Below are 144179 nucleotides of genomic sequence, written 5' to 3' on the forward strand. Positions count from 1 at the left end.
GATAGTAGAGTTTCATTTAGTTGATTAAATGGGAGTGGAAGTGTATCCCCTGATGTTATTCTCAGCTGTGCAGAGAGTAACAGTGGAGCTCTTGCGAGTTATTAAGCTCAAAAATCAAAATCTGTTCTTCTCTGTTCTTCCACCGTATTGGTGGGTACTTAATGTGATTGTGAGCTGTTAGCATTGGTGCAGGCCTGGCAGTAGGATTAACTCGAAAAGGGGACATCAGAAATGACTGACGGGGCAAAACTATTTTTGCTTGCTGATAACACAGGAGGGCTCATAATCTATAGTACAATCACACACAATGCATTTGCAGCCACGCACTGCTGTCTTGCCGCAAGAATACAGCTTACTGCACCACTTTAAAAACATGCACAATTCACAACCAGCTCGAAAATGCTATCGGCAGAATGCAGCTTGGATGAGGCTTACAAAGCTGTCTTGCCACAAGAGTGCTGTGATATGCTGCATCGAGGTCTGCCCATCCTCACTGATGTAATACAAAGCTCCTATTCTACCATATAAACAACATTAACATCACATCTCCTTCTGGGCAACGATGCCGGTGATGAAATAATCATGTCTGCGTTTATTACTGACGTTTCCCACGCATTTCCAAAAAGCTACAAAATAATACAAGCTCAACCAGGCTACCTCTCCTTACCCCGATTCAAAAGAGTTGCAGCTGCCTTGATGCTGTGTCGAACCTCCCCACGGAATTTGCTCATGAGGTCCCTCTCAAATGCCAGTTGAATCAGCTGTGCTTGCCTCCTGTGCAGCATGCTCCATCTGTGCTCACTGAATACGCTTTCCAATGTTGAAAAAGAGTTCTCGCAAGTTGCCGTGAGTGCTCCAAATATCAATTCCAGCTTCAATGTAGGCGTTGCTGTTAGAGGCTGGAAGTTTCTATCCAAGATGTTCTGTGTAGTCCATTTTCTCCTCTCCAGATCAGGCAATTTCAGTCTGCAGAAAGTGGCATTGAGCTGACAGTAAACTCTGCTTCTTCAAAATCTCCTGAGATTAAGTCCAGCAGTGGTTTCATCTGTTCTGCAGTCATAAAGGTTTTGCTCTCTGGGGTGGAAGGCAGACAGGGCGTCAACAAGCTGGCTATTTCATGCGTTAAATCCTGCAGCGGCCTTGACCTCTGTCACTGGCTTCTCCCGCTCCCTGCCGGTTTGACTAGATGCTGCCGTTGTGGTTGTGCCCTGGAGAAACCACTTTCTAATATCCAGCACCAGCTGGCTAGCTAAACAGGTAACTCGATATTCGATTCAGCTGTACGGTGAAACTTTTTTCTTTTTTTTTTGGCAGTATATAACTTTGAAAGTAAACCTAAACCGTCAAGTTGACCCCGCCCTTCTATTGGGAAGGCCGATCACCTCGTTTTTCTCAGCTGATAAAATTTGTACAACTTAGTCTGCCTTTGATGCGTGCAATAGAGTTGCGTGAATGAAACTGTCAGACACAACAAATCGGGTGAGCATGGCAGTGGGCGCAGGTTGTGTGACAGAATATTGATACAAAACTAAGGGGGCACAATATTCTAACTGAGAGTGCATTGACCCCTCGTTGTGCTATTGGTGACAAGCTCAGTTACTTTGGTCTGAATCTAATTGACCTTGCACAAGCAACCATGATTTTAAAACAAGACACAATGAAATAAATAAGAGCTATTCGGCAAAGTGTCATTTGGAAATTAAAATGCAATGAAATAAAAGAGCCAGTCAGCAAACTGCCACTCAGAAATTATCCCGGACGCATACAAAATGAATGAGAAAGCTCTTGTGAATTAATAAAAAGGGTAAAAATGAAACCATAGCAATGATAAATATTGCAATAATTAAGACTGGATGTGGACTTTTAAAATGATGTATTCAATATTTATTTATTTCATCGTTTATTCATTATTTAAGTCTATTTATGTGATTTTTCCCATTTGGTCTTACACAGCATTTTACTTTTTGAGAAGGTGGCACTCAGGGGTCATCTTAACTATTGCTTTTATTAGCTTACTTACCAGCTTGATTAGCATGGGGATGTCTACTGTGCTGTGTGTATTAGCGTTAGTTGATTTGTAATGGATGGGGTATGAGGAAGTCGGGAGTTGCGGAGAACTATGTAGGAGTGGTGCAGGACATGTATGAGGAAGTGTGACAGTGGTGAGGTGTGTGGTTGGAATGACAGATGGGTTCAAGGTGGAGGTGAGATTACATCAAGGATCGGCTCTGAGCCCTTTCTTGTTTGTAATGGTGATGGACAGGTTGACGGACCAGATCAGGCAGGAGTCTCCGTGGACTATGATGTTTGCGGATGACATTGTGATCTGTAGCGAGAGTAAGTTGCAGGTGGAGGAGAGCCTGGAGAGGTGGAGGTATGCACTGGAGAGAAGAGGAATGAAAGTCAGTAGGAGCAGGCCGGAATACATATGCGTGGATGAGAGGGAGGACAGTGGAATGGTGAGGATGCAAGGAGTAGAGGTGACGAAGGTGTATGAGTTTAAATACTTGGGGTCGACTGTCCAAAGTAACGGGGAGTGCAGGAGAGAGGTGAAGAAGAGAGTGCAGGCAGGGTGGAGTGCAGGCAGGGTGGAGTGGGTGGAGAAGAGTATCAGGAGTGATTTGCGACAGAAGGGAATCAGCAAGAGTTAAAGGGAAGGTTTACAAGATGGTTGTGAGAGCAGCTATGTTATATGGTTAGGAGACAGTGGCACTGACGAAAAGACAGGAGGCGGAGCTGGAGGTGGCAGAGTTGAAGATGCTAAGATTTTCATTGGGAGTAACGAAGAAGGACAGGATTAGGAACGAGTATATTAGAGGGACCGCTCAGGTTGGACGGTTTGGAGACAAAGCAAGAGAGACAAGTTTGAGATGGCTTGGACATGTGTGGAGGAGAGATGCTGGGTATGTTGGGAGAAGGATGCTGAATATGGAGCTGCCAGGGAAGAGGAGAAGAGGAAGGCCAAAGAGGAGGTTTATGGATGTGGTGAGGGAGGACATGCAGGTGGCTGGTGTGACAGAGGAAGATGCAGAGGACAGGAAGAGATGGAAACCGATGATCCGCTGTGGCGCCCCCTTTTGGGAGCAGCCGAGTAGTCGTAGCTTTGTAGTGGATGGAATGAATAATGTTCTGGCGAAACAGTCCGTCTGCTGTACAACCTTGGTACAGCATGGCATTACATGTACGAAAAGCAAATTAACCCGCTGTGAACAGGGTGGGAAATGAAGTTGTGTGCTGCATCCGGTTGTAATAATAATAGCTGATGCGCGCCCTCGTTCTCTCTGATAGAAACACACACACACACACACACACACACACACACACACACACACACACACACACACACACACACACACACACACACACACACACACGCGGCATGGTCACCTGTCACCTGTAACACACGCATACATGCGTGTGTATATTTATAATATAATCAATATAACAATATTTCATATGTGTGCTCTGCACGTGTATGAGGAGTTAAATGAGCCCGAGTCCGACCCAAGCCCAATCAAAAAAAATAAAAAAGGTCCGAGCCCGGTCCAAATCCATTCAGCGTGTCGGGTCCCGAGACCCCGACCGGCTTGCAGACGTCTCCAAACACGACAATCGGCCGTATCGTTTGTGGTTTTCACGCTCCCTGACGACGTCACGTCCCATTCACATGGTCGCCGTGGTCACGTGAACGAGTACAGACCACGAAGCTGCGCATGCGTCACTCAGCCGAGCGTCCTTGGTTAGATGCGCGTTCGTTAAAATGGCCATGGACGGGTCGACGTCCACGTCCTCAGCGGGACTGGCTTATCACAATAATGTGGATTACTACCCCAGGAAATTCGGTCCTAAACCAGACGTGGTGCCGTCCGGAGTGACCGAAAGGAAAGTGGGACCGCTGGAAACTCCCGACATGATGTCGGTTGATGTCATAAACATCAAGGATACAGGTTTGTTATGCTAGCAAGCTAACGGCTAACCCCCGGCGTCTGAACTGTAACCTAATGCTTGGCGAGCCTCTCGGTAACGTTGCCGTTAAAGCCAGTGGTGCATTACGTTAGTTCAGGTGTTCCCCGAAGTGTAAACACGTCTGCCTACACAGTTTAACTTGAATTAAAGGGTGATCGCGGTCTTTTCAGATCGGAGCGCAACGGCTTAGTTCGCTGTGTTGGCTAATTAGTAGCTAAAGAAACTTGGTTTACCTTCAAAATGCTGATTAGCCTAGTTAAGGCGCTAATTGGACGTTATTTGACTTTGGCGTTTGGTGCACTAAAGGTCTTGTGTTCTGTCTAAGCTTAAACGAATAATGGTCCCTGTTTTGTGGCACTAATCAATAAATGCTGAAACATAAGCAAGTGACTCAAATCAAATTAAACCAGTTCACGTAAACAACACTCAACTCATTATCACATTATTGCAACTTTTATTTTCATAGTATTGTTACACTTGATATAGTAATAGTAGCTTATAGAGTGGCCTTTTTCAAGACACCAATTTCACAATGCTTATTTCCCGAGGAAGACCTTTACGAGTACCTTTTTGTCACCTTTTTCTTATTTTCCTTACAATGGTAACAGTATACATAATGACACTTTTATTTCAGTTTATGGTAAACAGGAGTTGGGCCGAACCTTTTCAAAGATTGGCCCCCATACTGAGCCATTTCATACCTGTCCTGTCTTACAAGATCAGCTTTCTCCCATCTCCCTCAGGGATTTGATTGGTACTGTTTCCCACAAGCTCTTCCATGTGCCCACTTGACACTGAGCCTTCCAGATTATTTAAAGAAGTCATTAGCATTATTGGACAATCTCTGCTTGCTATTATGAACCAGTCCCTCTTGTCAGGCTGTGTTCCTGAATCTTTCAAAGCCACTGCTGTTCAGCCGGGTGGCTGTCACCATTAGGAAGCGGAGCCGGGGAAGGGAGGAAGGGGCACGAGGTGGGCCAGGGAAAGACTGCGAAAGCTCTGCCTTCCAGCCAGATCTGTCACCAACTCTGTCTACTCTTTGTGTCTGTATGTATGTGTTGTAATAAATATATCTGTGACTGACGATATTTTCCTGTCCAAACCCACTCGTGCAACAAACTTGCCACAGTTGCGTACAAGACGTATCGGACTATGTTATTAATCAGCTAATAATGTGTTGCTAATGTTCGATAAACCTTGCCAGCTCTGACAAGTTATCTACCTTGAAAAGATAGACACGCTGTTACGAAGAAATGCTATGAACACAGTAGAAAGTCTCTGGCAAAAAATAAAATAAATTTACCCATCGACCAACATGTCAGCTCGTACTTACTGTGTTGCCAGGATAAATGGATTGGCCCAGCGTTGGGCTTCGATATAATATTTGTGACAAAACTCATCTGTTTTTATGATACATTTTCAAAATGGTGCTCTTGAAAATTGCTACTGTAAACCTGCATATTCTCTGGAAGTTTAGCTGGGTTATTGTGATTTTTCCAAGTAAACTGTACCCGTTTCTCTTGGATTTTCTGATCCTTTGGTAATAAATCAAGGCTCACTGTTGAAACCAAAACTTGGCTGGCAAAATTACAATAAGTAGCTACACACCGCCTCTGCTCTGGCTCGTGTCACTGAAGCGGGTGTACAATGATATGTAAAACACCACCCCGTCCATTAATGGGATTGGTTCCTTAGGTTTGTGATGTATGAAACCCCGCCTGTCTTAATCCGTTTTTTTGACTGTCCTTGGTACATAGCATTTTCAAAGCAGATATGCTCAGCCATGGTGTTGACTGCTTATTTTTCCCCTGATATGTCTTGTAACATAACCCTAAAACCACAAGTACATGTTACTGGAACGACCACGGATGTGTAGACTCGCCAGCCCTTGGCTAACGGGTCGGACCTTTTAGTTGACTGGTTAGCGCAGTCGCCCGTGGTGTGGGCTATCTGGATTCAGTTCCCAGCTGCAGCGGAATCCCGGCAGCCTCCTGAATTCACTACATTGGTGTCAGAAATGGTATGGTGAGACCGGGAGGCCATCGGAAGTGTGTGCGCTCAGAGGTGTGAGGGAGCTGGTACGCTGAAGCACGGGGATGCGCTTTCTGAAGGACAGGGGTAGTGTATTGACCACGGATGTGTGAACTCGCTAACTCTTGGCTAACGGGTCGGACCCTTTAGTTGATTGTTTAGCGTGGTCACCTGTGGTCCGGGCTACACGGATTCGGTTCCCCGGCTGCGGCGGATTCCCGGCTGCCCCCTGAATTCTCGCTTCATTGGTGGCAGCGGTGGGATGCATATGTACTCAGAGGCATGAGGGAGCTGGTATGCTGAAGCGCGGGGATGCGCTTCCTGAAGGAGGGAAGTAGTGTAACAGTGTAATGACCATGGATGTGTAGACTCGCTAGCCCTTGGCTAACAGGTCGGACCCTTTAGTTGACTGGTTAGCGCAGTTGCCCGTGGTCAGGGCTATCCAGATTGGATTCCCAGCTATGACGGATTCTCGGCTGCCCGCGAATTTGCTACATTAACAAGGTTAAAAACTTGATTTTCATCAGAGGGGGTCTTTTAATAGTCTTGCTCCAGAGTATATTAGTGAACTGCTAATGCCCTGTGCCTCCCTTTGGCTCCTCAGGTCCTCTGTACGAGGCCTGCTAGTTGTATCTCATTCAAGAATGAAAACACGAGGGGACTGTGTGTTCGCTGTCCTGGGTTCCGGGCTGTGGAACAGTCTCCCCCTGGGAGTTAGGTCAGCAAACTTTCCTGGGTCTTTTAAGGCGGAGCTGAAGACCTATTTTCTGTGTTTTATACTGTATTTTGATTTGTGGTGCCGCTAACTGTTTTTGTTTTTATTGTGCTGTTGCAATGTTCTCCTGTAATGTTTGTGTTGTGCTAATCTTTGTTCTTTTATCCCTTTTGTAAAGCACTTTATAACCTAGGTTTTAAAGGTGCCTTACAATTAAAATTGTACTTCTTGCTTAATCATTGATTTCTTTTGCCTGTATCTGGCGGTGCTTCCTAGTGTAAAGCAACTTTCAAGTAGCATCAGGCATGTATGGCTTTGAGCCATCTGAGCTAGCATTAGTGATGGTTTAGTATTCCAATAAAGACTTTGGCCTGTGCCAACTTCGGCAGCCAGAGTCTGGTGTTGTAATCGTCTTTTAGGCAGGGGCGAAGTCCATTGCTGGTTTTGACATCCAGGGGCCCATAAGCAAAAACAAACGACACAACAGTCACAGGCATCATGCACCCCATTTTCTTGAGGGGGTACAGTTTCACAACTTCCTGGCAGCAACATGTATGGTGATGTCACGACTCTAAATTTACTTGAATATTTAATTATTTGCTTGCCTTAGGTCTACTAACTGAATATAAGACTTAAACCTACAGTGTGGAAGTTTTGTCTCCCCCTTCAGACAGTGAGAGTAATTACTTATCTTCTTTCAGCACTCTCCAACGAAGAAAAGCTACACCAATTGATATTTGTGTTTATCCTCACCATCGATCATTTTCTTTTTTTTCTTTCTTTTTTTTTTCTTTTACTTTAATCCTTCCCCTGAACACCGAGTTTCTTTTTTCTCTTGAGCATCAGAAACTTTTCTTGGATGCTTCTTAGGGTTTTCTGCCATAGCTTCCAAGCCTGCAAGTTTTCTGACCTGAAGCCGCATCACATGCGGTGCGCCAGCATGGGAATGTCGCCACAGACACCAGATTTACAACTGTGGTATACTGCGAAATATAGAGATTTACCTGGCGGCAATAGGCTTACTAATCATTGTGCAAACTTGTTTGGCAAGGGCTTGAATGTCACGGACATTCATTTATATGTAAAATTCCCGCATTCTAGCTTTAACGAAATTCCTGCAGGATTTAAGATTCTTGTCTGTTTTATTGTGAGTGCAATGGATCACAATTGTCCCCCACTGACTGTCTTTATTTCATCTGTGTGGGGATAAACCTTTTTGGATGGGCTGCCTATATGTATAAGTTCTGTGTATGGGAAACACTGGATGTCAATAATAACTTTGATGTTCTCTTCAACAGATGTCCCCATGCACAGAAAGAAGCAAGAGTTTGACACCTATGTTTTGGTAAGTGTCTTGGCTTTTCACCGTGTTTGACGGCGGGGTTATTGGAGGGGAATGTTGACTATTTTGGAGTACACAGCAACCATTTGGAGCAACTGGAAGGCCTCTGGGATCCACTTTAGCAGTATGCAGGGAGAAACCACACGTAATTGGAAGTCTTGAACCGTTTCAAGTGGATGCAAGTTTTGATTTTGTATTCTTCCTTTAAATGTTTATATTTAACTGGTTGCCCAGTAGATGCCTGGCCCAGGCTTCCGTTGGGTTAACGGCAAAGGATCAGTTGGGTGACTCAGCTACCCAGAAACACTTGCTGGTCACCAATATAGCTCAGTATTGTGGAATAAGTTGGCAGGCCGCTCACTAATGGCCATGGTGGAGTAAACACTGAAAAATTATAGTTATGATGCATCGGAATGAGAATCAGAAATTCCTAGTGCATAGCTTGTCATTGCTGGTACAATTAGAGTGTGAGAAAAATACTTTCTTAATAAAAAAATAAGTATGTGATGTGTGTATGTGTGTGTACACACATCCAGCTTTCCACCCGCGGACACGGCCAATTGTGTCTGTAGAGACGCCCGACTAAGCCGGAGGTAACACGGGGATTCGATCCGGTGATCCCCGTGTTGGTAGGCAACGGAATAGACCCCTACGCCCTAGTCTGTCTTTTGATAAACTATAATTTTGAGGGTCCAGGGCCCAGTCTTAAAGATCTAATTGCGAGTGGAGCTTGTTGTGCCTTAATTTTAAATATTAACCAATTTCTTAATTATATTTCCAGGAAAATTACTGTATTGTGATAAACTGTCACCATTATGAAATTACATATACCACGATAAAAGATTTTGGCCATATGGCTCACACTATCACCACATTTGTGTTTCATTTTGTGTAAAAATTCTGTTAAACAACGATGTCTGTATTTTGCTTTTACTTGTAGCATCCCAACTGGGTTTTTATGTTGGAAAACAATTGTGTAGCTTTCTTCCAACTTGTTTGATCTTGTCAACTGCTTTTGTACAAGTCTCAATTCTATTTTGTTATTAGTATGATATCTAGTATGATATTTAACAATATTTTCAATAATTATTGAAATATTTTTTAATCCCCTTTAGGGCACTATTCATCCATTTAGGAGGACACACAGGTCCTTGCTTGGGAGACTCTCGCAAGAATTCAGGCTGGTGGCCTCAGATAGACAGGTAAGGTGTGCCTGTGCTTGTGTTTGTTTGCGTTAGACCAAGTGAGTGATTGTGAGGAAGGGGGTCAGTTTTGGCTGTAACTCACTGCTCAGTCTAAGGTTTATAACTATGACCGTTGTTATATATGTTTTCTGTTTAAGGTTCACTAAGCAATTTATTAGGCCAAAAATAATGTGTATTTAAACAATGACTAGATAATTATTAAATGTGTTTTAAATAATGTACACTCAAAGTAGATCAAGACTGAAAGTTTTTCATAGACTTAGAATAGTCCAGAATAAGCTATTTTATTCAACATAGCGTGGGTCCCCGTCATGAAGGCTGTCATGTTCACATACAAATTAATGATTTAATTGTCCTTTTCTTGGTAATTTTATGCTACTGTTATAATATAAGCCTAATGATAGTGTAAAATTACACATAAACCACATATAGAAGAAGGGCTATTTATTTATTTTTTGAACATATAAATGAATAAAATGTCTGTTTGCTTTTCGGTCTTTGTTAAAAATGTCGTTAGGCAGATATGACGTGTGCCCAACTGGTGCTGTTATGTTTGGCTTTGCAACTAAATACATGTTGTTGAAATGGCTACTCATCGTTTGGAAAAATGTTCCCTTTCACCTAGATTTATTCTAAATAGCTTTTCCTAAAACTATTGTCTAAGTTCACAGATGGTCGAAACATATTCAAAGGTGGAAACGTAATACGGGAATTAAAAAGAACATATGTGAATTAACAGGAATAGAATCAAATTACGGGGGTTATTTGCACTGGCTGTATTTAACTATGTCATATGCAGATAGAAACATAAGGCAGCTTTACATAAGCAGGCATAATTTCAACCCTTCTAATAGAAAACAAAATCAAGGATTTAGTTATGATTTGAACTTTAATTAATGTTGACTTTTACATTATGTTCTTTCATTGAACAACGTAAAATCTTCCCTATTATCCCCTCCAAAAAACTACCTTTTCACATAAATCTGTAAAATTGTAACTGTAAAACTAGAAATGTTCCACTCAGGCCTCCATATTCTCCTCTGGACCTCTTTAATGTCCATGTCTTGGACTGCAGATTCGGATTTCTCATCTCCATTATCACTCTCCAAACTTGTGGAGGATGGCTCTGTGTGAAGCTCAAAGAGCCTCATGTTTAACCACCAGTTTTTTAACCCTTGCATTGGTTAGCCTGTAGCATGCCTTTATATGAGTAGTCCCTAACAGGTACCAGTTGCACTCAGAGGTGGCTCAAGTTGGTGGGATCTTTAGGAGGATGAAGGCAACGGGGGAAAGGGCCCAAAACCACAAAGTCTCTTCCACTGGGTGACAGATAAGATATGTTGGCATATTCCCTCTCTTTCTCAGAGCCCTCACTTGTTAGTGTACTTGCTTGGTAGCATACTTTGTCAGACTGCCAAGAACAGGCTAAAGTGGTGAGATGCCAAAGGCGTTGTTGATATCAGATTCAGATTCAGACAGCTTTATTTATCCCAGAAGAGCAATTCAGTTCCACAATCTACCCAGACCATACACAACTCACAGCCAAGCGGCAATCAGCAGTATATCAGAGACAATAGACAGATCAGTACATGGGCAAGAGATGCACACTGGCACCCTCGCGTGGCCATGCATGCAGACTCACACAAGGACCAGGCGAAGGACAAAAAAAAAAAAAGAAGCTTACTTGGGGTCCAGCATGTGTGCTGTGGTATGTATGGGCTTCAGGCAGAAGTCCTCATGCTCTCTGATGCCTTTAACAACTGCAATGTCATTTGCTTAGAGTAGCAGTGAAGTGGGCAGGGTAGCACAGATACCTTCTCTTGTATCAACAAACAGACTCCAAACATCAAATATTGTGGCAGTTTCTCCATGTTGGCACATCTCTGTCATCATCTTGTTTGAAAATTGACAAATTTGGTTTTGAGCAGACACAAAAGAACCTGCCCAATAGTAGTAAGGTCTAGAGACAAGCTCTTTTTCCATGTTTTTGTCCTGACATTCAAACCTTGTTTTCAGGTAGACGATTTTATTTTCTTCTGGTGGAAACCAGGGATCAGCACTCCCCTCATTTCAACTAGCAAGGGCCAACAAAAATGGTGCCAAAAGAGGCCTGACTCCAAAGGCTGTGAAACTTCTCGTCCTTCAGCATCTGAAATTAAGATAAATAATCATTGATTTGTTTCATAAAAACCAAAGAATTCTCCTTTACCTAGAAGATTGAACAAAAAAACAAAAACATATTAACCATAATACCTAGCATAGAGGAACAGTGTTTCATAGTGAATTTCATGATAAAAGTCCCCCAAACCTGTGTCAAGATCTGATTTATCTAACGCTGCTGCTAAAGCATAGTTGTGTACGTTTGTCTACGTTCCTTCCATTAAAACGTTTACATCATTGATTAGCATTTTGTAAATGATGTTTGAAGTTGTGCAGGTTGCTTTAAATTGACAGGATAGCACTTTATAAGCCAAAGTATTAGGTTGCTATTGATTTGTGATGGCGTTAGTATTAGCAACCTTTGCATTTAGTGTAAAATTAACTTCACCTGCTGCTCAAACAAGTTGAAAGGAAAATGAATAAAACATAATCTGAACCTTTATCTATCAAAGGTTTACAACAGAAAGACACAAGCAAGTGATGATCTGATCGCTTGAGTAACTAGTATTAAAGCCATTATGGACTTTTAACATCTCAACTTCTTCATAAGGCGGGGCTTTGCCATTGAGGCTCAAATAAAATCTTGTTATGCTTCTATTCCAGTTTTTACTCCAGCAGTAGCACTTTTTTTTTTTTACCACTGTTTCCATGAAATGAGAAACCGCCATCTTGGATTGAGCGAAAATGTCGGCTTTAACACATGCCCAAGGAAACCAATTGGGTCGCTGTTTCTAAGTTTTAGTACAATTTCTGTAGTGGACATGCACCTAAATGCCCTTCTGTTTTTCCAGCATTTCTAATATTGGCTTAAAATTTCCTTGAATTTTGGATGAAAACATGTTGTGCAATCTAATGATTATGCAAACTGCAATTTGCTCAAATAATCGTGATCAGACGAATATGTAATAATTATAATGATTACAATGGAGAGTTTACAGTGGGTAGTTTCACCATGGGGATGTAGCACGTGAGAGGATCCCGCTATTCCCCACAGTTCCCCCTCCCCCTTGAACAGGCATCCCGACTGACCAGAGGAGGCACTAGTGTAGCGACCAGGACACATACCTACATCTGGCTTCCCACCCGCAGACACGGCCAATTGCATCTGTAGGGACGCCCGACCAAGTCGGAGGTAACACGGGGATTTGAATGCCCCCTAAAAATAATACTTTGCTGGAATAAACTATACAAATGAAGTTAAACGTTTCATTTGTAGTTGAGATGAAAATGGCCAAATGTCATTTTAGTCCATAATAAATCCCTTGTAAAAGGGATCTTGCATAGCAAAGAGCTCACTGACCAATGTAGAGATAGGGTTGGGGGGGTGCAATGCTTGTCTGAAAATATGGCTGTTTTTCTTCCCCTGATTTGTTAGTGAGACAGAACCCAACTATGCCCGTGTTAACACGGAGCTGGTGATCTGTTATGTAAAGAGGGCTTTCATTTTGAGAGAACGCTGCCTCCCTGGAGACAGAGAGCCCCGACACTTTAGATCTGGGAGAGGATGTTTAGTTTAGTTTTTTTTTTTTACTCCATTGGGAGCTTGAGTTTCAAGCCTCAAATGTAGGCATGCCTTGGGTTAAGGACATTTTTTTCTGCTAAAGAAATGACAAAAGTTCACTTCTGCAATTATTCACAGAGAAAACAGATAAAACTGCCTGCAGTATCATCTCACTGTGATGAAATTGTCCCCTTCTGTGCAATCTTCCTCTTTGATTCTGTGGGACAATATTAGCCATGTTGATGACACTTGTTTATCCAGTGCCTCTGTTGGCACTTGGTGATGGTGTCAGCTGGCTCACTTTGTTTACTACCGAAGCCATTGAGGGAGCTAGGCTGTACAGCAGGGATATGTCCAGTCACTCAAATATTCTCCCCAGCAAAGGTCCGATCCATCATTTTGTCTAACTTGTGCTCAGTGTTGCGGAGTAACAAGTTACATGTAACAGCATTATGTAATTAAAACACAAAAGAAATGTAATTGTAATCCATTACAGTTACTGAGAAGAATATGTGATTAAGTTGGAGTTACTAATCGCATTGATGGTGATTACAAAGGGGTTAAATCTGAATATATTCTTTCCGGTAAAACGCATATATGTAGAATATAACATTAATTTTGTTGCTTTGCATCTTTTTGCCGTGTAGGAATGCCTTCTTTTGGCATATTTCCGGACAGTGTGGGGCAGCAAAGCTGTTCAGTCAAATTTGAGTGGAACACCATCAAGGGTAGGATCGCTTACAAGGAGCTGTCTCTGCGTCTAGACAGGCAATATGTGCTCAAATTTGGACTTTTCAGCTTAATTGACCAGTTTAAAAAAGTAATTAAATGTAAAAAGTTACATTACTTTGAAGAAGTAATTAAAATAGTTACATTACTTATTACATTGTTAACAGGGTAACTAAAGCCCAATTTATACTCCAAACGTCGGCTAGCAGACAGATGTCTCTTGACAATTTTGACGTCATGAGAAACACTTTTTGTGTCTCCCAGGGCTGTCGTGTACACGACACATTTTCTTATGTCGCAGACTTGCGCACATTATGTCGAGGGACGAGGTGTTCTGCTTGAGAGCGTTGTTTACATTACGCGCTCATTCATAAAAAGAACACTCGCTACTGTTTACAACACAGCGCGTGACGCGAAACGTTTCCATAGATACCAGGAGACAGTCAGCGACATTGCGACAAGCATAAATGCAACAACTCGAGAGACACTTTTTTGTCTGCCAGGAGACATTTGTCTGCTAGCCGACATTTGGAGCATAAATTAGGCTTTATAATCTTTAACCTATTACATTTCAAAAGTAACCTTCCCAGCACTGCTTGTGCTATGATTAAGGGACCTATATTGTAGTTGTTGTGTAACTGTTACATTAAATAAATAAAGTACATTTTGACTACTGACAATATTTGACAATAATTGTATGAGGGAAGTTTTGACAATAATTGACTTTAGTATATTGTATGAGGGAAGTTTTGACAATAATTGACTTTATTGTCAAAACTTTCCTCATACAAACACATTGAAGAGGAAAAATAAATAAAAGCCAAGCATAAATTCAAGTATCCCAACGAGTTTCTCATTTTAAGTGAAAGGAAAACAAGACTGAATGTTCTGAATAAAATAAAAAAAGTGACACTTTGGCGTCCAGGTAGCATGGTGGTCTATTCCATTGCCTACCAACACGGGGATCGCCGGTTCAATTCCCCATGTTACCTCCTGCTTGGTTGGGCATCCCTACAGACACAACTGGCTGTGTCTGTGGGTGGGAAGACGGATGTTGGTATGTGTCCTGGTTGCTGCACTAGTGCGTCCTCTGGAGCGCCGCCTCTGGTCGGTCGGGGTGCCTGTTTGGGGGGGGGGGGACTGGGGGGAATAGCGTGATCCTCCCACGCACTGTGTCACCCTGGTGAAACTCCTCACTGTCGGGTGAAAAGAAGCGGCTGGTGACGCCACGTGTATCAGAGGAGGTATGTGGTAGTCTGTAGTCCTCCCCGGCTGGGCAGAGGAGGTGGAGCAATGGCTGGGACAACTCAGAAGGGGGGGGGGTAATTGGCCAAGCACAATTGGGGAGAAAAAGGGGGGAAAATCCAAAATAAAAAGTGACACTTTGAAAAAGTGGTTAATTTGTATAAATAAGAAAAATATAACACAAAAATGTAACTTCTCCCCCAGGAGAACATAAAACATAACTACCCACTGCATAATTTTGAAAAAGGCTAAAAAGTTAGCAAGGCGCTGAGAGGGAGGGAGGCAGGTAGGGGAGGGGCTGAGGAGGAGGGTGTGGATGTGTGAGACAGGAGTAGATGGGGAGATCTGTGAGAAGGACCTGGTGCATGTCAAACCTGGTCCCCTCCACTGGCCCGCCTTCTGGTATGGCGTCGGACTAGGCCCTGCAAAAACACCCCCGACCACTGCGACCTGGCTGCACCACAGACAGAAGGAGGCCTCACGAGGGGAACCTCTGATGAGAGGACCTTAAGATTCTTTTTCTTTTTCAGATTTCATGATGTAATGAGTCCCAACCGTTCAACTCTTAAGTCAGCGGTGGTCTTGCAAGGTTCAGGGCTGATTTAAAACAGTAGATGGTCTGTTGAGCCATTTTCAACCCATGAAATGCCAAATTTAATGAATTTGGTAAGAAATGTCAGTATTAACACCAGCGTTGATGTTTTTCAGCACAGCATCAGTACAGTCATAAAATTTAGTTTACAGCTCAAAAAACACATTTAAGTTTTTAGTACCTCTTGAATGTCACATTTCTGTTTCCCTTTTCTCCTACTTCACATCCTTGTTTAATGGGAGAATGGGCTTTTTCCCCCTTCTTTTTGTCCCACTTCCCATTCTACCGTCCTTGTTTAGTGAGGCAAGTTAACATGTGCTTGTCCTGCCAGTAGTTTAAATCTAGGCTGGAATGGAGTCAGTGCCATTCCCATGGACATATGTAGATGCTCATTGGTGAGTCTGAAAGATATTTTGTTTTAATGATGTTCATAATCGGGCGGCACGGTGGTGCAGTGGTTAGCGTGGTCGCCTCACAGCGAGAAGGTCCTGGGTTCAAACCCCGGGGTTGTCCAACCTTGGGGGTCATCCCGGGGCGTCCTCTGTGTGGAGTTTGCATGTTCTCCGGGTGTCTGTGTGGGTTTCCTGCGGGTGCTCCGGTTTCCTCTCACAGTCCAAAGACATGTAGGTCAGGTGAATCGGCCGTACTAAATTGTCCCTAGGTGTGAAATGTGTGTGTGTGGGGGTGTGGGGGGGGGGCGCCCTGTGATGGCCTGGCGGCCTGTCCAGGGTGTCTCCCCACCTGCCTCCCAATGACTGCTGGGATAGGCTCCAGCATCCTGCGACCCCGATTGGGATAAGCAGCTTGGATAATTGATGGATGGATGGATGGATGGTGTTCGTAATTTGTGGAGCCAAACATGGTCAGTGTGTGTAGTGCTACTTTGGTTAAACCAGTAAAAAAAAGAGGCTGAGTCACAGTCTGTAGTCAGAAAGTGGTAGGGTCAGTTACTATAAAATAATGTCTCACTGCAGTATCTGCTCAATAAGAGGTCCATCACGTGCCCATGCACTCTTAACAATTCCCCCATCAGTCAGTGGCTTTTTATGTTCACCCAGAATCCACACAGCTTTCAGTGAATATTCATTTGCCTGTTGCTGGGCGGTTAAGGGGTGGGAGAGGATTGTGGGGGACCGTCATACTGGGCTCTGGCTTCGTATGCTTTCCTTGCCCTCACCTCTGAGTTTTGTGTTGAGGTTTTTCTCAAATGATCTGTGCTTTGTCTCGTAGTGGCGCTTCACATTGGCACTTTTTACCAGTGCCTCTGTCTCGGGACACATGAGGGCACACTGGTTTGGCACTCGCTGCTGGAAGAATTGCTCTGTCCATCCATTCTTCTTCTTTTTCTTTTTTTTTTTTAAGATTATTTTTTGGCATCTTCTGCCTTTATTTGATAGCGATAGTAGAGAGAGACAGGAAAGGCAGGGGAGAGAGAGGGGATGACATGCAGCAAAGGGGCCGGGCCGGGTTCGAACCCAGGCCGCTGCGGTAAGGACTCAGCCTTATGTGGTACCAGGTGAGCCACCGGGACGACCCTGTCCATTCATTCTTGAATGATTTTCTGTTTCTATTTTTCTCATTTTTGATTTCGCCATTCTGTCTTCTCTCCTCTCACCCCTGCATTCATTTCTCACGCGTCCCTCTTTCTGTCGCTGACTGTCAGAGAAATCCACCCGAACCACGTGATTTAAATAACCACAAGTGATTGGTCTGAGGCCTCCCTGCTCGAGATGGGTCTGCTGGTGGACTGACGACTCCTCCAACTCTTCCTCACCTCCTCCAACACCTCCCACTGCCTCCCAAGCCTTCATACTCACCACTGGTGCAGGAGGTGGCGATCTTTTATACTCTGTTGTTTCTGTCCCTAACCCTCTAATCCCCAAATCTAAACTCTCAGAGTTGTTTCAGGAGGCGGGGAGGAGTTGGAGGTGTCCTCAGTCCGCCGCTAGACCCTGTTGCCCTGCTCTGTTTAACGTGCACACGCACACACACACACACACACACACACACACACACACACACACACACACACACACACACACACACACACACACACACACATATATATATATTGACAATGATAATGCTATAAATTTCTCAGTAATATGTCAGAAACGGGTCTCGGTCCGGATCCAGCCATTGCTCGGTCCGAACCCAGACCGCGGTCCACTACTTAATGAACCCTGCTGTACAGGCTTGTGGCCTTAGCTTCAGGAGTCCAGAAATGTTGTTCGTCTGATGTGTCTTGTGACCCTAAGATGTAAGCCAGTCTTCAAACCAATCCCCGGGGCCCCATGCTGCACAGCAGCGCTATACCAGAGATGGACAGAGAGTGGCAGTAGTGTGTTAAATTTTGCGGTCCTGCGCTCCTTCAGGCTGTGTGTGCATGTTTGTTTGTGTCTGTCTTTTTGAAAGTGTCCATGTAGGGAGAGCTGGGAATGTTTTGAGTACTCTCTCTGGTTGCACACACACACACACACACACACACACACACACACACACACACACACACACACACACACACACACACACACACACAGGCACACAGGAAACCTCGTGCATACATACATACATACTACATCATCCATCCATCCATCCATACACACACACACATATACATACACCCCCCCACCCCACCCCCACACACAATCTCCCATGCCTGTCGCTGGCTAGTGCTGTCACTAGACGCCCCAGTGCTGTCATAACATAACGCACCACAGTAATTGTAGATTTCACAGCACTTGGTGCTCTGCATTGCAGCACATGACTCTGATAGGAAGTGACAGGCTGGGCTACTCACACACACGCACACACACGCACACATATGTGCACACATGCACACAATCACGCTGGCCCGTTCTCTCGTTCGCTTGCCCTCCTGTTCTCTGGTGCACCCCCTTCATATCTCTCCCTCTCTCTCTCTCTGTCTGTCTGTCTGTCTCTCTCGCTCTCTCTCTCTCTCTCTCTCTCTCTCTCTCTCTCTCTCTCTCTCTCTCTCTCTCTCTCTCTCTCTCTCTCTCTCTCGTGAATATTTTCTTGCAGCATTGCATTGAAGGCCTTTCTCAGCCATAAATAATTACATCGACTGACCTGCTAGCAGTAGTGGTATTTACTAAGAGAAGAAGTACGTGTGGAAATGTGGTGCTCCAGCTTTGTGGCATTGTGTTTTTGGCTCTTATTGATTAAAGACTGATCCCTTGCATAAATGAATGCCTACTGAGCCTTGCCATACCACAATGAGTGAAGCAACACTTTTTTTTATATAGCTTTGCAGTGCTACAGAAATAAATGGGTGGTACATTGAATACATTAAATAACAAAAAATATCAACAACTCTTCCATCCATCCATTATACAAGCTGCTTATCCAAATTCGGGTCGCGGGAAGCTGGAGCCTATCCCAGCAGTCATTGGGCGGCAGGTGGGGAGACACCCTGGACAGGCCACCAGTCCATCACAGGGCCGACACATTCACACCTAGGGACAATTTAGTACGTCCGATTCACCTGATCTACATGTCTTTGGACTGTGGGAGGAAACCGGAGCACCTGGAGGAAACCCACACAGACACCCGGAGAACATGCAAACGCCACACAGAGGACGACCCGGTATGATCCACCAAGGTTGGACAACTCCGGGGTTCGAACCCAGGACCTTCTTGCTGTGAGGCGACCATGCTAAACACTGTGCCACCGTGCTGCCCAACTGTGAACATCATTAAAAACAAAATATCTTTCCAGACTCATCAATGAGCATCTACATATGTAGATACTCACTGGTCAATGTCAATGGAGGTCATTGAATTTAGGATTGGGAAAGAGTTATTTTGTAATGAAGGGGTTCGTCTTTAACTAAAGGATTCATTTTAGTAAATGAACTACTTTTTAATGAAAACATTATCTTGCGGTGTAATTATTTTATTTTCTGATGGGTTTTTAATTATTGTTGGTTTTTATTTTGTGTATGTTTCTTTCAGTCATGGAGGATCCTGCTTTTTGGAGTGCTCAACCTCGTGTGTACCGGCTGTTTACTAATGTGGTGTAGCTCTACTAACAGTATGGGTGAGTAAATAAATACGCAACACACACACACACACACACACACACACACACACACACACACACACACACACACACACACACACACACACACATGTACACACACATTCACTTAGCGAAATACACTCAGACATGCACAGTCACACACAGCTGTACACATACAGACACACACAGACATGCAAATCATTATGCGCACATGCATACATATATGTACACAGATACAAAGTACTATACAGTAAATATACACAGGGGCATTTTAAAGGTGGTGTTATACAAACAGAGGCCTCTGCTTGGCAGTCCTCCACCCTGCGGTACTGAAACACCACTGAGGATGCTCACATCTATGGCGATATTGGCTACTGCGTTGGTGATTGGGTATCCTGAATCCCAGGGAACCATTCAAATTGAAATGGTTGCAAGAGCTGTTCTGTCACCCCACCACCGAATAAAAGAAACCTGGTTGAATTTGGGTTTTAAATCTCCGTTGTGGTATTGGTTGGTAAAAGCCTTCGACAAGCCTTGTCTGCCATATCTGCTTGTTTGCCACAACAACTTAAATGTTTTTCTTTTTTATCTCCCTGCAACCTGCCGCCTTCTGTCACTTGTTTGCTTCAGAGGACCTGAGATGCATCAGCATGTGCCGTATCATATGTCCTAGGAAAGTCTAACCAGACCACAGCTTTTACTCGAGCAACAGCAAAAGTGTTTGTGATTTGGATATTCATATATTACCTATGGACTTAAATACACCAGCGATAGAAATGATCATGAAGGGCATTTTTGTATGTTAATCTGTAGGATTGTAGCTTTGACATGCTGCGTCAGACAGTGACCTCGTCATTAGACGTGGAAACGTTCTCATGAGCAGGTTGATGGGTTCAAATCCCAGACCGGCTGGAAAAACAGGGCTCATGAAAGTGAAAACATTATCAATGAATAAAATAACCTGCTTCGAACCAAACCAGTGATCCCTGTGATGACGCGATGAAGAGAAGTACACTTTTCAGTGGCAGCTGCAGGACAGTTTCAAGTTTAGCTGTTACCTTGTAAGTTGGGCTGTAAAGCGCACAGTAAGTTGTATGACTCTGGTGGCCTGGAGCACTTCCTTTGCACCAACTCATTCTGCAGCATTTCCCTTTTTGTATGTTTTTCATTTTTGTATGTGTTATTTTATTTGCAGCATTTCAGTATTTGCGTTGCATTTCCTGTTTACATTTGTTTGTTTCCTCTCTTGCAGCGCGTCTCTGTTGTTGGTGTTTGCTTTAGCTTTTTGTATGTGTTTTAATGCTTGCGACATTTCTGGATTTGCTGTGCATTTTACTCTCTGTTTGTGGTTTAGGTTTTGGAGCGTGGTTGCCCTTGTGGGCCACTGTGCAAAGATGCTCCCTGTCGCATATGGTAAAGATTTGATCAGCTGCATAGAAAAAGTAAAACATATATTTTTCATATAAGTCAAAATGGCATGTGCATTAATTGATTGAAATTGACCAGACTAGATGTGTTGGAATTGACTTGACCCAAGGAACTCGAGGAAAAAAGTTGATGGTCAAAAAATGAGATGAATTTCAGACTGATGATGGTGCTAGAGGCGTTGTTGTATTGACCTCAAAATGGGTTGCTGGGCTTCCCGAACTGACGTCTAATGATGTGTCAGTTTTCATAAAAATTGACTGTTTGGTTGTATGGGCTGACATAGAATCCCATTGCAGAAAAAAATAAAGCAACAATAGGTTTTGGCATTACAGGCTTGAACCTTTAATAGCCACTAGGGGCAGCATGGGAGATTAAGCCCATTAAGAGCAACATTTACTTTTGTAATATTTGTAATATTCGAAGTACTTTGAATGTGATAGGTGATAATTGAGATATTGGCATTGAATATAAAAGTCATGACTCACAGCTTTGTTCTTTATTGTTGGATATAGCTGGAACCATAGATACACTAATGCTATGTGGCTTATGGCCTTTGGCAAATATGTGCAAATGCTTCCAGGGAATACTCGCACCAAACTTGGTGGGAATTGGACAATAGGTGTTGATTTTCATCCATCCGTTATCAGAACCTCTCATCCTGCTCTCAGGGTCATGGGGATGCTGGAGCCTATTCCAGCAGTCATTGGGCGGCAGGCAGGGAGATACCATGGACAGACTGCCAGGCCATCACAGGGCCGACACACACAGACACACACACACACACACACACACACATACACACACACATTCATACTTAGGGACAATTTTTAGTATGACCAATTCACCTGACTTGCATGTCTTTGGACTGTGGGAGGAAACCAGAGCCCCCGGAGGAACCCCACGCAGACACGGGGAGAACATGCAATCTCCACACAGAGGACGACCCGGGATGACCGACGAAGGTTGGACTACACGGGGGTTCGAAACCAGGACCTTAGTGCTGTGAGGGGAGTGGGCTAACCACTTCGCCACTGTGCCGCCCTGGTGTTGAGTTATGCCCTTTAAAAGGGGGTAAGCTTTTTATAGAGCCCCCAACTGAGACCAAATTTCAGAAAGGTCCATGTTTCATAAATCCGTGGTGGCCGTGCACAGTTTCAAGTCTTTGTTATTTACCATCTCAAAGGTAATTGAGCAAATGTAGGTGAAGTACAACAGAAACCTAGGAAAACAAAAGTTGTTTAAGCCTGTAAATATAGCTGAAAGTGGCGATTTCGTGGTTTGAACACCCTGTAGTATCGCTTGGTCGTCCAGGAGATACCTGTGTTTCTGTGTTAAGTATTATATCGGTAATTGTTAAAAGGAAAATTTCCAATGGGCAGTTTGAATAGGAAAAACTCTTGTGGAGACCAGCAGCTCGGCCCACACCCCTACTCTGTTGTGCTGGTCTGCATAACACTACGTAAATGAAGAGTGAGTAGCCGTGTTTCCATAACATATTCTTATTTTGAAGTATCACATTAGAAAATGTTTATGACTGGTCACGGCCAGGGCATCCACGGGGTAAGGCATTCATGCAATCCATGCGAGGCTTCAGCATGTAAAATAGCGAGAGCAGCGGACACGAGTTTGAAGGAAGCTGGTGTTACGACTATCTCCTTCCTGTGGAAACGTGAGCCAGGGGAGTTATTCGACCAGGGTTCCGGCCATATGCTATTGGGTTAATCGGGTGGGATAAGGGGAAAAAAATAGAAATAAATGTATTTAAAAAAAAAAGTTTATGGAAATGGCAAATTTTGAAAAAAATTAAATTTAGCAAAAAGTTTTTTCGCTTGCTTGAGGTGATTTTTGCCTTTTTTCGAAAAATAGTTAATGCGCTAAATGTGATATTTAAACAAACACCTTTGCCGATCAAGTTTTGACATAGCAAACATTTAACTCGCATGACTGATCAGCTGGGCGGCGCAGTGGTTAGTGCGGTCGGCTCACAGCGAGAAGATGCTGGGTTCAAGCCCCGGAGTAGTCCAACCTTGGGGGTCATCCCAGGTCATCCTCCATGTGGAGTTTGCATGTTCTCCCCGTGTCTGCGTGGGTTTCCTCCGGGTGCTCCGGTTTCCTCCCACAATCCAAAGACTTGTAGGTCAGGTGTATCGGGCGTACTAAATTGTCCCTAGGTATGTGTGTGTGTGTGTGTGTGTGTGTGTGTGTGTGTGTGTGTGTGTGTGTGTGTTTGTCGGCCCTGTGAAGGACTGGTTGCCCGTCCAGGGTGTCTCCCCGCCTGCCGCCAATGACTGCGGGGATAAACTTCAGCATCCCCATGACCCTGAGTAAGAATAAGCGGTTTGGATAATGGCTGGATGGACTGATCAGCTGTTTCTGCTGTTAGTGTCTTCCTGGATATTCCCATAAAAAGCATTTCTTTGTCTTCGTCTCCGGACAGCATGAAACATGGCCAATAATAGCTGACATGAAAGAACATTACAACTTTTCCAATTGAAACAAATTCCTGAAGACCCGTCTCCATTGCCTCTCATAGATGCAACCTCTACTTCTGTGTTAATTACAGCCATGTGGAACATAGCCTATACCTCCACCTTCTGATGGAACTACACTTTGCGTAGCCTAGTTTATTTGCAAACTATTTGATGGAAATGTGCCTAATTTGCTTTTTTTGTTGCTGTCTTTTTTTGCAATATTTCAAAAGTTCGCTTTAAATTCACTTGACAATTTGCAGAAACACATCCATCCATCCAGTATCCAAACCGCTTATCCTGCTCAGGGTCGTGGGGATGCCGGAGCCTATCCCAGCAGTCAGTGGGCAGCAAGCAGGGAGACACCCTGGACAGGCCGCCAGTCCATCACAGGGCCCACACATACACACACATTCACACCTAGGGACAATGTAGTACGGCCGGTTCACCTGACCTACATGTCTTTGCACTGTGGGAGGAGACCGGAGCCCCCGGAGGAAACCCATGCAGACATGGGGAGAACATTCAAACTCCACACAGAGGCCGACCCGCGACGACCCCCGAGGTTGGACTATCCCGGGGCTCGAACCCAGGACCTTCTTGATGTGAGGCGACCATGCTAACAACTGTGCTACCGTGCTGCCATTGGAAACACAGCTACTGAGAAACTGTGTCAGTGTGACAGAAAGGGAGCGTCTTTAACCAAAGAATATCTATTCAAGAGAGCGTGATGGAAAGGGATGGTGTTTTTTATGACATAGAGGGAATGATTTCCAGGGAAAGAATACCTTAGAATGTGTATTCTGTTTGTTTATTGTGTTCTCACGCTACATACGCCAAATGTTTGTGTTGATATCCGTTAATTTGTTGTATGTTTATCTATGGTCGAGTATGTACATGTGACTAGGACTGCGTATCTGTGTCTATTTATGTATGTATGTCTTGTCTCTAGGCCCTCTGTGTTCCTGTCTTTGAGAACACAGCTGGTGAAGCAGTCAACCCCACAGGGCCTCTAGCACAGGGAACACACGAGCACATGTGCTCCGATGTGTGTGTGTGTGCGTGTGCGTGTGTGTACGCATGTATGTGATTTTTAGATCAGCACAGCAGATGCGGTGACTGTTTTTGGGGGGTAAAGAGAGCTTGATCGCAAGAGAAAGAATTCAAACACAGGCACACACATGCATACAGATATGATAGCATCACTTTCTCTTTACTCAGGGGACTCCGCTCCATTACCCTTTTTCCACTACGGGTCCGTCCCGCCGCTGTGCCATGAAAGTCGTGGGTGCAGATTCTTTCTCATTACATCAGCCGACTTGGAAACCGGTTCCAACTGTGAAAGATTTCATCCCTTCACGGCCGCGCCGGTCACCTGGTGCTGGCCCTTTCAGGACAGGGGGCATGGAGTTGGGCCTTTGTGTGATCTCATTCCTGATTGGTCCCTGAGCTGTCACTCAGTGTTTACGTCAACATAAACAACAGGCAACTTTTTAATGGGTTTAGCATATTAAAACCTACAATCAACTTTTCAGCAAATTAGCTGTTTTGGTAATTAGCCATGGGGGTGGATTTGTGCAGTTGTAAGTTTTGTGTGTACTGTTCTGTACCTTGTTATCGATCGTGAAATTAAGGAGAAAACCATCATGGCCACTTCTAAGCGGAGCTGAAAGAGTACCTGGTAGGAAGATGACTGTTTTTACGGACTAGATGAAAGACCACATTAATCGTCACAAAAAATGGAAGAGGGGTGACCTGTAGATCCAACGTTAGCTATATTTGCCCTTATCACCGTAACGTAACATTAATTTATGTCGTTTATTTGTATAGCCCAAAATCACAGGGTAGTCTCAAGGGTATCTACAATCCGTACAATATACACAACAGCCCCTATCCTTGGACCCTAGCTAACTTTCTAGCTCGTTAAGCTAGTAAACACCAGCAGAGTAATGTACATGAATACCAGCAATATAGCCATTGTTGGTATTCATGTGCGTTACTTGCCAAGAGAAAAAAGAAATGATACAGCTGACAGCCTTGTAACCATCGCAGTGCATATCAACATTTAAGCCCTGCTAGATCCATATACACTGGAAACACATCAGGGCCCACTGGGCTTTCCTGGGCAGTGTTTCTCACATGTTGAGAATGTACTTGTGGTGGTGGGTGATGTGGTGTGTGACTGACGAGTTCAGTAATTAACTAGTCAAACAAAAGTTTATGAATAACTATTTATTGCAAATGGATAACTACTCAAAATAAACAACTATATATGTCAACATAAATGATTAAGAAATAACTTTACATATTAAAAAAAATTTTCCTTTTTAGAAAATATTTTGAAGAACAAAAACTTTAACGCTGCTTTTTGATGAACACGTCAAAATAAATAAATATTTACATAATAAAATACATACAAGATTGAGGTGGCTTGGACGTGTGGAGGAGAGATGCTGGGTATATTGGGAGAAGGATGCTGAATGTAGAGCTGCTAGGGGAGAGGAAAAGAGGAAGGCCAAAGAGGAGGTTTATGGATGTGGTGAGGGAGGACATGCAGGTGGCTGGTGTGACAGAGGAAGATGCAGAGGACAGGAACAGATGGAAATGGACTATCTGCTGTGGCGACCCCTAACGGGAGGAGCCGAAAGTAGTAGTAGTAGTAGTAGTAGTAGTAGTAGTAGTAGTAGTAGTAGTAGTAGATTCAAGGGATCAGAACACTTTAACTCTGTTTTTGGTCCAGGTTGTTCTCCTTAGCCTTTTGTCATGTGCCTATTGGCACAGTTGGCATCCCCTGCTGGAACATTTAATTTTCCTTGCTTGGGGAAATAACATTTCTAACGCCTTGTCTGTATGGGATCTGCTTCAGGGGCAGGTGCATTTATTGAGATTCTGAGTCAAGCAGCCGGGTGCTCTCCTTTCAGCTAGTTTCTTAAGTCAGTTTTGACCTGAAATGGAAACAGACTTTCGTAACCATTTTGAATGCAACCATTTTGAAAGATGGCACGAGAGAAAATTTACAGAAAACTTAGACATTGTGCTCTGTTGCATGTTTAAAAATCGCTTACCCTGCTTATTGCTGAGAAGTCTGGCTCACTGTTCATGCTGGAGACAGGGATGACCAGGGCCACTGCAGCCAGAAGATTCAAACCAGGGTGGATATCTGTTCACTTGTTGAATTCACTGGCCAACTGTTGCATGAGCTCTTTTTGTCTAACCAGGACAGAAAAGGGTAGAAAAAGTAGCTGTACGCTCCCGTTAACTGAGTATTCAGTTTGCTGTCAAGGCTAACATTACTAGCTAGCCAGTCCAACTACCCTCATATGTTAAAATAAGATGTGTAACTTTAACGTTAACAGTTTAAATACCACAAGGCATTATTTTTTAGGCGTCCAATATGAAAACTGTGTGGTGTTTTTATTACCGAGATAGGAAATAAGGCTAATTTACCTCAGAAAAACTTGACGCTACCAGTCTCCCTTTAGAAATTGATGTTCTTCAAACATGAAAACATGTTCAGACAACATCAGTTAAATCCTTGACCACAAAAGCGAAATTTATTTTCTTCATCATTGGGGCGACATTAGCTCAGAGGTAGAGCAGGTTGTCTGAAAACTGGAGGGTTGCCGGCTTGGTCCTTGGCTCCTCCTTAAAAAATGTTGAGGTGTCCTTGAGTAGACACCTAACTGCTTCCGATGAGCTGGTTGGCGCCTTACATGGTTGACACCATTGTTCGTGTATGAGTGTGTGTGTGCATGGGGAAATATGAGGCATTCATTGATTGTAAAGCGCTTTGAGTGGCTGTTGCAGCTAGAAAAGCACTATATAAATGCAATCCATTTACTATTTATCATCAGAATGTCAGAAATATTGTTTTCTGGCACTGGATGTTATTGTCTGTCTATATAAGAATGTACTTTATTAATATCCGTGGGGAAATTCATCCTCTGGATTCAACCCATCCCAACACACACTGGAAACAGTGGGCAGCCGTGTAGCTAGGAGCAGTGGGCAGCCACCGTGCAGCGCCCAGGGACCAACTACAGCTCTTCTTGCCAGGCCTTGGTCAGGGGCACAGACAGGAGTATTAACCCTAACATGCATGTTTTTGATGATGGGAGGAAACTGAAGCACCCGGAGGAAACCCACGTGTACATGGGGAGAGCATGTAAACTCCACACAGAAAGGATCTGAGATGACCTGGGGTTTGAACCCAGGACCTTCTTGCTGTGAGGCAACAGTGCTAACCACTGAGCCGCCGTGCTGCCCTAACCACCCCTGAGGTACATTCATATATTTCTCTTATGTAGGGATTTTGATAATATGCAACTTCCTGGCTGAGGCCTAATTATGTCCGCCAGGTGGTAGCCTGGAGGGGATTGCGTTTGGTTGCATTTGTTTGTGTGTGTGGTAGTGTTTGTATTTTTGCCTGCAGCTAATCTCGCATACTACTGGTCCTATCAGCCTAATATCTTTTTGTGCACAGCTATGGCTGTGTGATTAAGAACCTGTCGTGGTTGCGATGATTCAAAACCTTTGAAAAACATTTGTTCTTTCTACTGCTGCTCCCTCTCTTCATTCACTCTCTAGCTCGCTTGACCAACGCTGCCGTCTGTCGCTGCTCGATCTGAGTCAATTGTAGCTGTGAGTTGTGCATGCGCATGGTCGACTTAGTTCAGGTACCGACAGTGTTAAAACATGTATTCGGATATGAGTCTTGAAAGTAAACGAGAAGTCGATCGTATTTCACAAGTCAGCAAATCATTCACTGCTGATGTCAGCAGAGGAAAACTGGAGGAACACTGGATGAACCAAAAATAATAACCTCTGTCTTTAATTTCATAATATAATAAAGCTGGGTAAAACATTTACACTTGCGCATGCGTGACTCATATCTACGGTTGACTCAGATTGGGCAGAGACATGATCAAACGTTATTAAAATAATTTTAATGATCCAAAACCTGCAAAAGTTATGAAGGAACAACTTCTTCTAGGTTGCAGTCAAAACAGGAAGTGTTGTATATTCTTTTCGCTGCCCGATCTGAGTCAACCATAGATATGAGTCAAACATGTATGATCGTAAAGGAATTACCCGGCTTTATTATATTATGAAAATAAACACAGGGTTACACCTTTTCCTAACATACAGCGAGCGAGCGAACTCTAGTCGATGGAGCACGAAAAATTGTCCAGATATACTACAAGCGATGTAGTAGCGTGAGGAGGGGATGACTTTTTTTTTTGGTGCCGCTTGTGGTTTTTCCCTCTGCAAGTGAGTGTCTTAAGTTATTAATTCGTAACTAACATGATTTTCTTAAGTTTTAATCATATCCTCAGTCATAATTTCTTGCTGACGGGAGGGGAAACAGAAACTTTAAAGACGTCAGCGTCAGTTTTGGCCAGTGAAAATAGGTTGGAGGTGAAGCAAGTGTGCGAAACATCACAAGAATAGAGCTAGGGCGAGCAATTTTTCAAACAAGTGACACTTTGCTCGCCTGTTCACTGACACGTGGAGCAGGTTAGGACATTTTCATTGGGAAAAACTGAAACAATCTGATGTTCGCTCGTTCCCGTGGCACCCAGTAAGGAACTGGGTGTTAGGGTTGGACCAAAACGGTTGCATAGCAAACCTTTTCTTTTTGGAAGGTGCAAGTTCATATTAGACTTAGTATTTGTGCGAGGGTCCGCCTAGGAGCTGTGCATCCACGAATGACAGGCAAAACGTTTTTATTTGGTAGATTTTTTTTTTAGCTTCAGCACTGCATATTAACCCCCCCGTATTTCCATTTAGTCGACTTGGGCACTGTGATAAAGTCCTATAATGGCAGGAAAAACACTGGTTTTCCTGTCCGTGTGTGTGTGTGTGTATCTGTCTGGTGCTAATCTTGGATACTGCCGGGCCTGTCAGCCTAATAATTTTTGTGCACAGTTATGACTGTATGATTTTTTTTGGGGGGGGGGGTGTCTGTCCTTTGTATCCTTTGTCCTTGTGTCCTTTGTGTTAATGCAGAGAGAGCCCAAGGACCTCTCGTGGTCGCGGTGATTCAAAACCTTTGACAAACCTGTTTTATACTGTGCATGCGGGTAGCATAGCAGTCTATTCCATTGCCTGTCAAGTCAAGTCAATTTTATTTGTATCGCCCAATTTCACAAATTACAAATTTGCCTCACACGGGGATCACCAGCGCAAATCCCTGTGTTACCTCCATCTTGGTTGGGCATCCCTACAGTCACAACTGGCCATGTCTGCGGGTGGGGAAACAAGATGGGGGTATGTACCCTGGTCGCTGCACTAGCGCCTCCTCTGGTTGATTGAGTGCCTGTTCAGGGGGAGGGGGAACTGGGGGGAATAGTGTGATCCTCCCATGCGCTATGTCCCCCTGGTGAAACTCCTCACTGTCAGGAGAAAAGAAGCGGCTGGCGACTCCACATGTATCAGAGGAGTCATGTGGTTGTCTGCAGCTCCCCAGATTGGCAGAGGGGGTGGAGCAGTGACCAGGACTTCTCGGAATAGTGGGGTAATTGGACAGGTACAATTGGGGGTAAAAGGGGGGGGGAGAAAACCTGTTTTATACCACAATTGAGTGCTAACTCCTCCGCTGGTTTTTCTCCATGTACGAGCACCGGAGAATGGGAGATATGCAGGCAGTGCCTCCGTATTCCCCTCTCTTGGTAGGTGAAAAAAAAGGGGTGGTTTGTTGCCAAGTCCGAGCACCAGAGAAGGGGAGATACGCCTGGTGGTGGTCTGCACTCTACTGAGAGGATGAGGCACGTGGACATACCTATTGATTCCTCCAATGAATTAGCACCACATGCTTACTAGCTTCCAGTCTATAAGCGATCATCTAACAGATGATATGTTAAATTGATCAGCGTTAGCATGCGGTCTCCGGGTTGTGGGATCGGGTAGGCAGGGGATGGGGGTTCTTTTGTGGGTTTTATTGTGAGCTGGTGTGGTTTAACATATCACAGCCAGCTGCCTCTGAAATCCCCTGGTGGAGATTTGAGAAGACCATTTTTTCCTCATCAGCTAAATGGACCCGTTGGTAAAAGAGTCCCGTATTGACAGAAGCTGTTTCCCAGAGCAGAGCAATCAGATCTTGGGGCTGCAAGCTTTTTGTCTGAGACTCGGGTCAGCGTTATCCATAACCCGCTGCAGCACTGTTTGACACCAGAGCAGAGTGTGTGACAATTTGTTCGTGTGTGAGAGACCTAGCCCCATGTGGTGTTACTCCTGTAGAAATGCTATGGCAATTTCCTGAAAACTTAGTTTTGTGCACTTTTGCAGCACTTTTGACTTGGGTGTAGCAAGGTTTCCCTGCTGAAATTTGATCCTTGAACCTTTTTCTGTTACCAGAGTGAGACGATTTGTTTGAAAATATTTGCAACAAATGTGAAAAATATGAAATCTTAACTTTGTGTTCCTTGTCCAGGTCTACTTTCAATACATCTCTCGATATGGAGGTTCATGTCCTTCTGTGCTTCTTTATTATGTGCTGGGAAAAAATAAAAAAACGGTTTCATTCACCTAAGCCAGCTTGTTTGTTATCACCATAAACATTATCCCTGGGAAATTAAAATATTTTCTTCAAAAAGGAATAAAGGGAAATATTACAAAACCTCTGCAGGGCAGAATGTGTTCGATTTTCTTCCTACATGTTTCAGAAGAAGAGGCACAGAAGAACAAGAGCATCCATACTGAGAGATGCATTTAAAGTGGATTTGGACAAACCACACCTTTTCTACCTTTTTGCAGATATTTTCAAACAAGTTTCATTTGGGAACAGAAAAGGGATCAAGGATTTCTGAAAGCCTCTCCAGATGGGAATGTTCTGTTCAGCCCATATAGCCAGTCCACTGGAGGAAGAGTGAAAAGGGGCTGATGTCACATTTCGTACTCCATTTCTGCTGTTGATATCTTTAAAACTCAACACGTTTGAAAAAGGCAGCATTATCACTGACAAAACATTTGAAGGACACCCAAATGTCTAAATCTCCGTATGGCTACACTGGTTGTTGCTGCATGTATGGGGTACACTTCTTGTAGTGATGCACAGGTGGAGCCACCTGACGGTCTCTTGATCAGTTTGGCTTGCCGGGATATCGACGCCTGTGTTTTACCCGTACCCTGTTTTCCTGTCCGCATCCGCCGGACTCTGTGCGTTAACCTGTGTTGTTTTTATTCCCTTGGCACATTTGTCGTCCTCTTGAAAAATCCGGCTCCGAATTTGTGATGGGCTCAGAGTTGCTGGGTCCTGATGTACAGGGCATGTCTCTGAATCGGACCCGCTTCTGTTGCTTCATCTTGTAGTTGTTGCACCTCCAGGGATCAACCTTCTTACCTCTATAGTTGAGCATGTTGCTTGATAATAATAATGATGATGATGATGATGATGATGATGGATGCATGATTCAAAGGTAGACATGCCGCCAGCCAGGCTCAGTGAAATGTAGTCCTTCTCTTCTTCTTTGTTGTGGAAATAAAAATGACTGAATCATGTAATACAGTTGAACCAACATATCTGCATTGCAGTTGATGTAACTGTAGGCACATGTGTGTACTTGTGTACATTTATTGGGTGTGAGTCTGTTTTTGTCATGTATGATAGAATCTGAGGTAAATGTTTATCTGAGCATGTTTTTCTATACGCACATTATTTTGACCGGTTATCTCTATGAACGTGTGCACGGTGTGTGTCTGTTGATGTGAATGTGCGTGTGTCTTGTGAATGTGTGTGTGTGTGTGTGTGTGTGTGGTCCTTCGCTTCCTTCTCGTCTTTCTCCCCTGGTGGTCAGCAGTGTCTGTGTCAGACAGCTCTCCTCTCTCCTCTCCTCTCTCCTTCATATTTGCTTCCTCAGGGCAGCTCGTGTTTCTCCCCAGCCAGCTGCTTTCTGCTGCCCTATGCCTCCTCCCGCTCCCAGGGGCACCCCCTCCACCCCCCAATCTCCCCATCGCCTCTCCTCCTCCCCTCTCGTCACCTCCTCTCCTTGTCTCTGCAGCAGGCGAGACGCTCGATGGAAGCTTTTAGTTTTTACATCTTCAGCAGACGGAGCTGAGCCGTCCTGCATCGTCAACAGACATCTGAGAACAGCACCGCTGTGTGTTTGTGTGCATTAGTGTGTCTGTGTGACATGGCTGTGTTTCCATTTGTGCCTCGAGTCCGTGCGTGAGTTTGTGTGTGTTCACATTCGACTATATGTCCGTGTACATGTGATAAAGTGTTACAGTGACGATCTCGGAAGATTTTGGCATACGCTACCCGGGAGTCGTTTTGAAACCGCTAGCCGGTTTGTCCGCCACAACACTGGAACACAGAGCATTTGTGTCACCTATCCTCTCAGGTGACCAACCGCTGCTGTGTGACACAACGCACGCCACTACCTTTGCGATGCTTAGGATTGCATGTTTGTGTTTCTCCGTGTTGCTGAAAGGCTGAATCAGAAGTGTTACCTTGTTTGGCGAAGGAAAGTAACTTATCAAGGTTTTGCTCTAAGCCTGCCTATCAGTACCACGCTCTAAAAAGGCCACTTTTTGCATCCAGGTGGTGTGACGGTCTATTCCGTTGCCTACCAACACGGGGATCGCTGGTTCGAGCCCCGTCTTACCTCCGGTTTGGTCGGGTGTTCCTACAGACACAATCGGCTGTGTCTGTGGGTGGGAAGCCGGATGTGGGTATGTGTCCTGGTCGCTGCACTAGCGCCTCCTCTGGTCGGTCGAGGCGCTTGTTCGGGGAGGGAGGGGGAAATGTGGGGGAATAGCGTGATCCTTCCACGTGCTCCGTCCCCCTGGCGAAACTCCTCACTGTCAGGTGAAAAGAAGCGGCTGGTGACTCCACATGTATCGGAGGAGGCATGTGGTAGTCTGCAGCCCTCCCCGGATCGGCAGAGGGGGTGGAGCAGCGACCGGGACGGCTCGGAAGAGTGGCGTAATTGGCCAGGTGCAATTGGGGAGAAAAAGGGGGGGGGGGCGCGTTTTATAAATTAAATCCTGAATGTAACCGTGATCCTTGGGGTTTTCAGCACAAACTGAAACAGTGATATCGCTAAGAAACGTCTGAAAAAATCCCATTTGATATTTGGAACAAAAAATGTAAGGGAGTTTAAATTCATATTTGAATTTGTATGTCAAAAATATTTGTAAAAAATAAAAAGGCTGAACATGTAGAACTATCCAGCAAAGATTTGTCGGACAGGTTTTTCCATTTGTCCTAATCTTCCATTTCACAAAACGATATGATTATGTTTCCAACTTTACTTCCGTTTTCTTACTTAGTGATTTGTTTTCATAATTTTTACCACATTTTCAGCATTCTTATATTATATATATTAATGTTTGTTTATATCTATGTTTATTCGTATATATGTATCTGAAATATCAAAATGCTTTGATCATTTTCCGAACTTGTTAGTACACAAATTTTTTTCCACCCCCCCCCTTTTTCCCCAAATGTATCCGTCCAATTACCTCACTCTTCCGAGCCATCCTGGTCGCTGCTCCACCTGCTCGGCCGATCTGGGGAGGGCTGCAGACTACCACATGTCTCCTCCGATACATGTGGAGTCGCCAGCCGCTTCTTTTCACCTGACAGTGAGGAGTTTCACCAGGGGGACGTAGTGGGTAGGAGGATCACGCTGTTCCCCCCAGTTCCCCCTCCCCTCTGAACAGACGCCCCAAACCGACCAAAGGAGGCGCTAGTGCAGTGACCAGGACACATACCCACATCCTGCTTTCCACCCGCAGACACAGCCAGTTGTGTCTGTAGGGACACCTGACCAAGCCAGAGGTAACACGGGGATTTGAACCGGCGATTCCCGTATTGGTAGGCAACAGAATAGACTGCTATGCTACCCGGACGCCCCAGATTTATTTTAAATCAGTATTCAAATTTAAAGAGACAGCCCTAATGTAGTTATGTGCTTACTGCTTTTGTCTGCAGATTGTGTTATTGTGTTCATGTTGTTCTATAATGTGTGTGAATGAAAGGGTAAAAAAAGTGTGTGAGTGAGTTGTGTTTATGTCTATAGTGTGCATGTTGTAGGTGAAAAGGAAGTGTGTGTGTGTGTGTGTGTGTGTGTGTGTGTGTGCATGTGCGTGCTAAGAACAGAATAAGCCAATCAGAAGCGTTTGCTGACTTAAGAAGGGCTGCGCTTCTGAAGCCGGCATTAAATATTCATCCTCCGTCTCGCATTTCTCCTCTTATCCCTCCATCCATTGTCTTCCCTTACTCTCTGACCGGTGATCTAACCTGATGTCCCCTCCCTCCCTTCTTCCCCTCATCCTCTCTTCATTCTTCTCCCCTTCTGTAACCTCCTTCCCTTGTTTGCTGTAATTTAGTGCCTACACCTTTACCTTCACACTTCCCTATCCTTCTATTTCTTTCTTTCTTTCTAAATAATAAATGAAATACATGAAATACATTCAAATAATATATTTCATTAATCACAGATGTGCAAAAGTCCATCTGGGGCATTAGCAGGGACAAAGCTTGACAACTAACATGACGTGATAAAAACTGAAGTCCTTGCAAAAGGGAAAGCACAATTTCACTTCCGCTGCCTGACAAAGAAAGAAAGAAAGAAAGGTTTATTCCCCTGGTGACTTGTCACAGCCCAGGAAGTTGACTTGGCAGGGTTGTGATTGTGTTGTGAAATTATGAAGGCATTTTTCAATTTTTTCTTGTGTTCTTGGTACATGAAAATTAGAGCAAGTGTTACATATCAGCAAAGTTCGTTGATATATGAAGCAGCACACTGAGTTTACAATGATAAAAGATTAGATATTGGGTCTTTCTTATAGACTGTATGTAAAGAGGATATGTCACTGAGAAAAATCATACAGGGATAGTACATGAAGGGGATAATGCAATAGTCACTTATATAATTATCTAATAATAACATAATAATATAATAATAAACCAAGTTGGACGGTTTGGAGACAAAGCAAGCAAGACAAGTTTGAGATGGTTTGGACATGTGTGGAGGAGAGATGCTGGGTATATTGGGAGAAGGATGCTGAATATGGAGCTGCCAGGGAAGAGGAAAAGAGGAAGGCCAAAGAGGAGGTTTGTGGATGTGGTGAGGGAGGACAGTCAGGTGGCTGGTGTGACAGTGGAAGATGTAGAGGACAGGAAGAGATAGAAATGGATGATCTGTGGCGACCCCTAATGGGAGGAGCCGAAAGTAGTAGTAGTAGTAGTAGTAGTCACTTATATAATTATCCTCTTTACTCTAATTCCCCTTTTTGTAGTAGATGTGGTGGTAGATGTAGTAATTGTAGTAGTCCTCTGAATTGCCAGTAGATTAAAGACAGTGACTTAATGTTGGTGAATTTGGTTACAATCCTAAAGATTTGGGTTTTTGTTTACATATTGAGAACTATAGTCATGCATGGTAATTGCAGTGGTGTTTGAGCGCTACTTTTTTCCCCAGACACAGGAAAGTCAAGACTCCAGGCACTCTGCATCTGATTGGTTAAGGTTAGGGTTAACTCTGCCTCTGATAGGTTAGGGTTAACCCCTGCTTCTGTTTGGTTAAGGTTAGGGTTAACTCTGTCTCTGATTGGTTAAGGATAGGGTTAACTCTACATCTGATTGGCCAAGTTAGGGTAAACTCTTCCTCTGATCGGTTAAGGTTAGGGTTAACTCTGCCTCTGATTGGTTAAGGATAGGGTTGACTCTACCTCTGATTGGTTAAGTTAGGGTTAACGCTGCCTCTGATTGGTTAAGTTAGGGTTAACTCTGCCTCTGATTGGTTACGTTGGGGTTAACTCTATCTCTGATTGGTTCAGGTTAGGGTAATGCTGCCTCTGATTGGTTAAGGTTAGGGTTAACTCTGCCTCTGATTGGTTAAGTTAAGGTTGACTCTGCCTCTGATTGGTTCAGGTTAGGGTTAACTCTGCCTCTGATTGGTTAAGTGAGGGTTAACTCTGCCTCTGATTGGTTACGTTGGGGTTAACTCTATCTCTGATAGGTTCAGGTTAGGGTAATGCTGCCTCTGATTGGTTAAGGTTAGGGTTAACTCTGCCTCTGATTGGTTAAGTTAAGGTTGACTCTGCCTCTGATTGGTTAAGGTTAGGGTTAACTCTGCCTCTGATTGGTTCGGGTTAGGATTAACTTTTATCTGATTGGTTCAGGTTAGGGTTATCTCTGTCTCTAAGATATGTATCTCTAAGGAGCCTAAGAATGGCAGAGCACAAATGGAGAAAAGGCAAACTCCCAGAAGACCTTCTCAACTTCCAATCTCTTCTTTCCACTTTCTCCTCCTCCCTTTCTGCTGCTAAATCTGCCTTCTATCACTCTAAAATCCTACCCTCTGCCTCTAATCCTAAGAAACTCTTTGAAACCTTCTCTACACTTCTTCAACCCCGCCTCCTCCTCCTACTTCCTCCCTTCTCCCCGATGACTTCACTAACTTCTTTGACAAGAAAGTAAACAACATCAGATCCTCCTTTTCGCAGCACCCAGTTAGAGCTCCTTGCACTAGCCCACCCTCTGCACCCTCCCTCGCCTCGCCACACCCCACCCTATCCCACCTCGCTCCCCTCTCCCCTGACGAGGTCCTCAACCTCATCACATCCAGTCGCCCCACCACAAGCTCCCTTGACCCGGTCCCCTCCCCTCTTCTTCAGTCTATAGCACCTGAACTCCTTCCCTTTCTAACCCACCTCATCAACACCTCCCTCCAGGCAGGATGCTTTCCATCTGCCTTCAAGACTGCTAGAGTCACCCCCCCTTTTCAAGAAACCATCACTTAACCCCTCTGACGTCAAAAACTACAGACCGGTTTCCCTTCTACTCTTTCTATCCAAAACTCTCGAACATGCTGTCTTTAATCAACGTTCTTTGTACCTCCACCAGAACAACCTCCTGAACCCCAACCAGTCTGGGTTCAAAATTGGTCACTCGACAGAGACGGCCCTCTTTGCAGTGACAGAATTGCTGCACGCTGCAAGAGCAAACTCTCTCTCCTCTTTCCTGATACTCCTGGACCTGTCAGCTGCGTTTGACACAGTGAACCACCAGATCCTCCTCTCTACCCTCGAGGGGCTTGGTGTCACAGGCTCTGCACTCTCAATGTTTGTATCTTACCTGACGGGTCGCTCCTACCAGGTGACATGGAGAGGATCTGTGTCGGAGCCTCGCAGACTGACTACAGGTGTTCCACAAGGTTTGGTTCTGGGTTCTCTCCTTTTCTCCCCGTATACGACATCCCTGGGTTCTGTTATTCACTCGCATGACTTCTCTTACCGTTGTTATGCCGATGACACCCAGCTGGTCGTGTCCTTCCCTCCCTCTGACACACAAGTAGAGACACGCATTGCTGCGTGCTTGACTGACATCTCGGAGTGGATGGCGACACACCACCTGAAGCTCAATCTTGACAAGACAGAGCTGATTGGCTTTCCTCCTTGGGAAAGGTTGCCCACACTGAGACCTGGTCATCATCATTGACAACACCGTGGTGACGCCAACTCAGACTGCAAGGAATCTGGGTGTGATCCTGGACGACCAACTGTCGTTTGCCGAAAATGTTGCATCGGTTGCTCACTCCTGCAGATTTCTCCTCTATAACATCAGGAGGATTCGCTCATCCTCACCAACGAGACGGCACAGGTGCTCATCCAGGCTCTGGCCATCTCTCACCTGGACTACGACAACTCCCTCCTTGCTGGCGCCCTGGCATCGGCCATCAGAACTCTGGAGCTTGTTCAGAAAGCTGCAGCTTGTCTGGTTTTCAAGCGCCCTAAGTTCTCCCACACAACTCCCCTTCTCATGTCCCTACACTGGCTCCCATTAGCTGCTCGCATCCAGTTTAAGACCCTGGTGTTAGCCTACAGGGCAGTGAAAGGAAAAGCTCCTTCCTATCTCCAGGCCATGGTCAAGCCCTACACCCCCACCCGACCACTTCGTTCTGCTACCTCGAGACGCCTGGTTGCCCTGTCGCTCAGAGGCCCCTGCTGCCGATCGACCCGCTAACGGCTCTTTTCTGTCCTGGCCTCATAGTGGTGGAATGAACTCCCCACTGATGTCAGGACAGCACAGTCGCTGTCCATCTTTCGGCGCAGGTTGAAAACTCACTTCAAGAATTACTCCGCTGTTACTTGCTCTTAGCACTTATTGTATTCACTCATTTTTTTTAAAAAAAATCTCTTTCTTGCGCTTTTACTTTAGCACTGGTTTAACTCTTAGATGCTTGTTTAGAGAGAGGATGCTCTTATGACCTCTGATGACTAGTAGTTCTCCTGATTTCCTACGTTAAATGCACTTATTGTGCGTCGCTTTGGATAAAAGCGTCGGCTAAATGACTGTAATGTAATGTAATGTGATCTCTGATTGGTTAAGGTTAGGGTGGGGTTAGGGCTTAACTGCATCGGTAAAAAGAAAGACGCTGTTTGAGCAGACTTCCAGAGATCCATTTGAAATGAAATGGTTGCCAATGCAAATGTTTGTCAGCACTTTCCTTTATGCCAATTCAAAAGAAAAGAAAAGAAAACACAGTTGAACCTGGGTTGTTTTGTTTGGCACACATCTATTAATGTGGTAACATCTGTTGGTTAAACTCTTTTACAAGTTCTACCATAGACTATATGCTTGTTCACCACAACAATTATCCCTTTTCACATTTGCTGCTACCTGCCTTATCCTTCCACATTTGTCTGCTGTGGTGAAGACAAATAATTCTGCTACGTCATCATTTCTTGAAAGTCCAACCCCACAGTAAACACCAAAAGAGCAAGTAAAAAGCTTTCATATCTTCAATATAGAAGGGGCAGAGTATACAAATGAAATCTTGAAGACTGTAGCCTCAAAGTTGGCTGTTATATTCCTGATGTTCATTGTCTGATATGTAATCTAAATATAACTTGAAATGTTCATGATGAGTTCATAGCAACAAAAAAAAAATCACAACGATGATGAAGATGATGGTGACTGTCATGATACAGCATGTTTAACTGTAGAGTTTGGGCTGCTTTTCTGAATTTGCACCAGTATTTCCTCAAGTTCAGAGCCGATCCTTTAAGGATCTATCAGATGTGTATGGTTGCCTGGTTGCACTCTGTCATTCTCTGATCACTGCAAGGGTGTGTCAGTCCCTTTCTTCCCCTCTCTCTCGTGCTCTCTCTCTCTCTCTGCAACATTTGTTCTCTCTCTCTCTCTGTCTCTCACTCTCTCTCTCTGCAACATTTGTTCTCTCTCACCAATTCAGTTCAATTTAATTGGCTTTATTGGCATGACAAATTGTTCATCTGTGTTGCCAAAGCTTTTGATACATTAAAATGTATCAAAAGATATATTTTAATGTATCTTTTGAGACATCTCTCTCTCTCTCTCTCTCTCTCTCTCTCTCTCTCTCTCTCTCTCTCTCTCTCTCTCTCTCTCTCTCTCTCTTTCTGCGTGCAACATGCAACATTTGTTGTCTCTCTCTCACTCTGTGCAGCATTTGGTTGCTGTCTCAACCTCCACCTGTCTGTGTACTTGTCTGTGTATCTGTCTGTTCATCAGCCTCTGTCTCTCATCATGTTTGTGTGTTTTTGTGTCTAGTATTTTTTGCTTTATCTGTATCTCTGTGTTTGTGTTTTCCTATTTGTGTGTGTGTGTATGTGTGTGTGTTGTCTTCATTTAGATTCTATCTGTATCCTGGTGTTGTTGTGTGCTCATCTGTGTGTTTATATTTTTTTTTGCGTGTGTATCTGTATCTCTTTGTGGATATCTGTTTCTTTGTGTGTGTGTGTGTGTGTGTGTGTGTGTGTGAGAGCGAGTGAGTGCGCGCGCACGTGTGTCAAGTGGTGTGGTGTGGCTATGTGGCAGGATTACAGGGCTTCAGGTTGGCCAACATGGACCCAGGCAGTGGGGAAACAAAATGTTCCTCTCTGCACAAAGCTGCTCTAATCTGCTATCCTCCACCCCTACAGCACAGCCAGATTATGCAAAGCTGTTTTGCAAACAGACAGGCAGTAGGAGAGGCAGGCAGGCAGAAAGGCAGATGAACAGACCGAACGAGAGACTAGCAGAGAGACAATCAATCAGGCAGATAGACAGGCAGTAAGACAGGCAGTCACAACAGGGAGACAGACAGCGAGGAAACCATGTAGACAGGCAAGGCAACATCCAGGGAGGGCGACAGATAGACATGCAGAGAGACATAGACATGCAGGGAGATGGTCAGACCAACAGATAGGGAGACAGGCGACAGACAGATGACAAGACAGACAAGAAGGGAGACAGACAGACGTCAGGAACAACAACAGACGAGGATGTAGGCGGGAATGCAGGCAGGCAGTAAGATAGGCAGGAACAAAGGCAGTGACAGACGGACTAGGAGGTAGGTGGTCAGACAGGGAGACGGATGGACAGTAAGAGAGGCAGAAAGGCGGGCAGGCAGGCTTACAGACAGACCAACAGGTGGAAAGGGAGACAGGCAATTAGACTGACAGTGCAGGAGGCAACAGGTAGACAGGCAGTAAGCCTGGTACACAGATAGGCACCAAGCCCACCAGACACAATCTGGCATCAAGAGAGTTATGTTTAACTGATAATGATAAAAGTACCTCGCATCGGAGACATTATTTACTTTGTCTCATATTTTAGTCATTGGCTGATTCTATTATCCAGAGAGACGTAACATGACAGAAAGCAACCAGTACTTAAGAGGTCAAGGCTCAGAGCCATTGTTTCTTGATCATAGGTATAATAGATATCCCTGTGACCCAAGAATGATGGTTTACAATACTGTCAGGACAGGAACGAAGACTTGAATGGAGCAGTTGGAGGGGATCCTTAGGTGACGTAGTATAGATGGATTGTGGGGCATCCGGCTAGTGTAGCTGTCTATTCCGTTGCCTACCAACACGGGGATCGCCGGTTCGAATCCCTGTGTTACCTCCGGCTTGGTTGAGCGTCCCTACAGACACAATTGGCCGTGTCTGCAGGTGGGAAGCCGGATGTGGGTATGTGTCCTAGTCGCTGCACTAGCGCCTCCTCTGGTCGGTCTGGGCGCCTGTTCAGGGGGGGGGGGGAATTCGGGGGAATAGCGTGATCCTCCCACACGCTATGTCCCCCTGGTGAAACTCCTCACTGTCAGGTGAAAAGAAGTGGCTGGAGACTCCACATGTATCGGCGGAAGCGTATGGTGGTCTGCAGCCCTCCCCGGATCAGCAGAGGGGGTGGAGCAGTGACCGGGATGGCTTGGACAATTGGCCAAGTACAATTGGGGAGGGAAAAAAAAGTAGATGGATTGTGGGGCCTTTGGGTTATGGATCAGTGTAACCCTCCACCCACCTTGGTGTCATCTACCTCCCACTTCTCTTCTCTCAAAGGAAATTTGGTTCTTTTATTCTTTGTCTTGTGTATGTGTGTGTATACACACACACACACATGCACATAAATAGGTTTTTTTTTTTTTCTTTGGTCTTGAATTTGATGTGACAATGTGGGACCAGGCAGAAAATAAGCTTTTGTTTTGTCCATTTGCCTCAGGGGCTGGCAAGTGTCAAACCCCAGCAGCTATTTTCAGTAGGACCTGGGGGAGAACCTGCAGACAACAGCTGGTTACCTGCCTCAGTAGCTGCAAAAATAGTCTATCTCGTAAGACATGGATATTAACTAGTGAATGTCTGGTGACCAGAAACAATTACTACAGCACGGTGTGTAGTAAATGTGTTAATCTGTTGGTTGTGTGTGATTTGGCATTGGTCCTAGCCAGGATTTAGCCTGCCACAAGTATCATATCAGGAAGTTCCTCCACTCTGTGCGTGTGTTTTTGCCTTCATTAGATTGGACATTAGGATAGATAGGGACGATGGGGGGGGGGGGGGGGGATGCTGGAGCCTATTCCAGGAGCCCCAGCATCCCTGCAACCCTGAGAGCAGGATAAGCGGTTGAGATAATGGATGGATGGATGGGGTGTGGGGTACATTCATTTGTAGGGCCTGATTCCCACCCAGTACGTTTCTCTTAATCCTGAGTCATCATTAGAGTTGTGTGGCTGTGTATTGACACGAATTTGGTAATACAATTTGTATCATGATAAAAGTGTCATGGTTCAATATATTGTGACATATTATGATTCTAGAAACACAGCAATATATTGCAGCATTTGTCAAAATGTTTGAAAAGTGCCATAAACAAAACACCTCCATACTTTACTTACTGAAGTATTTATAAGGATCGCTATTTCCAAAGCACCCGCACTGTTTGATGGCCTCTATCCAAGATCTGTGTTAATGCTCTGAAGGCAGTAAAATGTATTGCTGTTGTTGATTTATGCATGTAAAGAATTTTTGTTCACGTCTTTAAGTACCACCCACATTGTTCATAAAAAGCATTTTTTTAAACCTTGAAGGGGGAGGGGAGGGGAGTGTCGGTTGCCCCGCATGTTCACATGACATGATCGCCATTGAATAAGTCCCTCTTAGTGGTGATTGGTTGTTTTGATCAAGACAAATGGATTTTTGCAAATCAGAATACAGCACCAGGAGCAGCCAGTGAGGCTGGGTTTTTTCACAGTACATTTACTTGATGAGTACCTGTCTGTATATATAATGGGAGGACCTGCCTCACTCTCTGGAGGTATTTGGCTGTAGTAGACCTCCATTTGCCTGTGGAATACGCAGGTACTTGTAATTGTCCTGTATGTCTTTTGTCCTGCTGACCTCATCAGTCCTTACCACCTTTCCTCTTTTCGCCACCATTTGACCGCACTTGTCCAGTCCAAAGAAAGGCTGGGCTTCTCCTGAAGTCCACCACCATCTCCACTGTCTTGAAGGGGTTTAGTTCCAGACTGGTCTGGCTGCACCAGAAAACCAAGTGGTCAACCTCCCATCTGTAAGCAGATTCATCTCTCTCAGATATAATTCTGATGACGGTGGTGTTATCCACAAACTTCAGGAGCTTGATAGATTGATATTTGGAGGTGCAGCCATTGGTGTAAAGTGAGAAGAGCAGCGGGGACAGGATGCAGCCTTGGGGGGGGGGGGGCACCAGTGCTGATGCTCCGAGGGTCTGGGCGTGGTTCACCACTTGGAGGTGGTGAAGGACATGAGCTGGGACAGCACAAGGGGTTCAAAAGTCTTCATCACTACAGAGGTCAGAGGGCTATGATCCTTGGCTTTTTGGGGACAGGGATAATAGTGATGTGTTAAAAATGTTCACTGACATTTTTAACAGATATTTTTAGCCCCAAAATAGCCCCAGTATAAACTTTTATGAGACAGGAAGTGATGTAACTTCCCTGCCTTTTCGAACTGAGTTCAGCACAGTATTGAAACCTGATTTAAAGTGAGATTTGTAGGGGCTGGGATGAGAGCAGACATGTCAATATGCATATTCTGCAGGTTCTACCCATCACAGATCTTAGATAGAAAGGGTTATTTATTTACCTAAAAGCATTGATTCTGACTCTTGATCTTTTTTTCTGTTTTGTCTTTTTCAGCTTTAACAGCCTACACATACCTCACCATATTTGATCTCTTCAGGTAAGCCAAACTTTTAAACCATTTTTCTGTTACATCTGTCTTGTTCTGAAGAGCTCTTTTCAAATAACAGCAAAATAACATTTGTTTGGTTAGTGGTGGGTATTTTGCCTTAAATTGAATGACTTGTGGGGGTCTGGGTGGCATGGCGCTCTATTCCGTTGCCTGCTAACACGGGGATCGCCGGTTTGAATTCCTGTGTTACCTCTGGCTTGGTCGGGCATTCCGACAGACACAATTGGCCGTGTCTGTGGGTGGGAAGCTGGATGTGGGTATATGTCCTGGTCACTGCACTAGCATCTCCTCTGGTCGGTCAGGACGCCTGTTCAGGGGAGGGGGAAATGAGGGGAATAGCGTGATCCTCCCATGCGCTACGTCCCCCTGGTGAAACTCCTCACTGTCAGGTGAAAAGAAGTGGCTGGCGGCTCCACATGTATTGGAGGAGGCATGTGGTAGTCTGCAGCCCTCCCCGGATCGGCAGAGGAGGTGGAGCAGCGACCGCGACGGCTCGGAAGAGTGGGGTAATTGGCCAAATTCAATTGGGGAGAAAAGGGGGGGTGAGGTATTTACCTATTTAATATATGGTAAATATATGTTATTTGGTACTTACCACTTAAATTAGTAGGTTAATACAGAGTAACTACAGCTGGAATGCTAAGAAAAATCTCCACTACAACCCATAAACTCAACTAAGTACCATGTAGTTGTGACCAGTTTAGGTTGGTAATAATGCAGATATAATTACGTACTTCCTAGAAAAGTAGGCAACCAATTCTTAGAAACACCTCCTCTATTACTCATCAATTCAAATTACAATTGTAGTTGTCCAAGGTTTATGTTGGTTACAGCTCACATTTAATTATGTACTATATCTAGAAATTAAGGTAGTACTTTGCGATAAATTACTGTTTCTTATATAGTTATTGGTCATGGCTTCACCCATTTATGAAGGGTTTATTAGATTTACCTTAGAAACTTTAAATTGTTTTAAATTAAGTTGAAAAATTACATCAGTACTTACCTGGTAACCTACTCGGAAACAGTTTTCCTTTTGTGTCATGATATATTTTCTTAAATATTGGGTAATTCTTGCAGATGTTTTTACAATTTACTCAGTAAGTAAGCTGAAACTGTACTGTAGTATAAGGAAGCCTTGTTCTTTTTCCCCGTGGTGTTACCATGTTCTTACCATATCCTTTGTAATGGATTATCCTTGGATTATCCTTGATCCTTGGAATTTACAAGAACTTGTACCATATTATTATATGTTCCACAACATTACTAGGTCAAACATGACTATTTACTCAGTAAGAAAGCTGAAGCTGCGCTGTAAAAGGAAGCCTTGTTTCTTTCCATGGTATTACCAGGCTCTTAGCATATCATTTGTAATAGCAATAAACACAAACTTTTACCATGTATGTTCTGCAACGTTACTAAGACATTGCAATTTACAGAGTAAGTAAACTGAAACTGCACTGTAAAAGAAAACAGCTTTTTTCCCATGGTAATTCAATGTAACGATATTTAACAAGTAAACAACTCCCTACCATAGAAATAACAACACAGAACCCTTCGAAATGTGTTTGGAATCTGCAACCAGTGTGTTGTAGTGAAGCCAGGAACAACTGGTAGCTTGATTGAACACCCAGACGGTCTGCAGTGGCAACTTTGCAGAGTGAAAGATCTGAAATACACAACATACGCATTTTAATACATAACAGTAGTAGCTAACATTCATCAAATACTTTGTAACACTGGACTTAGTTAATATATAGTGACTGTGACCCTAAACACATATGCTAACATTAGCTACCAGGTGCATACCCTCTTGCTTGTGTCACCTTTGAGCTGCTGCCCAATCTCCCATATGGGCAATCAGGGCACGTGCCCAGCACAAAAAGACCCTCTGCAATGGGAGAAAATGTATGCAGTTATTATTATTTATTTTATGTTGCATGTTTGATCAGCTAAGCAACCAATCAGCATCGCTTCTCCAAGAGGGGGACAATCACCACAAGTAAAACGAGGAAACTCAGAATTGGAAATGACAACACGTATCTGATAAGAAATAGACATAGAAACAGAGGCTGGCATGTGTTCAATAAAAAATAATTAAATCGAGCTTATCAATACCAGTTTAGGATAGCAGTTACAGCGATAAGAAGTCTAGAAAAAGAAAGAAAAGGGGGAGAAAGGACTAAGAAGAAGGATTTAATCCTGAGAGTGTTCCAGGGGGTGTGGGAGGTAGAGACTAGCAGTGTTTGTGCATGTGAGGTGCCCACCTATATGTATGTGAAGTTTCCACCAGTGAGTGCACGGGATTAATCCCAATAAATTCTGGTGTCTGAGATCAGCGACTTATCGTAGTGCCTCCGAGCAGCAGACAGGCTCTACAACCACCCACAGGCCCTGCAGTCGTGCATACACCCCAGGACCAAGAGAACAGCTGGAGGCCAAACCACTGCAACCTCAGAGGAACACTGAACAAACAGGGGGCCAGGAGCCCACATAGCACCAGCCCCGTACTCCCCCGAGGAGCACAAGCCGGTCCCCAAAGGCACAAGCCAGGCCCGCACCCCCACTGCCAACCCCCAGGCGCAGGCACAGGACCTGAGCTGCGGATGGCAAGCACAGATCACTGGCTCAGAGACGGGCCCTGTGACCAACAGACCGATGCACTGCCAGGACCACCTACCCAGCAGGCAGGAGGGGGGGGCGGTGCCATACCCATCCACGCCTGACGTAGGAGCAAGGCCCGCCACATTGCTGCTGAGTAGATGCCCCCTCTGGCCAAATGCACCAAGTCCCACATAGCCGATACACCCGGCCCACGTAACCTGACGGCAACCCCCTCCGGACAGGGCTCTGCCAGTATCCACAGACAGCCAAACATGTGGTCTGCCCCCTGCATCCGCGGCAGCCATGACAGAAAAACCACACAAACTGGAGCAAGACACCGACAGCTGCCCCTCGCTCCGTGGCCCACACCCATGATGACAAGCCGCCACCGAGAGGCCCTGGAAAGCACCTGGCAGCGCTCACTGCAGCTCTTCCAGAACGCAGCAGGAAGGACACCCCCCAGCACCAAGGACAGAGCGATCCACTGGGCAGGGAGCTCTCCTGGCAGCCCCCCAGCCAACCACCTACCCACGCTGACCCGCCCATCCCAGTAGTTCCTGTTCTTAATGTGCACTCGTGTCGTGTATGGAGGTAAAATGGCGGCGAGTGGAGGTATGATTCTATCCGGCTTCAAGCTTGATCCAAACACTCGCCCCCTGCCCAGCACACCCTGGCTTGGTAGTACAGGTGTTTATGAATTTGTGTCCATCCTCTGTACATCAGTATTGTTTAAGCTAGTGATTCCCAAAGTGTGGGGTGGGCCCCCTGGTGGGCCATGGCGTTACTGCAGGTGGGCCACGTGAGGTCAAGTTGCATTTTCTATAGCGCTTCTCTAGCTGGAACTGCCACTCAAAGCACTTTACAATTAATTAATTCACACACACACACACACACACACACACACACACACACACACACACACACACACACACACACAGGCAGATTTGGCCCTGCGGGGATGGGGGTGGGGGAGGATTTCAGTAATTATTTCTTTCTTCTCAACATCTATATCAGGGGTCGGGAACCTTTTTGACTGGGAGAGCCATAAAAGCCAAATATTTCTAAATATATTTCATTGAGAGCCATATAGTATTTTTAACGTATAATAAATAAAATATGTCTTACTTTTAATGCGACTTCTGGTGCTGCATGGTTTTGCTGATGGCCTTGTAGTCTGGTTCATACGTGGTGAGGTTGAGCTTCATGCAGGCGTTGAGGCTTCCATCAGTTAAACGTGAGCGTAGGTTGGTCTTAATGTTCCTCATATGCGAGAAAGACTGTTCACATGCATATGTAGAGCCAAACATGGTCAATACGGCAATACTCACACGCTGCATTGTGTGGTATGTCACAGGAAGCTCGTTCCAAGTTTTAAGAATCAGCTGGTCTTCAGGTTGAAGATTTTTAATTTCTGTCCACTTGTGTTCCCTCGCCAGCTCTGCTCGCTGTCGCGCAAGACTTTCCAACTCTCCATTAAGTGACTTGAACTTACTCATCCACATGTCTGATGCCTTCAGGTCAGCAACTTCCAGCTCAAAGTCTCCGATAGAGACCCCGGGGATGCATGTCAGGTCGATTTTGTCCACTGCACACTCATGTGGATGAGTGATGAACTTGAAAAGACCAGTGCGCGCACGAAATTCTCCAAAACGTGCTTTGAATGACTGCAGGAGATTGAACGTAAAGCCAGCTAGCTGCTGGAGATCCAGATGTTGAGTGGAGTCACTTGCTAAGCATGCATCTCTAAATTGTTGCAGTCTTTCAAAGTGCAGAAGACGACCTGTTTCAATGTCCCTGAGAAAGACTTCCAGCTTGCTTTCAAATGCAAACACTGCTTGTTGAAGGGATGAGATTGTATTTCCAATACCTTGCATTTTCACATTGAGCTGGTTCAGATGGCCAGTTATGTCCACGAGATAGTGAAACTGCAGGAGCCAGTCAGTGTTGTCTAGCTCAGGATGCTTGACGCCTTTCATTTCAAGAAAAGTCCGGATTTCACTCAGGCAAGCTGCAAAACGGCTGAGCACCTTCCCCCTTGACAACCAACGCACGTTGCTGTGTAAAAGCAGACCGGGATAATGATTCCCAACTTCTTCTAACAGAGCTTTAAACTGGCGATCATTTAAAGCTCGGGCAACAATAAAGTTGACCACTCGAATGACCAGAGACATCACCTCGCCAAGCTCCTGGCCACACGTCTGAGCGCAAAGCGCCTCCTGGTGCAGGATGCAATGAAAACTTAGGATGGCTCTCTTTTCATGTTCACGGAGAAGCGCTACAAATCCTTTGTTCTTCCCCAACATACAGGGTGCACCATCAGTACAGACAGAAATAAGTTTATCCATCGGTAGTTTTTTTTCTTTAGCAAACTCCATGAAAGACGTGAATAAATCCTCTCCTCTTGTTGTCCCTTTCATTGGCAAAACAGCCAAGCTTTCCTCACGCAGTGAGTCACCTGCAGCATACCTGGCAATGATACTGCACTGAGATAGATGGCTAACGTCTGTTGACTCATCTAACGCGAGAGAAAAGTATGTCCCGGCGTTTATGTCCTTAATTTGTGTTTCCTCGACTTGATTTGCCATCATGATGCTACGATCGTGCACAGTTCTTGCTGACAGGGGCATGTCTTTTATTCGTTTGATTATCTTGTCTTTATTTGGGAAGTCATCAAACAGTTCATTGGCCACATCAAGCATGAATGTTTTGGCATACTCGCCATCTGTGAATGACTTTCCATTCCTTACTATTGCCAAAGCCCCCGCAAAGCTAGCGGAATTCCCGTCACCTTGCTTGGTCCACACACGTAGTTGCTGCTGACTCGTCTGCACTCTCCGCTGTAGCTCCTCGCATGCCCTTTTCCTGCTGTCCCCCGCTGGATATTTCGATGCAAATGAAGCATGGTGCGTATCGAAGTGCCGCTTTATATTTGACCGTTTCATCGATGCAATTTTATCATTGCATATTAGACATACCGCAGATCCTGCTCTCTCCACAAATGCAAATTCCTCTGTCCACGCAGCCTGGAATGCACGGTAACCATCGTCTTTTTTTCTTTTCGCCATCTTTTCCGTTACAAGGGTTGAAGCGGATAAACTAGTTGGCTATCTGATAAAATTGATTTCTTCACCTTTACAATGACCCGGACATGCTCGCGAGCCATTGGTTCCCGACCCGACCCACGGGTGACCCGTGACCCGTGAAATTTATCTTCAAAACTAATTTCTGTTTACTTTAAAATGACACAGTATTATTAAGAAATATCACAAGTATTTTAAAATCAGTTCCAAACTGATTTTTTTGAAAAAAAAATAATTTTCAACTCAAAATTGTCTGGGAGCCATATGCCATCACCGGAAGAGCCATATATGGCTCGCGAGCCATAGGTTCCCGACCGCTGATCTATATGATAGCTCCCCTGCTAGCCAGCATTAGCCATTCCCCATCCATCCATCCATCCATTGTTCAAACCGCTTATCCTAGGTAGGGTCGCAGGGATGCTGGAGCCTATCTCAGCAGTCATTGGGCGGCAGGCAGGGAGACACCCTGGACAGGCCGCTAGTCCATCACAGGGCAAATTTGAGTTATTAAAAATCAGAGTGAGGACATTTTTGCAAAGCGAGGACATCTTGTCTGGTCCTCACTTCTTTAAGGGTCTATTTTAGTTTTAGGACTTGGGTTTAGTTTAATTTGGGTTGGGTTTGGGTTTAATTTTCAATTTTATAGTGAAGTTTGAAATTACAATGAAATATTAATGATTAAATATTTGCATTTAAACACAGAATTGTTCACATAGAATATTTCTGTTTATGAAATAAAAAATATATATCAATATTATATATAAATGTTGTTATTCTCAGTTAAGTACATTGAGAGAGCCACGAAACCAGAGTCAAATTCCATGTTTGTGCAAACCTACATGGCCAATAAACACGACTCTGATTCGGATATAGGGAAACACTTAGTCTCGTGTGTTGATCAGTGTTGGGATTAAAGGGTTGGGTGGGCCGTGGAAGATTTTCACATTTCAAATTGGGCCACTGCATTTTTAAGTTTGGGAATGGCTGGTTTAAGGAAACCAATTTCCTCTGTTGCAATTGTGCTTGCGTGTTAACACAACGATTGTCTGCCATGTTAGTTTGTAAGTTGTTGTATTCTGTAAATCACAGTAATTGTCAAAGTGAAACCCTCAATAGTTTTGTTTTTTTTGGGCCAGTATTCCCCCCCCCCCCATTTTGGGCAAGGAATTTCAGTGATTGGACAATTAATGAAATAAGAGTCAATGTCAACCCTGTGACATGTGAAATGTGAAGCCCCTAAAAGCATCTTTTAGAAAAATAAAACCTGCAATAATTGACTGATTAAAGTGTAACTTTGAAAAGTTTAGATTCGTATTGGTGTGTAATGGGTCTGCTTATAACAGTGACTTTATACTGCAGAGAGATTTGCCCGTGCTGTTTTCCTGCCACTAGAAGGACTCTGCTCTCTGTCAGCTGACATCAGCTGCACAAAATGTTTGGGGATGTTGTTTTTTTTTTTCACACAAAGGCAATTCAGCTGTTTTTTTTAGAATGAAAAAATATAGAATCTAATAAGTGAGGCTTAATTGACCTCTCCTTCATGTGCCATCTGTGTTGGTATGTTTTTTTCTCCTCCTCTCCTTCTCACACCTACAACTTGCTCCTTACTTGTCAATTCTCTCTTGCCCTCTAACCTGAACTATACTATTCTCCTCTCGTCCTCTTCGCCTCACCTCTTACCTTTCCTGCCATCTCCCCTTCTCCTCACCCCCCTTTTTTTCCTCTACTCTGATCTTGCTGTCTGAGTCTCCCTTCTCATCCCCTCCTCTCTTCCTCTTTCCTCCTAAGCCTCCTTTCTCCTTTTATCTCAACTTCTCTCACCCTACCTATCTCCCCCCCCCCATTTTTCTTCTCCTCACCTCTTCACCTCCACCCACACATAAAGTATTCTGATTCTGACCCTCTTCTCTCCCTTTTCCAGTTTGATCACCTGTCTTATCAGCTCCTGGGTGACCATGAAGAAGCCAAGCCAACTGTACTCCTTTGGGTAAGTTTTTCCGCTGGGTAAGGCACAGGCTAATAGAGGAGGCTCAGGGAGGAGGTCTGGGTTCATGGCAGAGGCTCAGGGTGAGAGTGAAGTATAAAATCTTCCTTATGGGGATTCTCATCTAAGCCCGCTGGTTGAGGGACGACCTAACTCACTTCCCGTTTAGCCTGCTACCCTGCTGATGCGGTATACTATGGTATACTATAGGATCGTCAATCGGCAGTCACTCGGGGTCGAGTATGACTGTCCTCCTCCTGGGTCCTTCTGGGTCTTCAGGTGGGTGTAGAGGCCGATCTTGGAGGCACTTAATGGGAGGGTGCCTACGCATGACAGTTTTTTACATGGAAAGGCTGATGCACCTGCAGCCACCACACAGTTCTTGGCAGGGGGTGGCCAGCGTCCAATGGCATGGAGCAACACGATGATTGAGGGCCACCCTCTGTTGCAGCCTTGATTCGCCTTCACTGCTGTTTTGACCTTTAGCCATTTCCGCCGTTGAGGCCTTTGTTGGATCATGCTTCATCTGGAACCTCCCCCCTGACCTATCCGCCTTACCCGGAGTCAAGTTCTGGACGGCATACGTCTTGGGATCATTAGTACACGCAAGCTTCTGCACCACAGCAAGGTGGTGATCCAGGAGAAGATACTATAGTAGAATTTAAAGAGTAAAATGTTGTGCACTGTCTATATTCTGTACTTTAAATTTCTTTACAACTGTATACCACAGTATTGTGTGTGTGGGGGGGGGGCGGGGGGGAGACTAATCTATATTGGTGTCATGGGCCTTTAGAAGGGATACCTATGTTTATTTATGTTCGTATCTACCCATCCCACCCTGCAAAGCTATGTTTATAGGCTGTACTGAGGCCATACTGAGGCCACTGCACGCCATGCTGTGCGGGCAAGGAGCTGTGTGCAATTCCGATACTGTATGTGTCTCCGTTATCATTGGAGCTGAAGTCAGCATTAGGAAATCCCACAGAAAAACGACAATGACTATAACAAATGAAGTCATGTAATGGTGTCATTTATGTAATCCACATGTATTACATAGACTGACCTCCTCCACTGAACAGAGTCAGACGCTTTTATTTTGCTTTGTTTTTCTGATCTAAAAATACTGCCCATTATGATTTCAGTACGTGCTGGAGGATCAGTACAGGATGTAACAGCATCATATCAGATGTGGCATCACTGAGTGTGACGTGAATGTATAACCAGCATTGAATACTAACATCATCAAGCACTCTGACTGGCATGATCTGGTCGTGTTCAGCATGGTTATCAAATGGTGCCAAATTCCAGAAATGAGCACAGTTTGGAACCATCCCAGGCCAAACAGAATTTCCATATGAACAGTTTCGTTCAGTGCTCAGAACCGTGCCACATTACAATGGAATAGCACCGATAGATTTGAGAAGACAAATTTTTCCTTTTTGAACCTGTCATAAAAAGCCCAACAGTGCTAGCTCATATAGGCCTGCTTTGTATGGCACCTTTTAATGGAAAGTAATAGAAAGAAAAAATCCATTCAGTTACATTTGATATAGAAAATGTGTCAGTCTCTGTGCTTTGTCATTATACAGTGATAGTCACTGTTAGTCGTGTGTGTTTGACACATCTAAATGGGAATGCTACATTGGCAGCATCAAAAATGTAGTGATTTGTGAATTGGCCAGTAGTTTGTACTTGGGTCAGAGACTGAAAAACTGCTGGCCCAGATGGCCATTAGAAAATTGAGTGTCTTTGTTCTTTACTTTGTGATGACACTTTCTTTTCACTATTTTTTTTTTTTTGTCCTTTCTGGCATTTGGCTGATTTTGGGTTGCTGCGGAAATGTTTTTAAATCTTCATCCTATTGAACTTGGGCTAGCAAGCTGATTGACTGACTGACAGAAGACACTGACAGCTGCAACAGACGGTAGCTATTGTTGCCTTGGTAACTAAAGGACCCCTGCGTGAGAGTGACATTCAAAAGACAGAGTAAATAACTTGAATACAGTTAACAAGTTAAATTCGTTTTTGAGACCAATGTAGGGGTAGTTTGCATTTTTCTAAATACATGTGAGTGGCACTTTGAATTTACATAGAAATAGCTTTTAATAAACTGGCAGCCTGTACAGGGTGTCTCCCCGCCTGCTGCCCAGTGACTGCTGGGATAGGCTCCAGCATCCCGCGACCCCGGTTCGGATAAGCGGCTTGGATAATGGATGGATGGATAGCTTTTAATAATGACCCACTGATGATGCATGATTTACGGGCTTACTGCTGTCCAGTTACATGTTGGGTAGCTGGACAGCAGTTATTGTTGAGCGCTTGCTTGCTGGTTGTCCATCCAATCCGACTTCCATTTCTGTTAGTGGCGTGTTCTTTGATGGCTGTAAAGTCCAATCCAGGAACCAGAAATTTTACTGCAGGTAGAGAATATGTACATGTTGGAGGGGGCAATCATGGATATGTGTCACCTGCATCATTTTTTTTTTGTCTCCTGGCTGTCCCCTCCTCTTCAAGCTGCTGCACCCCATGCTGGCAGAGCTGGCACCAGGTGTTGCGGTCAGCAGCACAAATCTCTAGTTCCTTGATTGGGATGTTGTGTTTCTTCAGAGCAATTTTCAGCTGGTCTTTGTAGTACTTATTTTTACCTCCTGCTGACTATTGGCCATGGCGTACAGCAGTGCTTCCCCCCGTACTGCTGGTTTCCTATTCTGCCAGGTAGTTAATTACATTCGTCTGTTGTGTTGGGTATTCCAGCCATCTAAACACAACAGGATTATGTTATTAACTACCAATTGGAACAGAAAACTGGCAGTACAGGAGGGTCCCTGTGAGGACTGCAGTGAGAACCGCTGATGTACAGAATCTTGTGGGGCAGTCCATCTTGGGCATACTGATGACATCCCCTAGCCAGCACATTTGATGTTGAGTGATTTTGGCCTTTATATACTCATGCATTTGGTTTTGGCAAGAATTTCGGTATGAGGCACACAATCACGCCAAGAATAGGAACAAGAACATGCTACAGATATCCTATATGGAACCTTATGAGCACCTCGATATGGTTGCTGTAGGTAGTTCAGGCTTCACCGCTGTAGAGTGTGGTGATGCATATAGTATGGTAGACAGCGACTGGTGTGGTGGCGAAGATTTTTGCTGGTGAAGATCCTATGTCTTAGCTTCCCGAAGTCATTTGAGGCTTGTTTGATTTGGTTTTGTATGTGTGGTCAATGTTGCAGTCCTCTGGCAGGATACTGTTCGAGCATTTAAAGGACGGAACGCTTGTCAGTGGGTTTTGATCCATGGTGAAGACAGGCATGTTGGGTGGAGGCTGGAGCTCCACGGACAGACAACCCCTCTCTTGACTGTGTTGAAAGACAGTCCCTTTCTGCTATATGCTCTGACCGCCACAGCAAGATCTTCCCAGGTATGGGTCACAATAGTGCAGTACTCAGCATACTGTAGCTCAAGGACCCACTCCTTCGAGAGTTTAGTAGTTGCTTGAAGTCTCTTGATATTAAATAGGCTGCTGTCCAACCTGAAATTCCTTGCTATCCCACTCCTTGGGGAGAAACTGGGTGACATATAGCGGTAGACATTGAAGAGCACACACCTCTGCCTCACAAGTGCAAATTCTGATTGGCTGAGTTTATAAGATGTGTTTTGACCAAAGGAATCCAAGGAAAAAGGAATTTTATTTCTATAACTTATACTTTAGGAGTTAAGGGCCAAAAGGGAGGTGGGGTTATTATAATGCCACCTGTTGTTCAGTTGGTTTAACCCCCCCCCCCCCAGTGTAGTGGTTGAGATTTGGAACCTATCTTCTAAGTTTGGTTGCTGTAGCTCACACAGTTTGTGAGATTCCCAGATTTGGAACAGAAGAAGAAGAATCCTTACAATTTTGAGGGTTTCAGCCTATGGGTTTCATACCCCATTTGACAAACACCCAGTTAGGATAACCACACTTACCCAGGGCCTGCTTAATGTGGGGTTTCTTCCCTTCCCTGGCCACTGTCGGTAGGGACGTTGTCAGCTCGGTGGTGCAGCATCTACAAGTACTGTTTGATTTGGGGATCCCCCCCACTCTTTTTTCTCCCCAATTGTATCCAGCCAATTACCCCACTCTTCCGGGCCGTCCCGGTTGCTGCTCCACCCCCTCTGTTGATTCAGGAAGGGCTGCAGACTACCACATCCCTAATCCGATGCATGTGGAGTCGCCAGCCGCTTCTTTTCACCTGACAGTGAGGAATTTCATCAGGGGGATGTATTGCATGGGAGGATCATGCTATTCCCCCCAGTCCCCTGCCCCCCCGAACAGGTGCCCCGATTGACCAGAGGAGGTGCTAGTACAGCAACCAGGACACATACCCACATCCAGCTTCCCACCTGAATTCACGGCCAATTGTGTCTGTAAGGATGCCCAACCAAGCCGGAGGCAACGTTGGGATTCGAACCGGGATCCCTGTGTTGCTAGGCAATGGAATAGACCACTACGCTACCCAGACGCCCTTAAAATGAAACACTTCTATTTTAAAAAATAAAAAGGGAAATGGAGTTGCCTTTTTTATTTAATCCAACTAAATTAATTGGTTGAAGAATTAATTTACAGATTAATCGATTTTAAAAATAGCCATTAGGTGCAGCCCTGCAGCTTTATATCATCACCATAGCAGCCAAATACAGCATAAAATGGGTAGAGGCAAGTTTGAAGAAATGAAGCTGTAACGAACAGGCAGATATGGGAGAACAAGACACTTCAGCATCAATAAGTAAAACCCAGGTAGGTTCAGCCATTTTTTTTGGCTGGTTATGAGAAAAGTAACATTACAATACATGCAACTCCATTTAATTTTAAATTGATCTCTGGGATTTAGGTGGTAAAACATCACTGCAGTCACCGTAGGTATAAGTAAACTATGTAGTCAATCCTGTCATTTTGCACTACTGTGACACTAAAGTGCCAGAGAACCCCAACTAAGGCTAAGCTTTTCTACCCCCCTATATAGACACCTTTTTAACAAGGTGTTAAACTGCAGAAGAATACTGTGTCTGTAGGGATGCCCGACCAAGCCGGAGGTAACACGGGGATTCGAACTGCCGATCCCCATGTTGGTAGGCAACGGAATACACTGCTACGCCACCCGGACGTCCTTGAACCTCGTTTTTTTGACACTTGCGTTGTCGCCTCCTGACCAGATCCTTGCTTATGTTGTATTAACTCTCAGATGTATGTCGCCTTGGATGAAAGCATCCGATAACTGAAGTTGTAATTGTAAGTATATATATATACACACACACACACACACACATCTATATACATACATACATACATACACACACACACACACACACACACACACACACACATATATACACTACCGTTCAAAAGTTTGGGATCACCCAAACAATTTTGTGTTTTCCATGAAAAGTCACACTTATTCACCACCATATGTTGTGAAATGAATAGAAAATAGAGTCAAGACATTGACAAGGTTAGAAATAATGATTTGTATTTGAAATAAGATTTTTTTTACATCAAACTTTGCTTTCGTCAAAGAATCCTCCATTTGCAGCAATTACAGCATTGCAGACCTTTGGCATTCTAGCTGTTAATTTGTTGAGGTAATCTGGAGAAATTGCACCCCACGCTTCCAGAAGCAGCTCCCACAAGTTGGATTGGTTGGATGGGCACTTCTTTGAGCAGATTGAGTTTCTGGAGCATCACATTTGTGGGGTCAATTAAACGCTCAAAATGGCCAGAAAAAGAGAACTTTCATCTGAAACTCGACAGTCTATTCTTGTTCTTAGAAATGAAGGCTATTCCATGCGAGAAATTGTTAAGAAATTGAAGATTTCCTACACCGGTGTGTACTACTCCCTTCAGAGGACAGCACAAACAGGCTCTAACAGGTACTATTTAATGAAGATGCCAGTTGGGGACCTGTGAGGCGTCTGTTTCTCAAACTAGAGACTCTAATGTACTTATCTTCTTGCTCAGTTGTGCAACGCGGCCTCCCATTTCTTTTTCTACTCTGGTTAGAGCCTGTTTGTGCTGTCCTCTGAAGGGAGTAGTACACACCGGTGTAGGAAATCTTCAATTTCTTAGCAATTTCTCGCATGGAATAGCCTTCATTTCTAAGAACAAGAATAGACTGTCGAGTTTCAGATGAAAGTTCTCTTTTTCTGGCCATTTTGTGCGTTTAATTGACCCCACAAATGTGATGCTCCAGAAACTCAATCTGCTCAAAGAAGTGCCCATCCAACCAATCCAACTTGTGGGAGCTGCTTCTGGAAGCGTGGGGTGCAATTTCTCCAGATTACCTCAACAAATTAACAGCTAGAATGCCAAAGGTCTGCAATGCTGTAATTGCTGCAAATGGAGGATTCTTTGACGAAAGCAAAGTTTGATGTAAAAAAAATCTTATTTCAAATACAAATCATTATTTCTAACCTTGTCAATGTCTTGACTCTATTTTCTATTCATTTCACAACATATGGTGGTGAATAAGTGTGACTTTTCATGGAAAACACAAAATTGTTTGGGTGATCCCAAACTTTTGAACGGTAGTGTATATATATATATATATATACACACACACACACATATATACATATATACACTATACAACCATTATATAAATTAATGATTCTATTGGTGTCATACAATTGTAACACAAAAGTGTCTTCTAGTCAAGATAAAAGAGACAAACTGCAGCAGTAATGCCTGAATATAAATCTATAAATGAAAGCTAAAATTCAAGAAGGAGTTGTATTTTGAAACGGTGGTTCTACAGGGGTGACCCTTTCCATAGATTCAGTTGTGTTGACCCCCTTAAAGTCCAACCCATAGCTCACTGTAGGGGACTGACTCATGATGGACTCACTTTTACATGATGAAACCCTGTGACCTATGTAAAGAACAAATGGAGCTATCTTCGACCCAGTGACCTTGTGACTAAAATGCTCCACACTAGTTTGTGTGTTTGTGTGTCCATGTCTGATCATGAACGGGAGAGAGGGTGCACAGCCTTCTGTGCTCTTATCATGCAAGTGTTTTTGTGTAAACGTGTGAGCGAGTGCTTTTCATGGTCTTTTTGGTGTTACAGAAAATGCATAGTGCTGTTTGCAGAGTTGCCGGGTACTTTCTCCTTGCCCACATTTTCACATGTATTTAGCTCACATGCCTCACTTGTGTGACTAAATAACTCCCTGTGAGAATATGGATATAGTCATACGCTAAATATAATTATTCCTGCCCCGCCTTCTGTTACTGTTTTTGTTTTCACTTTCTTTGAAAAAGTGTGCCTGAGATTTTTGCATTTGTATTTCTAAATTAGCTTGATTGACAGCTGTGTGACATCATAAGGCTGATTATATTTTCTCTTTCTACATTTATGATATGCCTGTACATTTATTGACTGTCACTTTTAAACTCTTTGGGCTCTATCTTACATCCGGTGCAAAGCACAATGCAAGTGTAATTGGTAGGGGTCAGAACAACACAATTGTCATTTTCCCACCCACTGCCCATGTTGTCTAAATAGCAAATGTACACCAGTTTGAATCCCTTTGTTACCTCCGGCTTGGTCGGGCGTCCCTACGGACACAGCTGGCCGTGTCTGCAGGTGGGAAGCTGGATGTGGGTATGTGTCCTGGTCGCTGCACTAGCGCCTTCTCTGGTCGGTCAGGGTGCCTGTTCAGGGGGGAGGGGGAACTGGGGGGAATAGCGTGATCCTCCCACGCGCTACGTCCCCCTGGTGAAACTCCTCACTGTCAGGTGAAAAGACGCGGCTGGCGACTGACTCCACATGTATCGGAGGAGGCTGCAGCCCTCCCCGGATTGGCAGAGGGGCTGGAGCAGCGACCGGGACGGCTCAGAAGAGCGGGGTAATTGGCTGGATACAAATGGGGAGAAAAGGGGGGGGGGTCCATAAAATAAAAATAAATAAATAGCAAATGTACTTGTTCCCATCTGAGTGCATGTTGATCTTAAAATTAGGTGTGGTGGGGCCGCTCTGGTGGCCGAGCGGAATAAACCGCCATTCTTGCATCCGCTCGTCATGTGGCTGGGAGGTTCGTATCCCAGACTCGCCGTAACCGGTCACGGCCAGAGCGTCCACGGGGTAAGGCCTTCATTAGGCCACCCTTACCCGAGGGATAGTGGGTGTAGATCGGTGTAGTGTTCGGGGACTCGTCGTTCTCCAGCGACCCCTCTGGCCCACCCGGGCGCCTGCAGCCAAGCAACTGAAAGCATTCTCCCTACGCCTCCTTCGCGGCCTGAAGGTGATGCAATCCATGCAAGGCTTCAGCGTGTAAAATAGCGAGAGCAGCCGACACGAGTTTGAAGGAAGCTGGTGTTACGACTATCTCCTTCCTGTGGAAACGTGAGCCAGGGGAGTTATTCGACAAGAGTTCCGGCCATATGCCATTGGGTTAATCGGGTGGGATAAGGGGAAAAACTAGAAATAAATTAAAAAAAAAAATTAGGTGTGGTCAGGCGTGTTGTTGGCGCATTGTTATCTTTAGGCAGCGAAAGAGATTGTGTGATTGACCAACAAAAACCTGGTCCTAAGTTAATGGCATAGTATTTTACTGTTATTTTAAGGACACATTATTGATATAGTAATATGTGTCTACATAGGCAGGTGCACAACGTGTGATATTTCAAAAAAATACATGTCATAATAGTGAAGGGCGTAGCTAAAGGACGCGTTCGTTCCTACTACTTGGCAAATCCGCCGTTATAATAGCAGTCCACCAAGGTGCAAGCGCCACCTGGCTTTTAAAGGTAAGGGGGGGATGACGTTCTGTTTATTTCATGTTACGCCCTAAACACCTGTGATTAATCAAGACTAAGTACGACCCCTTTGAACCGTGCGTCTTACTTAGCGCTCAGATTAGCCACCGTTAAAGTAGCGAAAGTGGATTTGGACGTGTCCTGAATGCACTTGCACCGTGCGCTTTAGACTTTGTGCTCAGATTGTTGAACTGTAGCCCTGTTTCTCTTACTTTCTGTCTCACATAGGGGTCTGACTGTCTGTCTCGCTGGGTCTGTTTGAATCTGTGTATGTCTTCCTTGTTTTGTTTTTTTTTGGGGGCGGGGGGTTTCCCCCTTTTCTCCCCAATTGTACTTGGCAAATTAACCCTCTCTTCCGAGCCGTCCCGGTCGTTCCTCCACCCCCTCTGCTGATCCGGGGAGGGCTGTAGACTACCACACATCTCCTCCGATACTTGTGGAGTTGCCAGCCACTTCTTTTCACCTGACAGTGAGGAGTTTCGCCAGGGGGACGTAATGCGTGGGAGGATCACACTGTTCCCCCCGGTTCCCCCTCCCCCCTGAACAGGCACCCCGACTGACCAGAGGAGGTGCTAGTGCAGCGACCAGGACACATACCCACATCCGGCTTCTCAACCGCAGACATAGCCAATTGTGTCTGTAGAGATGCCCAACCAAGCCGCAGGTAACACGGGGATTCGAACCAGCGATCCCCGTGTTGGTAGGCAACGGAATAGACCGTCTTCCTTAATTTTGCCCCTTTTTTGCTGCGTTTTGCTCTGTATTTTTGTCACTCTTCCTTTTTTGTCTCTTTCTCAGTTTCTCGCACACTGGTGTCTGTCTTTCACTTTTTGTTTGGTCCACATCGACTCAATAGCGGTTTTGTTGGCCTGCTACAGGGATTTCAATTAATTTTCAAAGCACCTGACAGAATGAATTAATTCAACCAAGAAGAGATTTTATTTAATCAGAACAGAGATGAGGGGGTGGATTAGTGATTCTTCATTCACTGGTTTGGACCATTTCCCTTTATGTGTGATGTACCATTGACAATTCTCTCCTTCTTTGTTTTTCTCATTGTCCCTCTCTCACACTCTTCTCTCTTTTCTTCTGAATCTCCATGTCGCTCCCTCTCCCTTCATTTCACTCTCAATGTCTCTCTCTCTCTCTCTCGCTCTCGCTCTCTATCTCGTTATCGTTCTCTCTCTCTCTCTCTCTCTCTCTCTCTCTCTCTCTCTCTCTCTCTCTCTCTCTCCCCCTCTGTCTCTCTCTAGGTTTGAAAGGGCGGAGGTGTTGGCAGTGTTTGCGTCCACTGTTCTTGTCCAACTAGGAGCGTTATTCATCCTAAAGGAGAGGTCTGTAAACCAACACATATGCATAAATAAATGCACACAAACATAATGCACACACACACACCATCATGCTCAGTATATGTGCATAAATGCACAAACACACAGTGCATGTGCTTACACAGAATAAACAAATACATGTGTACACACATAGTAACCACACTAACACACATAGTATATACACAAATACAAGTGCCCATAAAATGAGTTGACAAATGGTGCCAATGTAACGAAACATTTATTTCTTGTCTTCTGTTACATATGCAATCAGTTCACAGTTACTTAAGATGTGAAGATCTCAATACAGTTGTTCCATTATTTGATAAACTCACAAACCCAGTTATTAATCTGACAGCGGTTAAAAATTGTGTGTCTTTACCTTTGCTACTGTCAGAACAAGCACCCTGCAAATACACACTGGGGGGTGGATGAATATGTTAAGTCTTGTAATTTTGTGACCAAAACTACAAAGTAAAATGTTTGTCAGTCAGCCTTTTTTTACTTGACAAAATGAAATAGCTAAATACAAATTCACCTTTCAGACTAGAGGTCTGTTGTTGTTGACAGAAGTTACATTTTATGGACACCACAACCAGAACTACAGAGAACTTTTTTGTCAATAAAATAACAGACTAGTTTTCTGTATTTTGTAGTAACAGAATGAAAGGTAGCTTTTTATCTCGTTAAAATTATTTTTTGCCATAAAGAAAGGGTTTTTGAACATATTTAATTATAGTTTTGTAAATGAAATTATCACAGACAATCATCTGCCTTTGAAATAAGGTCAGTTTTACATGTAACCCCTGCTGAGCATACTTCACTCCCGTTTGCTGCCCATGTTAGTAGATTTCATTTTACAATTTGAGTCGCCAGCCGCTTCTTTTCACCTGACGGCGAGGAGTTTCGCCTGGGTGACGTAGCACGTGAGAGGATCACACTATTCCCTCCAGTTTCCCCTCCCCCCCGAACAGGCGCCCCGACCGACCGGAGGAGGCGCTAGTGCAGCGACCAGGACACATACCCACATCTGGCTTCCCACTCGCAGACACAGGCAATTGTGTCTGTAGGGATGCCCAACCAAGCCGGAGAAAACACGGGGATTGGTACCCGTGTTCGTAGGCAGTGGAATAGACCACCACGCCACCCAGACGCCCATTATTTGTGATTGTTATGTCTAAATACATGTTGTAGGGCTATCACTTCATTAGCAGCCATAATACTGAGCGATCTCCAGTGTTCTCAGGATGCTGAAGTTGTGTCAGCTGATGATATCATTGGCAGACAATCTCTAAATTTGAAAACTTGCTTCTTGGTTTGCCAATTGGCTGCATTACGTATGTTATTTGCATAGTTGCATTTTCTTATTTGAATAACAACTGTTGTTCACATTTTCTTACACAATATAATATCAGCAAAGCCTTTAAGAGCTTGGCAAGATGGATGTCTGGTTGTGCGTGATTTGTATTCGACTAACTTTCTCAGGAGGAGTCATGAGACTCATGCTAGTGGCCCGGTCTTTAGGAAACTCAATTAGCTGTATAAAAAAACCGCATTAAGGGGGTGTCCGGTTGGCGTGGCAGTCTATTCTGTTGCCTACCAATACAGGGATCGCGGGTTCGAATTCCCGTGTTACCTCCAGCTTGGTCGGGCATCCCCAGAGACACAATTGGCCGTGTCTTTGGGTGGAAAGCCGGATGTGGGTATGTGTCCTGGTCGTTGCACTAGCGCCTCCTCTGGTCAGTCGGTGCACTTGTTCGGGGGGGAGTGGGAAATGGAGGGAATAGCGTGATCCTCCCCACATGCTACGTCCCCCTGGTGAAACTCCTCACTGTCAGGCGAAAAGAAGCGACTGGCGACTCCACATATATGGGAGGAGGCATGTGGTAGTCTGCAGCCCTCCCGGGATCGGCAGAGGGAGTGGAGCAGCGACCGGGACGTCTTGGAAAATGGGGTAATTGGCCGGGTACAATTGGGCAGAAAAAGGGGGGGGGGAGCATTAAGATCACTGTGACATTCACAATCTTCTTTTCTGCCTCCCAACAAAATCATCACAAACACATCTTAAATACACAATTTAGTGCCCCGCCATAGTGGTTATTAGCTGTTTATTACCTACATGAGCACTAACGTAAATTAATGGTGGTCATGAAGATGATAAATGTCCAAGGCTCAGCTTTTTCAGTTTTTATTTTTCAAAGCCATCCAGCATGCCAAATTTCGCCACAAGAGGACACTGTTACATAACCTCACACAAACAGGAACAACTTTTGGATCCGTGGAAACATAAAATCCGGGTGAAAATCAGTTTAAACCAATCTGCTCCTTTTAAAAAATCTGGGTATTTTTCGGTGAAAATCGGTAAAAACCGAAAACGCTGAGCCTCGTAAATGTCCCATCTCAGTAAGTATCCCTTTCCAAATGAGAACGGTTTTGTCTCTGAATTATTCACATGATAATAGCTGTTCAGTCGTTCCAGGTTGTTACACAGGAAGACATGCTGAGATGCTCCACACGCGCTCAGTGTCGTGTGTAAATGACAAACTGCCACGCGCCATATAAAATTCATTACCTAGGCAGTGTGAACCTGGTGCGAGACAGACAGGAAAGGTCTGGAAATCTGTTGAATCAGTTAGGAACCTCTTTAACCTACAATTTAGAGGACAACATGCAAATCGAAAACTACGAGAAAAAATATTTGTTAAATCTTTTTTCCTAGGGGGCGTCCGGGTGGCGTAGCAGTCTATTCCGATGCCTACCAACACGGGGATCACCAGTTCGATTCCCCGTGTTACCTCCGGCTTGGTCGGGCATCCCTACAGACACAATTGGCCGTGTCTGCGGGTGGGAAGCTGGATGTAGGTATATGTCCTGGTCGCTGCACTAGTGCCCCCTCTGGTCGGTCGGGGCGCCTGTTCGGGGGGGAGGGGGAACTGGGGGGATAGCGTGATCCTCCCATGCTCTATGTCCCCCTGGTGAAACTCCTCACTGTCAGGTGAAAAGAAGCGGCTGGCAACTCCACATGCATCAGAGGAGGCATGTGGTAGTCTGCAGCGCCCTCCCCGGATCGGCAGAGGGGGGGGGGGGGCAGTGACCGGGACAGCTCGGAAAATGGGGTAAACTGGCCAAGTACAAGTGGGGAGGAAAAAGGGGGGAACCCCCCCCCCCAAAAAAAACCCTCTTTTTTTCCCCATGACAAAATGCACAAAAACTTCAAAAATGTCCATTTTTGTAAAGGACTGTAAAGAAGCTGTCTGTCTAGAAACCACAGGATGACGCTATGACTGAGACAGACAGAATGTGTTAGAGAGTGAGAGAGAATGGTGAAGAGTGAGGGAGGCACAGAGACCGGGAAGCAGGAAGGAAGGAATAACACAAAGGGGTGATGTAGAGAAACAAGCACCATGGTGAGATGGTGGAGTGAAAGAATGCAGCGGGGGAGTAATGAGTTTATCATGGATGGAACAAACGAGAGAAAGAGGAGAAATTGTGAGGATAAGTAGAGAGAGAGAGAGAGAGAGAGAGAGAGAGAGAGAGAGAGACGACTAAGAGAGAAGGGTTGAGAAAGAAGAAGGGCAATGTGTGTTGGTAAAATATCTATTTTGCTTGTTTTCTCGTTGACCGCTCATTAATTTTTTCTTTATTTCAGACACACACACACACACACACACACACACACACACACACACACACACACACACACACACACACAGTCAAATCAGTCGTCCCACTTGACCATGTTACAGAATGTTGTTGTCTCTCTGTTTTGCTAGTTTTGAGCGCTTTATGGAGCAGCCCGAGGTCCATACGTAAGTACACATTAACACATGCACATGCACACACAAACACATGCACACAAGAATTCCCTTATCACTGTCTAAAATAAACACAGACTCGCCATTTGCCCTCAGCCTCACGTGTGCAACCAAGGAGGTTTGCATAAAAAGGGGGAATGGTATTGGTTGGGCCTTCCAGTTCATTCAAGTCAGAAGCGACTATGATGTGTATGAAGTACTCTCTCAAACTGAATTCGAGAGAGGAACGACATTTCTCATGATAAAGTGTTTACCATGCAACAGCTGACCACGTCAGTGCTAGCATGAGTGAATGTTGTCGTCTTAATCGATGAAAATGCAAATTGGTTTTGCAATTGACCTTCGCGAAGTCCCACCCCCTTTAGTTACTGCCTGTCAAGCATTTCAGAACTATCCAGGAAGTAGCCAGAAAACACCAAAACATGAAGGAAGAAATCAGCGCATTGTGTGGGTAAAAGTAACAGTAATAATATGTTAGCTGTATTAGCTATCAATAATAGCTAGTAGCAAGCTTAGCTTGGAGCAGACAGGTATTTGTGTTGATTTTGGATGGATTAAGCTGGCCATGGGGTCTGCTGTACTGCCAAATCTATTGCCGACATTGCGCTTCTTGCGTTCTGGGTTTCGGGAAGGGAAAGAAAATGACACCCCCTCCAAACTTTTCAGATATCTAGTATCCGATTTGCAGATCCCATAGGCACACCGTTTCAGCATTTTGTTGTGTGTTTGAAAGCTTGACGGACCGTTGCTATGGTAGGATTGGACAAGCACCGTTCTGGGGCGGTACTTTGCGAAAGGTCAATTGGGATCGATAGAAGCTTTGACCTGAAGGCACCTCTGCAGTACCACCTTCCTACCACTAAGAACAGGTGGCGTCAGCCTGAGCTTCAAGCAGTAGACAGGCAAGCAAGCGGGTAGGCTCACACACACATACATACATTTATACAGACAGACAAAGATGGATGGATAGAAAGTTCGGCAGAGGGATCGGTGCACTCATGCTTAAATCAACACTAGGTACTCCGACCTGCTGTTGTCTGTGAACAAGGCTTTTTAGGTGAGTCCAGGTGAAATCGATGATCCTGATTGGTTCACATTTTAAACCCTCTTCAGTCATGACAGGCGAGGAATCACCAGTTAAAAGAGGGAGTTTTAAGATGTTGGTAAACTAAGATGGAGGCTGTGTAGAAAGTTGTGTTGCTGGTGTGTGTATCCCAGTGAGCGCTCAGCCGGTCACATCCTGGCAGTTATTGGCAGTCATTCAGCTGGAATTACCATGGCAGTCAGTAAGATACAGTTGTTCACAGTCAGCCGGTCAGGTAGACATGTACACAAACAAGCCAGCAGTCATTGGGAGTCAGTCAGTGGGTCAGCCAGCCTGTCTGTGTCTCTCCCCTGTCTCATCTCTGCCTCGCTCGCCACAATGAGGTTTTTTTGTTTGCGGCAAATCAATTTGGCAGTCTGTCCTTTCTCACTCTCTCACACTGTCAGTCTGTCTCTCGGCCTCACTGTCCCCCACTCTCCCCCCCCCGCTCCTCTATATCTGTCTCTTCCCCCTCTCTCTTCTATCTCTCTTTCTCACCTCTCTCGACACCCCACCCCCACCCCCACACCCTTATTTTGCTCTCTCCTATCTTTCCATAATAAAACAGATTAGAGTTGGTTTTAAAAATCCAAAAGTGAGACTAAAAACCTGTCAGCTGTGACAAGATTACCCCCCCCCCACTACCCTCCCCTCCCCATTACTGGATGTTGTGGGACAGGAGTGAGGATGTGTTGTCAGACTTGGTGCACAGAACTACAGACAGGGACTGGGACACAGAATGAGACAGTGACAAACAAACTGACAGATGGATGAGGAAGCACACACACACACACACACACACAGAAAGAAGAAGATAGGTAGACAGATGAGGAAACACACAATGAGGCAGAGACAAACAGACGAATGGGAGAACACACACTAAGGTCATTGTCATAAAACTACTACTGCAACAAACAAAACAAAACATCATCGTCAACACAGGGCTCTTCGGTTCGAATCCCTGTGTTACCTCCAGCTTGGTCGGGCATCCCCGGGTGTGGGTGTGTCCTGGTCACTGCACTAGCGCCTCCTCTGGTCAGTTGAGGCACCTATTTGGGGGGAGGCTGGGGGGGATAGTGTGATCCTCCCACGCGCTACGTCCCCCTGGGGAAACTCCTCACTGTCAGGTGAAAAGAAGCAGCTGGCGACTCCACATGTATCAGAGGAGGCATGTGGTAGTCTGCAGTCCTCCCGGCAGAGCAGCTGGAGCAGAGACCGGGACAGGATGGCTCGAAAAAGTGGGGTAATTGGCTGGGTACAATTGGGGAGAAAAAAAGGGGGGGGGGGAATCCAAAAAAAAAAAATCCTAAAATAAAATGAAAATTAAACTTTTGTAAAAAACAAACTGAACTGAAACTTTTAAAATAGATCATTTAGTTGAAAAAAACTAACTTGACAACAGTATCAGTGTACACAACATGTTATTTCTTTTGTGAATTTTTCTGCATACTGGGTATAAAGAAAGACTGAATAATGGATGGATGGGCATTTTTACTTTTCTTTTTTTGCTGTAAACGTTCTAAGCCCTGTGATGTCAGAATGCCACCGGGCCTCACAAGCTCCTCAGCAGCACAGCAGAAGTGCAGCTTTTCAGAAATGCCTTTTCCCGTGATCAGGGGAAACATCCCCCTTTCACACCAGAGTAAAACCCTGGGGGTTTTTCATATGAGAATTTTAAGATCACGTTTGATGGTTTTCCCCAACATTAACGTGAGTTACCACAGGGGATATAACTCAAATCCCTGGACTCACTGAGTGTATCTAGAAGGAACATGGACTCAACTTACCACCCTGAAAGTAACATCACCAGTCCCAGAATTTAAATCCAGGAGAATCTCGGAATTTTGGCGTGAAAGAGACCAAAAAATAGTCAGTGGAAAGTCGTATTTTGGTTATGACCGTCGTCGGGAAGAAGAGCGAGTTTAATGTGGTGGTGAAATATATGTCACGCAGTTTACAGTTAATTCCTTATTACACAGTATGTGTTATATTTGGTGTTCTAAAAGAAATTAAATAAAAACTAAGGCAAAACTATCACACCAGATTAGAATACTAGCTACAGCTAAACTGAAATTTATATCAAGATATGTATATTATAAGAATAAAAACAAAAGAAGAACTACCAATCTACCGACGTAAGTGGACCGACATGCGCACGCACACTTTTTAATCTGTTCTCGGGGAACATCCAGTGATTGTGTTCAGTCGAGCCTCAGCAGCTCCTAAAGCTACCCTTTGATTGTTTGGAGCTCTTAAAGGGATTGCCTGTTGTGATATGGTCCTTTAAAGGGATTGCCTGTGTGATTAGTGTGTCATAGGATAAGCATGGAGAGGGCTGGGGGGGCTGTGGTCATGTCTAAGCAAATCTAACACATGCTTACAATGTCCTCCTGCTTTCTGTGGGTCAGGGGGTTGTTGCAGGAACCCCCGATGAAAACATGATTTAAAGTCGAGTGCATAGAAAGCATGTTTGGGGTGCCCCCCAGCCCACCCCAGTAGGATTAAAAAACCTACAAAGTGTTGATATATGCACAGAATGCTGAATTGTGATGCTCCAGCTTGGTTTATTGTGGTTTGGCTCACAGTTTAAAGAATGAGAACCTCTTGTATTTGCAGAGCAGGTACATTTTTAGGACTATAACACGCAAAATGTCATACAATCAGGCACAACACAAAGTTAATGGCAGTGCAAGTAGAAAGAAGTCACAAGTAATATAATCATGTATGTAAGCTTAGTGCTCTGTACAAGAATGCTGGATTATTGTGTGCAAATGTTGCAAAACTATTCTATCTATCCATCTATTGATCTATTGACCGATCGATAGATAGCTGGCTACAGGCTCTAAAAAGCACAGGCACACAGCAAATGCGTTTTTTAGCTTAAACAATGTGCAGAGGAAGTTATGACCGGGCAATGGGAACCATCCTCTTGAGCGTTGGCTTTAAGTCCCTGTTTGGTATCTATACATTAATGTTAGATACTTGGAGATCATTTTACATGGGCAATGTTTATCATTTGTGAACTGCAAAGCCGTTGCAAGAAGGATTCATTTTATTTCTCTCTCTCCCCCCCCCCCCCAACCTTCTCAACAGTGGTCGTCTGCTGGTGGGGATGTTTGTAGCTTTGTTCTTCAATCTGCTGACTCTGCTGTCTGTCAGAAACAAGCCGTTTTCCTACGTCTCAGAAGGTACACACACATAATCCTCTTTTTGTCTTTCCCTGTTTCATCCCAGTCTGACATGACCAGTTGACTTGATAAAATCCCTGCAGCGGAGGGTTGTGTCCTTTGAGGTGGACTTGCCACTTGCTTCTTTTTACCTGCCAGCTGCTGTGATCTCTGATTTTAAAATATATTTGTGATGCTATTCCTCCTCTAATAAATTACCTTCTTCCTCATGCTCTTCAAACGCTATAACTGCAATATTTGCCATGAAACCCAAATCGAATGACTTGGACACAGACCCTCAGTCAATAATGGGCAAGTGAAAACGTAGTGCCAAATGTTGCCTCTTAAATTGGCTTCTAATACCTGTTTCTACTGAAAACACTGACCCAAAACATTACTTTTAGATGTGTTTTGGTCATTTATAATTTTATTTTTATGTAGATTATAAGTTGGAAACAATACCACCTTGACTGAGCAGGCGTGTTTTTGTTCAGTGGTGTGCTTTTTTTTTTTAATTGCTTATTGGGTATGCAAGTATTCAACAAGCACCAGTGTGGTCAGTGCAAGCTCTGGAAATGAGATGCTAATGCCCGTTTATGAGTCTTAAGTCTACAGGTCTACAGCTCTAGTATTCTCATGACTTGAGACTTGGACTCGTGTTGCAAAAAACCGGGATTTGTGACTCGACTTGGAGTTATCTGCAGGGAGACTTGGACTTACTTCCAACTCGGCTGCTTTGAGACTTGAGACCTGAAAACACACACTTGAAACCATTTTGACGCAGGAAAATCTTGGAGCTGTTGTTACTTCAGAAAATAATGCATTTTAAATCTATTCCTTTTAATCAGGAGGGGTACACTATGCCGAAAAACCAGCCAACATAAAACTGGTGGCTGTGTCATAAGGAACTAAACAAACAATAAATAACTTTGGTGTAACTGTTTCCATATAAATGGTGTTAAAACCTGAGACAAAATACTTGGCTAAGCTGAGCACTCCTCCAGTTGGCACCAGGAGAAATGAGAGCACACATTTCTAAAAATGAGATTAGAGAAATTGCCTACTTTTCCAATGTTTTGTAGGCCATAGATCTATACAATAGAGTGTAGCTCAATTAAGAAAATTAATTAAGCTGAGTGACTTTATAGTTTTGGTTTTTTGGTTTTCCTTTATGTTCAGCATGTTTTGTGGAACGTCAGCACTATAGGGGTGGGACGATATGAAACGTTCATGTCACAATTAACCTGGCTAAAATAATGTCGATTCACGATATTATCCCGATAATCATCAAAATATGCTTAAAACTCAGCCAACGCCCAGCAGGTAATCACAATGAGGAATAAAAATCCACTACTAAAAAGAATCTGCCTATCAACCTGATATCCAAGCGTTCACATGGTTCAAGTAGTTATGTTGTAATCCAATTTAACTTTTTTTTACAGGGAATGCAATGGGCAAGCGGGCCTTCAGCTATGGTGACAGGTTTAGGATTTTGGAATGACTGGAAAGATGAGGGCTCCCCCTTGTAGCAATTCAAAATAAATCAGGAAATCAATCTACTACTACTTTTGGCTGCTCCAAGCCATCTCAATCTTGCCTCTCTTGCTTTGTCTCCAAACCGTCCAACCTGAGCTGTCCCTAATATACTCATTCCTAATCCTGTCCTTCTTCATCACTCCCAATGAAAATCTTAACATCTCCAACTCTGCCACTTCCAGCTCCGCCTCCTGTCTTTTCGTCCGTGCCACTGTCTCCAAACCATATAACATAGCTGGTCTCACAACCATCTTGTAAACCTTCCCTTTAACTCTTGCTGGTACCCTTCTGTTGCAAATCACTCCTGACACTCTTCTCCACCCACTCCACCCTGCCTGCCCTCTCTTCTTCACCTCTCTTCTGCACTCCCCGTTACTTTGGACAGTTTACCCCAAGTATTTAAATGCATGCGCCTTCATCACCTCTACTCCTTACATCCTCACCATTCCACTGTCCCCCCTCTCATTCACGCGTATGTATTCCGTAAAATCAAGAACTCAGTATAGGACTATAGTAGCGAACTAGACAACTTTTTCAAGTCACTTGTGGGGATATTTATGATTATCTCCATTTATGATTATCCTGATATTGGAAATTCAACACAAAAAAATTTTCGTGAGTGTTTTTTATTTTATTTTATATATATATATAATTTTTTGGCATTTTTCGCCTTTATTTGATAGCGATAGTAGAGAAACAAAAGGCAGGGGAGAGAGAGGGGATGAGTGCAGCAAAGGGCCCAGGCCGGATTCAAACCCAGGCCACTGCGGTAAGGACCAAAAGCCTTATGATGTGGTACGCGCTCTACCAGCTGAGCCTCCGGGGCGTCCCCTCGTGAGTGTTTTTTATTGTGATCCGCGATAAAATCCTGTTGTTACCATTCTAGCACACATAACGTATTTCTGTGACTGTTCACTCAGGTGGCTGTGTGACCTCCAGCACGCACTGGCAAACCGCCCCAGTGCGCGCTGGAGGTCGCGTTCTGGTGAAGCCAACAAAACCACATCGTCTGCAAAGAGCTGGGATTCAATTCTGAGGTTCCCAAAACAGACACACTCCTCACCTTGGCTGCCCCTTGAGAGCCTGTCCATGAATATCACAAACAGAATCAGACACAAGGGACCACCTTGGCGGAGTCCGACACCCACCGAAAACGCGTATGACTTTTGTGCCGAGAATGCGGACACAGCCCACACTTTGGTTATACAAGGACCAGATAGCATGTAGCAACTGCCCCGGTACCCCATACTCCCGCAGTACCCCCCACAGAGTGCCCCAGGGTACACGGTCGTAAGCCTTCTCCAAGTCCGCAAAACACAGGTAGACTGGCGGGTCAAATTCCCATGCCTCCCTCAGCACTTCCGCAAGGGTTAAGAGTTGGTCCTTTGTTCCACAGCCAGGATGGGGAATCCGCATCCGAGATTCGACAATCGGTCGGAGCTTCCTTTCCAGCACCCTAGAGCAGCGTTTTCCAACCCAGTCCTCAAGGAACCCCTATCCTGCAGATTTTCATTGTAACCCCGCATAAGTGTCCCTGCTTGTACTTACTCAACCAATCATCTCATAGCGCTTAATTATGCAAGGTGTGCAACATCTGACATAATTCATTGCTGATTGGTTGAATAACTACAAACGGGTACCTATTCAGGGTTGCAAAGAAAATCTGCTGGATAGGGGTTCCTTGAGGACTGGGTTGGGAAACACTGCCCTAGAGTAGACTTTCCCAGGGAGGCTGAGCAGTGTGATGCCCTGATAATCGGAGCACACCCTCCAGTCTGAAGTGTTAATTCTGTTCTCAGTTTGTTTTGTTTTTTCCTTAAGAATTAACAAAAAGAACCAATAAGAGTATCGTTAAAGTACCCGGTCGATAAGCAGTACCGGTAAGAGTAGTAGTACCATTAGAACTGTAACGATACCCATCCCTACTTACTCACCGAGCACACCGCATCCACGTGCATCCACACACTCATTCACAGACAGCACACCTATACAGGAAAATACAGACATCACACACACCAGACATGTACACACCACACAAACCCACGCGTACACAATCACGCACACACAGAGCGAGACAAATATGAAAACGCCAATGTGCACATCTGTCGAAAAGTATGAATGTTTACACATTGCTAGAATGTGAAATGATAAACGGATATAAACCTACACACACGCACACACAGACACAGAGGCAAGAACGGACAGTCACTAGCAGTCCACTCAGGTGGTACCGTCTGAAACAAGAGGGAGAGAAAGAAGAAGAAAGGGAGAGCAGAAGAAGGTGGGGGGGGAGAATTAAACGGGAAGAGAACGCAGTAGAGCGACAGAGAAGGGAGGTTAGAGATGTGAGTAGAAAGGGGACCACAAACGTAGGGTGTTTCCACACTTGGTCCCTTTCAGCCCTCAAAATGAACCCGGCGTGATTAGTCAGCATTTTCTGTGCGCATGTGAACACTCCAAACAAACTCGGACACCCCCGTTCCCTCTTTGCTATCTCTTCTCCCCTCTCTCTTTTTCAGTTTTAATGTCTCCGCTCCTCTCTCCCCTTCTCTCCCCCTCTTCATTTTCCCTTCTCTCTGCCTGTCTGCTCGTCTGAGCTCCCATCTTGTGTTTTCCCCTGCTGTCTCCTCTGTACCGCGCTCCGTGTCCTCTCCTCTCGTTTCTCCCCTTTCTGTTTCTCTTCTCTCCTCCTCCTCCTCCTCTCCTCCCCTCTCCTCTGCTGCCATCCCCCTCCCTCCAGGGTGACTCAACTTCTGTCTGAACACAGTCTGCTGATGAATGAGGTCGTGTGTGTGTGTGTGTGTGTGTTTTGGAGAACGTGTTTGCTGTGCACTGATGAAGCCGTTTGTGTTAACTCGTGAGTGTGTGCATGTGTTTATGTTGTGTACGTGTGGTTTTGTGTGAAAATGTTAATATATTGAGGTAGTTTGTGCAGCATAGCATGTGGCATGTTTAGGATATGTGTGTAGCTATTTCTATTTGAGCGTAGAGGCTTGTCAGTGAGTGGATGTGTTCCAGTGAGTGTGTTGTGACTGTCTACATTACACCAGTCTGAACATCACTTAACAGCTGATATTTTGTGAAAGGGTTTGTCATATAGTCGCACACACACACACACACACACACATCTTCATTACTCATTAACACAAGCACACAAATTCATACATATGTAAATACATAATGAGGTCTTCTGCAAAGAAACACACACACACACACACACACACACACACTCACACAATCAAAAACTTACACACGGATGAGGAGAGACCAAAAGTGCATTATGCAACCATGTTCCAGACAGTGGTAATGTAGTGCCAGGAGGCCAGGCATGCGGATAGATGAGGAGACATTCAGACACAGACACAGAAACACACACAGATAAACATGCATGCACACACAGATCATAAATAAGTCACTCCATTAAAATGTTTGTTTAGACTGAGTCACCCCGCTAGCAAAACAAACATTCCCCCCAAGCTGCCATCACTCACTCTCACACGCACACACACTCAGACACACACACACACACACACATAGCCGAGCCCACCCCCATCCCTGCAGAAACTCGGAGATGTGAGGAGGATTGGTTGTGAAAGGCCTTTGACCTGACGCCGGGCCTCTGGGCCTCTAAGCGTCGTCAGAGATTAAAGGTGGAATGGTGCAGTGGAGCGAGAGAGACCTTATCTTCTTTTTTTTTTAAAGATGAGTGGGCGATCTGTTTCCCCAGAATATTTTTATCCCCCATCAGAACGCAGAGGCTGAGTGTACACACAGCTTTTTTTTTTTTCCTTTCAAGAATTTAATTTGTTCGGTTCCAAAATGAGAGGTCTTCCATTTGAATGATGGATGCTAACTTCTAAAAAATTAATAAGTATATGGAAAAAAAAGAAGACTTTTATAACTTCAAAAGTTACTAAGATGCTTGGCTATCATTCGTTCTTTTTGTACCTTTTTATTGGACTGCTGATATCGAACTGTTAATATAATTGGATGTTTAGCTAGTGAACCATTTCTGTGCTGGATTTAAAACTGAATTTTCCCATTGGGACACTGAATGGTATTGAATTTTGCATCTTTTGCTGTGGAAGAATTTTGTGTTTCTTTTTTCTTGTTTTCTTTTTTCTTTTATGAGAAAAGGAGGGTAAACCACTGCTTTTGATGTTATATATTTACTACTCTTTGTTCAACTTCTTTCTGCTTCAAATTCATGCAGTTCCATCTATTTTCTATTGTAGACCAGTTGGAGCTTCTCACTACAACCACTGTCTTCTACAGCAGGGGTCCTCAACCTTTTGTAAAAACAAGGCCCACTTAGGAATGTATCAAACTGGTTGGGGCCCACATACCAAAATTAATATAAAACAACTTTTTGAAATGATAAAGGGGTATTCTGACCTGTAAATGATTGCTATGTCACTGATAGCTGCAATGACTGAATTAGATGATCTGGTTACTCAGTGAGCTCGTTGGTTTGCTTCTGAGAAATGATCAGATCAAGCTGGTTTCGGATAGGTGCTTTCAGTTTATCCCTATCCTTTGATTTTATGACGGACACAATGAAATAAACCCTGACTCAGATAGGTGTTCGGTGGTGAAAGGCAACAGAGATTTGATTGCCTGTTGTGGCAGACAGCAATATTTATTAGCAGCCAATATCCAATTTAAGAAACATGGTGAATTTGTGTGAGTTAATGCTTCAGGCTGTTGTCAACTGATTGCATTGTTAATGTGCGAAATCCAAACTCAGGGCCGATCTCCTCCGTCTGAAAGAGCTGTTCTCCATGCTCAACCAAAGCAACAAAGAGGCGAGAGTTGCCTACTTTGCAGGCCTGATTAGTGACAATGAACACAATTCGAGGTTCCTGTATAAAACAATTGACCGGTTTGTAAACCCTGCCCATCCTGCTGTATCTGCCTCCTCCCCAGTAGACTGTGAAATTTTTTTTGTCTTCCTTTGTCGACAAAACCAGTAACATTCAATCTAATTTTAACATTGCTAATATTTCTTCTGATTCATCAGTTTACTGTCCTACTCTCTTTGTCTGATTTCTCCCCAATTTCTCTGCACAATCTCACTGACACTGTATCCTATATGTGCCTGTCCTCTTGTCCTTTAGATGTAATCCCCCCAAAATTCCTTATAGAGGTCCTGCCTACCCAAGGCTCTAGCCTGCTCTCCATTATCAATTTTTCTCTCACCTCTGGCTGTTTCTGATGGCGAGTGTCCAACCTGTTTGAAAAAAAAACCTGCCCTTTATCCAACCCTACCAAATAACTACAGACCTATTTCAAAACTACTATTCATCCACAAAATTCTTGAAAAAAAAATCGTTGCACAGCAGCTCCTTGAAGTCATTGAAATTCAGTTACTACAAATTAACCCATCCTAGCTGTGATCTGTGCAGCTAGGCGCAGTGGGCTGCTGCCTTCATGCTGTGCCTGGGGACCAACTCCAGTTCTTTTCCCATTGTCTTGATAAGGGACACAGACAGGAGTATAAACCCTAACATGCATGTTTCTTTTGATATTGGTGGAAACCGGAGCACCCGGAGAAAACCCATTGCAGACATGGGGAGAACATGAAAACTCCACACAGAGGATGACCTGGGATGACCCCCAAGGTTGGACATACCTGGGGTTCAAACCCAGGACCTTCTTGCTGTGAGTCGACAGCACAAATTGTTGGGCCACCATGCCGCCGAAGGACACAATATTTTCAATGAATTCCAATCCGGCTTTCTCCACCAACATAGTACAGAAACAGCACTACTAAGCGTGACAAATGACATCCTCATGCGAGCTGACAATGGCGAACATTCTATCCTGGTCCTGCTTGATTTAACTGCTGCTTTTGATACTATTGATCATTCCATCTTGGTTGAACGTTTAAATAAGTGGGTTGGTGTCTTGGGCTGTGCTCTCAGTTGGCTCTCGTCCTATATGTATAACATGAAGTTTCAGGTTGTCATGGACAACTTTGTGTCCTCAATTGCCCCTATACTCTGTGGAGTTCCGCAGGGTTCCATCCTTGGTCCCATCCTTTTCTCAATTTACATGTTACTGCTAGGCAATCTGGTTAGCCAGTTCAATTGCATCTCTCACCACAGCTACCCTGATGATGTTCAGCTGTAAGCCAAATGATATGGGTAATATTGGTACCCTTCATGACTCCCTGGCTGCTATTAAGGAATAGATGTCAATCAATTTCCTTCAACCCAATTCAGACAAAACTGATGTTCTCCTTATTGGTCCGAATAAGTTTGTCTCAGAAGTGAAACCTTGTATCGGCCCTCTGGCCACCAATGTTAAATTCTCCTCAAGAAATCTGGGTGTTCTCTTTGACCAAAATCTGAATTTTGACCCACACATAAACAAGCTTGTGCAAACCTGCTTTTTCCAGCACCAGAACATACAAAAATCAAGTCAGTGCTATCAACCAGACATCTAGAATTACTAATCCATACCCTAATTTTTGCACTCCTTGACTACTGCAATTCTGTTTTCACCTGTCTCAGTCAAGCAGCCCTATCCCACCTGCAATTTGTGCAAAACGCTTCAGCCAGGTTGCTAACCAATACCAATCTTAGATCCCACATCACACCAATCCTCACATCCCTTCACTGACTCTCCATAAAGTGTAGAATATATTTTAAGATACTGCTTATCACATATAAGGCCCTACATGGTCTTGCCCTTTTATATATTTCTGAACTTTTGCATCCTTACTCTACCTATAGGCCACTCACAGCTTCTGACCAGGGTCTCTTATCTATACCCCACTCCCTCCCCAAATCCAAGGGTGACTGTTCTTTTGCCATAAAAGCCTCTGGTATAGTCTCTCCCGCCCTTACTGCAACTTACAGGAGAGTCAGCAATTAGCAGATAAATGCCAGTATTACCGACTGGCATTGCAGAGCGCTACACAGTAATCATATCATAGGTGAGACTGCAAGTTAAGTCTAATGCATTCAGTGTAGGTGCTTCTTAGATGAAAGTAAAATTAACATCGCCACAAAACAGTAAAATGGGTAAATTATGGCATGAAGATTTATGGCATATAAAATGTCAAGTGCAAGTTGACATCAATACAGTGGACAGTGGACATCAATAAGAAGTGTTTAAGGAAGTACATACAGCTCTCTATTGTGCTTGAAGACCATCTCATTTCTTTGGGATATTTTTTTCTTTTCCAACATATTCATGTTGTTTTTGTTTGATTAATTTGCCCCTTCATTAAAGAGGACTTTACTTATTCAGCACATCGTGCTTTTGGCTCTGCGTCACTCTGTGATAGATTTGTAATCAACACTACCCAAGATAAGACTAAGTCTTTAGGGGGGTAAGTCTGAGTTAAGTTCGTGACCAAAGCTTATCGAGACTGAGTCAAGTCCAAGACTTTAACCTCGTCAGTCCAAATCAATACACAGAGTATTAAAAAGTCTAACCATTATGTGGTATATATTATATACAGAGTACAGCATATATAGTACATGGGAAGGCCTACAATTAGTTACATAGTAGCATCACTGTTCCCTGTCTAATAAACTTGGCCTGTTTTTACCTGTTACATAGTTATACTTCACTAAATGTATAAAATACTGCAATTTACCACCAGTATCAGTGTTTACTGAGACCTACAACTTGGTTGCTCCACTGTTGTTGAGGACCTAAAGGGGCAACATAATAATTGTCATTATCACCTTAAACAATATGGTTATGTTGGTTTCACCAAGCAAATTTTCCACTGCTTGTTTATTGAAAGTTATATCTAGCTATGATACGGAGTGTTAACTGCATTCCGATGTGACGGCTACAAAATGTTTTGGGTTTTTTTACCAATAAAAAAACACCTTCCTTCAATGAATAAAACTCAACAAAGCACATCGACATATGTGCCAGTTGTTTTAGTACTAACAATGTTAGATTTGTGTATTTTATTTGCAGTTGGTTAAGTCAAATAAACAGGGGCCCACAAAGACAATTGCACTGCAAAAGCACAAACGTTCAGGGAGGCATTCTCCAAATCCAGAAACTGAATTGTGTTTCCTGTTTAAATTTACTTTGGCATTTTGTAGTGTGTTTCTTCTTTTGTAACTGTTGTTGTGTTTGTTTTAGGTTTTTGTATGTTTTGATATTTGCAGTATTTCTGGATGAAGGGCACATTCCCTTAATATTTTTACTTTTGCAGTGCAATCCTTGTGGGCCACCATACAAACAGGGTATGACATCTCAAATGAGGTCTTTAGTCAATACAAGCTTATGAGACTTGGATGTTTTATGTAAAATCAAATCAATCATTAAACCTTTATTTGGTCAGTTTTGATGCATTGATGTAGTACAGAAAAGCAGATTGCTAACTTTCATATACACCATTCACCACATTAGCCCAACACTAGCACGTTTACACCTATCAATAGTATTTATACCTATAAACTTATTTCAGACATTTAACCAAAATCCCGTTAATTTTCCCATGAAGTTCAAAGACACCCATAGTGGGTTTAACTTTTAGGCTGTCCTAAATGTTACACCCGTGGTAGGTCTAACTTTTAGGTTGGCCTACAAAAAGATGTGGTCCCTAAATCACTCCATGATGGGAATATGTTGTTAGAGCGGGCCGGTTTCCAACCTCGGCAACAGCAGTTTAGTTCCTGTGATGTCGAAATAACAGGTTATGCTGGCTAATTAAAAGGTTGGCCTTTGCGTTGTTCTCGTTGATTTTCTTATTATTTATCCTCTTTTTGTTCTCTCCCCCTGCCATCCTCTTCATTTCCCACCCTCTGTCCCCATCTTTATTACTCTATCCCACCTAACCTACATCTGCCCGTTACTTTTTCTCATTTCTTCTCCTCTTTCTGTTTATTGTACTTTCTCCGCCTCTATTTCACTTTCGTAATGTGCTTTTTTTCTCCTTGCCCTCCCTCTCTCTCTCCATCACTCCCCCTCCATCTCTATGCCTCTCTTTCTGTTTACCCCTCTCTTTCTGTCTTCCTCTCTCTTTAGCGGCCAGTAGCAGTTGGTTGCAGGAACATGTGGCAGATCTGAGTGGCAGGTAAGAACCTCCATATTTCCTTTTTACTTTTTTACATATTTTTTCTCCATCTCTCTCTTTACCTCCATCACACTTATACCTCTTTATACCTTTATGGATCACACTCTCTCTTGTGCTGTCTCTGGGTTTGAGCCCCGGGGTAGTCCAACCTTGGGGGTCATCCTCTGTGTGGAGTTTGCATGTTTTCCCCGTGTCTGCGTGGGTTTCCTCCAGGTGCTCCGGTTTCCTCCCACCGTCCAAAGACAAGTAGGTCAAGTGTATCGGCCATACTAAATTGTCCCTAGGTGTGAATGTGTGTGTCGGCCCTGTGATGGCCTGGTGGCCTTTCCAGGGTGTCTCCCTGCCTGCCGTCCAATGACTCCTGGGATAGGCTCCAGCATCCCTGCCATCCTGAGTAAGGATAAGTGATTTGGATAATGAATGAATGAAAAAATAAATCTACAAGAACTGCTAAATTGTCAGTTCACACAAATATCCAAAATATGCCCAATTCTTGTGAAAGCAACTTGTCTTGATTCCCACCGGTGGGGAGGCAGTGGTTTGCGCTGTCTCTTAAGTAAGAAAAATCTACTTTAACTAAAGAGAAATCCATTATGCTTAATGTACTCAGCGGAAAACATGCTAAATTAAACATGGCACACAGTCTTGCTCACTTACCTTAATGGAGTGCTACTTTGTAACTTTACACTCAGGGCTGCCATTAGTGGTCAAGGTTATACTGCAAAAATAATCAAGTAAATGGGATAGAGATGTACTGCATGCCATTGTATTTTTTTCTACTGAGTGTTACTACTCAAAAAAAAAGTCAGAAAATATGAAAAGTCTTAAGATGAGGCGGATAAAGGTAGAGCTGCTATCACTGGCATAGCGCTAGTAGGAGAAACCCTGTGCTGGGATGATTAGACCAAGCAAGGAGATATTGAGAGTGAAATGGAGTGAGCTGAACATGGACCCTTGAACACCTGTGGTAACCTGTTGAAGGGTAGACAACTGACCCCTCCTTGGTGTGACCTCCCTGTCAGGTATGATTGGATCCACTTTATCACCGTGCCAATAATGCCCATGTCCATCAGTGCTGACAGCAGAATCTGATGATTCACTGTGTCAAATGCAGCAGATTTGTCAAGAAGGATGTCGACTGATGGCTTGGAGGCCACTTCGGTTGAGTGGAGGGCCCTGTGTTCCTGTTGTAAAGTGTGGGTAGACTGTGGGAGCCTGACCTACCTCTGAATATCTGCCTTATCAGTTTGGAAATGAGCTTGGGCGGGACGGATGACAGTCTGGTCTAGGCTAAGGTCACACAGTCAGGTGGGAGGCTCTTCACCATGGCTGCAAGAAATCTGGTTTGCTCACTGATTGAGCTTCTCAGAACTGTTTTAAGATTCTCCATCTTTTTGTTTCCCACTCCTAGCAATGTCTCTTCCTTGACTTTCCTCAAAGGAGTGAGCTACTAAACAAACTACTACACACAGTATGACGGTCCTCCCTCTGGGTTCTCACATGGGTGTAGAGGCTGATCCTGGAGCTGCATAATGGGAGGACGCTTACATGTGACAGCTTTTTATGTGGAGTGACTGATGCGCCTGCAGCCACCAAACAGTCCATGGCAGGGGATAGCCAGAGTCCAATGGCATGGAGAACCAAGATGATTGGGGACCACCCTCTGTTGCAGCCTTCATCCTCCTTCACTGCCATTGTGACCTGGAGACATCTTCCACTAGTTCCACCATTGAGGTCTTTGTTGGATTGTGCTTTGTCTGGAACCTCCCCCTTAACCAATCCGCCTTGGGTGACCCTACCAGGAGCCAAGCTCCGGATGGCATTGCTCTTGGGATCATTGGTACATGCAAGCTTCTCCATCACGGCATGGTGGCGATCCAGGAGAAGCCATAGGGGTGACCAATGTCAGAGGTTATGGGCACTTGTGGCCTGAACTCTGGAAAAAAACATACTCTAATCCACCACAACAGGAAAGTATATCCTAAAAGAATCCTACCGTCAGAACGAATCAGCTGGCTTTTGTTCTGTGGCCCTGTGTTCCTGTTGTAAAGTGTGGGCAGACTGTGGGAGCCTGACCTACCTCTGAAAGGAATTCTCAGTATTTAGCACTGCAGTACTAAATATTGCATCAGATTGTGTAATCATACATCTGGGATCACCAGTGTTGGGCGACTTTCAGTTAGGAAGTTGGGTGATACGTACTGTTTCATCGACTGGCAATACCCCCCACCCCCACCCCCACCCACACACACACACACACACACACTCTCACACAGAATCACACATACACAGGCACAAAAGCAGGCATACACAAATGCAGAAAAGCACAGAGAGATGGGGATATACACAAGAACCACACAAGAAGACGTTCACAAGCACAGGCAAGCACGCTGAGATGGATACAGAAACACTCACAGGTACACATACAAACATACAACTGCAAGCAAACAAACACATATGCAGATAACACTTTGCCAGTGATTAGGGTGGAAAAAATGTCCCTCTTATAGACGGACACACACTGACCTAAATGCAACATTGTGTAGTAGTTAACATGCAAGCAACCCGTTAACAGCACATTAGTTTTGCTGACAAACTGACAGCTGATCTGATGATCAGCTCATGAAATGCTAATGTCTTTTAACGTCAACATTACCATTAGCTAAAAATACTGTGTACATACTCCACCTGCATTGCAGAATGATAACTCCCTGTGCCCCAGCTGCTCACGCTGCCGTGAGATGATTCTGCTTCACCACAACGCCACAACATGCGCTGCACTGCTTTCCACTCAGCAGCATTCAGGGGAGTGAGCTGGACTCGCTCTAGCTCAGACGTTGGGCTACTACTACCTTGACAGCTGCACCTGATGTAGTAGATAAGAATGAGCTTTGCTCGGCAGTGCAAGTGTCACCCCCCCCCCCCAATTCTAAACATTTCTGCAAATTTGCATCGATCTCAAAAGTGCCCTCTGTGGACTAAATTGAAGGAAATCTGCCGCAGGGACAGAGAACGTTAAGCCTTGCATTCTTCACACACGTGCACACACACACACACACACACACACACACACACACAACAGCTAAACTGGTACACAGGTTATCCGGGGTGACAGCCCCAAGAGTTCCGTAACAGAACTGAGCTCTGATTGGCTCTGAGGGCTGAACTGAACAGGACGTCCCAGCCTAGTTTCCAGTGTGTGTGTGTGTGTGTGTGTCTGTCTGTGTCTGTGTCTGCATGTGTGTAAGTTGTAACGTCCCCTCTTAACCCCAGTACAGTCTGGAGGCCAATTGTGTTACATAACTCTGCTCCTCTGTTGGCCCGACCAGCCACACGCTTTGGCTTTGTGTGCGCCTGCCGCTGTCTGTGTGTCGGTCTGTGTTTGTGTGTATGGCTGGGTTTTCGTGTCTGTGTGTTGTTATGCGTGTCTTTCCACCCGTGAAGGGAAGGCAAGAAACAACAGATGCAAAGCGTGCGTGCGTGCAGGAAAAGGCGGGGAGGATGCTGGGGAAAGGAAGCGAGGAAGAAATGAGAGTATGCATATCTAAGGAGCATGTGTTTCCTGAGAGAGAGGAGTGTGTGTATCTGTCTGAGTATTTGATCTGTCTGAGTGTTTTTCCAACAGATAGATCGAGTGCTTGTCTTCTGTTAATCCCAAACTCCATTGTCCAGATGAAAACACACACACACACACACACACACACACACACTGGGTACCTTGTCAATTCTCCCCTTTTCCATCACTACTTCTCTTTCTCCTAAGCTCTCCATTGTACTGTAATCCTCTCGACTCTACTATCTCATCTTTCTGTCTTGTAACTTCCTCCCAACCTCCATCTCTAGTCCTTTAGTTCAATAGAGAGAGCATGGCGTTGGCCTCAGTGGGGTTAGACCTTCAACCCACATTTACCTTAATGTCCATGGCAGTGACATTGTCAGGGTTACAAGGTAGAAATGTGTCAATATTAGCAGTACTTTTTTTTTCTGAATTTGTTTCTGATTTTTCCCTTTTTCTCTCAATGTAGTGGCCAGTCGATCCCTATTTTAGTTCAACACCCACCCTCTTACTGCATGCGTTCGCCAACTGCATCTCTCCGGCCGGCAGTCTCGAAGGAGACGCCTCCCCACTTTCGTGACAAGGCGAATCCAGGCCGAACCACTGCTTTTTCCCACACACACAGAGACGCATTCATGTGACGAACACAAGCCGACTCCACCCCCCTCCCGAAGACAGCGTTGCCAATTATTGCTGCTTCATCGAGTCCGGCCATAGTCAGATCTGATGAGACCGGGGTTCGCGCCCCGGTCCCCAGTGGGCAACTGCATCGAAACAAAGCCGATGCTTAGACCGCTACACCACCGCAGACCCCCATTAGCAGTACATTTTAACCGTCCCCCAGGTCATTATCATCTTTAAATGGGTAGAAAGTGTAAAATATACATATTGGGTTGGTAATTTGTAATATTAAGAACTTGTAACAAAAATTTTGGCCATGTTTAACCATTTGTAGCAGTGCTTCCTTTTGTTTTTGTGGATTCCCCCCCCCCCCCCCCAATTGTACTTGGCCAATTACCTCACTCTTCCGAGCCTACCTGGTCGCTGCTCCAACCCCCTCTGCTGATCCAGGGAGGGCTGCAGACTACCACATGCCTCCTCCGATACATGTGGAGTCACCGGCTGCTTCTTTTCACCTGACAGTGAGGAGTTTCACCAGGGGGCGTAGCACGTGGGAGGACCACGCTATTCCCCCCAGTTCCCCCCCTCCAACAGGCGCCCCGACTGACCAGAGGAGGCGCTAGTGCAGCGACCAGGACACATACCCACATCCGGCTTTCCACCCACAGACACGGCCAATTGTGTCTGTAGGGACGCCCGACCAAGCGGAGGTAACACGGGGATTTGAACTGGCGATCCCCGTGTTGGTAGGCAACAAAATATGACCGCTATGCTACCCGGATGCCCTTGGTTCCCAAATTTTTAGGCAAACCGTTTATACATCCTGACTGGGTTAATGCAACCCCAATCCGCCACACCATAAAAAGTAAATAAATAAAAACCGCAACATAACCTATTTATAGCCACATTAAAGGCATCAAGTTTAATCACGCACAAAAAGAGAACACTCATAACAAAATATTCATGAGATCGCAACAATGTGCTCTGATATTTGAATGAAACTGAAACTGCATTGCACCAAAGTTTCAATAAATTGCAACAAAGTTGCACACAAGCCGTCACTTTTAAAGAGCAAAGAGGATGGATGGGTGAGGGCGAGGACACGCATGGGCTCAGAGGCAGCCAGACCCATCAGGAGAGAAGATGGGGGGAAAATGCTGTCATATTTGCAGCCACATTAAAGAAAAATTGCATCAAGTCTAAATTACAATTAACCATACATAACACAGCGGTTATGGAAATTACAACACCACTTATTTGAATTAAATTGCAATAAAGTTGCGGCACGGTGGCGCAGTGGTTAGCGCAGTCATGTCACAGCAAGAAGGTTCTGCGTTCGAGCCCCAGGGTAGTCCAACCTTGGGGTCGTTCCGGGTCGTCCTCTGTGTGGAGTTTGCATGTTCTCCCCGTTTCTGTGTGGGTTTCCTCCCACAGTCCAAAGACATGTAGGTCAGGTGTATCGGCCATACTTAACTGTCCCTAGGTGTGAATGTGTATGTGTTGGTCCTGTGATGGACTGGCGGCCTGTCCAGGGTGTCTCCCCACCTGCTGCCCAATGACTGCTGATAGGCTGATAGGCTCCAGCATGCTGTGACCCTGATAAAGATAAGCGGCTTGGATAATGGATGGATGGATGCAATAAAGTCACATATGATTCATCACATAAATAACAGAGTATGACACACATATAGGCTCAGAAACAGATAACATGGACACCATGTTACATTACACCGTTAAACCCATCCATCCATCCGTTATCTGAACCGCTCATCCTGCTCTTTGGACTGTGGGAGGAAACCGGAGCACCCGGAGGAAACCCACACAGACACGGGGAGAACATGCAAACTCCACACAGAGGACAACCCGGGATGACCCCTAAGGTTGGACTACCCCGGGACTCGAACCCAGGACCTTCTTGCTGTGAGGCGACCGCGCTAACCACTGCGCCACCGTGCCGCCCGGCCCCGGCCAATCAGTTTAAATTCTCTTTCCAATGAAACTTCTCAGAGGCTTAGGACATATTTATTATCTCTCATAAACATTTGCAGGAGCACTGCCTTTCAGGAGGTGGGAAGCGTCACAACACAGTATGAAAAAACAAAAAGGAATTATCCTTTTTAAATGATTTCCTGGGCATCTGGGTTTCGTGGTGGTCTATTCCATTGCCTACCAACACGGGGATCGCAGTTCAAATCCCCGTGTTACCTCCGGCTTGGTAAGGAGTCCCTACAGACACAATTGGCCGTCTCTGCGGGGTGGAAAGCCGGATGTGGGTATGTGTCCTGGTCGACGCACTAGCGCCTCCTCTGGTCGGTCAGGGCGTTTGTTCAGGGGGGAGGGGGAACTGGGAGGAATAGCATGATCTTCCCACGCGCTACGTCCCCCTGGCGAAACTCCTCACTGTCAGGTGAAAAGAAGGGGCTGGCAACTCCACATATATCGGAGGAGGCATGTGGTAGTCTGCAGCCCTCTGCGGATCGGCAGAGGGGGTGGAGCAGTGACCAGGACGGCTCGGAGAGCGGGATGATTGGCCAGGAACGATTGGGGCGAAACGGGGGGGGATCTCCCCCCAAAAGAAATTCCTGACCACCATTTAAGATTGTCTTTAAATTCATTCTGGCAGTGTGATCAGGTTAAAGGTCTAATCCTGAGTACAAACAACTGATGAGATCATGCAAAGAGTTCCAGGAAAGCTGAGTTGGGTTCGAAATAGATTCCCTCCTTCCTCCCTTCCTTCCTTCCTTCCTTCCTTCTCCCCTTACTTCAGTTAGTAGGAAGAACAAAAAGTTGTTTTCTTTGGCAACTTTTGATGTCATTACCATGTAGAGCGGGAAATTGTTTGTTTGGAGTGGCTGCAGAAAAATGTACCTCTGTGCTAATCCTGTCTTTGTGTGTGTGTGTGTGTTGACAGTTTGTGTGGCATCATCCCAGGTCTCAGCAGCGTGTTGCTGCCTCGTATGAACCCCTTTGTTCTGATCAACATGGCAGGAGCGCTTTCTCTCTGCATCACCTACATGCTCATTGAGATAAAGTAAGCTCTAACTTCTTTGTCTCACACTGTCTCTCTTTCCCTTTCTCTCTCTCCCTCTCTGTCTCTCACACACTCACCTCCTCTCTCCCTCTGCATCACCTACATACTCATTAAGATAAAGTAATCTGTAAATTCTCTCTTCTGTCTCTGTCTGTCTCTGTCTGTCTACATCATTGGTTTGAAAGGCAAGGTGGGAGATGACTGACAGGGGAATTGTGGGTCGTTTAAATATGTATGTGTAATAGGTATATCAATTTGCCACCAATAAGCCACAGTGATTACTTGCATGGCTGCAGTGAGCGACCTTAAAGATTTAAGGTGGGGGCGTCCAGGTAACGTGGCGGTCTATTCTGTTGCCTACCAACACTGAGATCACCAGTTTGAATCTCCGTGTTACCTCCGGCTTGGTCGGGCATCCCTACAGACACAATTGGCCGTGTTTGCAGGTGGGAAGCCGGATGTGGGTACGTGTCCTGGTCGCTGCACTAGCGCCTCCTCTGGTCAGTCGGGGAGCCTGTTCGCGGGGGAGTGGGAACTGGGGGGAATAGCGTGATCCTCCAACAGGCTACGTCCCCCTGGTGAAACTCCTCACTGTCAGGTGAAAAGAAGCGTCTGGCGACTCCACATGTATCGGAAGAGGCATGTGGTAGTCTGCAGCCCCCCCCAGAGCGGCAGATTGGTGGAGCAGAGAGTGGGGTAATTGGCCAACTACAATTGGGGAGAAAAGGGGGGGGGGGTTTAAGGCTCTAAAGTCTTGCAAGGGAAGGCTGTTAACTTGGCATAGAAAATATATCTGCGAACAAACTGCCAGGTCTGATGGACTTTTAACACCAGTGTCCTCTTATAACGCCTTTATTGTCATCCCCACAGCCAATTAATTCTTATTCTGTTTGTCAATAGAAAGGTTATGAACATGTGTGTGTGTGTGTGTGTGTGTGTGTGTGTGTGTGTGTGTGTGTGTGTGTGTGTGTGTGTGTGTGTGTATGTGTGTTTGTACACAGTAACTACAATGCTGTGGACACAGCTTCAGCTGTAGCCATTGCTCTGATGACCTTTGGCACCATGTATCCCATGAGTGTCTACAGTGGCAAGGTGCTCCTGCAGGTACACACACACAAACACACACACACAAATGCATGCATGTAAAACAATAATGTTGTTCCCAGTGTCAGATGTTTGAGGAAACATGTCTCCATTCATACTATGCTTTTCAGACCACACCATCCCATGTCATTGGCCAGCTGGATAAACTGTTGAGAGAGGTAAGGGTCGATTTTTTTTTTCCGTCTTCTTTTTGTCATTACTTTTACCCTTACTAATTGGTAAACATAGTATTCATTCAATCGTGTTGTTTATTTCAATTATGGTATGTCTTTTATTTGTTTTTAGAGTTGTTATTTTTAAACTGAGGGTTAAGATGCCCCAGGGAGTCTCAGGATTATTTGGGATCTTAACAAGATCACTTTTTCAATTAAAAATATTATATTTCTAATATATTTGAATTGATTATTTTTTTGTAATTAAAGTTCTTATTAACCTTTTCAAGCTATACAAACACAATGGCACACAAGACCAGTTGCTTTCCCTGAACATGGGATAAAATAACTATATAAACCTATGAGTTAACCCTGGTATCTCTTCCCGCCATTGTCGAGAAAGACCCCTCCCAGTCTGTTCCCTTAAGCGCTTCCTGTGGTTGCCCAAGACACCTCCCAAATCCCCATTCCTGGAATGTAACTGCCTTATTTTGCGTCTTTTTGACAACTTCTCTCACCTATTGATTTAAGGCAGAAGCTTCGTAAAGCTAATATCATGAGAAACTAGAAGTGTGCACTCGGTAGAGTGCAGATCTCCGCCAGGCATATCTCCCCTTATCCGGTGCTTGGACTTGGGCGAAAACCCAGCTGAGGAGTTAGCACTCAGTTGTGGCGTAACAGGTTTTTCAAAGGTTTTGAATCACCACAACGAGGTCCTTGGTCATACAGTCATAACGGCACAAAAATTATTCGGCTGACAGGCCCAGTAGTATGCAAGATTAGCAGCGGACAGATACACGCACACATGAACAGAAAAACCAGTGTTTTTCCTGCCATTATAAGACATTTGTGCAGCACTCAAGTCGATTGAACAGAAAATATGGAAGAAAAAAATATATTTTTTTTAAATATACCGTGCTCAAGCTCAAAAATCTACCTAATAGAGACGTTTTGCCTGTCAGTCTGTGGATGTGCAGCCTCCTAGGTCGACCCGCGCATGAATGTGAACAAGTCTAATATGAACTTGCACTTTCCAAAAAGAAAAGGCTTGCTATGCAACCATTTTGGTCTGACCCTAACCTTGTCTTTGTTTTCATACTATAATATAGCTGGGTAAACTGTTTACGCTCACACGTGCGACTTAGATCTACGGTTGACTCAGATTGGGCAACGACAAGAATATGCAACACTTCCTGTTTTGACTGCAACCTAGAGGAGGTTGTTCTTTTATAACTTGAGCATTTTTTGGATTATCAAATTTCTTTTTCAATGACTTTTCATCATGTCACTGTCGAATCTAAGCCAACCGTAGATGTGGCCTTAGATCGGGCAGCGACAAAGAGCAGCGTTGGTCGAGCGAGCTAGAGTGAATGGAAAGAGGGAGCCAGGATAACGAGAACAAACATTTTATGAAGGTTTTGAATCATCGCAACCACGAGCGGTTCTTCATCATACAGTCATAATTGTGCAAAAACATTTTAGGCTGATAGGTCCAGTAGTTTGCAAGATTAGCCGCGGACAAACACACACGTGCGCGTGCACGCAACCAAAAATGCATAATCCCCTTCTGGTTATCTCCCCGGCAGGAATAAGCAACACATAAAAACCAGAAAATGATTAGCATACACTGTGCAAAGATAACCCCATCTAAATAAAGATAGGAGGAGATAGTGGTGGCAAATTCAGTAGCCTATATTCCAAGTAGGACTATCCACCCCTTCCTCTTACACACGTCATCAGTGCTTTTTGTCTGTTCAACTTTCTATTCACCAAGGCATATACATATAATAGCCAACTAAAATAAACCAAAACATGTAAAGCCTCCATCCCAGATGCTAGCTGCACCTAGATACTATATCCTCATCTTGACAAAATGAATAATTCTGGCCCCTAGTAAGGCACTTAATGATTTAAAACTAAAATCAGCCAGCACAGCCAGTCTCAAATAAAATATGAGAAGGTAATCAAATGGCTGCGGATGTCAGCTGTTCATATGATAAGGGGATCAGTTAGTAACAAGTTCAAAAAGTCACCACTCCATCAGAATAAGAGTTCTTGGGTGTAATACTTCGCTCTTACCACACAAACTGGATGCACTCACTCGGGATTATCGGTTTCCTCTTGGGTGATGAATTCCAATGCTTCGCAGTGGTCTTCAAAACTCATCTCCTTGCCTTTCCATGAAAACTGCAGCACAGTGGGGAAGACCAATGTGAAGCGAATATCCATGGCGTGTAGTTTCCTCCGAACTATGGTGAACTTGTTCCTCCTGTGGGCCACCTCCTTGGTGACGTCTGGGAAGAAGGAAATTCTCCTGCCATACCACTTTATTTCTGTTATGTTCTTGTATTTCTCTCTCCATGCACCATCACCCGTCCGCGTTTCAGAAATGTTTGGAATCTCATGATGATACGTTTTGGAGGAGGGTCCTCATCTGGAATGGGTGCCAGCAATCGGTGCACTCGTTGAAGTTCATTCTCTGCTAGGTCCACTTTAAGCATCTCTGCTATCAGCTGCCTGATATAGTCCCGCAGCTTACCGCCCTCCAGTTGTTCCTTAACCCCAAATAGCTGCAGGTTGCGTCGTCTACCCCGGTTCGCTGCATCTTGCACTGCTCTTTCTAGCTTGTCACATTGTTTGGATGTCTTTAGCAGCTCAGCGCTTAACCAACCATTCTCACTCTCTTGGTCCATTATCTGACTGTCTGCCCCCTCCAGTCTCTCAAAAATAGCAGTGATATCCATGCTAATTTTAGCCTGTGAGGTTTTCACTGAGGAAACATCCTCCTGCAGTTCTTTCAGAACATTGCTAAGTTACAACATCTCATGCATTGCTTTTTCCAAAGTTTGAAGTTCTGCAGCATTTGATGCGATAACTGGTGCACTTGAGTTGGGGTTGGCCAGTCCTGCAGCTTTCGGCATCATCCCTCTAGCCATACTAACATGGTTCATCTCTTGCTTAGCTGTTCAAGACTTAGAGCTTGTAGCAGCCATCAAGAAAAAAAACAGCAATTTTCAAAAATGACACCAAGTGATTACAAAAACCACACACAACTTTTAGATGGAAAAATTAGACGTTTAGTGATCGAATTCAAGGGGGAAATGGGCAATTTTTCAGGAACAATTTCCTAGGCGACCATCTTGGTAGGCAGACCCATGTGACTCCACCATTTGAATTGATTCTTTTGTTATTTGTGAATGACGGTTTTTTTAATGGTGTTTCTTTCTTTGCCATCTTTCAAAATGAAATCATCTGAATGAAAAATGAAAGCCATACTTCAGTGTCGAAGGTCACTGTTCTGTAACATGGTATCAAAAGTAGCTGTAGGTTGTTTTTGCAGGGTGGCAACAGTGATTTATATCTATTTGTTGAATTCATATCAAGTGTCAAGTGGCATCAGATAATGAATGAACTGTGTTTAGATTTACACAGATGGTAAAGACAATTCCTCAATATTTAATAGTGTATCGCTGTTTCTCTGTGTGTCCAATCAGGTTTCAACCCTCGATGGAGTACTAGAAGTCCGTAACGAACACTTTTGGACAGTGGGATTCGGATCACTGGTACGTTTCCAAACAAGCAGTGGAAGGTGTGAGGTGGCGAGACAAAAGTCCAGTAAATCTAGCAGTCATACTCAGAGTGTGTTACTGGCACCATCAGTATCCCGCTAGAGATTATATTCATGATAGTATTATTATTCAGCCAATGAAGGTAGCATCATATTTCTTTAAAGTAGTGGATACACATGAGAGTAGAACACAGCAGAGGAACAAAAAAAAAAGATGACTTGAGAGCTTGAGACTTAAGAGCTGGGCTTTATGGGTAATATCCAGTGCAGTTGAAAGTGATTTAAACCAAATTAAATTGCTTAGCTGAAAATGTACTGCATGTGAATCTCTTTATAGAGAGATTTTTAGGACATCCAACACTTGTAACATAACACTCATCGTCACTTTTGTAAGCTAACTAGCTAAAGTAACTACACACACTGTGTGTGTGTGTGTGTGTGTGCGTGTGTGTGCATGCATATATGCGGTTTAGGGGTCCCATTCCTTTAATAGCAAATTAATTGTAGTTTATTTACGCTCGGCTGATGGATATTTTTTTACAGCTGTTCCTTAATAGTGATCAGTCATTTTAGACAGAAGAAATGTGGCTCCATGCGATGTCTGACACCTCAACAGTTGTGTAATGTCACAGGTTGACACACAGTGTGAATGGATAGCCGCTTAAGAAAGCCAAAGCTTGGATATCATCTTTTTACCATGGAGATGACATAACCTTTCACGAAGCATAAATGCTTGATGTACCTGGGTACCTTCACTTCTGTAGGTAGACCAAACATGGATTCAGTTCAACACAACTGGGTATAGCCGGGTTTTCTGTTTAGTTTTTTTTGTTTTTTTTTTGCTCTGTTTATAATTTTCTTCTCTTCTTTGTCTTCACATCATCTTCTTTATTTTTTATCCTAATAACTCTGACAAGGTTTAGACTCTTTGTTCTGTCAAACTTAAAAGGTTGGTGGACTCAACCCCCAGTTACTGCTGCTACAGTACACACACACACCTATGTGAGATGTAAGGTGAGAAAGAGAGGGATTACACACACACATTCTTCTTGTTGATTCATGCTTCACAATCAGTGTCTTAACCATGATGAGACATTTGTATGTAGGTTTTCTCAACAACCCAACAGTAACGCAGTTGATTTCACTGGTTCGAACACCTTCAGCCTGGCGAGGGAGGACCGCTAAGTGGGATCAGCTGGTGTAAATGTTGGGTTGGTAAGAAGTTCTCTCCATTGAAAATGATTGAGTACTACTGGTCAAGACCACAACCCCACCTGCCAGTCTTGTTTCTTCTTCTTTTTTTCCCCCGTCTTTGGAAAGTGTTCTCTTACCGTTGTTATGCCGATGAAACCCAACTGATCTTGTCCTTTACACCCTCTGACACACAAGTAGAGACACGCATTGCTGCGTGCTTGACTGACATCTCGGAGTGGATGGCAACACACCACCGGAAGCTCAATCCGGATAAGGCAGAGCTGATGTTCCTACTGGGGGAAAGGTTGCCCGCACCGAGACCTGGCCATCACCATTGACAACACCGTGGTGACACCAACTCGGATTGCGAGGGATCTGGGTGTGATCCTGGATGACCAACTGTCGTTTGCTGCAGATGTTGCATCGGTTGCTCACTCCTGCAGATTTCTCCTCTATAACATCAGGAGGATTCGCCCATTCCTCACTGACGAGATGGCACAGGTGCTCATCCAGGCTCTGGTCATCTCCCGGCTGGACTACGGCAACTCCCTCCTTGCTGGCGCCCCGGCGTCAGCCGTCAGACCCCTGGAGTTTGTTCAGAAAGCTGCAGCTCATCTGGTGTTCAACCGCCCTAAGTTCTCCCACACAGCTCCCCTTCTCATGTCCCCACACTGGCTCCCAGTAGCTGCTCGCATCCAGTTTAAGACTGGTGCTAGCCTACAGGGCAGCGAAAGGAACAGCTCCTTCCTATCCTCAGGCCATGGTCAAGTCCTACACCCCTGCCCGACCACTTCGCTCTGCTGCCTCGGGACGCCTGGTTGCCCCGTCGCTCAGAGGCCCCTGCTGCCGATCGACCCGGTCACGGCTCTTTTCTGTCCTGGCCCCACAGTGGTGGAATGAACTCCCCACTGATGTCAGGACAGCGGAGTCGCTGCCCATGTTTCGGCACAGGTTGAAAACTCACCTCTTCAAGAACTACTACCCTGTTACTTGTTCTTAGCACTTATTGTATTCACTCATTTAAAAAAAAAAAGAAGAAGAAAAGAAATCTCTTTCTTGTGCTTTTACTTTAGCTCTGGTTTTGTTCTTAGATGCTTGTTTAGAGGAAGGATTCACTTATGACCTCTGATGACTAGTTAGTTCTCCTGATTTCCTACGTTAAATGCACTTATTGTAAGTCGCTTTGGATAAAAGCGCCAGCTAAATGACTGTAATCTAATGTAATGTAATGTAATGTGTCTGACACTCGTTCTTCCGCTCTATCCGTTCTGCTTCTTCCCCTGTCAGACCATCTTTCCGTCTTTCTGTCTCATTCTCAGTCTCGTTTTCTCTCTATCGTCGAGTTTTTGTTTGTCTGCCAGTTTAATCCTGATTTACCTTGTTTTAATTTCTCTCCCTTACATCTCTCTCCCTCTCTGTCGCGCTCTCTCCACAGCGTCATTAATCTTGTTTAACCCTGCGAGTGTCTCGCTTGCTCCTTCATACCTTTCTCCCTTTCTCTCCATTAGTCTTTTTTCTTTTGTGTCTCTCACCCGCCTCTCAGTAAATCTGTGTCCATTGCGACCACGCGTTCCTCTGTAGGTCTACTTGCATCTGTCTCCCTACCCGTCCTCTTTCTCTGCATCTCTTTTTGTAGCTCTCGTTGTTGTCCATATGGCCCTCAGTTTAATTCTACTCAATATGCTTTATTGGCATGAATGTTCTAGAAAGAATAATGCCAAAGAGTTTGAAAAACACAGGTTAGATGGTTCATTAAATAAAAGTTACAGTTTAAAAAGATGGCCAAATAAAATAATTTCAAGGAGAAATAATCAGGAAGAGAACAATGGAAAATAGTTAAATAGAATAAAAGGCTTGGGAGTCCGGGTAGCATAGCAGTCTAGTCTGTTGCCTACCAACATGGGAATCACCAGTTCAAATCCCCCATGTTACCTCCGGCTTGGTCGGGCATCCCTACAGACACAGTTGGTTGTGTCTGTGGGTGGGAATTCAGATGTGGGTACGTGTCCTGGTCACGGCATTAGCGCCTCCTCTGGTCGGTCGGGGCGCCTGTTCGGGGGGGAGGGGGAACTGGGGGGAATAGCGTGATCCTCCCATGCGCTACGTTCCCCAGGTGAAACTCCTCACTCTCAGGTGAAAAAAAGTGGCTGGCGACTCCACATGTATTGGAGGAGACATGTGGTAGTCTGCAGCCCTCCCTGGATCCTCCACCCCAGAGGGGGTGGAGCAGCAACCGGGATGGCTCAGAAGAGTGGGTTAATTGGCTGGATGCAATTGGGGAGAAGGGGGGGGAATCCAAAAAATATATAAATAAAAGGCTTCATTGGCTTGTCCGACTTAGATGAATAAAATCGTCAACAACATTAACACATAATGGTGTTGCCACACAGAAACGTGTTGTATAAAGTTAGCTGATGTATGGAGGCATCAAACTTACTAAAAGAAATATATGTCCTATATTTTCATATTTTTCATATTTAATTAACAATAATTCATTCCCTAATTGAACAATTAATCAAGAGGGACAACTGTCTCAGGCACTCATGCTACATTCATCAAATATTCTGCACTCTTTTGGCAGATGAAATATAGAAAATTGCTCACACACTTATCAAACAAAAGGAATGTCCACACTGAGGTTTAAGGATGCAGAAATCTTCTCAAATATTTAATGGTCCATCGTGCTGTACAAACACAAGTGCCATCAAATAAGTATGGGGTGAGAAACGAAATAAAGATTTTGTTAAAATACCTTCTCCAGTCTGGGAGAAGGTCTTTTACCAGTATTCTCCAGTCAATATATGACATTACTAGAGTTGCATGTAAAGAACTGTCTTATATCATACTACTTGCCAGTAATATGGCTACCAGAAGTACGTGTGTACTTACATGAGACTTTGCATGCAGCACAAGAGTGACAGGTAGAAGAAACCTGTCATTTGGGTAAGGCGTCCAGAAGCTGGAGGAGATGGGCTGTATATGTCCACTCTAACCAGGAAGTCATTAATATTTCTGGGTCTGTGGGTTCAAAACAGAGGTGGTTGAGCAAATAGTCTTTGACTTACAGATCTGAGCTCAATACATGCCAGTGTTTTTTCTCTTTTTCTCTTTTTATCTCCTGGCTCGTAGAGGAATAAGTAGTAGCACAAGTAACAGAGTATTGTTTTCTCTGCTGTGTCCTGGTCCATTGATGTCTGTATGACCTACACTACTGAGGGCTTTGTCCAACCATGATCTGGGATGGGAACGAGTAAGGAACCGATCATAGATTTCTTTGACCTTCTGCTCAAAGTCTGAGGTGCTGGAGCAAATACAATTCAATCTCAAAAACTGAGTATGGAAGGCCTCACTTTAAGAGAGTAGGATGTGCACTAGATGCATGTAGAAGACTATTGCAATCAGTAGGCTTAATGTATAAGTCAAATCAAGTCAGTTTTATTTGTATAGCCCATTATCACAAATTACGAATTTGCCTCAGTGGGCTTTATAAAGTATGAGGTCGTATAAGGTATAAAGTTTGTATAAGGTCGAGGATATACTCCCTGCATTCAGGCTTATCCTGGTGTCCAGGAATGCTACATCAGTTGTGCTCACCTCTGCATTAAACTTGATAGAAGGGACCATACATAGCATTGAGATATTTCAAAAAACCATCACGTTTCAAGTGGGGCTTTCCACAAAAGAAAATTATCATCCAAATAACAATGCCAAAGTATGATGTAATCAGAGAATGGATTGTTATTCCATATATGCTTATGTTCTAAGTAGTCCATAAATACAATTGCATAATCAGGAGTGAAAATCAAGCCCATGGCTGCATCGTGTTTCTGAAGATAGAAGTCAGTCTCAAATAGGAAGTCATTCTTCTTGCAGGTGATTAGAGAGCCTGCTAGGTTTAAATCTAGTGCGGATGTGGAGTCAAGTAGTTTTAATTAATATGATTAGTCAGGGAATTTCTCATAGTGTAGATTATCAGTCTAATAGCTTGGTCTACAACATTGAGACTGTCTCCCTACCCTGCTGTATTACTCCCAAGCTCTCCTCTCCTAAATGTGTGAATCACAATAATCTAGTAATTAATTCCTACCACTGTAGTAGTGAAATGTGCAACAAACTACCTAATAATCTACAGAACCAAACAGCTAATGTTATCAATAATGTGACCACATATCGTCCAAAGCGTTGGTTGCTAAAACTGTAAACAGGGTGTCTAATTCCAATTAATTTTTCACCTATTGGTAGCTCTAAAGTTCTGCCTACTACTGATCACTTCCACAAGATGCTTAAATTTGGTTTCATAAATATCAGATCACTGTCTACCAAAGCTTTACTAATAAATGATCTGATTCTTGAACATAGTTTCGATAAGATTGGGTTATGTGAAACATGGCTGAAACCAAATGTTTTCCTTCCCTTAAATTAAGCTTCTCCACCTAACTATACTTATGCCCATGTACCTCGGGCAAATAAACAATGTGGGGATGTTGCCTTGATATATAAATCTATTTTCAATCTGACTTCTAGACTCCAATCTAAATTTCAGTTTTTTGAGGTTCTTGTTCTTGGTCCATCTCCCTCAGCCATGAATAGACTCGGCTCAGTCCGAATTTTGATACTCTATCGGCATCCTGGCTGTTACTCATTATTTCTTGAAGACTGTGGAGCATTTGTCTCAGGCCTTGTTACTCACCCTGATGAGATTCTCATTCTTGGTGATTTCAATATTAATCTGAATAAGGCTGCTGATCCTCTAAGTAAAGCCTTTCTGGCACTAGCCAATACTTTTGGGTTCACTCAGTTTGTTCAAGAGTCAACTCATTGCACTGATAACACCCTTGATTTGGTTTTATCTAAAGAGATAGCTGTTTCTGATCTGAATGTCTTGCCAACCACATCTGCTGTGTCAGATCATTTTCTCATCAAATTTGAAGCATTATTGGCCTGTCCAGTTAATGTCAGCACAGATGTAATTGCCACTCGCCACATTGCTCCCTCCACTGTAGCTGCATTTGGCCAGCAGCTGCCTGAAGTCTTGGCTCCTTTCACTGTAGTAACCGACTCTGTTGAAAATTTCACTAGTGACTTAAATGTGGCCCTCTCTTGTCTCCTTGATTCAGTTGCACCTCTCACTACCAGAACTAGGCGACTAAAGAGGCCTACACCCTGATTTAATGATGAGACACATGTTCTTAAGCGGACCTGCAGGAGACTGGAACATAAATGGCGAAAATCAAAATTGTACGTTTTTTTACCTGTTGTGGCATGAGTGTTTATTGAAATACAAGCATGCTTTATCTGCTGCAAAAACAGCGTATCTCTCTCACTTAATCAATATTAATAAACATAACCCCAGATTTCTCTTTGACACTGTATCTAAACTTACTAAAAAGCAGCCATCTAGTAGCTGCTCACCATTCACGGCCCATGAATTTCTAGATTTTTTCTGCAATAAGGTTGATGAGATCTTAAACAAAATTTGTTCTTCAACCCCAGCTACTCCTGCAGATCCTGTCTTACCAAATTCATATCTATACAGTGAGTCACTGACAGTCCCCGTTATTACAGCTTTTGAGACTATCTCTCTCGATACTTGGACTAAGTTCATATCAGCTTCTAAACCAACTGCTTGCCTACTTGACCCGTTACCAGCAAAACTTTTTAAAGACCTTTGGCCTTTTCTGGGACCTACAATGCTAGATACTGTTAACTTATCACTTACTTCTGTTATTGTTCCCAGCAGTTTTAAGACAGCTGTGGTTAAACCTCTACTTAAAAAACTACACCTCGATCCAGGGTCTCTTAATAACTATCGACCAGTCTCTAATCTTCCATTCTTTTCTAAAGTACTAGAAAGAGTTGTGTATCAACAACTTTTGACCCATATAAAAAAAAAACATCTATATGAATCTTTTCAGTCGGCTTTCAGGCCCTGTCACTCCACTGAAACTGCTCTTACCAGAGTGGTGAATGATCTTTTACTAGCTATGGACTCTGATTCCACTTCTGTGCTACTACTGGACCTCAGTGCAGCCTTTGACACCACTGATCACTGTTTACTATTAGATAGATTAAATTGTAATTTTGGTGTCTCTGGCTTAGCTCTCTCTTGTCTTAAGTCCTACTTATCTGGAAGAACACATTGTGTCTGCTATAGTAATATTATATCAACATTTTCTGACGTTAAATGTGGTGTACCTCAGGGCTCAGTTCTTGGCCCTCTACTTTTCTCTCTTTACATTACACCTCTTGGCCAAATTATACGCAGTTATGGAATAAATTTCCATTGCTATGCTCAGCTGTATGTGCCTATAAGGACTGTGATCATACTCAACTGACTAACTTAGAGGCCTGCTTGGCTACTGTGAAAAACTGGATGTCACTTAACTTTCTGCTTTTAAATTCGGATAAAACCGAGATGCTGGTCATTGGCCCTGCTAGACACAGACACCAATTAGATCAAGTAACGATAACAATCGACAGCTCTGTGGTTTCACAAAATGTGGCAGCCAAAAATCTTGGTGTTACATTTAATCCCAGCCTTTCCTTTGATAAGCACATTAAAGAAATCACCAAGACTGCCTTTTTTCACTTACGTAACATAGCTGAAATTCTGTCTTTTCTCTCCATGGCTGACGCAGACTCTAATACATGCATTTGTTTCATCCAGACTTGATTACTGTAATGTTCTGTTTTCAGGTCTGCCACATGCTAGTACTAAAAGTCTTCAGATGGTTCAGAATGCTGCTGCTAGAATCCTAACTAAATCTAGGACATTTGACCATATTACACCAATTCTTGCCTCCCTTCATTGGCTTCCTATCCATGTTAGATCAGAATACAAGGTGCTTCTGCTGACTTATAAAATCCTAAATGGGCTTACCCCATCTTACCTGTCTGATCTCCTTAAACCTTACATTCCATCTCGAGCTCTTCACTCGCAAAATACAGGGCTCCCGTGTGTACCCAAAGTTAAAAAGAAGTCAGCTGGTGGAAGGACCTTTTCCTATCGGGCTCCGTTCTTGTGGAATAACCTGCCTGCTGCCATCAGACAATCAGAGTCTGTTGAGTCCTTTAAATCCAAACTTAAAACTCATCTTTTTGCCTTAGCTTACAATTAGTTGCCTTTAAGTTGAGTGCTTCACAATCTGTACTGCATGGCAGGTCGGTTTTCTGTCTCAATGAATTTACCAACCACTGTTCTGCCGACGAGATTATAGAGTATAGATTATGACTAATTGATGACTTAATTGATTATGACTAAAGACTATTGCAAACTTTTCTCTTCTCTCACATGTCTTTTCTCGCTCTATGAATGATGTCTTCTCCTTTCTCTTTTTCTGTGTGTGAATGATGTCATGTGAGTCTCCCTTGTGTGCATGTGCAGTCAGTTCTCCTCCCAGGTCTCTGTGGTGATGGTGGTCACCACTTGGACGCTGCCTGCCATTCCCCTCATCACATTTTCTTTTTATTAATCCATGTACTTTTAAAAGAAATTTTTTTTATACATGATGATGCTGGTTGCGTGGCTTGGTCTTGGACTGTTCCGATTGCGTCTGGACACTGCTTAGCATCCTGCGCATCAAATTCTTCATAAATTTTTAAGTCCATTATAATTGTGTTAACCTCTTTCAATGTTGTATTGTGTAAATTGCATAAACACAACATCCATTGCACGTTGTCCGTCTTGGGAGAGAGATCCCTCCTCTGTTGCTCCCCTGAGGTTTCTCCTATTTTTTCCTCACTGTTTTTTTTACTAAATTTATTTCTGATTTTTCCCTTTTTCTCCCAATTTAGTGGCCAATCGATCCCTATTCTAGTTCAAACACCCACTATCGTACTGTATGTGTTCGCCAACTGCATCTCTCCAGCCAGCAGTCTCGAAGGAGACGCCTCGCCACTTCCGTGACAAAGCGAATCCGGGCCGAACCACTGCTTTTTCCGACACACAGAGACGCATTCATGTGATGAACACAAGCCGACTTTGCCCCCCTCCTGAAGACACGGTTGCCCATTATTGCTGCTTCATCGAATCCGGCCATAGTCGGATCTGACGAGACCGGCAACTGCATCGACACAAAGCCAATGCTTAGACCGCTACACCACCGCGGACCCTTTCTCCCTGTTAAAGGTTTTTTTTTTTAAAGTTACTGTTCATGTACCCGGCTAACACCAGCTGCTGTGTAGCATTCATAGTATGTAAATTAGCCTATTCAGTGTTACTGCTAATTATTGTCATGACCAAAACGTGTATGTGATGTTGGATTTAACACTTTAAATCCAATCTATGTTGGATTTAAAGTGCTGAACAAAATCTTAATCTAGCATTTTTCCAATCCTCTGCCCTGTATAACAAATGGGAGATAAAAAAAAAAAAGCTATTCATCATTAGAAGAAGAAGAAAATACCTTTATTCTCATTGTATAGAATACAATGAAATTAAGAGCACTGCCTCTGATCGGTGCATTAAAGACGGGGGGGGGGGGGAACAACCACAACATCCAAATAATTGCAGCCAACAACAGAAGTTCTAAAATAATGAATAAGATGGGTAAATACAGTGTGATTTTGTACTTGAATAAATATATTTATTGCACTAGATTAAATGTAATTATTGCACTAGAATGAATGTAATTATTGCACTGGTCTGAATATAATTGCACTAGTATGAATGAATAGTTTGCCCTAGAAAGACAGTAAACATATTGTACATGAGGGGTCATTCAGTTCTTATTGGAGTTCAGTGTACTTATGGCCCAGGGCAAGAAAGTGTTTTTAAATCTGGTGGTCTGTATTTTGGTCCTGTAGTGTCTGCCAGAGGGCATCAGGTCAAACAGGTGGTGTCCAAGGTGAGAACAGTCTTTTAAAATGTTCTTGGCTCTGCCGAGGCAGCAGGAGCTGGACATGTCTTACAGGGGGCAGCCGATGATTTTCTGTGTGGTGCTGATGACCCTCCGAAGAGCTCTCCTGTCTGCTGCTGAGCAGCCGGCGTACCATGTTGAGATGCAGTACGCCAGTACACTCTTGATGGAGGAGCGGTAGAAGATTACCAGAATCTTTTCTTCCAGCCTAGTGTTCCTGAGCATTCTCATCAAGTGTAGTCGCTTCTGTGTCTTCTTAACAACCACTGTGGTGTTAGCTGGCCAGGAGAGGTCCTCGGAGATGTGGGTTCCCAGGAATTTTAAGGTTGGAACCTTATCCACACAGTCCCCGTTGATGAGTGGGGCGGGGTCTGCTCTGTGCTTCCTGAACTCAATGATGAGTTCTTTTGTTTTTTGATGTTCAGTGTTGAGTTGTTTGCTGACCACCACCTTGTCAATTTCTGGACCTCATCTCTGTAGGCCAACTCATCTCCCCCTGTGACAAGTCCGACCACAGTAGTGTCGTCCGCGAATTTAATGATGGTGTTAGTGGGATGGGTTGGAGTGCAGTCATAGGTCTATAGAGCATACAGTAAAGAACTCGGCACACAGCCTTGTGGAGAGCCAATGCTGAGCGTGAGGGTGGAGGAGAGATTGGGGCCAAGTTTAACAGTTTGTGGGCAGTTAATAAGGAAGTCCTTTATCCGTGTGCAGGTGGGAAGGATGAGGTTTAAATCAGTTTGCTGACTAGTATGTCTGGAATGATTGTATTGAATAATGAGCTACAGTCTATGAAGAGCATCCTTACATTGTTTCCCCGGTGTTCTAAGTGACTCAGCATGGTGGGAAGAGCTGTGGTGACAGTATCGTCAGTACACCTATTTGCTCAGTAAGCAAACTGATGTGGGTTGAAGGAGGAAGGGAGGCTGACTTTGACGAGCTGTGAGACCAGTCTCTGAAAACATTTCATGACTACTGACATGAGTGCGATCGATCTAAAGTCGTTCAGATTGTTGATTGCTGGCTTTTTGGGGACAGGGATGGTGATGGCTGACTTTAGACAGGTTAGCATGATGGCTTGTGTTTAGCACAGATTCAGAGTTTAGATGATGCAACATAAAAATGTGTGTTATATAGATGTCTTACAAATTTATCACAAAGTTTGTTTTCACCTACCCTTATACATTGTTTTCACTCACAGCTACATGCTGTATTTAGATCTTTACTGATATTTGTTTCTAAGACGTTTCCATAATTTTCCTTCCCAGGATTTGGTCTTGATGATGACTGATGCTGAAATTAGGGAACAGTTTCTAAGAGTTGTTGAACATCAGACAGGACTTCCTCTATCTACTCCTTTATCCCTCTGTTTTCGTCATTTTGCATTGCGGTCAGGTTTTTGTTTCTTTGCCTTTGCGGCAGCAGCTTCACTCTTGGTGGTCGACACAGTTCTCACATTGATGTTCTTCTTATTTCCTGGATGCATATTGTTGCTGCTTGATTTCCTGTTTGGTAGTTCCTCTTCGTGTTTCTTTCTGCAGATGTGTGTAATATATCACCCTGTGCTCGTGGCATGCATGTGTGTCTTCATGCTGGAAGAACACAACACAATACAAACAATACAGGGACCTGTTGCTTTATAGCACTGCTAGTGGCAACACTACTTTGGTTACCTTGAAGTAGTCCTTCTCTATGGGCAAGAAAAAGAAAAATGAATGACAGGGTTCAGCCACCTGCCAGTCTCCCTTGGATGGGTCATACCATTTTTCTTTGTACTATCTCTTGCAAGCACTGTTAACACCTTGGTTACTTTCCAGACCCCCTTGTCTGTTTAATTCCCCAAACTCACAAGCAACAGAACTGGCAACTTTCTTCTGATCTTTAGGAGAAGGATTGTGTTGATACCAGTATATTTAGTTAAGAAATGATGTTGAAGCAAGTGAAATATCCCACTCCACGTTTCCCCTTCCCACCCATGCTAACAAAAGTTGAGTTTACTGATAGGGGACTGCTGTGACTCTTCTACATACAGGTCCAAATTACTCAGAGGGCTCTAGTCCTTGATGGGAGTCAGGCTCTTTCCAAAAATATGCTGGTTGAAAGAAACACAACGCTGTGCAAGAGACTTTATTCCTTGTCAAACGAAACCCATGCAGTGTTTGTGGGAATACTTTGGATTCCTCAAGGACAGAGTTATTGTTGAGACCCCTGAGTAGAGGGGATGTGGAGCTGGTCTTGTGACCAGAGGAGGGAACACAACCAATTTCTCCAGTCATCTCCAAAATCGCCACCCTGCCAGCTTTGTCAGTGTAGAAAGTGTAGCTTTTTTTTCTGCTGTTGCACCGAAGCTGTAAAGAGACTTCTGTGCAGTGCACCATACCAGTGTTACACCAAAACCTGCTACCGTCAAAAATTATGAACTTGTTTTAGCAACTCCAAAACTGGAGGACAGTCCAAGAGTTTGGTGATGGATTGGTGTACACCTTGAAATCCTCCCACCTCCTGGTCAAGTTAAGGTATGGATTTGTTGTGGTTAACTTGAGTTATGCGTTAGCTGGGTTTAAGTTTAGCTATAGGTTAGTGTGGTTAAGTTTAGGTATGGGTTAGTTGTAGTTAAGTTGATGTATGAGTTGGTTGTGGTTAAGGTCAGAATGATGATCTGAGAGAGTGGTCATCTCTTAGCAGCACCAGTGAAAACAGTGGGGTGGTGCTTTCCGTGCGTTCATGAAAAACACGTGGTCAGGAGTTTTTGGCCATCACAGATTTTGTCTGTGAATGTTCTCATTCATCCAGGTCATGGTTATCCAAAGGAGCTGAATCAAGTGCAACTGGACTTGGTATATATCCATGAAGACGTTTTGCCTCTCATCCAAGAGGCTTCCTCAGTTCGTGTCTTTCTGACTAGACCACCAGCCAGTCAGACTAGCTTGGTCTAGTCAGAAAGGCACGAACTGAGGAAGCCTCTTGGATGAGAGGCGAAACGTCTTCACGGATATATACCAAGTCCAGTTGCACTTGATTCAACTCCTTTGGACATCGCAGATTTTGGTGTTACGGTTTTCTGATCAAAAAAGAAACACCTGCTGGTCGTGAGTTCAGTAGACGCTGTAGGATCAGTGCAGAACGTAATAACGGCGCTATCGAATATCATCAGCGGATGTGGTGTCACTGGATGTGTCGTGATGTAAAACCAATCATTAAATACTGACGTCATTCAGCATTTTGTAAGCGATATTTCACTGACCTGTTACACATAGCTGCATAGTAAATTTAGGAGTGTTCTATAGTTAAAAAATAGAATAAAAGTAATAGAAAAAGTTAGTTTGTGGTGTCATTTTTCTTTTGTTCTGCATTTGTACAAGAGAGAATGTGCTTTTGGATGTGGCAGTCGAGATGCTAAAAGCACAATACACATTGATTGAGGCGAATTTTAAGTGATATTATTTTAATGGTGGTTCCAGATGATTTTGTGATATTGTCATTATTGTTATAAAGCCAAAAAAATTGAATGACATTCATCTTTCCTTCTGTCTTCCTGCTCTTTCCATCCTCGCTCTTTTTGGTCTCACCCTTCCTGTTCTGTGTCCCTCTTTCTCTCCACCTTTACCTCCCCTGGTTTCTCTCTCATTGTCCTTGGCTTCTTAATCCATTAACCTGCTTCATTCTCTCCTCCTCCCATCTCTCGCTTTACCACACACTATATTGCTCCTCTTTTCCTTCCTCTCCTCCCCTTACCTCCCTTTCCTGTAATTGTCCATCATCCTCTCCTCATCTTTCTTCATCTCTCTCTCTCTCTCTCTGTCTGTCTCTGTATCTCTTCCTTCTTTCTCCACCAACCCATCTTTGACAGGCTGGCTCCGCTCATGTCCGTATCCGCCGTGATGCTAATGAGCAGCTGGTGCTGGCCCACGTCGCCAATCGCCTGCTGCCACTGGTCTCCACCCTTACTGTCCAGATCTTCAAAGACGAGTGGACGAGGCCCCCCCTCCTTACTGGGACCCTCTCATCCACTGGCCCCCAACACTTGGGGCCTGTTGAGGACTACATGGCTGTTCCCTCTTCTTTCTCTTCCTTTTATCCACCAGGTCTCCTGTCTGCTGGAGGAGAGATGGACCCGATGACCTCCACACCCTCCAAACCCAGCAGCTCGCCACCTGAGTTCTCTTTTAACTCGCCAGGGAGGAACATTCAGCCCATGGTGCTGCCCACCCCCGGGCACCACATGCACAGGCCCTATGCAGGCCTGGGACTCAATTACGGATCCTCTGCTTCCATGGGGATATTAGGCCAGGGACAGGCACGATCAGGGGCTGGATTGGGCTTGGGAATACAGGGCGTCGGGCCTGCAGCCAGTGCTGGGATGGGATTTGGACTTGGGGCAGGTGCAGCAGGGATGCCTTCCTCTCAAAACTATCGCAGTGCCTTAGGCTCAACGGTGCCGCTGCAGTTTGGAACCAGCAACCAACTAGCATCGCAGTCACAGTACAGACAGTACAGACCCTAACTAAATATCGGACAAGGAGAGTTAGGTCCTGCGCCAGGCTGAAGACTGGGCTAGTACTTTTCAAATACTTCCATGTAACCTAATATGACCTAACCATTGCTAGGTCATGTGTTCACACCTGAGGTCAGAAATTAACCTGAAATTCTGATAGCCTTCAATTCAGATATTCAGAATCGTAATCTGTAATTTTTGATCCAGTCAGATGGGATCACATCACATGCTTTGTCCCCAGTTTGGCCCATCTGGGACTTCAGGGACTTCAGGGGATGTTTTTGACTCTCCAATTATCAAACTCCCCCAGTTGAAAGGATTTGTTTTGTAAACCAGGTGCTTCAACTTGTAGTGTAACCCCCCCCCCCACCCTTTGTTTTAAAATGGGCTATAATATGAGCGATAAAAAAAGGAATATACTATGGTATTTATTTTGGTGATAATGGGACCAAGGGAGGATCCAACTATGGTAGATAATCTGTTTTGTATCTTTTTTATTTTATTTTATTTTGATTGAGAAATAAAAGTATATACAAATATTGTAACTAGCAAATTAACAGCAAATTTTTATTTTTTGTTCTGAATCCCCCATCCTATTGTGCATTGTCTGTATTAAAAGAAATTGAATAATATTGTGGATATAAATCTAAAATCAATACAACATTCCTTCAACGTGCAATAGGATCTTGATGACTCCCACTCAGCAGCCACAGTCCCAAAGGGACTCTAAGGGAAACTTGATTCTGTAAAACTGGGGCAGGGGTCTTCCTTTTTTTTTTTTCTCCAAAAATGTAACATTTGATGCTCTGGTAGAATATTTTACCTTTTTCCAATTTCTTGAATAACATTAAGTCACTATGTGAATGCTAAAGGCACCTAAAGTTTTTTCTGATTCACATTCTAAAGATTTGTTTTCCAGACGTGATAGAAAGGCAAAGGCAAATGCACCCTTTACCTTGTTTGTCACTAATATTTCACCTCCTGGAACCCCAGAAATGGCTATTTCAGATTGGACTGTATATCTATTTCAGATGCGTCAAAAAAGGTTTGAAACCCAGTGGATAAAAAGACGACTGCATGATTTTATTTTTTATTTTTTTTAAAGTGATTTGATCGAAGGTCCCCAAAAGCTAACAGCCCTTAAGTTACAATTAGCCTTGATGAGCCAGTTAGCATTTTGTGACCCTTAATCAAATTGCGTTTTCTTTTTTATAGCTGTGCAGTCATCTGACAACAGAAAAATAAAGTTATGTCAATAATAACGCGTGTATTGTGTTGAATGCTGTGTTAAAAAACAAAACAAGTAATGATATACAGACAACAAAGTTGGCTTTTTAATATTTCGGGCAATGGGGAGAACCGATCTTTAGCTTCTATTCTGATGAAGCGGAAGTATGTCAGCCATGTGTGTGAAAAAGGGCTGTTCTGGTGTCATGTGACCACAGCACTCCACGATTTGTTTCCCCCCATGTTTCTACACGTTTGTGGCAAGTGGGGGGTAAATTAAGGACGTCCCTTGCGATATCCAGATTGTGGCCACATCTATGTCCACATATAACTGAGATGTGATAGCAGTGCGAGCCAGGCCACTTAAATATGTAGATTTTACTGCAGAGCCCTCGACTCTCCTGGACTCCTTAACTTTTCAGAAATGGTTGATGGTTTGTATGTTACACAATCCTCACGCTCTTTTAGTTACCACTGGTTTTACTCTGCTTCTGCTTGGAAAGTATGATGAAGGCAATTGATACAGTTGTGTTATCTCACATAATGTGTAGTTAGGTGTAAATTAATGATAGTATTGGTCTTAGTATGTATTTTTATTAATGTGTTTATGTGAATTGTAACACGAAGCTCATAAAAGCGGATCGTTTACTCCATGATTGCACTGATACATGTTTCAGTTTAATTTAATTATCTTTTTGGGGAAGGTTTGCAGAGCAGCAGCTTCCTTTTTCAGCTTATGTTTAAACCATTTTTACATTTTCTGTAATCCTGGGATTTCCCAGTAGAACCAGTACAACTGTCTTCTACTGCTGAACACTGGGGACTAGCACTATAGCCTACCTAACCGCAGTCTGGCACTTTGGGCCACCTGGAGCTGCTCAGTACAGTTACAATCTCTTACATTTGGTGATTTGGTGCTACAAAACTGGCATCTTCACTCACGTCTGCAGTCAGCTCCTCGGACCGGAAGTAGCGTAACACAGAATTACTATTACAATACATCATCAGTAGGGTAAAACTAACCTGTCTCTCAATAGTCCGACCTCAACTCCCATCTCCTATTGTAACACTAGCTTGTAATCAGAACCACTAGATTTAACCATCAGCTTATTTTCTTTTTTTGGATTTCCCCCCCTTTTTCTCCCCAATTGTATCGGGCCAATTACCCCACTCTTTCAAGCCGTCCCGGTCGCTTCTCCACCCCCTCTGCCGATCCGGGGAGGGCTGCAGACTACCACATGCCTCCTCCGATACACGTGGAGTCGCCAGCCGCTTCTTTTCACCTGCCAGTGAGGAGACCAGAGGAGGCGCTAGTGCAGCAACCAGGACACATGCCCACATCTGGCTCCCCACCCACAGACGCAGTCTGTCTGTAGGGGCACCCGACCAAGCTGGAGGTAACACGGGGATTCGAACTGGCGAATAGACCACTATGCTACCCCGACGCCCTCCATCAGGTTATTTTCAACAATGTGAAAAGCATCCCAATTGGATAAAATTCATATCTGATGTGATTTACTCAATTGGGGTTATTCACAACTTAATAATATCAGATTTATATATATATATATATATAGTATAACCTTTGCTCTCTGTAGTTATTTGCCTTGACATTAAAAAAAAAACAGATGACAACTATTTGCTGTTTTTATAACCAGCTACTGTCAGCGTTCTGTTGACAGGTAGGTTTAACTCTCAAAAGCCCCGACTCCCACAAGTCCAAATGCACCCATTATGACTATTTATGATCCGAGTTTATAAGCATTACCGAACATCTACCAACCGTTATTTTACACAACTTTCTCTATAATAATTGTGGTTTTTATAAACTGCTTCCTGTCTATTTCTCTGTTCTCCATCCTGGCAAAGAAGACGCCAGCTGTATCACATTGCAAAAGTAGTCATTTTCCTTTGATTTCTCATAGAAACAAAAAAGGGGAAGATGATGGCAGATGTTCACCAGGGTGGGTTTGGGTCTCGCACCTCACCCGGGCCCATCTGGTCCAAGTAGTATATCTCTTTATCGCTGTATCTTTTTTTTTTATGTCATTATGCCTTTATGCAAAGCACTTTGAATTGCTTTTGTGTATGAAATAGTATGATATATGAATAAATTTGCCTTGCCTTGCCTAGTGACCTACTGATAACCATCCACTCCTCAATTCGCGAGGCCACTGCTGTCCCTGTTTAACCAGCGCATAAACCACCAGAACAGGCCGCTGAAGAGGTTTCGAGCCTTGAATGTAAAGGCCGACACTGTTGTTCCCGAATGTTCCCAAACAAATGTCCATTGGGCCGTTGCTTTTGTCCAGCTACATGAACCCACAGTTCCCCTTTCCTTGTGCTCTACTTTGACTGCATGCAAGTCTGCTTCCTTAATTGGGAATGACACAGGTTTGCCACTTTACAGCATCCGGTTGTTGTTCCTTTCTGTCACACTCATGCAATTGCTTTGTGCCTGGGATGCCGCCCTGACGTTGTCATCGGCCCAGAAAACTATTGAGATGAATGAGTGGTGTAGCGGCGCTGGATGTAAAGCTGAGGTGAGAAGACAGCTTTGCGTCAGAGCCGGTCTGAACGTGTGGCGAGGCCGGGAGACTCCCGACCCTGCTACCAAAGAACCCATCTGCTCTCCAAAAGCCCCTAATAAGCCCTCGTTCCCCTTTTCTGGACCACTACTCATCGATCACTGGGTTTGTCTGAGTGTAACGTGTTGGATAAAAACTTTTTTTTTTCCCTATTGAGGAGAACTCATCCCTCCAGCCTCCAGTTTCTTTTTGGAAATGTAAAATTACGCTGTCTTTTTAAGCCTTTGGAAGGTGCACAGGTTGACCAAGTAAGTATTGGAAGAGGGACACCAGATTATTGTGTTTGAATAATATGGATTTCACGTGTAACCGTAAAGAAAGAAATTGCTGAAGGTGTGTGTATGATAGTGGATTCTGCAAAACTTGCAGCGCTGAATTCATGTCGGTATTTTAAACAGTCCACCGAGTCCATCCTTAATAACATGCTGGTTTGTGAGCACGGGGTTTAAGATCGCCTCCTTCACTTCACTGTCAGGTCAAGTCAGTTTTATTTGTATAGCCCAAAATCACAAATTACAAATTTGCCTCAGGGGGCTTTAAAGCAACACAACATCCTGTCCTTAGACCCTCGCATCAAAATAAGGAATAACTCCTTAAAAAAAAAACATTTAACAGGGAGAAAAAATAGGAAGAAACCTCAGGGAGAGCAACAGAGGAGGGATCTCTCTCCCAAGACGGACAGATGTCTCATTATTATAAGCTCTTGTATTTAACAAAAACACGTTTAATTTAAAAAAAAGTCAGCAATTGTTTTGTAAGAGGTGTCTCCCCCCCCCCCCAAATGGTGGACTTATTTTCACTGAAACACTGACACTGTGGTGGGTCAACCAGATAACTTGTCATGTGGATAAAGCCTGATCCTTCCTTGGGTTCAAATCTGGCTCAGAAACTTTATTGTGTACCTTGTTGTTTGTCCTCTCGTTGTCCGGCTCAATAAAGGCAAAGATTGCCCCCCCCCCCAAACAGCCTATCAGTCCCTCAGAAACACTTCTCTGTGGAAACTTTACAGGGTCGCCTGAAGATATTTAATTTTCTTTCGAAGGAGATAATCTGCAGAGCGTTTTTATGCCATTGCTTTGGGAGGTATTTCCCCGATAACCAAAGAAATACTTTGACCTTGAGACCTTAAGAGAGACTGCGGTCCCGAGCTTTTAAAAAGTTGCCTGGGATTTGAAGGCCGGGAGCACGCAGCAGCTGAATCACTGGTAACTTCACATTATTGCCACACGACAAACCCTCCACTGCTGCTGTACTCTTAATAAATCCCAGGAAAATAAATCGCATCTATTCTCCCTTCAGAGTTGGCAGGCCGTGCAAAGGAAGTGTTAGCCATTCTAGTATCCCCCATAATTCCCTGAGGCAGTGGCTTTGGATGCGATGGGAGTCGATATGCATCCTGGGATAACGACTCAAACATGTACAGAAAAGAAGAGTAGTGTAACATGCATGGATAAGAAGACACGCTGGCCGCTGGCTCGCGGGTCTGAGCCTTTAGTCGAGCGATTAGCGATGTCTCCTGCGGTGCGGGCGATACGGGTTCGCTTCCCGGCCGCGGCAGTTCCTGTGGTTGCGTTTGTCCCCCGAATTCGCTACAGTAATTATGAGAAAAACTAGTTAACATATGCTAGAGAAGATAGAGCTGATCCAGGATCTGTCACAGTTGGTGTAAATTAAGGGTGGTCCGTAGTAACGCGGAGATCCTGTCCTGATACTCCTCCTTGGGCCTACCACTTGTCCTGAACTCTCCGTCTTGCGCGCTCCCGCGTTCCACAAACATGGCCGACGGCCCTCCCGGGGTTAAACCAGGCGCTTCCAGCTGTTAAAAGGTAAACTTCCAGTCGTCTTTGATTCAAAGCAACACACGTGTTGTCACTGACAAAAACGTGTGTTTCTTTTGTGAGACGACTGCACGACTTTATAAAAGTGACTAGAAGAACCCCGCTACAATGTAGCGGTCTGGTTATCCACCCGCCTAAATCTCCCTCCTCTTCATGCTGCCAGCTAACAGCCTTCCCCCTGCCCCTAAACCCCCCCCCATTCCAACTCCCTCCCCCCAAATGCTCAGAATCATCTGAAATGCCGAGAAAAGTGGGTTTTAGGCATTTTTAGAAAATGCATATTTTGCATAATTATGCATAATTATTATAATTATATTTCAATTTTCCGCTATTTTTCTGGTCCTCTCTGGAATAATACCTACCACCTCCGAAAAAAATGAGGATCATAAGTGCATTTTTGCAAAAATGCATATATTTTGCATAATGCCAAAACATTTCCAAGTCCCAGAAATTTTTTTTTATATAGGTGAAAAAAATCAAAGATGCTCAGAATCATCTGAAATGCAGAGAAAAGTGGTTTTTAGCCATTGTTAGAAAATGCATATTTTGCATCTTTATGCATAATTATGCACAATTTTAATTGTCTGGGATTTTCCCCCTTACTCTCTGAGACAATACCTACCACCTCCAAAAAGAATTAGGATCATAAGTGCTTTAGTTTTCGGTCCCGCTATCTACACTAACTAACACATTCCGAAAATATATGAGTAGATTTGATCGAGGGTCACAAAATGCTAACGGCCCTGAAATTACCATTAGCTGTAACTAGCCGGTTAGTATTTCGAGACTCCACCCCTTTACGGCGAGCCGGAAGTAGGTCGGCCATGTTTGTGAACGAGCTCTTAAAACGCATTGCCAACGGTGGCAGTTGGAAAATGGCTGCCAGTGCTGGGAAAGGCGCGAACAAATGTGAGTATAATACAGCTTCACAAATAATTACGCTGAAACTGTAAACTCAGTTTATCGCGCGTACAGTCGATTCTTCATGGCAAACCTCTTACGGAAAGTCGCCAGTGTTCGATGTCAACAGAAACGTTTCTTTTTCCCCAACAGTTTGACATGACAACTCAGGGAACACATGACACTATGGTAAGCTATTTACCCATCAAACACGGAAAAACCGCTTAGATGGCTTGTCACAAAAATAATTGGAAACTACTAATAAGACCCGTTAGCCCCTAGCTAACGGAGGCTAACGGGTCTGACCCTTTAGCCGAGCGGTTAGTGATGTCGCCTTGTGGCGCAGCACAGCCGGATCGAATCCCGCACCGGCAAGAAAATAACCGGTTACGTAACTAAAACAAGATATTCGCTAATCAATAAAAAAAGAATAAAGCTCGGCATTGGTCGTTGGCGAGTTCATTTGGTTGCAGGTTAGCGGTTTTTCGTTAAGTTCGGTTCTGAAAGACAAGATCTGTACTTATTCAAGGTCAATGGCTCAGCAACCGCCTAGCCGCAGCATTTCCGTGGCTTTCGCGGTCTTTTTTTTTTTTTAAAGCTTTAAACCGGGAGAGCGCAAAAAACTGGCCCCTGTCGTCACAGAGGCGGGGGGCTGACGGCTGAGTGTCGGTGCTCTCGTTCACCAGTAGGGGGCGCAGAAACTGATTCTGTTCTTGACAGGATTCAATAGGTTCACTTCCTTCTGAGGATTTGGTGTTTAGAGATTCGCTCGTTCGTTTACTGCTCAACACGAATGCTGTTCTGCTTTGCGGCGCAACAAAATGTCATTAACTGAACATATGACCTTGAGCTATAAAACAAGTAGAGTGGTAGTTCCATGCCAGTGATTGTTGCTGCTGTCTCTACAGCCCTTTGAAGCAGTCTACAGTCCTGAGCAGTCAGGTTGCCAAACCACGCTGTGATACGGCCTGCCAAGACACTCTCCATGGTACTGAGATAAAAGTTCACAAGAGTTTTGGTAATAAAATGGCAGACTGGTCTTGGTACTCTGTGACGTTAGCGTACCAGGATAAACACAACTAATAACATCAGTAACGATTTGTTGAATGTAGCTATGATAAAGAGCCAGTATTGACAATACTATTGACAGTTGTTAGTGCTAGTTCTGTCTTGTCTTTCTGTCAGCGCTTACAGGTGTGCTGGTACAGTGCTGGTATAATAAAGCAGACCTGTTTTTATGATTTTTGACCTTTTACATGGATTTTAATCTTTCAGATGTCAGCAAACTCACTAAAAGGGTTTAGGGCTGTGTATTGGTGAGAAACAGGCGATACGATACCTATCACGATACAGGGGTTACTATTAAATATATCGCGATATATTGTGATACTGTAAGAAAGGCGATAGATTGCGATTTCATAGGCCTGTGTTCTTTGTGCTTATGCTACTTCCTGTCTCAGTTTACGTTACTGCATTGGAGTGGAAGAGTCAAATGGTTGGAGATGGATTACAGCACTGGTATCTACCGGGCGTGGGGTTACACACAACACTAACCTTTACATGAAACAATTAAAAATCGATATAGTGGTTTTGAGAATCTATACAGTATCACAAAAGATAATATCGCAATACTCGAGTTTATCGATATTTTCTTAAAACCCTTAATAGGGTTTCGTGACTCTAACCTGCGAGCTTTAACTGACAAAAGTCCTGTCTATTTTACCTCAAGAGCTTGACTAAAATTAGCCTTAGCTTGCTAGAAGACGGAGAAAGCTTCGCAGTTCCTTGGGCCCTCCCCACCTCCATCGAACGGCAGCTTTTTGTAGAGTAGCTTCCTCACTTTCCCCCAACGTTTTTCCACCACCGACTCTTCAGTAACAATGTTGATTTTTGTTGGCTAGCAACATTTTCTGTTCAATATCAGCCCTATTGTCACTGCAGCTATTAAAGTGACATTGTGTTATTTTTCTATTAATTTAGTGAACGAGATGTGTTGTTTCTTCAGGTGCAGAAAATGATGCTCGCTATGACGTATGGTAAAAATGGATGCAAGATTTTAGATTTTTTTTCTTCTTCAGCATTGGGTCACACATATTTTGCGGCAACTTCTACCACCAACAAGCCAGAGCTGAAGAAAAAAACATCTAGAATCCTGCATTTATTTTATCATGCTTCGTAGTGAGCGTCATTTCCTGCATGTGAATAAAAGATCTAGTCTCATTCGCTGGTATTATGAAAATGATGCCCGTGTTTGTCTCACCAGACCATTTGAGATGATTGCAGTGGAATCAAATGCTGTATTGAGTGCTGTATCAGTTTTTGTTGTGTACTGACTCCAGAACTGAATAGATTAATAAAAAAACCAAAACAATGTTGCTTTAACCCATGTCTAGCAGAATTTTTATAACCCAGAAACTCATTGAGTTAATTCAAAATTAGCTTCAGTCGTTTTAAAAGTTCATCAACTCCATGTGCTGGAGGAGTGAACAAAAAAATCTCTAAACAGTACCAGTACCTTCTTGTTGTTCTAAAATTGTTTTGTAGAAGACTTTCGGTTGGTCCAGCCCCTCAAACACCTGTGCCATGGTACCAATGTCATCCATGTTGTTTGAACTCCCCTTCGGTGGCTGAATAACGTTAAGATGTTGCTAGGCGTCCGGGTAACGTAGCGGTGTATTCTGTTGCCTCCCAACACGGGGATCTCCAGTTCGAATCCCGGTGTTACCTCTGGCTTTGTCGGGCATCCCTACAGACACAGTTGGCCCTGTCTGCAGGTGGGAAGCCGGATGTGGGTATGTGTCCTGGTTGCTGCACTAGCACCTCCTCTGGTCAGTTGGGGCTCCTGTTTGAGGGGGAACTGGGGGGAATAGCGTGATCCTCCCACGCGCTACCTCCCCCTGGCGAATCTCCTCACTGTCAGGTGAAAAGAAGCAGTTGGCGACTCCACATGTATCGGAGGAGACATGTAGTATTCGGTTGACTTCCCCGGATCAGCAGAGGGGGTGGAGCAGCGGCTGGGGTGGCTCGGAAGAGTGGGGTAGTTGGCCAGATTCAATTGGGAAGAAAAAGGGGAAAAAAAAAAGATGTATAGCTAGTGCACCCAGTAACTACCATCAGGAAGCAATGCATCTTGGCCACAGGAGGTGACTATTGGAGGTCTAGAACAAATCTAAATAACCTTGTGTTTACAAATTTCTCAGTCTACATAGTCCAGTCCACCCAAAAGACAGTCTAGACCTTACTGCCACTCCAGTCCAGACCCATGGAGTCCAGTCCAGACCTTTCCATCAGCACAATTCGGTCCAGTAAACTCAAATGCATAATGGGGGCAGACCAGCAGCCCAGTTAAACCGCTGTGTTTGTCTGTGCTCTGCAGACTGCCCACCACTAATGATCTCTAAGGTCAGCCAAAGTCACAGTGTCTGCCCTCCTGCCCACAGCCTCACAATAACTGCTCACCATGCCAGAACCTTGTCCATCAGCGGCAAAAGGGAGGGGCAGGTCAATTTGCCCAGTCCTAAACCCTCCGCTGGACACCCACAAATGGTGTTTGCATATTAGGAATAACAATGCTCAAGTTAGTTGTTCTAATAGTAGCTCTTAAAATTGAGGCATCATTTGAAAGGTTGTCATCTGAATTGCCTCGTGCTTCAGGGAGCCTTGTATAGACAAGAGCAACACAGTCACACATTGTCAGTCTTTCTCTTGTTAACAGGATTGATTTTATGCTTGTGTCTCATTTTGTCCAATCTCAGTGTCCATTCACTGCACAGTGTGCAGCTGTGTCTTCATCCAGATAGAACGTGTCATGGGTGGTGTCAGTGATGTGAGGCTGTTGATCTCTGGCCCTGCCAGAGGCTCGGCCAGACCCCACAGGGCTCCAGAGCTCTGATGTCACGCTCAATCTGAGAGTTCAGACCAGACCAGCAACTACACATCTCACTTAGAAACCTAAAAAAAACCCTCATTCTAGCTCTCTTTATCTCCCTTGTGTGTTTCTTTGTGTGCATGCTTATCATCTGTATATGCGCCTGCGAGCACAAACCTGTACCTGCATGTATGTGTGTTTATGTATAGATGTTGGTGTTGCATGACTGTGATCATGTGTGTTTATGGGATTATGTGCGATTGTGTGTATGTATATGCGTGTCATATATTGGGTTTGTGCTGTTTGCTCTGTCTGCTATGACTGAACTGAACTGCTTTCCCCTCTTGTGTGTGTGTGTGTGTGTGTGTGTGTGTGTGTGTGTGTGTGTGTGTGTGTGTGTGTGTGTGTGTGGATGTATGTATGTGTTGCATAATGTTGGATTGGCCCAGTTGGAGCGTACACAGTGTTCAGACATGGCAGATCACTGGGTTTGTTTACACAGACCTGTAGATTAGGTCAGACCTCACACTTCAAATACAACCTAATCCAATGCAAGCCTCTCGCTCTCTCGCTCTCTCGCTCTCACACACACACTGCCCCACTTCTCCCTGTACCTCCATCACTATCTTTTTCTCTCATTATCTCTCTTTCTGTCCTCCTCCCCCTCTCTTTCCCCCACCTTCTTTTTCTCTCTCGTTCTCCCTCCCTCTATATTTCTCCTCCTCCCTTTATGTATCTTTCTCTCTCTTGCTCTCTCCCGCTGTCTTCCTGTCTGTTTCTCTCTGTCTCACTGAGCCTCCCCATGGGAACATTAGAGTCAGAGTTCTAATCCAGTGGATTTAAATGGAAGTACTTGGAGTAAGAGCTGTAATCATGGTGATCATCTGTGTGTGTGTGTGTGTGTGTCTGACTGACATTCTGGGAGCTCTAGTGTGTGCACACACACACACACACACATTCTCTCTTCAGTATGTGGGGGTTTATTCCCCGTGTTCTGTTTGGGAGTGCACAAGAAGCGTCCCTCTCGAGTACCTTTTCAGAGGCATCTTATTGTTTCCAGATGGCACCTTGTTCACTGCGCAGTGCACATGTGCGAGACTGCAGTATGATAACGCGGGCCATCCCGCTATGTGCAGCATAACACTTCATTTGCTTACCGTAGGGTAACTGTGTCAGTTTGAAGCTTGCTTTATTCAGTGGAAGCTATACGGCCTACAGAGATAACTTGTTTTTTTCTAGTCACAGCCCAGTAAACAAATTCTGGTGGTAATTTACTGTATTTCTGATGCTCGGTGAAGCAAACGTTTATGAAAGCTAGAAGCAGGCCAATTTGTTAGCAAGGGAGCTTGCTATACACTGTGTAGCCACTAGTGGGCGTTCTCATGCTGTTTTTTTTACCCCTCTTTTTTGCCAGTTAGTCTACGTGGTATTCTTAAGCAATAGCACACGACTGTCCTTGGCATGTTGTGATTATATTGTAGCTTTGTGTCAGGCTAACAACACCCTTAGTTGTGATAAAGTCACATTATACCAAGGCCTGGAGTGAGTTATTGCTTTTATAAAATAGTTACCATATATGGCAATATGAGAGTTGTATGTACGTTCCAATTTAAACATTTATATTAATGATTTAATAACAAGAAACATCTTCACACAAAAATAAGCCATCCTTTTAATCACTTTGTCTCTTACTTCAGTATTATGCTTTTATGAGTTCACCCCCAGCTAATGAACTTTACACAGAGGGATTTTTTTTTTGTATACCCATAAATGAGACCGGTACTTTATTATCTACAGGTGCACAATAATTATGTCCAATTGTGTTAACCTGAGTTTGTCTTAGGAATAATTTGTCATTTGTGTGAACTTGGAGCACAAGGGGTTTGAATACTTATGCAAGCACTATATTTTAGTTTTTAAGTTATTGATAAAAATTCGTCGAAACGTAAGTTATTTTGGCTTTGGGAATATGCTGTCAGAGCTTATGTGTTCACAAAAATTATATCGTTCAGAAACAGATGTGTGAGTATCTTTTATAATCCAGAAATTAGTGATGAGACTGTCAAGGGGCTTGAATACTTTGCAAAGCACTATCTATCGATCGATCGATCTATCGATCGATCGATCGATAGATAGACAGGTAGATGTTAAAAGAAACACTCAATGGTAGGGATAGTGCTCAACAAAAAAGGAGCAAAATAATCCAGTTAGTCAAGTAAATTCTCTATCTGACAGCTGATGATTGCTTATGGCATGAAACAGGCTTGTACTGTCTCATAAAGAATGTACTTGACTTACTGGATTATTCCGCTCCTCATTTGTTGAGCACTTTCATCAACACCATTGACAGTTTCTGGGAAAAAAACACTATATATATATATATATATATATATATATATATATATATATATATATATATATATATATATATATATATATATATATATATATATACACACCACACACACACACACACACACACACACACACACGACCTCTGATCAGCCAAAACATTAAAACCACTGTCACATTAAGTGAATAACATGGATTATGTCATTGCAATGGTACCACTCAGGGGTGGGATATATTAGGTAGCAAGTAAACAGTCAGTTCTTGAAGTTGGTGTGTTGAAAGCAGGAAAAATGGGCAAATGTAAGGATCTGAGCGACTTTGACAAGGGCCAAATTGTGATGCCGTTGACTGGGTCAGACAAACTCCATAACGGCAGGTCTTGTGGGGGTGTTCCCGGTATGCGGTGGTCAGTACCTACCAAAAGTGGTCCAAGGAAGGATAACCGATGAACCGGCAACAGGATCATGGGTGTCCAAGGCTCATTGATGCACGCGGGGAGCGAAGGCTAGAGCTACTGTAGTTCAAGTTGCTGAAAAAGTTCATGCTAGCTGTGATAGACAGATGTCAGAACACACAGTGCATCACAGCTTGCCGTGTCTGGGTCTGTGTAGCCACAGACCAGTCAGGGTGCACATGCTGACCCCCTGTCCACCACCGAAAGCACCTACAATGGGCACGTGAGCATCAGAACTGGACCATGGAACAGTGGAAGAAGGTGGCTTGGGCTGATGAATCATGTTTTCTTTTGCATCATGTGGACAGCGGGGTGCATATGTGTCATTTACCTGGGGGAAGAGATGGCACCAGGGTGCACTATGGGAAGAAGGCAAGCCAGCGGAGGCAGTGTGATGCTCTGGGCAGTTTTCTGCTGGGAAACCTTGGGTCCTGGCATTTGACACCTCCACCTACCTAAACATTGTTGCAGACCAAGTACACCCCTTCATGGCAACGGTAATCCCTGATGGCAGTGGCCTCTTTAGCAGGATAATGTGCCCTGCCACACTGCAAAAATTGTTCAGGAATGGTATGAGGAACATGGCAAGAACTCATGGTGTTGCCTTGGCCTCCAAATTCCTTAGACCTCAATCCAATTGTGCATCTGTGGGATGTGCTGGAAAAACTAGTCCGATCCATGGAGGCCCACCTCGCAACTTACAGGACTTAAAGGATCTTGTTGCTAACATCTTGGTGCCAGATAACAGAGGACACCTTCAGAGGTCTTGTGGAGTCCATGTTTCGACAGGTCAGAGTTTTTTTAGCGGTACGAGGCGGACCTACATAATATTAGGCAGGTGGTTTTTATGTTTTGGCTGATCAGTGTCTATGTGCGTACCCATACCCAAGGCCAGCCTGGTTGGCCACTTTCTGTGTTTCTGGGTGACCTGCAGTGTTTGACAGTCATTCAGAGTGACAGAGCAGCGCTCCCTCTCAGCCCCCAGGTCACACTGTGGGACGTCTTTGGGGTAAGTCAGCTTTGGCTGCCCAAGAAATAGTCTCCTCACTGGGCTTGGGGCTGCTGTGTTGTCGTCCCCTAGTCTGTCTCCCGCCACCTTTTACATTACTACAGTATATTCTCGCGCACTGGTCACTCTTTCCCTCTCTGTCATATATGCACAAATATGCTACGTCAAATTTCTCTTCCTCCCATAAACATATCGTACAAGAGTGAGCAGTAGGTTAAATACAGTGGCTGGACGTGAGACAATCTTTCAGTCAGTCAGTCAGTAAGACACTTCAACAGGTGGTTTGTTGAAAAAGCAAACAACTTAAAATGTAGACAGACAGTGTTTGGAGCCCCTGGTCACTTTCTTTCACATTTTTTCACAGCAGCCACATGTCAACTGTGTGTGTGTGTGTGTGTGTGTGTGTGTGTGTGTGTGTGTGTGTGTGTGTGTGTGTGTGTGTGTGTGTGTGTGTGTGTGTGTGTGTGACAAAATAGTGAAATAGAGAGAGATAAAATAGCGAGATGTGGCGTTTATGATTTTACTTCTTCGCTGTGCTGGCAGTCTTGGCTCATATGTGCAGCGATTAGAGCCACCACGGAAACCAAACCTCACCCCTAGAGCTGCACCCTGACAGGCTTGCAGGCATGAACTGGAATAAACAGCGATGAGGACAATTTCAGTGTTTTGTTTTTTGTTTTTTTTACTACTTTTATTAATCCCCATGGGTCAATTCTTTTTCTGCATTTAACCCATCCTAGCTGTGGGCAGCCACTAGTGCAGCGCCCGGGGACCAACTCCAGTTCGTCTTGCCGTGCCTCGGTCAGGGGCACAGACGGGAGTATTAACCCTAACGGGCATGTCTTTTTGATGGTGGGGGAAACCAGAGCACCCGGAGAAAACCCACCACAGACACGGGAAGTGCATGCAAACTCCACACAGAGGACGACCTGGGATGACCCCCAAGGTTGGACAACCCCGGGGTTCGAACCCAGGACCTTCTTGCTTTGAGGTGACAGCACTAACCACTGGGCCACCGTTGCCACGTTGATGCCATTTTGGGACTGTGACTAAAGTCTGAGGTGTGACACAGCACACTGCAGGAAAATACTACTGCTGCTACTACTACTACTACTAATAATAATACTAATAATAATAATGTTTGCCTCTCAAGGCTTCCGTAAATACTACAACTACTACTAATAGGGGAGATAAAACTGAGTGACAGAATAGGGGCGCACAAGAATTCTTTCTGGCTATGTGAATTCCGGTTTTCTCAAAACTATGCCATTGGGACGAGATACTTTGTCCTTGCAAACTCAACATCTTTTAAGTTTAATTTTGAAGCTCTCTGCTTTATTTACTCTCTGCTCTCTCCGAGTACATCACCATTAGTTGACTGCCTTAAGTGACTTGTACCCTTTTTCCACTACGGGGCTGTACAGTGAAAGTCACAGGTACGAATCCTTTTCCATTTAATCAGCTCACTTGGGCACAGATTCCAACCGGGAAAGATTTCAGCCCCGCTTTTCGCCTGGTGCTGGCCCTTTCAGAACAGGGTCATGGGGCCAAACCTTAATATCTTATTTATGATCGGTCCCTGAACTGTCACGCAGTGCTGATGTCAACATAAACAACAACTTTTCGTTAAGCTAAGCTTAGCATGTATAACCAAATGTCAACTTTTCAAAAAGTTGGTTATGTTTTGCCACGGAGAGGGATTTGATGGAGTTCTTTTGTGAGTTTTTTGCGTACTGTAACGTATGTTGTTATCGAGAGCGGGGGAAAAAAAAAGTTACAAAGAGGATAACCATTTTTTGGACTGGAAGAGAGACCAAATTAATCGTCACAAGAAACAGAGAAGTGAGGTTAGTTAACTTGTTAACATCCAAGATTAGCGTCAACTTATCTTGATTGCCATGGTAACATTAACCTATGATAGCTGTTTAAAAGAATACTGCGTTCAAAAATGATACCAGGCTGAGGAACTATAGTGCTGTACAATCATATAAACAATTGTGATTTTACTTGACCAAACTAACGACATGTACACACTAAATCGTTCTCAGTGTCGCCCAAGGATAACGTATCAAATGATGTCACATACTCAGGAAGTAAAAAAACTAAGAGACTACAAGGAGAGGAGGGGGCAAAGCAGGTGCTTAGTACTTGTTAATCAATAATCATTGATTAATGATGCTCAGAAATCATTTTGATGGGCATCTGGGGGTAGTGTGGCGGTCTATTCCATTGCCTACCAACACGGGGATCGCCGGTTCGAATCTCCGTGTTACCTCCGGCTTAGTCGGGCATCTCTACAGACACAATTGACCGTGTCTGCAGGTGGGAAGCCGGATGTGGGTATGTATCCTGTTCGCTGCATTAGCGCCTCCTCTGGTCAGTCGGGGCGCCTGTTTGGGGGGGAGAGGGAACGGGGAGGAATAGCGTGATCCTCCCACGTGCTACGTACCTCTGGTGAAACTCCTCACTGTCAGGTGAAAAGAAGCGGCTGGCGACTCCACGTGTATCGGAGGAGGCATGTGGTAGTCTGCAGCCCTCCCCGGATCGGCAGAGGGGGTGGGGCAGCAACCGGGACAGCTCGGAGTGGGGTAATTGGCCGGATACAATTGGGGAGGAAAAAAAGGGGGGGGGGGAGAATTCATTTTGATTATCAACAATACACTCCTATTGTATTATTGTGTTGTACTGAAAATAGTTTGGACAGCAAAATGATCTTTGATTTTCTCCACTGAAAACCTTTTGGATGACTCTGATGATGTGTTTGATGAATGTAACATTTAGCCATACTTGTGTGAACCAGAATACAGCGCCGGAGAATGCCAACAAAGAGAGGTGGTGACTGGAAAGATGGACGCAGTGAATGGAAGGAATGAATAGCCAGAGCCTTCAGTGACGTGGTGTGTGTATACAAACTGTCCTTCCATGACAACAGAAACTAAATCCCTGTGTCTCCACATGAGTTTCATCATTCAGTAAATAAACCATAACAACGGACGGGAGCGAGCCACGGGTAAGCAACATTTATTTATTCAAGTTGTATACTACTTTGTTAGAAGCACTATGGCTGTAGCAGAATGTCTCTAGATGGTTGTGTCTTCGTGCAATGCTTGCTGGTACTCTGTAAATAGGACTTATATTAGGGCATCCAGGTAGCATAGCGGTCGAATCCCCATGTTACCTCCGGCTTAGTCAGGCATCCCTACAGACACAATTGGCCTTGTCTGCAGGTGGGAAGCCAGATGTGGGTATGTGTCCTGGTTGCTGCACTAGCGCCTCCTCTGGTCGGTCGGGGCACCTGTTGGGGGTTGGGAGGGAATAGCGTGATCCTCTCACACGCTACGTCCCCCTGGTGAAACTCCTCACTGTCAGGTGAAAACAAGAGGCTGGCGACTCCACATGTATCGGAGGAGACATGTGGTAGTCTGCAACCCTCCCCGGATCAGCAGAGGGGGCGGAGTAACGACCAGGACGGCTCAGAAAATAGGGGGGGGGGACGAGAAAAAAAACGAGTTACACTAAAGCGGTTCAAGTTTTAAGTAAGGGGTAATCCACAACAAGGTGTGCGGTCAAGTATTTTAACATACAATGTGGAGGCAAAGAACCACCCGACACGAAGCAAGTGTGTTTGAAGTGGATTATCCTGCTTATACCATGGTCACTTATCAGAGAATTAAAATAAAAGCATTCACTTATTTTTTTCTTTAACATTTTGGACTCGGAATTAAAAGGTTATGAAGCAAAAGTTAGATGCCAACATAAGAAATTTCCCTTTAAGCTAATAAACACCAGCGGAGACATGTATTGGCGTGAATACCAGCAGCACAGCCATTACTGCTATTCACGTAGGCTACGTTACTTTTACTGCACACCTTGGTTTAATTGCTTTTGGTATTTTTTTTCGCTCTAGCATATAAACGAGCATCGGTGCACTGATATCTCTTCATATTTTCCCATAAAATTGTGACGATAAAGTTGCTGGGGTGTAGCAGGCCAGATTACCCCCCCCCCCAAACAATACCCGGGTATAGTCTGGCCTAGCCTAAAATATACCCCGGGGTATAAAAATAGCCCAGGCTGGTTTTATTTTGGGCTAGGCCAGACTGTACCCCTCTATTCCAGATTATACACCCCCCCCCGGTTACAGAGGGCACCATTTTAAAACTCATAACAGTTGTATGTGCAACTCAATGTTCTGAAGTAATTTTGCTCTTGACATATACCCGGGGTGTAAAACAGGCTAGCCCACTTTAACCCCGGGTATGGTCTGGCGAGGGGGTATATCTTGACCGGTACCAGGAACAAAAAGATGATGCAACATGTTTGAAATATCTTCTGAGAAAACTACATATGAAATAAGATGAAAATGACTCATTCTGTATGATGTCAAGTGTGTCATGCTGAGCTGCTCTTGAACCATTGAGTGGTTTTTTTTTTCTTTTTTCCTGTGTTCTTGTTTTAGCTTCTTGATTTTCTCTCGGCACTGTTTTAGTTTTTATTATGCCCATTGATGGCAATTTTTCAGATGTCTTTTGGTAAACTCTCTTGTTTCTGATACCCAATTCCAGTTGTTTTAGCAATGCTTCATCAGCCCACTCTGTCAGTAATGCTTGAAGTTCACTTGTGCATTCATTTTTTTATTTTTATTTATTTATTGCTCAGATTAAATTTGAAAAAATAAAAAGATTAGTTAAAACAAACTGACCTAGCTATCGCAGAACAACCGACAGTCTTGTTCGTATACCAACGCCATATCAACATCTCAGCCCCACTAGTTCCATATACAATAGAAATGCTTTAGGTTGTGACTGGGCTATACTGGTAAAGCCCCTCACGGCCCAGTTCTGGGTACTGGAGATGAGTCATGAGACTCCTCATGTGGTCAGAAGAATGAAGGTGTATAGCTGTGAAGACACTTGATATCTGTTATCCTCCTACTTTGTAGCTTCTCTCATTTTCTCTTGCTTTCTCTCACATCGTGTGTGTTTGTGTGTGTTTGTGTGTGTGTGTGTGTGTGTGTGTGTGTGTGTGTGTGTGTGTGTGTGTGCGCGCCAGCCATTCCTACATACCGTCACTAAGAAGATTAATGCTACAAATTTCCAAGATTGACCTTCTAAGTAGGAAGACCCTTGAAGTGTTAAGAGTGTTATGTTATGTTTGTGTTAGTGAGGATCTAATGTCTGTGTAAGGGGCTGTACTATCAGTCTGTTCTGTTTGTATTTAGTCTTTTCTGTTCGTGTGTATATACACAAACTTTGGCCTTGTTCAGCTAAAATCCGTTTTTTGGCATTTCCAGATTGTATCCAGACTGATTTTAGAGTGTCAAAAAAAAAAAAAAAACCCACATGAAATGTGATTTTTGAAAATCAGATTGAACCAAATTCAGAGGTGGTTTGAAATGTGATTCCAGTTGGATTTCTACAGATGCAGTCTCATTCAGAAGGCTCTGGCCGCCCAAATCGGAATTCAAACTGTGTTTTGCCTCACTTGCAGTGCAACACACATCGACAATGTCAAATCCAGACTGCCCACAGTGACTGCAGCATGGAACATCGCAACGGATACCAGCCTCCTCCGTCCCTGAGTTTGTCTGGTGGGACAGAGGAGTTCTGCACCGTGACATGACAGCGTGATTGTTTGATGTGAGAATGATGGATCTCTATTTTTCATGCTTCCGCATTGGTAAACCACCTCACCAGTGTACGTAGTTACTCAAGCCTACGTGGTTACCACAACCGCCCATGCAGATATATTGGTGTTGTCTGGACACACAAATCTGAATCGATCATTTGCAAATAATAGTGCGGACAGTCTGTCTTAAAGATCGGATTTGAGAAACAAATCTGATCTGCCTTAAGTCTGAACAAGGCCTTAGGCAGGCATGTGCTGGTATCATATTGTCTATGTCTGTTCAGGTATTGATCAGAATCATGTTTATTGCACATGCATGGAATATGACTCCGGTTTCGTGGCTCTCTGAGTGTACTTAACATAGAATAACAACACAACAATCTTCAGATATATACACAAGGATTGACTATATACAGGTGAAATAAGAGGCTATAAAGTGCAATGTTAGCAGGTTACTTACATACATGCCTGAGGTAGATGGACGTGACAGAGCATACCAGTATACGTACAATGTACTGTACAGTTTAAACGAAATGGTTGGATTTATTTGACAGCCCGTGAAAAGAAACTGTTCTTATATCTAGTTGTTTTGGGATACAGTGCTCTGTTGCACCTACAAGAGGGGAGGAGTTGGAACAGGTTCTGACCAGGGTGTGATGGGTCTGCAGGGATGTTGCCTGTCCGTTTCCTGAGTCTGAAGGTATATAGTAGGTCCTGAATGGAGAGCAGGTTGGCACCAATGATTTTCCCTGCAGACTTAACTGTCCGTTGTAGTCTGTCGCTATCCTGTTTTGTGGCCGATCCAAACCAGACAGTGATGGATGTGCAGAGGACAGACTAGATTAAATCAGTGTAGAACTGAATCGGCAGGTCCTGAGGCACGTTGAATTTCTTGAGCTGGCAGAGAAAGTACATCCTCTGCTGGGCCTTTTTGATGATTGTGTCTATGTTGGATGCCTACCTTAGGTCCTAGGAGATTGTGGGACATAGTGCATGGGAGGATCACGCTATTCCCCCCAGTCCCCCACCCCGAACAGGCACCCTGACCGACCAGAGGAGGCACTAATGCAGTGACCAGGACACATACCCACTTTCGTCTTCCCACCCGCAGACACGGCCAATTGCGTCTGTAGGGACGCCCGACTACGCTGGAGGTAACATGGGGGATTCGACCCGGCGATCCCCGTGTTGGTAGGCAACGGAGTAGACCGCCACGCCACCTGGACGCCCCCTAAGAAGAAAAAAAAGTAGCACTTTAAAGTCAGATCTAGCATAAACGGAGCCAGTGAAGGGAGGCTAGAATCGGCATGATATGGTCAGACTTTGTTTTAGTTAATATTCTAACAGCAGCATTTTAAACCAGCTGAAGGTTTTTAGTGCTAGCGTGTGGCAGGCTTAAAAAAAAGGACATTACAGTAAACTAAGATGGATGAAACAAAAGCATGGATCAGGATCTCAGCATCAGCCATGGACAGAAAAGACCAAATTTTGGCAATGATTTGTTGGTGGAAAAAGGAGGTCTTGGTGATTTCTCTGTGAAATTCAAAAGATAGGAGTTGTTAAAAAATAACACCAAGATTTCTGGCTGTGGAACTTTGGGAGATTAGACAGTGTCTTGCAGCGTCGATAACCAGCATCTCAATTTTTTTTTCTGAATTAAGTAGTAAGAAGTTAGAGGACATCCAATTTTTCACTGCAGACAAGCATGCCTCTGGATTTCTGATATGAGAATCATTGACTTGACAGGTACATACAACTGAGTATCATCAGCGTAGCAAGGGAAATTAATTCCATAGCTCTGTATAATATGGCCAAGAGAAGGGATGTAAAGGGAGACTAGCAAAGGACCGAGAACTAAGCCCTCAGGCAGGTTCACCCACAAAAATGGTTGGGTCCCTGAAAAGATCCAATGAATGCCCCCCCTGCCCCCGCCCCCCAAAAAAACTGCTTTACTCATACCAATGCATGCCCATGCTCTCTGTCTCCTACAAAACACGTACATGTAAACTGAGAGACTTGGCAATAGGGGCTACATAGGCGCGCGCACACACTATGAAAGAACTCTTTGACACACTTAAACCACACCCAGATCAACAAAGATCTACAGTACTTACACCAGACATTTCTTAGTAGAAAATGCAATTTCTTACCTTATAGTTTCATCTTTGCCTTTTATACAGGCATCCTCCTTGTGTTACTGGATGCAAAATCCTTTACAATGTCTTTAAAGTCTATCTGTTTAGCCAGTTTGCACTAAGTGGCAAGTGTGGCCATTGTCATTGTTTATATTTGGGTTGAACATGATTATTGCTGGCCTCCTAGTGGCTGGGCCCCAGAAAACTTTCCACTCCCCCCCCCCCCCCCGTTATGGACAGCCCTGCCCTGGGGTACATCATCTTTCACTACAGAGAAATCAGATGTAACATTACCTTGGAAGACACACTGTGTTCTATCAGATAAGCAATAATTTAATAATAATAATTTTATTTATATAGCAATTTTTAAAACATAGAAGAAATCAGATAAAATGCATACATACAAATACAAGTATACACACATACATACATACATACATACATACTACATACATTCATATAGCTACATCGACACATACATATAAATTATACATAGACAAAAATAAAAGCACACAGGGCAGCCTAGTTACATGGCGGTCTATTCGGTTGCCTACCAACACAGGGATAGCTGATTGAAATCCCCGTGTTACCTCCGGCTTGGTCGGGCATCCCCTACAGACACAACTGTCTATGTCTGCGGGTGGGAAGCCGGATGTGGGTATGTGTCCTGGTTGCTGCACTAGTGCCTTCTCTGGTCAGTCAGGGTGCCTGTTCAGGGGGAGGGGGAACTGCGGGGAATAGCGTGATCCTTCCACATGCTATGTCCACCTGGTGAAACTCGTTACTGTCAGGTGTAAAGAAGCAGCTGGTGACTCCACATGTATCAGTGGAGGCATGTGGTAGTCTGCAGCCCTCCCCGGTTTGGCAGAGGGGATAGAGCAGCAGCCGGGACGGCTTGAAAGAGTGGGGTAATTGGCCAAGTACAATTGGGGAGAAAAAAGGGGGGGGGGCGAATAAAACAATAAATAAATAAAAGCACACAACCAAAATAAGCAAAAGTAAAAAGAGAGTACTTATAAAAAGGCTAACCTTAAGACTTAAGCCAAGACAGAGCCAGACCTGAAACACCTAGGTAACTCTCAAGGTGGTCAACAAGTATACCAAGATCAATGGTGTCAAAAGCTGCGCTAAGATCAAGCAACAGTAGCACTGATGTGGAATACGAATCCACAGCAAGGAAAAGGGCATTCATCGCTTTTGTAAGTGCAGTTTCAGTGGAATGACGGGGTCTAAACGCAGATTGAGATGACTCAAAGAGATTGTTATTGGAAAGATAGACTGAAAGTTGATCAGCTACAACTCTTTCCAACATTTTTGAAATGAAAGGTACGTTGGAGACTGGTTCATAACCAGGGGTGCACATAACTTTTTTTGGTCTGGTTCTCAAGGGAGCACCTGGAGATGTTGTTTGGTACTGTCTTTACACAGCACGGTTATCCTACAAGCTGTCGTCATCACTACCCTCCTGACTGCTCTCCTCACTGTCTTCCTCTCTTTCAAACATGGCAGATGAAGATGTAGGCCTACTTCTTTCTCCCTGGTTGAGTCTGCGATAAGGTGTTTGCATCCATATGTCAACAGCTGGCTTCGGGTCAGAAGTCTCTGTTGTCATCTTAGACAGGTGGATGTGCATCAGGGATGAGAGGCGAGAGTCTGACAGGCGGGATCTGTACTTGCTTTTCATTATATTGAGATGTGAAAATCCCCTCTCACGTGTAGCACTGCTCAATAGCAGTGTAAGGGACAACAGAAGGACTTTATGAATGTTGGAGTAACCATCTGGATTACTTCTCTCCACTGTGTTGACCAAGTCATACACAGAGGAAGCTGCCAATCATTTTCCTGCTTGCTTTAAACGCATCCATTCTCCTACAGTGGAGTCTCTGCCAACAGACAAGCTGGCCTCATATTTCTGGAAGATGTTAGTAAGTGTTGTGTTGCCAAAACTGTGGAGGTCTTGCATTTCTTGAGGCCAAGTTGAAGGATCCTTAACGCTGACCAACTGTGTCTGCTGTTGAAGCTGTGTCTTCAGTCCATGTACCTCACATACAGGGGGCAGTAGTATAGGTGGAAATATGGGTGTTCTATGGGTTTGCCAGTTTCACCTGTAGTTGCCACCTTGTATATGGAGGAAGTGGAAAAGAGAGCTGTGATGTCCTATCCAGGGACACCACCTAGCCAGTAGTTCAGATATGTGAACGACACCTGGGTTAGAATTAAATCTCAGGATGTACCACATTTCACCGACTGCGTTAACTCTGTGGACAGCCACGTCAAGTTCACCAGGGAGGATGTGAAAAATGACAGGTTAGCCTTCCTAGCCTGTGAAATTGCAATTGGTGATGAGGGACATGGGCTAAGCGTGCATCTGTCACCATCTTACAATGGCTGTGGTTGCAAACATTACCTGATCTTCTGTGAATAGTACACATGGCCATCGTAACTCTAGTTAATGGTCACAGCAATTTGTATATGAAACTGATGGTTGTTTTTGGTCGTGATGCCATTGTATTGTTTATAAAGGTGGGGATACCTGCAGTCAGTTTAAAGAAGTCACTTAGATGAGTGATGAAACGTGTCTGTCAATAAACGTGTCCAGAGGAACTGATTCAACTTTCTGGGAGTAAGGTACAATGTCTGTATTGTGTCACAACAGTTATACTTCCAGACATTAACTTTTATATATTTATATAGTATATACAATTAATGGCTTCTTCACAGTTTTACCAGCTACATAATTTTTTCCGCTTTAGTGAAAGATGAGCAAAAAATTTAATTAATTTTCATGTTTTGGCTTTATTACTTTAAGCAACCAAACGTTGCATTAACTTAAACTATAAATATGAATTATAAAATTTAAAAAAAACTCAGACTGGTGGAGGGGAAAACTAAAGAAGTACAATGGAAAAATAATTTAAAACATAACCATGCACACAAAACTATGCAAGGTGCACTTAATGCAGTAGTTATGAGATGTAGTTTACTCACCCTTTTATTTGCCACCACAGCCCTGTTCCCAACCACGATGCCAGTGTGGTCAAACCGCTTGTAAAAACAAGGTAGCAAGTTACAACACCATTATTGTGATAATAGTAATAATTGTAATAACTATTATTATTATAATTATATAATATTTAAGTATATATAATTATATAATATAATTATATACAGTTATAATAATAGTAATAAATGTGGTAATAGTAGTGTTACATGAAAAATAATTGTTTGTAAACTACTGTTTCAAATGCAGTTCAAGTCCATGTCACTCAGTAATTTTTTTCACTGATCTGTGGTTTTGTAGTTTTTAAGATCGTTCAATGAAATGACCACATTCAGCTAAAACTTGGGGAAAAAATAAGTAATCAAAGTAAAAACGTCACCATGGTGGTGAGCAATCATGTAAGTGGGTTAGAAGCAATGAACGCTTGTTTTGATGGGTTCATACAGAACTCCATCGTATGAAAAAGCAGAATACACCATCCTGTGTCTACATATTCTGTGCATGAACTCGTGAACAACAACACATAAATATGCATTGCAGTATTGAAGTTTAAATAGAAAAATAGAAGATTACACTCAGCAGGTGCAGTCCTCTTACTAAAGTGACAAAATATTAGTATGTGTCACACTGAGGAAGGCTGTTGCCCGAAAAATTTGTTGTTCCCCTGCAGTGACGTGGTCAAAAGAACCGTTTGTGTGCAACTTAATTACTCATTTCACTCAAAATTGAGAAGAAAATTACTCAAATGCATATTGGGATGAATATAATAATGATTATTAATGATAATAATAATAATTAATAATGATATAATGATGAGATGGGTGGATGATAGCCTTAATTTTCTTTCCTTCTGTGGGAGGTCTTCCTGTTTTACTGTTTGTGTGGCTTTCACAAAAATAAACTTGGACAATGCAGTTTATCAGCACATATGCATTCTATCTTTGAGCCATATAGGCCCAGGCTTCGTACTGTACCATCCAACAGCTGTTTATCACCCATATGAGCACCAGTGTAAATTAACAGCAAACGCAGAGAGGATGAATGTCTGATCTCCAATAAGATATCATGAAAATGGTTTGGTACTGAATTATCTCAGTGAAATAGATGTTTATTCACTTCAGGTTATTAGACGTAGAGAGACATGTCTAGATACCCTGCACCCCCTCAGTCAACAAGTTGCCCCTCGCTGTGGAAAATGCATTCTGCAGCCATTCCACATGCTGTGCCCTGTTCTGTCTGCTAAATGTCTTTTTTCACCCAACCTGCAGATGGAGTCAAAATATCTGCTGTAGCCTTGTGCGTGCACCACACCTACCCCCAGCCTGTTAAAATGTACCGCTTCAATCGGCCTCTTTGTCTCAGCTAGACACCACAGGAGCGGTGTCTCTTTGCCACTATGTTTTTGCTTATCCTCTTGAGTTTATATTTTTTTTAATAGGCGAAAAATAGAAATCTGTAGCTACATGTCGCCTTCCTTGTCTGCATCCATTTACATCGCTTCTCTCGGTTGGGACCATAATACAACCCCACTCCTCCAGGCCTACCTGGGAGTGTTATGGCTCTCTTCAGGGGGCAGATGCTGAGGTGGACCCCGGTATGTGCTCCATGACATGAGAGCTACGTCTGCCCCCTCTGGCTCCCTTAAATGTGACATCACACTCAACCCACTGGTAAATCACCTGCCACTCTCATTCTGAATCTGCTTTTGACAGTTCCAAGGAAATGCGGTTCACTGTCACGGTCCATTCCATCACACTCAACAATTTCCTGACGTCCCCGCTTTTACACACAGTCGCAAAATGTCCCATTTTATTACATTTCCTGCGCCACCTGTTGCATGCGGGGCACTCTTGGTGCGGGCTGTGTATGGTTGCACCGTGAACAAGCTGCTCCCTGTGCCTGTTTTTGGGCTGCCCGTTTCGAGCCGACTCACTGTCAAGGCGTTTTGCTCTTCTGCCAACAAACTATTAGATTGCTCTATCCCTTTATCCAGCATCGGGTCACTTTCCAACTGCAGCTTCTAAAAATGTCTCGGTTGGCAAAGCAGATTACCACTCCGTCCTGAATCAGTTTTTCTTTTGCGGCGCCATCAGTGCTCCATCAGTTTGTATAGCCGTCTTAAATGCTTCAACCCTCTCAGATCTGTGTAGAAAATATGCAGTATAAAACGTTCAGTTTTTCCGCCGTTTTGTCGTAATATTAAGCCTTTGAAAGGTCTGCTAAGGTGATTGAAATTAGTATTTGTTCTGCGTCTTTGCTGATGTCAGAGAAAAACCAATTGCCTCACACTTCATCTCGTTTAATTTCATGGTTATCTGAAAAGCAGGAAAAACTCTGGATCCTGCTGGCTGGCTCACATTGAAAGGCTCCGGTGCATTCAACCTCGACATTCTCTTTAGTTAAGTCTGCCATCATGTCATGTGTAACGACATTGTCTTGAGGCAAACTCTGCTGACACCACAATGAACTGCATGAAGTATGTGACAAATAAACGTTTGAATCTTGAATCCATGTCGTGTGTAATGGTTAGCCCAACACGATAACTCCTCTTACAGAGTTTTATTGACTCAGCAACAGGTGAATATTGCCTTGACGTACATGCATGAACAAGTGTTAAACCCTCACTGAATCACAGATGACGTCCTCGGGCATCGTGGGAACCATCTTAAAAATACATGGAATCCCAGGGATGATGGCCTCCGCAGGGGGCGCCATACTACAGTTATGGATTTTCCCATGAATGAAGAAATTTAAAAGCAGAGTTACTCTGGCTGTTGTCCCAAATTATTCTGTATGACCAAACCCTCCTCCGTGTCCTTAGGAAATGACATAACACCAGGGATGGAGGGGTGTAGATCCCAATCCTCTACGCTGATTACTGTTTATTCAGTACTTCAAGAAAAAAAAAGACATTGGGCTTCAACATTCCCCACGCTGGCTGCAGTATCCTAATGACAACAACTACATGTGACGGGGCCCAGATGTCACCGGCCCACAGTCCAAACACAATAAAACCATGTAAGGGGAAACCTAAAACTCACAGGGTAACCTCATTTTAGAAGCTGGCAGTCAATGTGGGTCAAAGTGCTGCATTTATTAAAAAAAAAAAAGCTAATTAAAACCTGTAAAAAGGGAATTTAGAGCAGATAGAAAGGTTGTACCACAGCAGGGCTAATCACGAGCCAAGCCGGGAGGTGATGGAGGTATTCTAACATTACATGCCAAAAGGAAAACAAAAATCGAAATGAATTGACCAACACCCAACATTGAAACAGCAGCCAGTATATAACAATAACATTATCCATTATATCTATCCATCCATTATCTGAAGTGCTTATCCTGCGCTCAGGGTTGTGGGATCCATTATATATATATATATATACACACACACACACACACACACACACACACACACACACACAGTATCCAGTATATAACAATGCCACCCCACACAAGTATATAGCACTACAAGCCTGTACGGGAACCTGCTATGCCAGGGGTGGGCAGTCTGATCCAGACAGGATTGGTGTGGGGGCAGGCTTTATTTTTTACCAAGCAGTCACATGCCTGAGTCAACTGATCAACTAGTAGAGTACTGATTAGTATACTCGGGTGTGTAACTGCTTGTTTGGAATGAAAACCTGCAGGACTCCCTATTTGAAATCCATTTCAGGTAAGCTTAGGGTCAGGGTTGGGGTGGGGGTTAAAGTTAAAATTAATAAGGTTGGAAAAAGTTAAGGTGGCATCATCTGGGTGAAATAGCATCTAAATAGGGAGTCCTGAAAACCCCTACCTACACAGGCCCTCTCTAGATAGATTCCCCACCCTGTCCTTTACCAACCAGTCCCTTGCCTAGAGACCACCAGCCACCGCAGCACTATAAAACACAAGGAGAGAGTTAAAATCCTATTAGTACACCTAACACTTAAATGGTACATAAAAGCGGTAACCAGTACTCGGCCTGTAAAGAAAAAACAGAGTGACTGTTAGACAACAGAATGATTAATATATCGACAAGCAGTTTAAACAAGTGCCATACCTCGTGCACCAAAGCTGTCTTGTAGGCCTCAAGGACCTCGTACACAAAAACCTTAAGAAGCTGAGGTTCTTTCAAAGCCTAGAGGTTACAACACAGCAGACCCATTAGAACTATTTAACAACCAACCCCTTGGGGTATTTACCCCCCCCACACACACACACACATTGTCAAACAATTTCAATTTCAAGCATATAAAAGTTAAAAATCTATTTGAAAACATTTAAAAATGTGTTGACTTACCAAGGAGCGGTATACACAACCAGCATCTAGAGACTCAAACTGGCAATTCTTCTTTACTGAATTTAATTACAGATCGTAAATTTATATATACCTGTGTGTGTGTGTGTGTGTGTGTGTGTGTATATATATATATATATATATATATATATAGATATGTGTGTGTGTGTGTGTGTGTGTGTGTGTGTGTGTGTGTGTGTACACACACACACACACAATTACACAGAGAGCCACAAAACCGGAGTCAAAGTCCATGTAGTACAAACCTACATGGCCATTAAACAGGATTCTGATTCTATATATGGGTGTATAATGCCACCTATTGTAATGGACTGTGTAGCATCAAAGCTTTTCATATTGCAAATTATATTTAAAGAAACAAAAGAAAAAACAACAATATTTTCTGATCTCATCCCGTTTCTCTAAGAAAATCAAAGGGAGCCTGACTACACCTCTGCATTTTATCACCCATCCCTAAAATCCCTTGCAAATTCCATCCCCTTCCAAGCTCCTATGTCATGTAAAATGTTCCTCTCCGCATTGTATTCATTACACCTCATTATGACATACCCCACATTTTCTGGGACATTACAAAATATTAAATTTATCTGAATTACACTCTGCCATTAATTAAAGAGTTGAATTTAAACCAGTATACCAAAGTCTTAAGTAAGCTCAAAATAAATACTCACCATCTTCTGCACTTCCCTTTGAAAGACTTCACCTTAATGGATTTTCCATAAATTACAATTGTCTCCCTTTGATATCTGCATCTAATTTCTTCGGCCATACGTCCATCAGTATATCTCTTATTAATGATATGGCCTCATCTTTTCCAAAGGCTACTTTCAGAAACCCAATAAAATTGTCCATAAATTCTGACTCTTTGCATTATTATTAAGTGCAGCAAGATATCCTCCTTGTATCAGCCATGGGATTTGAACGATTTACTTTTCCCCACTCATCTTTTTAATCATCGATCAAATATCACCCATTCTATTCCTCTGCCCATGAACAGTATTGCCTCCATCCATTCTTTTTGGATGACTTGATAATTCTCCACACTAGTGCTGTCTTTCTTAGAGAAATCAATCAGATTATCTTGACAAAATTAATTTCTTAATATTCTAAATGCACAATTTCTTTCCTTAATAGCATTTCTCCATTCATCATCCCACCATGACCCCATTTTCCTTTTCCCATTCACAGTGCTCTTAGGAATGTACCTGGAGCAGCACCAAATACCATGGAAGTCGCCGCTCTTGTACAGCTGTCTACATCAGCCTCCATCAGTATTCTTTCAATGTGCCCAATTAAACATTTTCTAAATTTATCCCAGTCCGCTTAACAAAAACACCCATTTATCAGTTTACCTTCCTGTACAAACACGTCAAAATTCATACTAAATGACATTTGAAAGTGATCACTTCCTAAATTAGGGAAAAGCGTTCTGTTACTTAAGAATTTTGCAAACTTGAATTTCCCCACCTCACTCTCAATTGCTTTTGTTAGTGTCAGTGTGTGAAAATAGTCTCCTTCTTTTCTGACTGTTACCATCACTTTCCATTCAGTTTGTTCTTCCTCCTTCCTTACAAATGAGTGCTGTAGCTCACCTCCACGCTAGAAAATCCAGAGCTGTCACTCCTATCTCCCCTGTCTTTACTTTCGATCTTTCCTCTAATTACATCCTGGCATAGCATACATTGACTATCTGAGCTATTAGCCATGATGGCTACCACGGTACAGTTGCTGCCAATCCGCCAATTCAAAAATGCACCCAATTTTCCAGCATCTCCTTCACCTTCCAGAATCCCAATCCACTGGCACACCTGTGCCCAATGAACCCAACTCATCAGTCTGTCAGCGTGCATATGGACGAGCTCCTCTGGGTCCTACTGCCCCCCCCTGCTAATTTAACCTTCACCCTGAACCAAGAGGTGTCACGCTTGGTCTCATTCAGACAGGTTCGAATTAGTCTGGAATTCCAGTTTTACAACCTAATTAGTCAAAGACTGCATTCTGATGAAAACTCCTATCATATTGACTTCATGCGTGATGACTTAAGTTTGAATAATTCGGGGGATGTCAAGATCCTTTTTTTTTTTCTGTGGCAAAATGAATGGTATGTTTAGATACAGTTTGCCAATCATGCTGTCCTCAAAATGTTTTCTAAGAAGAGGTGATATATTCTGCAGCCTTTATTTACTTAAATAATGGACTATATATATATATATATATAAAATTAATAAGCTGGACATGACCAAGCCAGCAATCTTGCCTGCAAAGCCATTCTTATTTCTGCATCACCACAAAAATAATGTTTTTCATCTTTCTAAATAGGTCTCCTTTTGTCTTTGAAAATAGGTGAAATATCAGCAAGTGATTCTGCCATTATAGCACACAATGTTGGGAGCACAAAAAGCAACATTAAATACTGGTAAAGTACGTTGTGATAGCGATTCTTTTGGACCTTTTTATCCAGATTCAAAATGTCCGATTAAGAAATGCATGACCGTGGAATAATCAAAGGAAAATAACAAATTAGAACTTCATTAGAGCCTTTTTTACACAATTATGTATTATATCTTTTGAAACCCTTTCATTTTGCTGTGAGTATAAATGCAGATGGATTGTGAGTCCTATGTTTGTACATGAAAAGGACAGCACACTTCCTAAGTCAGTAGGTCACTATGCTAACTTTCCACAGGAGCAAGGTGGCTAGTAAGGGGTTCGGGTTAGTAACGTGTCTGGTGGACTAACAAACTATCATGTTTCTTTGTTTTCTCATGTCTGAAGAAAAAACAGTCGGTACGTGCATGTCGGCACCCGTTGTGGAAAGCTGTGATAACTTTGAGGTTGTTCTGTCGTGTGGTTGTGGATAATGTGATCTTGCCTGGCCGTTGCATCCCTGTTGTGTCCATATTCCCTGTCAGGGACATCCTCTTGGGTGTCAGTGCTTTAATTTCAGACAAACAGAACATGTACAGACACACATCAGTAGACGCTCAGGCAGAATCTCATAAAAGACAACTGCAGAACTACACATGTTGATGAGGAGGCAGCAAACCACCAGCTAAGAGAATATAGAGGCTTCTGAAACGAGATTATTTTTACATTTCATTTTGATATAAGCTCAACTCAAGTCAATTTTATTTGTATAGCCCAATATCACAAATTACAAATTTTCCTCAGGGGGGTTTTCCAGCAACACAACATCCTGTCCTTAGACCCTCGCATCGGATAAGGAACAACTCCCTAAAAAAACCTTTAACAGAATGGAAAAAGTATTTTAATATTGTTGATCGAAATTGTATTAGGCTGATTTGAATTCCTTGCTGATAACTGAGCCCAGCGATAAAAAAGAAAGAAAAGTCACACCTCCAAAGTTTCTCATTTATCTTCAATTAAAAAAGCAAATGGAAAGCTGAATATAAACAGCCAGCCATCCCACTTCATGCTTGTGGACCTGATCCTGATCCTGTATTTAATGAAACGTGTTGAGTTTTGATGTTTATTTAAGCAGCGGTACTTTCTCTTTCTGTCTTAAACTGTTGGGACACATTCTAGAAAACAAATGAAACAACTCGTTGACTTCTGAATTTTGTGTGTTTTCTTACATGTCCTCAGATGAAACTGTGAGAAAAGAGGTGGGAAGAGGACGACGTCTGTGTTCCCCTGTACAGGACCTGTCTGGTAGGAACACACACACACACACACACACACACACACACACACACACACACACACACACACACACACGTAAGTTTTAATGAAACAATCTTTGTTTTAGTCTAAAGAGTTAACATTAAATCCATTGTTACAAGACATTTGAAAGAATCACAAATAATTTAAAGGATCTAAAATGTGGAAAAAAAACACAAATGTCAATTATAGATGAACGATTTATTTCCTATGTTCCTTTAAACATTACAAAATCACATGAAAAAGAAGAAAAAAATCAACCCTACCATAACAGTTTTGTTAAGGAACATTTCGTGAAAAGGTGGAATTTTTTGGTTTATTTGCTGGTGTAAATATGATGAGATAAACACACGGTCCCTTCAGACTTCCTGTCATCCTCTTCTGTCTCTACAGTTGTGTTTATGTCTGTGTGAGTCGAATTTCTCTTTTAAATAACTTGCTTTGTTATAAAAATACTGATATTAGAAAAATATTCCACTGTAGTAAGGATTTATGGTTTTCATGGATAGTGTCATATTATCTTTAGGATTTAACTTGGGCTATTTGAGATTCATTAACAGATAATAAACCAGCATGATCAAACATCTAGACAAATAGATAGATATTAAATATACTATCTAATTTCTTGATGAATTATATAATTAGATGATACATGATTTATGTTTCTCTCTTTGTTATAGTTAATTATTTCTACAAAAAAACAAAACATGGTGTTTGTTTCCCATGAATATCAGTAAATTAAGTGGTGGTTGTAATAGCAGTAGTAGGAGCAGTGTTTGTGGTAGTAATTAAATATTACTGTGGATGTTATAAATACAGTACAGCATAGATGTGTTGACAGCAGTATTTTTGTGTTGAGTATTGCAGTAGTTAGAACAACAAAATGCACAGTAGTGATTTTAATAGTACTACTACTACTAATAGTACTAGTAGTAGTAATAGTAGTCATAGTAGTAATAGTAGTAATAGTAGTAGTTGTAGTAGTAATGAAAGTAGTTGTGTGTGTGTCACCAAGGTGATTAAGTTGATGGGTGAATACACCATAAATGTAAAAAAAGAAAAACTGTGTCTAACATAATCTAATATATGCAGATGACATACAAACGTTGTTGGACTAATGATGACGATAGTCCCCTGAGGAGACGGACGTTTGGATCGTGTCCCAAACGTTCACCTTCTGCACTTTACCTGTTTTTTATTTTTCCCTGCGGTGACGTTTCCATGAATATGCGACCGTTCAGCCCCGAAACTTGGCAGAATCTGTTCAGACCTGTTGAAGTCAGCAGTGCAGGCTGTGCTACATAGAAAATAGTTATTTTCATTTGTGAGAAATTCACTTTTTTTTTCTTTTTTGTCGATTTGTCGATTTTGTCAAACAATATAAACGCGATGTTCCTCCCGCCATAAGCCGTTGTGGGCTGTCCGGTCCCACACTGCACACACGCGATCAAAAGAACCTGTAGAAATAATTAGGTAAGTGATAATTATGTAAATAATTATCTGTGCACTGAGTATAGTCCAGAGGGCGTCGTGCCACAATAAGAGTCTGCAAACACACTTGGAATACAAAAACCACTTCAGCCAAGACCGGATCTTACAACACACTGACTTTGAGATCATAAACTGTTTGAAACTGACTTTTTAAAGAATTGTAAATCGAACTTCAATTCAGTCGACTCGCCTCCGCCCAAGTGACGACTTCAAGTTCGTGACTACACAAAAAAAACATTTTCACAAACCACACAGGCACAAGGTCGTGTGAAAGCATCACACAAAATGTGCTGTGCTGCGCTGCAGTAGGCTGCCGTAGTAACCTACCTCTTTACGTTGCCATGGTAGCGTGATGGTGCCTACCCAAACAGGCATAGCAGCCATTTTGTTTTCTACAAATCCCTCTTTTTTTTTTAGTCCTAAAATGAAGCTGAAGTGTAATTTTGCCAAACTCAACATTCTGGTCACTCAGCAGTATTTTATCCTCCGCCATCGGCCGGGGAAAAGAGCGGAGGAAAGTGGCGAGCCAATGCTAGATGACCGAAAGAGTGTGTGTATGTTTTTTTTTTTTGGGGGGGGGGGTTGTCCCTTGTCTCTTTGTACCCCAACAGCTCCCCCCCCTTTTTTTTCTTTTCTTTTCCAGCCAACTGTTCCCGACAGCATCCACACACTCGTTGACCCCTGTGTTGATGTCACAACAGCAGCCATCTTAATTCATCCGCCCTACAGTGGGTGGATGTAGGGGGTAGGTGGTTGAAAGCGTCGTCTATTGTTTAAGTGTGTTCTGATTTGATTAACCGACCGTTGGTGATCAGTGCTTCGCTGGTCATTAACGGATACCGAGGCAGAAAAGCCTGGCGTCGTGCCAGGGCCGGCGTGCTTTAGTACCGCCCGTCTTTATGTGCCGTGTGTGTGATGCCAGAGTGGATGTGTGCTGGTCTGTGTTTTCAGCTGTGCATGCACCCAAGTGTGTGTGTGTGTGTGTGTGTGTGTTTATATATATATGTGTGTATTTGTGTGTGTGTGTGTATATGTGTACATGTTTAACTATCCTGATGTGGGCCAAATGTCCTCATTAGGGTAGAAAAACCAGAAACCACCTACCTTGTGTGGACATTTTAGAGGTCCTCAAGTAAAAGGGTCTATTTTAGGGTTAGGACTTGGTTTTAGGGTTAAGGTTAGAATTAGGGTTAGGTTAGGGTAAGGGTTAAGGTTAGGCATGTAGTTTGCGTGGTTAATGTTAGGGTTAAGGGCTAGGAAATGAAAGTAGTCAATGAGGGGTCCTCAGAAGGATAATGAAACGGGTTGTGTGCATGTGCATGTGTGAATCTGTGTGTGTGCTTATTTAGAAGTGTGTGTTTTTGTCTGTGCTAAACGGTGTGTGTGTGTGTGTGTGTGTGTGTGTGTGTGTGTGTGTGTGTGTGTGTGCGCGCTGCAGAGACACTTGGTGTCAGTGTTTGGTGCTGCAGCAGCAGCGTCCGGGCCGTGAGCTACTCACACTTCACTACACACTCAGTGTTACACTGCAGACAGTAGTATGAATACAACTCCCAGGTTACACACTTCTTCCTGAAACAGGAAATTCGTCTTGGTGAGACATGACACCTCCACACCACAGGTGGGGAAGTGCAAAATCTACATAGGTCTGACGGAGTGTAATTGGGCTTTGGAAATTAATATTGTAGTTTTTAGAGACAGTGGCAGCAGTTCTGGTATTCCCAAACACAACCTCGGTATTTCTAAGGGGCTTACCGGTAGTGCCTCGGTTGTGTGCCATGGTGTGGAGGATTTATTTAGCTGTGTTGGCGTTTGACGATACAGTACGTCTGCGTCTGCAGTCCAAACAGTAGACTCGTGAAAAACTTCATCACACATGAGGACGGCTAACGAAAATAATGAAGAATGTATTTAATAAAGTAAAAATACTTGTATTAACTATGTGAGAGGTCAGAGCGGGGATCTCAGGACGGTCCCTTCAGACTGCTGCTGGTACTTGGTATCTTCTTGGTGTCTGTGAATAAATTCAGATTGTTATTATATAGCTTAATAAATCTGGATTGTGAATGTTTTAAGTACATTTAAATTCTAACTAGGGGTCCAAATATTGTTCTGAATTGGTGCATGGTTTATGTATTTTGTTTTCAGTGTGTAGGGATTGAAGACCAATTTCCAGTCTTGTGTGGGGGAAAAAAACTTCCTTTTTGTTCAGTTCTGTTGTGTATAACCATATCCACAGTTGTAAACAGTGCTGCTGCTTATTAATTTATTTATTTTGTGTGGTCTTGGTGCCACGTGGATGAAGGATATTCGGTTCCTTTACATTTACAATTGATGGTGGCTAAAGTGGGGCGGCACGGTGGCGCAGTTGTTAGCGTGGTCACCTCACAGAAAGAAGGTGCTGGGTTCGAGCCCCAGGGTTGTCCAACCTTGGGGGTCGTCCTCTGTGTGGAGTTTGTTCTGCCCGTTCCTCCCACAGTCCAAAGACATGTAGGTCAGGTTAATCGACCGTACTAACATTGTCCCTAGGTGTGTGTGTGTGTGTGTCAGCCCTGTGATGGACTGGCAGCCTGTCCAGGGTGTCTCCCCGCCTGCCGCCCAATGACTGCTGGGATAGGTTTCAGCATCCCCGCGACCCTGAGAGCTGGATAAGCGGTTTGGATAATGTATGGATGGATGGCTAAAGTGGTCCCACCCATATGAGTACAAACTGCTTTCATCTTGGGACTTCCTTTTTTAAAACAGGGGAAGGAAAAAAAATGTCAGTGATGAATTCTGGGTAACT

The 144179-nt window shown here is 43.8% G+C and overlaps 1 protein-coding gene across 1 annotated transcript; it reads left to right on the forward strand.

The window, feature by feature from the left end:
- The first annotated feature begins 3753 nt into the window (after nucleotides 1–3753).
- slc30a6 (solute carrier family 30 member 6) lies at nucleotides 3754–108775 on the forward strand. Its single transcript, XM_056291701.1, has 15 exons — nucleotides 3754–3947; nucleotides 8011–8057; nucleotides 9170–9256; nucleotides 19462–19546; nucleotides 43854–43896; nucleotides 51514–51579; nucleotides 61624–61704; nucleotides 65469–65504; nucleotides 69688–69782; nucleotides 80301–80349; nucleotides 87438–87557; nucleotides 88559–88661; nucleotides 88772–88819; nucleotides 92308–92376; nucleotides 106284–108775. Exons 1-15 carry the CDS (start codon nucleotides 3761–3763, stop codon nucleotides 106935–106937), a joined length of 1770 nt encoding a protein of 589 aa, XP_056147676.1. The 5' UTR covers nucleotides 3754–3760; the 3' UTR covers nucleotides 106938–108775.
- Nucleotides 108776–144179: the final 35404 nt, after the last annotated feature.

Source organism: Lampris incognitus, chromosome 13, assembly GCF_029633865.1.
Source record: "Lampris incognitus isolate fLamInc1 chromosome 13, fLamInc1.hap2, whole genome shotgun sequence".
In the NCBI taxonomy this organism is placed as follows: domain Eukaryota; kingdom Metazoa; phylum Chordata; class Actinopteri; order Lampriformes; family Lampridae; genus Lampris; species Lampris incognitus.

Coding starts and splice junctions, on each gene's coding strand:
- slc30a6 (XM_056291701.1), top strand. CDS start 3,761: ATGGCCATGGACGGGTCGACGTCCACGTCCTCAGCGGGACTGGCTTAT. Junction 19,547..43,853: donor TAGCTCTACTAACAGTATGG/GTGAGTAAATAA, acceptor TGTCTTTTTCAG/CTTTAACAGCCTACACATAC. Junction 92,377..106,283: donor CAGTGGGATTCGGATCACTG/GTACGTTTCCAA, acceptor CATCTTTGACAG/GCTGGCTCCGCTCATGTCCG.